Raw genomic sequence first — 125,486 nt, forward strand, 5'->3', positions numbered from 1 at the left:
TATAGGTTATGTCAGTAAGACAGCTCATGTGAACCAGGTGATGTTTCTCCTTCCTTCCCAGCCCCAGTCCGCTACTTTGGGAATATAGCTGTGGTCCTCAAAGGTCTGGGCCAGGGTCCCTTCACAGCTCAGGAGAAAGAGAACTACTCAACCTCCTGACTGCACCACCTCAAAACAAGCTGGGCTGGGTTCAGATCACGGAGGGATTGCAAAATAGACTAAAGGAATTTGGAGACTTCATCCTGAAAGTAAAGGGAAGTTGTTAAAGCCCTTGAGTCATATTAGGGTATGGAAAGGATAGGAATGCCTGCAGTGTGGAGCAGGGCTTAGAGCAGTTGTTCTCAACCTTCTGGCCCTTTAAATACAGTTCCTCATGTTGTGACCCAATCATAAAATTATTTTCGTTGCTACTTCATAACTGTAATGTTGCTACTGTTATGAATTGTAATGTAAATATCTGATATGCAGGATGGTCTTAGGCGACCCCTGTGAAAGGGTTGTTCGACCGCCAAAGGGGTCACGACCCACAGGTTGAGAACCGCTGGCTTAGAGGGAAACAAGACCCATTAGGACGGTGGTTCTCAACCTTCCTAATGCCATGACCCTTTAATACAGTTCCTCATGTTGTGGTGACCCCCAATTTCATTGTTACAAATTGAACATAATTAAAGCATAGTGATTAATTACAAAAACAAAATGTAATTATATATGTGTTTTCTGATGGTCTTAGGCGACCCCTGTGAAAGGGTCGTTTGACTCCCAAAGGGGTCGCGACCCACAGGTTGAGAACCGCTGCATTAGGAGGTTTCTGTAATAGTGTTGGAAAGAGATGCTATGGCCTGAACTCAGGTAGTAGCAGTAAGGTATCAAGAGCAATTTAGGGATACTTACCTGGCGGGGGAGATGCCAAAGCAATTGCCTTGCTTTCTCAGGCCAAGGCTTATCCATTGCACTCGGGATGTGCTAAACCCTGCAATTTCCTCAAATGTGGGAAACTCGGCTGCATAATTTGTGGTAGTGGGGGACTGTGTTTGCACTCTCCCCTATTATTAAAAAAAAAAAGAGGAATTTAGGGGACTTGATTATTGATTGAATGGAGGTGATGAAGCTCCAGGAGAAGTCAACAAGGATGCCCAGGCCTTGGCTTGAATGACTAGATGTCTGGTGATGCTATTCAATAAGATGGGAGCCCAGAAGGAGAAGGATGCTGAAAACAATGAATTCCATTTCTGACAGGCTGTGTTTGACCTTTCCTGACCCTGCGCTATGGCTCGTGGTGGTCTCTAAACTAGAATGCCCTACCTTTATATTCACTCATTAAATCCCAACCATAAAAAGGCTTTGCAATCATAAAAGAGCTTTTTAAGAACATTAAAGTAACATGGGAAAATATTTATTAAGTAATGTTAGGTAAAGTAATAAAAAATGCAAATTAAAACAAGGTAAAGTTCTTCCCCTGTTAAATTGGCAAAAAGAAATTTTTTTTGTTTAATTAAAATGCCCCAACTGCCAAGGATGTGGAAAAACTGGCATTCACACACGTTGCTGGTGGTAATGTAAATTGGTATAAACGTTTTGGAAGAAATTTGGCATAAGGCATCAAAAGCCATAAAAGAGTTTGTATCCTGTGACCTTGTAATTCCACTTCTGGAAATCTATTCTAAGGAAATAACTCAAAATGTAAGAGAAAGCACTTTATACACAAAGATGTTTATTATAGCAGAAACTGGAAACAACCAAAACATCCCCTAATGCATTGGTTTAATAAGTTATAATAAACTTATTTGCTCTCCTCTTGTGCATAATGAAACTATTCAATAATAAATAGTAAGGTTTGGACTATATCTATATCTGCTATTGTTCTAATATGTATTTAACTTTCACAGAAAAAAAAGACTAGAAGGAAATGATCATAATGATTGGGTTAGGGTGGTGAATCTAGAGATAGCCTCTAAAATTTTTAAAAATAAGATTTCCCAAAGTCATTGTAAATGTTCAAAATGCTTTAACAGAAACCATCATGTATAGGAAGAAAACTGGTAAGTGAAAAAAGTAAAATAGAAAATTCAATCTGTGTTAGTTACCAAAAAATATATATGTTTTTTCATGGACCAAGAATGGGAAAGACCATTGGTAAAAGCAAACAGTTGACTTGAGTGAAGGATTTTTAAAATTCTTTATTTTAATTATAACATTATATGTGACCTTATATTCATTTGAAGCAATCTACCCAATCTTATAAACCATCTCTAAGACCTCTTTTCTTAAGGCTTTCCTCATCCTCTGATCAAACATTATTGCTACTTTTTTTTTTTAACCACCATGGCATTTGCTGTTAATTCTTATATAATTGTGGCCTGTAATTCTCAATGGCTTGCATCAGAAATCCGGGTGCTCATTGCTGGGCCTCACCCCCAGAGTTTCTGATTCTGGAGACCTGGGGTGGGGTCTAAGAATTTGCATTTCTGACAATTTCCCTGGGATGCACATACTGGGAGTCTGGGGACCACACTTTGAAAACCTTGGTAGGAGTATATGCAGATACAATAGGATGCCCATTCCCCGGAGCAACGTCTATTCTGTTCCTCCCAAAGGCTGATTAATCCAAGATTATAGACAACCCAACCTGTGCCATTCAGAATATATCCCATCCCTGGGCACATAATTGGTCCAAAGTGCAGGCCATCTGTACATGCCAGACCAATCAGAGCCCTTCCCTACGACTTTTCAAATACAGAACCATTCAGATGTATGTATGCAGCCCTCCTGCAGTGGAATATAGCCAGCATTAGAGAGAAGCCCAGATGAAATACAGAGTCCTGACGCTGTTTGTTTGAACTTGTACAAATTTGGATGCTTTTTGGTGAAAGTAGTAGACGTTGAACTCAAACCATGAACAAAATTAAAAGAGAAATGTAAAAACCTGTCTCACATAAGATGAGGTAAGATGGGCCCTATGTCTGGCTCTTACAGCTGCTGAGCAATGTCACCAAAGATCTGGGCTTTCCCCATCACTCTGCTCTTACTACTTGGGTATCACAATGGGCCTAGCCTAGCCTAATCATAGGTCAAACATTGAAGGATGTCATGTAGCAAAGGAGTTAGACAAGCAAAGGCAGTGAGTACAACCTACACAGCCTCAAGCTATGTCATGGAGTCACCCACAGAGATCTCCACCGAATCTAAGAGCTAACCTTTGGGAAAATGTGTTGTTCAATTCTTTATTTGATCCTGTGACCCCTACCTTATATTATCATTATTATTATTACTAGAGGCCTGGTGCACGAGATTCGTGCACCAGTGGTGGGGGTCCCTCAGCCCTGCCTGTGCCCTCTCTCAGTCCAGGACCCCTTGGGGAATGTTCACCTGCTGGCTTAGGCCCTATCGGGGACCGGGCCTAAGCTGACAGTCAGACATCCATCTCACAGTCTGGGGCTCTCGTAGTCTGGGACCCCTTGCTCCTTACCACCCTCCTGCAGCAGAGGTGGGACAGGCTCCCGCCACCGCCACTGTGCTCGCCAGTGGGAGTGCACTGACCACCAGGGGCAGCTCCTGCATTGAGCGCCTGCCCCCTGGTGGTCAGTAAGTGTCATAGCAACCAGTCATTCGCTGTTTGGTAGATTTGCATATTAGGCTTTTATTATATAGGATTATCATCATTATCATTATTAATTTTTTTAATCCTTACCCGAGTATATTTTTTCCATTGATTTTCAGCGAAAGGAGGGAGGAGGAGGGGCGAGAGAGAGAGAGAGAGACATTGATTGGTTGCTTCCCATACCCAGCTCTACCAGGGCCAGGGATGAACTTGCAACCAAGGTATGTGCCCTTGACCAGGAATTGAACCCAAGTTCCTTTGGTCTGTAGGCCGATGCTGTAACCATTGAGCAACTGTCCAGAGCTATTATTACTGTTTTTGCTTTACTTGCTTTGGGTGGCTGTTCACAGAACCCTAACTGTTCTTTTAGTCTACCTTAAAGTATCTCATTTTTGTCATCAGTTCTCATTCACCCCTGAAGTAACCACAACCCTACTCCCCTCTCTAACCTTCAGCTTATGGCTTTGGCTGGGGTCCTACCCTTGGCTCAAAGATGAAGCATGAAACCTAGACATGAGCTCCTCAGTGCTTCATCTCCTCTCTCCTACCTACAATGGGCTGAGAAATAGGCTGTGACCTGTTTACAGCCAGTGATGCATTCTGAGGCTTTTGCTAATAATCCGGGGGGTGGGGAGGGGATTTTTTCTCTATTTCCCATTAGACATGAGCCAGATAGGTAGCCCCAGTAGCTGTTAGGAATCATCTTGCAACAACAAGAGTAAAGCCGGTCTGAGAATGGAGGCAACCCAGAAAGCAAAAAAACTGCATGTTGAGCCCCTGGCCACTGTTGTGCCTGTTCTCATTCCTTTCCTTTCTTCAGTCAGATGGAAGCAGCACTGTCATCATTGCAAACAAAAGGGTCCTAACTTTGCTAGTTGATTCCCTGCTCCTCCTGCTGCAATTACAGTGGGGCCTTGACTTACGAGTGTCCCGAGTAACGAGTTTTTCGAGATATGAGCCATCTCTCGGCCGATTTTTTGCTTTGAGTTGCGAGCTAAAATTCGGGTTATGAGCCAGCTTCAGATACCCCACCGCTAGCTGGCGCAGCGAACGTCACAGTAAACGCCACAACATCAGCCCAGCATCACGTGTCTCACTTGTTCACTTTTTGATTTGACATACGAGTAATTTGAGTTACGAGCTCCGTCACGGAACGAATTAAACTCGTAAGTCAAGGCCCCACTGTAGTGTGAAAGCACAGACTGGGTCTTATCTGCAGTGTGTCCCTAGCAGCCATATTAGTGTCTGGCACACAGTAGATACCAAAGCAGAGTTTCTTGGGTGAGCTTGAGGCTGCCTTCGCAAGACATTCTAATAGGGTCCCAGGGCTCCAGGTAGCTAGAAGAGCCTTTGTCCCCTCCCCGGGCAATTACTAATGCAAGGCCAGGACCCCTCCTGAGTCATCAGGAGAGATGCCCAGGACTTGGTCAAGAGAGAAACTGCCATGTGGGTTATGACTGAATGGTCAACTTGGAGTTTCCACTTGGAACCACTTCGTTGCCCATTCCCACCCAAATGCAGCAGTTTGCGCAAGAGCTGTTTATTTTGCAACTAAGCAGAAGGCCCTTCTTGTATGAGGACTGAATACAAGAACCTGAGGACTGCCAGGCACCTAAAGAAAGTAGTTCCTTCCATTTAGCCTCTCCTGTCATTTCCCAGAACCTGTCAGGCTTCTCATGTTCCAACAGACCCACCTTCCTGGCAGACCCTAGGGCTAAGAGCAGAGAGAGAATTATTGGAACAGGTTAAATCCCTCTCAGAGGCTGATGAACAATATCACAGCCCACTTCTTTGGGCTCTGACCTAAGGCTCCTTCAACTGTTTGCAGGAGACTATGGGCCTCTCAGTTTCCATATCCCCTGACCCATCTGAAATGCTCAATGCCCAAAACCCCGACGTTTCGAGAATACACTAGCCCAGAAGGAGTGCTCAGGCTCTTCTTTCAGGGGAGGGGTGTGTAGGTGGTTGTCTCCAGAGAGAGGTGCATGCTTTGCTCTCAGCACTGTGGGACCCTAGGTAGCTTCAATCCCTAACCCTGCTGCTAGGAGGAGGGTCAGCTGAGTGGGAATGGAGAAGATGAAAGCAGAAGTGAGGAACCTCCTGCAGTTGTGCTAGTTGATGGTTGACATTAGAGCTGACTGAGTCCCAGGTTCCCATCCCCTGTTTTGCAGACTCCACTGTTAATGGGAGATCATCAGAATATACAAGTGTCACCATTTTTAAAAAATATATTTTTACTAGAGGCCCAGTGCATGGATTCATGCACCAGTGGGGTCCCTCGGCCTGGCCTGCAGACATCTCCCGAGGGGTCCCAGATTGCAAGAGGGAGCAGGCCAGGCCGAGGGACCCCACCAGTGCACAATTGGGGCTGGGGAGGGACCGTGGGAGGGCTCCAGGGTGTATCCAGCCCTTCTCACCCAGTCCCCATTGGCCAGACCCCAGCAGCAAGCTAACCTACTGGTCGGAGCATCTTCCCCCTGGTGGTCAGTGTGTGTCATAGCTACCGGTTGAAAGGTTGAACAGTCAGTCATTTAGGCTTTTATATATATACTAGAGGCCCGGTGCACAAAAATTTGTGCACTGGGGGGTGAGGGGGGCCCTCAGCCCGGTCTGTACCCTCTCGCAGTCTGAGACCCCTCGGGGGGATGACCACCTGCTGGCTTAGGCTCGCTCCCCGGAGGATTGGGCCTAAGCTGGCAATCAGACACCCCTCTGGCAGCCTGGGAGCCCTCGGGGATGTCCACTTGCCAGTGGGGAGCAGGCCTAAGCTGCAGTCTGACATCCTTAGTGCTGCTGAGGAGGTGAGAGAGACTCCCACCACCACCGCTGTACTGGCAGCCATCAGCCTGGCTTGTGGCTGAGCAAAGCTCCCCCTGTGGGAGCGCACTGACCACCAGGGGGCAGCTCCTGCATTGAGCGTCTGCCCCCTGGTGGTTAGTGTGTGTCATAGTGACCAGTCATTCCCAGTCTTTCTGCTGTTAGGGTCAGTTTGCATATTACCCTTTTATTATATAGGATATATATAAATTTATTTCAGAGAGGAAAAGAGAGAGAGAAACATCAATGATGAGAGAGAATCATTGATTGGCTGCATCCTGCCCACTCCCACTGGGGATCAAGCCCAATCCAGGCATGTGCCCTGACCAGGAATCAAACCGTGACCTCCTGGTTCTTGGTCAACACTCAACCACTGAGCCACGCCAGCTGGGCACAAGTGTCACCACTTAGACCCTCCATTACCTGGACCCTTGCCTCTCTCCAGGACCCACCTCTTAAGTAAAACTCATGATAATCTTCTTGAAGTGGATCACTTAAAACAAGTTGTTTTGCTCATGCTTTTCTTCTGCCCAGATTGTCCTCCAAACTCTACCCTATTCTGGTCTCTATCCATCCAAAACTCATCTTTCAAAGTCCAGCTCAAATGCCATCATCTTCTTTATTGATAGCTCTATCTTCATCTCACCTTCTTTCCCACCCCACCAATAATCTTTCAGTCCTGCATGATCCTGGTCACTTGAAGCTGTGTTGGTTAGGTGCACTGCCTTTGCCTGTCTACCTCCTGTATATCCTCTAACGTTTAGTTTAGGTACCACCTCCTCCAAGAAGCCTACCCTGATATTCCCAGGCTTGACTGAGCACCCCATCAAGCTTCATGCCTTGCCTTAAAATGGCGTGTGTCTCTCCCTGACTAACCTATGAGAAGCCCCATGGCAGGGACAGAGTCACAGTAGGGTGCATGTCCTCAGAGTCCAACACAGGGTCTGCTACATAATGGGGATCCATGTCAGGAGCCTAATTGGACTAAAGTGCCTACCAGTTGGGACACCTTCTACAAGACAAACATTCTCAGGGAGCAGTTACCTGTGGTAAATAGGAAGGCATTCACCCAGTCCACTGAACTTTCCTGGAGATCGGGGAAGACAAAACCAGTGAGCCTGACACAGCCAGAAGTGCAGTCTACTGCTCTGGCTCCTCCCTGGCATCCTAAGAGTTTGTCCCACCAGCTTTCAAAAATTCAAGTAGTTATGTATGCTGAACAAGTCACTAGTTGGGGGTGGAGAAGACATAAATAAGGCTTAGTCTGTCACCAAGGTCACCCAGTGGCACACACAAACAAGTGCAGCCCACAGTGCCATAGAGTAGAAATGAGGGGCATCCACTTTACCTGGAGGAGTTGAGAAAGGCTTTGCCGAAGGAGCCGCATTGGACTGGGTCCTGGAGGGTGAGGAGTCCACCAGGCAACGATGAGAATTAGGGGAGAACAAGCAGGCAGAGGGGCAGCCGGGCAAAGGCTCGCAGGCTGAGATGAACGGGCACACCAGCGGGCCAGTGTATGTAGAGGGATGAGATGAGGATAGAGGATGGTTTGGGGCCGGCTTGTCAGGGCCTTGAGCACTGTGCTAAAGGTGAGGCTTTTATTTGAGGAGCACCAGAAAGCCCTGAATGTGTTTAAGCAGAGGAATAAAAACAGGCAGCAGCCCGGCCAGTGTGGCTCAGCGGCTGAGCGTTGACCCAGGACCCAAGAGGTCACTGGTTTGATTCCCAGTCAGGGCACATGCCCAGGTTGCAGGCTGATCCCCAGTGGGGGCCATGCAGGAGGCAGCCGATTGATGATATCCCTCTCTCATTGATGTTTCTGTTTCTCTATCCCTCTCCCTTCTTCTCTCTCTCTAAAAACCAATAAACGTATTTATATTTTTAAAAACACACACACACACAACTGGCAGCAGTGTTTAGGAACAAGAGGGACAAGGAGACTTATCAGAAGATATTGCTATCAGCGGTGAAGGTGATGAGGACCAGGGCAGGGACTGTGCCGGAGGAGGAGAAGAAGGGATGGCTCGAGACTAGAGAGATATTGTGGGGGTGGAACCACAAGGAGCCAAGCCTGTTCAGCATCCTGACTTCTTCCAAGTCCTTTTTACACACCTCCCCCACCGCTCCCCACTTCCCAGCTCCGCAGCACATCCTTCTCCCCTCCTTGGCTGTTAAATTCTAAGGCAAGAAGATTCCAAATGCTGACTACATCTTCCTTGGCCCATCCCAGCTTTTGGCAAATAAGTTGGTGCCGTTCCCCAGAAAGCTTTTCTTGAACTTCATAAAGTTAGCAAAGAGGAGAAGTGTTAACAGTATGATCTGTTGAGTCTCAAATTCTAATCCCAGCCCTAACACTAACCCAGCTTTTTCACTCCCTGAAGTCCTGCCAAAATCAAAAGAGAAGGTCTGTGCCAGACGCAAGCAATTTCAGCTGAACAAGCACGCCCGGGTCACAGAGAGCCGCTGTGCTCGCAGAAGGTTCTGCCGATTTAGCACAGGCATCAGGCAGCTGGTGTGCGTGTGGGTGACACAGTCAAAAGGAACTTGAAAAGTATTTTTCTTTGCTAAGTAAATATTCCACTGTTAATACTGAATTAAATCAGAAGCTCCAAGAAGACAGGTGCCATTTATTTGTCAAAAGAATGAAGAGAGCCGAAACCGGTTTGGCTCAGTGGATAGAGCGTCAGCCTGCGGACTGAAAGGTCCCAGGTTCGATTCCGGTCAAGGGCATGTACCTGGGTTGCGGGCACATCCCCAGTGGGAGATGTGCAGGAGACAGCTGGTCGATGTTTCTCTCTCATAGATGTTTCTAACTCTCTATCTCTCTCCCTTCCTCTCTGTAAAAAATCAATAAAATATATTTTTAAAAAAAAAAGAATGAAGAGAGAAGGCACGACTCAGGACTGCCTTCTAGTGAAAGACAAAAATGATTTGTTTCTGGCACCCTGAGAAAAGTCAAGGCTTGGGAAGCATGAAAAACATATTTTTGAGTGTCTATTATGTGTCTAATTCTTTAAAAACACGATTGCATGTAATCCCCACAATCGCCCTATGGAAGAGATGGTAATGTGCCCATTTCGCAGATGAGGGAGCTGGGGCTTAGAAAGGTGAAGCCATGTGCCCAAGGGAATATGTAAGCAAACTTTGTAATAGTGAAGTACAGACTGTATAAAAATATTGTTATGTTGGGAAACAAGAGGAAAAATTATGTTGATTCCCTTACATTTGAATAGGACCCTAGAGTTTGCAAGGCACACTCACGTACACTATTCTCACATCATAGTCACCAAGGCCCTGTGAAAGGACAGTAAAGTTCCCATTGTTGAGATGGGGGACTGAGAGTCAGGGAGAAGAGGGGGTTTGACAGCTGGCACCAGGGACTGGAACATAGAACTTGAGTCCAGACCCAGCTTCTTTTCCATAGAGGGAGGCTCTGGGAAAGACAAAGGGTTTGCTAGGAAAGAGAAGGGCATTCCCAGGAGAGAGAGAACCAGAGAAAAGGGCCCTCGGGGAGAATTTAGGGTGTATGGCAGAGAGTCTCGAATCACACGCCCAAGTTATATCGTTGTGCAATGATGTCATGGTCATATGTATCAGGCCTGGTCACAAAACTGGGATTTGAATCCAGATTCTGAGAACCAAGATGGCGGCATAGGGAGTGGACCTGTGCGTGCTGCTCTCTCACAGCATCATTGAAACGACCAACTATGAGGCAAACAACCACCACTCAGAACCATGGGGAAGTTGGCCCAGTGGGAGATCTACAACTGGAAGAAAAGAAAGAAGCGCAGTGAGACTGAGTGGGAGCTACGGAGGCACCAAAACCAGAGGTACGCAGTCACACGCCAGGCGGGCAGCAAATGGATTCGTGGTGTTTTTTTTCAATCGGAAGCGGTTATAAACCCTCGAATCCTCTGGGCTTGCTCGGGGCGGGTCTCTGAGGCCCCAGATCCCACTGGGAGAGGCGGCCACGGCCTTGCAGTGGTCGGAGAGCGAGGGAAGCTCTGACGCGCGGCTGCTCGTTGGCACTGAGGGACAAGAAGTCCTGGTGTCCCGGGGAGGCGAGGGGCGCGGAGACGCAGCCATCGCTGTTTCCTCCGCACTGGCGACTCCCTGTGACCCCCGCTCTACGCAATTTACATTCCCATCTGGGCTATGCCAGAGGCACAAGAGGGAATGACTGTGCTTTTACAAACTCTCAAATCCATTGAATCCAGATTCTGCCATTTAACCTACCTATGCCCCAGTTTCCTCATATTTAAGTGGTGATAGTAATAGTACCTCCTTTTTAGAGAATGCTATGAAGAGTGAACATTGGAGAGTGCTTGGAGGAGGGCCTGGGGCATAAGTAATCTAATGAAGTTTTGCTATTATTACTATTATTATTATTACTACTACTATCATTTCTACCATTGAAGAGTCCTAGGAATGAAGCTGGATCGAAGGTGGAAGACTTGGAATCTCAGGTTTCAAAGTTTGAACATTGTCCTAGTCTGTTCGAGCTGCTATAACAAAGTACCTTAGACTGAGTGACTTATAAAGAACATAAATGTATTGCTCACAGTTCTGGTGGCTGGGAGTCTGAGATCAGGGTGTCAGCATGGTCCGGTTCTGGTGAGGACCCTCCTCTGGGTTGCAAACTGCCGTCTTCTTGTGTCCTCATGTGGCAGAGAGGGGCAAGAGAGCTCTCTGGAGCCTCTTTTATAAGGTTTTGCCTTCATACCTAATCACCTCCCAAAGGCCCTTCCTCCTAATACCATCACATTGGGGGTTAGGAGTTCAACATATGAATTTGGGGGGTGAGGGGACAGACCATATTCAGCCCATTGCAAACCTGAAAGAGCAAAAATAATAGGAGGCCAATTTTAGTTGAAACAGAATAACAGTGTTATTTGATGAGTCTTACAAGGAGTATGCAGACCACCCCTAACACCTTCCCGCATCTGGGCTAGGCCCCACCTGAGGGCTTCCCTAGCAGCCTGTGCTTCTTCCATCACCACACTTACCCCAAGACACTGTAATTGCCTGATAATTACCTGCCTCTCCACTGGACCACGTCTGTCTTATTCACTGGTGCACCCGCTGTCTAGTACGCTGTCTGGCACTTGGTGGGAGCTCAATAAACATTCTTCTGATGGATGAGGGAATAAATGTATGGAGAGGAATAATAGTTTGGAGAGGAAAGAGTATATAGGGAGACCAGCCAAGAGGCAGACACAAGACTCTGGGCAAGGATGGGGGCAGAAGGAATGAAGAGAAAGTAAGAAATGCAAGAGGCATGTGGAAGAAAGGACAATAGGACTTTGTGAAGGACAGACCATGGAAGTTCATGGGAAAGGAAGGATCCATGTTGCCTCCAACCCTGGGCTCCTGGACACTGGCAATGCCCCTGCTAAAAATGGGAAGAAAGGAGCAATAGGCCCTGGCTGGTGTGTCTCAGTAGTTAGAGCATCAGCCTGTGGACCGAAGGGTCTCAGGTTCAATTCCCAGTCAAAGGCACGTACTTCAGTTGCAGGTTTCCCAGCCCCAGTAGGGGCGGGGGCGGGGGGTAACCAATCAATGTTTCTATCTCTCTTTTTCTCCTCCTTCCCTTCCACTCTTTCTAGAAATCAATGGGAAAAAAATATCCTCAGGTGAGGATTTAAAAAAGAAAGAAAGAAAAGAGAGGAGCAGTAGGTGTGCAAAAGATTTTGCAATGACTTTGCCTTTCTTGAGCTTCATAGAAGTTGCTGGTGATGAAAAAGGAGTAACACAGGGCAGTATTGGGGGGAGAGGTATTGGCTGGAGATGGGGATTTAGGAAAAAGCAATTTGGTAACCTCCAATGAGTGTCTGTTCTTCTGGAAAAGGGGCAAGCACCAGGAGGGGGGTGGACTGACCAGCCTGAAGAGGCTTAGAGCAGAAAGGAAATAAGGATGGCAAGAAGGGAACTTGTATATAACAATAATAGGACCATCATTCCCAAACTGTCAGTTTTGCCTCAGGCAGCCCAATCCATCCAGTGGAGTTGAATTTAAAACTAACCCTTGGGCCCAGCCCAGCGTGGCTCAGTGGTTGAGCATGAACCTATGAACCAAGAGGTCATGGTTCAAGGACATGTGCCCGGGTGGCCGATCAGTGATTTTCTCTCATCAAATATTTTTAAATAATAAATAAAGCTAACCCTTAGCCTTGCTCAGACATTCTATTTCAGTCTACCTCTTCACCCTGCCCTTTCCTACTCTTCCCTTCTCTCCAGTGGTCACCCCATCTTTTCCCTGTTTCACAAAACACACACACACATCCTAATATATAAAAAACCTGGGTCCGTCACATTGGCAACCACCAGGAGGCTCGACCAACCAGAAGTCAGTCCTGCAGTCAGTGCTGGGTGGCCATGGTGCCCAGGGCTTACTGCTATGGCTGCAGGCACAGTGACCCAGCACTGACTGCTGAGGGCGCTGAGAATCGGGGCCTGAGAGAGGCCTGAAAAGAGAAGCAGGGTCTGATCTGTAGCCTCTGTGGCAGCTATTGATCAGCCCTTGCCTCTCTCTTTAGCTCTGGGCCTGGTCAGCAGCCACCTCCATTTCTCTCAGGCCTCCACTGGGGCTGCTGATCAGCCCCACCTTTCTGATCAGGCCCCGTTGATAGGCCCAGAGACGCTGACTGGCATAGAAACCGACCAATCAGAACCAAATCTGGGTCAACTGTGAGGAGCCAGTGGCTGCCTAGGAAGTGGAGCTTTTGACGCTGACTGGCATAGAAACTGACCAATCAGAACCAAATTGGGCCAGCAGAAGAGGGCAGTTGGGGGGCGAGATCAGGCTGACAGGGGAGGGCTGACAGTCAGGCAGAGGCAGTTAGAGGTGATCAGGCCACAGGGAAGGGCAGTTGAGGGTGAGATCAGGCCAGCAGAGGAGGGCAGTTGGGGACGATCAGGCCAGTAGGGGAGGGCAGTTGGGGGTGAGATCAGGCCGGGAGAGGAGGGATGTTGGGGGCGAGATCAGGCCGGCAGAGGAGGGCAATTGGGGTCATCAGGCCAGCAGGGGAGAGCAGTTGGGGGTGAGATCAGGCCGGCAGGGGAGAGCAGTTGGGAGAGAGATCAGGCTGACAAGGGAGGGCCATTGAGGGTGAGATCAGGTCAACAGGGGAGGGCAGTTGGGGGCAAGATCAGGTCGGCAGGGGAGGGCAGTTGGGGGCAATTGGGCCGGCAGGGGAGCAGTTAGGTGTTAATCAGGCCGGCAGGGGAGTGGTTAGGGGGTGATCAGGCTGGCAAGCAGAAGCAGTTAGGGGCAATCAGGCAGGCAGGCAGGCGAGCAGTTAGGAGCCAGCAGCCCCGGATTGTGAGAGGAATGTCTGAGGGGTCCCAGATTGGAGAGGGGGCAGGCTAGGCTGAGGGACACCTCTCCCCCGCCCCAGTGCACAAATTTCATACACCGGGCCTCTAGTCCACACTAATAAAAGAGAAACATGGTAATTAGCGTACAACCGCTACCCTTCCCATTGGCTAATTAGCGAGATATGCAAATTAATCACCAGCCAAGATGGGGTTAACCGCCAACAAAGATGGCGGTTAATTTGCATATGTAGGCACAATGCAGGAAGGCGAAAGGGAAAGCACGGAAGAAGCCCCCTGCCACTGACAGTGATCAGAAACCCAGGGGAGCACTAAGAGCCAGGGGGCAGGGCAAAGGCGGCCCTGTGGGCCGCCTTTGCCCTGCCCCCAAGCCATGATCAGAGAATCAGGCGCCTTTGCCGCACTGGCCAGTGATAGCGGGAAGTAGGGGTGGAGCCAGTGATGGGAGCTGGGCAGGAGTGGAGCCCGCAATCGCGGGACAGCTGCAGGGGCGGAGCCCGCGATCCCGGGGTGGCTGCAGCTTCGGGTCACCATTGCCCGGGCCTAACGCCTCGGCCAGAGGCGTTAGGCCCGGGCAGGGGCGGTGCCAGCGATCACAGGGCAGCTGCAGCTGGGGGGGTCCCCTGCCCAGTCCTAACGCCTCGGCCAGAGGTGTTAGGCCTGGGCAGGGGCGGAGCCCGCAATTGGGGGGCGGCTGCAGCTGGGGGGGGTCCCCTGCCCGGGCCTAATGCCTTGGCCAGAGGCGTTGGTCCCGGGCAGGGGCGGCTGCAGCTGCTGGTCACCGCTGCCCGGGCCTAACGCCTTGGCCAGAGGCATTAGGCCCAGGCAGGGGCGGAACCCACCATCGCCGGGTGGCTGCACCTGGAGGGGTCCCCCGCCCAGGCCTAATGCCTCGGCCAGAGGCATTAGGCCTGGGCAGGGGTGGTGCCAGAGATCATGGGGAGCAGAGGCAGAGTCGCTGATGGTGGGAGCTTGGGATCCCCTGTCCAGGCCTAATGCCTTGGCCACAGGCGTGAGGCCTGGGAAGGGGTGGAGCAGGAGGTCCCTTGGAGAGCTGTGGGTCCCCTGCCCAGGCCTAAAGCCTGGGTGAGAGGCATTAGGACAGAGCCATCAATCGCAGGGAGCAGGGGCCGAGTTGGCGATGGTGGGGTGCTGGGGGTCCCTTGCCCAGGCCTAATGCCTTGGCCAGAGGTGTTAGGTCTAAGTATGGGCAGAGCCAGCGATAGTGAGCAGGGGCGGCGTGGGCGATTGTAGGGAGCTGGGGGTCCCCTGCCCACCCTGATCCAGGACACCCTTCAGGGCAAACCAGCTGGCTCCCACCCGTGCACCAGGCTTCTATCCTATATAATAAAAGGGCAATGTGCACATGCAATTTTTTTTTCCAAATATATTTTATTGATTTTTTACAGAGAGGAAGGGAGAGGGATAGAGAGTTAGAAACATTGATGAGAGCGAAACTTCGATCAGCTGCCTCCTGCACACCCCCTACTGGGGATGTGTACGCAACCAGAGTACATGCCCTTGACGAGAATCGAACCTGGGACCCTTCAGTCCGCAGGCCGACACTCCATCCACTGAGCCAAACCGGTTAGGGCGGTAATGTGCAAATTGACCCTAACAGCAGAACAACTGGGAATGACTGGTCACTATGACACACACTGACCACCAGGGGGCAGATGCTCAACGCAGGAGCTGCCCCCTGGTAGTCAGTGCACTCCCACAGGGGGAGCTCTGCTCAGCCACAAGCCAGGCTGACGGCATCACAGCGGCGATGGTGGGAGCCTCTCCTGCCTCCTCAGCAGCTCTATGGATGTTCAACTGCAGCTTTGGCCCGCTGGCAAGTGGACATCCCCCAAGGGATGTATCACTGCCAGCTTAGGCACAATCCCCCAGGGAGCAGGCCTAAGCCAGCAGGTAGACATCCCTCGAGGGGTCCCAGACTGTGAGAGGGCACAGGCTGGGCTGAGGGACCCCCGAGTGCACAAATTTTTGTGCACCGGGCCTCTAGTCTACATTAATAAAAGAGAAACATGTAAATTGACCATCCCTCTGCTATGCTCACCAGCCAAGCAGGAGTGAGTATGCAAATTAACCCAACAATGATGGCGGGTTAATTTGCATACACAGGTGCCGGGTGGAGAGCAGAGAGGGAGAGCCAGCAGAGAGTGGAGCGGCTTGGGGAAATTGGCTCCCCAAGCCACCAGATGGAGAGCAGAGAGGGAAAGCTGGCAGCTTGGAGGACTTGGCAGAGTGGGAGGCCATGGGACAGAGACAGAGCAGGAAGGGAAAACCAAGATCGCGGGAACACCAGGAATTCTGGGAATAGTAGTTTTGGTGGCAGCCCCAGGACCGGAAGTGGAAGCCCAGAGTGTGGGGAGCACCAGGAATGCTGGGAATCATAGTTCTGGTGGCAGACGGATCTCCTAGAGACCTAGACACTAGAGCAGCGGTTCTCAACCTGTGGGTTACAACCCCTTTGGGAGTCAAACGACCCTTTCACAGGGGTCGCCTAAGACCATCGGAAAACACATATATAATTACATATTGTTTTTGTGATTAATCACTATGCTTTAATTATGTTCAATATGTAACAATGAAAATACATCCTGCATATCAGATATTTACATTACGATTCATAACAGTAGCAAAATTACAGTTATGAAGTAGCAACGAAAATAATTTTATGGTTGAGGGTCATCACAACATGAGGAACTGTATTAAAGGGTCGTGGCATTAGGAGAGTTGAGAACCACTGCACTAGAGCAAAGTGAGCCTGGAGGAAGTTACTGTTGCAGTGGGGGATGGAGGGAAAGCAAAGGTGAGAGACAGAAGTAAAATCAGAGTGTCTAGGAAAAATTAAAGGGAAGATATCCTAAAACTTCCAGGAAATCTCCACCAATGAAGCAAAGGAAAAAAAAAATGCCTCTATTATTCTGTGAGCAACAAACCAAACTGAGTTGGGATCTCAGACAATTCGCTCATATGATTGCAAAGACAGACAGAAACTCCCAGATTGGAGAGGGTTCCCCTGAGGGCTCCCTGATTGGAGAGGATGCAGGTCAGGCTGAGGGGCCCCTCCACTCCCCAGTGCACGAATGTCATGCACCGGGCCTCTAATATATATATATATATATATATATATATATATATATATATATATACACACACACACACACACAAGCAAGAGGGAAGGCACATTCACCAAGTGTCCTAAAAGAAGAAATGAGGTTCTTAGCTCTTGGGACCATTTACTCCCCCCTCCCTTTCTTCCTCAATCCACACTTTGTTCCAGACCTGCCCAGGGAAGAACTGAATCAGAAGGGAATGCCATTCTGTATCAGAAAGCCAATTTAACATAAAGTGAAGCATAAAAAGAAAAAGCCATTTCATTTGTGTTTTGTTTTGAAATATTTTATTATAATCATGGCTACTCTGAATCCACATCTTCTCGTTTCTTCATTTCTGCAGGAAAATGGCAGCTGCTGGGGTTCTGAGGGGAGAGAACACACAGAGCCATGTCTGCATGTTCCTGTCTTCCCCTGGCAGACGGAAAATCAGGGATAAGAAAACTAGTGCTCGCCCTAGCTGGTTTGGCTCAGTGGATAGAACATCGGCCTATGTACCAAAGGGTCCCAGGTTCGATTCTGATCAAGGGCACATGCCCAGGTTGTGGGCTAGATCCCCAGTAGGGAACATGCAAGGGGCAGCCAATCAATGATTCTCTCTCATCATTGATGTTTCTATCTCTCTCTCCCTCTCATTTCCTCTCTGAAATCATAAAACATATATTTTTTTTAAAAAGAAAATTAATGCTCACCCACACGATGGGACAATGGGAAACAATGACTTTGGAGTGAAATAATCTTAGGTGTGCTCTGCAATGAATGGGCTGACTCATTACTTTTAGAGCTTTTCCTTTACTGATCAAACACAGCTGATACTAACTCTTACATCCAGAGATAATAGGATGATGAAATAACCTGGTCAAATCCTCTGCACAATGTAGATTCACCCTGAAAACTGGCTACTAGGGGTCCTGCTATATCTCAGAAGAATCTTCCAACCTCTGCTACCTGTGGGCCTCCAGGGTAGAGAACCACAGAGAAGGAATAAGGTAGGGGGTTCGGGGCCACCCCCAACCCCAATGGAGCTTTTCACCTATTTTCACTTTATTACACATTTTTTATGTCTCTGACTAGTTTGACTAAAATATCAAGAAACCTCACATATTTGGGGTGGCCAGAGCAGCATGCCTTCCCAAACCAATGACACTCTGTGGGCCCAAGTTTAACACCATCTCCAAACAGTATGCCTATTTCTGGCCAAAAGAAGGCCCCAGAAAGATAGAACTGTCTACCTTATCAAGTGGTGCACTTGCTTGGAAGGGATCCAAGTGTGTTGGAGTCCTCCTGGCCAGCCAAAAGCACCCAAGCCACTTGGGAGAGAGCGGGTGGAAGCAAGGGCTCTAATTTTCATGTTAAGTCCCCATATGGCCTCGCAAATGTTAAAAATAAACTTTCACCTGCATCTGATTTTCCTCTTCGTTATTGTTGCAACCATTGTCTGTTTGAACAAAGAGGTCTCAAGAGCCTCTTTGAGCAGTTCACAGAGTTCAAGCCAGAGCCCAGATTGGAAGGACACAGATGTTAATGAACAAGGGGGCCAAGCAAGAGTGTCACTGGGGCCCGGCCAGTGTGGCTCACTGGTTGAACATCGACCCATACAGCAAGAGGTCTCTGGTTCGATTCCCGATCAGGGCACATGCCCCAGCTGCGGGCTCGATCCCCAGAGGCAGCTGAATCAATGCTTCTATCTCTCTCTCTCACCATCTCTCTCTAAAAATCCATTTTTAAAAAGCATATTAAAAAAAAATTTTAATGAACAATAAAAATAAATAAAATGGGCATAAAAACATCATATTGGCTAAAGCAATGCCAGCTGCTATAATAAACACCCAAAAAAGTTAATTGGCCCTAATATTATGAAAGCTTAGTTTTGGTTTACATAAAGTTTAGAACACATGTTCCTAATCTGTGAGCTGCTCTCCAAGAGGGGCATTAAGTGCCTGGGTTCTTTCTTTGTCTGGCTTCACCATTTTCTAAACATGGCTTTCAAGGTCATCAGGCTTGGAGACATCAATCCAAAGGTAGGGGGCAGATGATGGAAGAGTTTTATGCTGGTCCTAGAAATGACACACACTTCTGCTCACATGCTAGTGTCTATATCACAGTTACATGGCTGCCATTAACAGCGGAGGACACAGGAATGAGGTCCAGCTGTGCCCAGGAAGACGTGGAAACAGGTTTGGTAAACATCTAGCTAGTCTGCCACATACACCAACTTCTCAGGGAGATAAGAAGGCTTAAATGAAATGCCGACTATGAAAAGTGCAGCTTTCAATAAATGTTGGTTCCTTTCTTCTTTCTCTGCCTCGATGGCCCGACCTCTGCTAGAAGCAATGAGGGAATGGATGCTTCATTTGTAAGGACATACAAATCGGAGCAACTGCTGCCAACCAGCTCCTCCACCCACAGTCCCATTGCCAAAATAGAGGACCCTGAATCTTGTTCTTGCTCTTCCTCATCATGATCAAGCCCTCCACCCACAGTCCTTGCAGCCTCACCCTCCCACAAAATTGGATGGTTCCACATTAGGATCAGAAAACCATCCTTCTAGGAACTGCTGAGGCAATTTATGTTTGGTGTCACTGTGTTTCTGTTAAATTTTAACTCAGTACCTGTAGGTGGGTCATGCAGTCTCTCACTGCCATCGTCCCCACTATTCCGTTGTTTACATGTGGTCTACTTCATTCGGTTAACTTCCTGGCTCTTGAAAACCTTTAGATTTGACACCCGATGATCTCCCAGGTTTCCATGAAGGGCCTCTATACACAGCCCGCTCCCCCATCCTGATGGATTCCAGCCAGCCATTCAGACCCCTTGGCTTTGGCCTGTACCCTGAGGCACCTCTTGGCTATGCTTTCTTTTCCTTGTGACTTGCCCAAATACTGCCTGTCCTCACCCGAACATCAGTTTTGTTAATCTCTGTGTGCATCTGGGAAAAGGTTTGCAGGAAACATCTTATCGAAAGTTGTGATTTCACAGCATGTGAGTAGATGTGGCTTCACCAGTTTTTGGAGGGTTGATCCTTATGCAGGTTGGAGTTTCATCTCTACAGTGTTTCTAAGAGAAAATATGTCCCAAATTCCAAACAACTGAATTCTGAATGAATTTGACAACCCAATCCTTTCATAACCTGAGAACTGCACTGACCAAAGTTCCCGTATGGTGGGAAGCTCACGAACTTTAGAGACATTCAGATGTGAACTTCAATTCTGGCTTTGCCACCTACTGATTAGGTGACTTTGGGTAAGTTACTAAAACTTACGACGTATGTTTCTTTATCTGCAAAATAAGGAGATGACCTTGGTTATGGTGTTGGTACAAAGATTTAGTGAAAGATTGCATATACAGTGGGGCCTTGACTTACGAGTTTAATTCATTCCTAGACCAAGCTCATTAAGGAGCTCATTAAGGAGCTCGTTAACTCAAATTACTCTGTCAACTCAATGCAAAAAATCAGCCGAGAGACAGCTGGTATCTCAAAAAACTCGTTAGTCGGGACACTCGTAAGTCAAGGCCCCACTGTACAGCTCTGAGCACCATGGCTGGTACACAGCAAACACTCATAAGTAACAATTATTATAGTTGTCATAACAAAGGGAAGAATTAGGACAATCTGTGATATCTGTTAAATTATAAAAGTAACTTTTTTACATAAAATTAAACATCTAATTGACATTGTAGTTATGGAAAGCTGCATAAAAGGGGAAACTTAAAAGGAGAAAATAGAGATCAACCAAAATTTCATTTTTCAGTGAAAACCACTAGTAACATCGTGGTGCTTTTCCTCTCAATATTTTACCATGAACATGTATACTTTACACAATTGGAATTAATAATCCAGATATAATGTTATTTGACATCCAACATTTTTCACTTAAAACACAAACAGTGCTCTTTTTTTAGTAAAAATTCTATAAAAATAATAGTTTCAAAATTTTAAAATTTAAGGGAGTTTTTAAACTACTCAACAATTTAATTATCTATTCCTTTAATGCTGAACAGTTAGCTTACTTCCATTTTTTTACTCTCATGAACAACACTTCCATATAAAATCCTGGAAATTTTATTTATTTTTTTATATTTGTGTTTATTTACTTAAAATAGCTTCCTAGAGGTAGTGTTGCCAGGTAAGAGTGTGCACATTTTTAATCCTCTTGGAACAGATTGCTCCATAGCCCTTCAGAAATGCTATAAAAACGTATCCTCTGGGATGTGTTAAATTCATGCTATTGCCTTCCTGTTCGCTTCTGCAAGGAGTCCAGCAGTGGACTCCATTGCCAAAGAACACCTACTTTGGAGAGTAGACCTTGGGGCCTGTCCAGCATTCACTTCCTTTGCCTAACAGTGCCCCAAATTCCTTGTGGGGAATTTGCTTCTGCCCCTTGTGCAGTCCTGATGGGACTCCAGAGTTGGAAGGGTCCCCTGGGCGGAAGAGAGGATGATGGTGGAGAAGCCAGTGTAGGAGTGCCCACACCCACACTCTGCCCTCGCTCCTGTGCTCCTCTGCTCCCAGGGCTGGGGGCTAAGGCCCTGTTTCAATAGAAAGCTCACCTTTGGCCTGAGGCCCACCCTCTACCATGAGTCAGGCCAGTGCTGTAGTGCCAGGCATAGGGAAGGTGCCCAGCATATGTTCGCTGAAATGACCAAGGAAGATGATGAGAGAGCCTGAGAGAGACTGAGGGCTGTGATATGCACCAAGGAGTTCACTTTTTGAATAATAAGAATTATATGTCATGAGGGGCCATCAGGATTTTAGAGATGCTTAGGTGGGGCATGGCCAAAAACAGGTTGGGAACCACTGGGTTAGAGTGACCCTTTCTCACACTAGGTTTGTCCTGCCATCTAGTGGCGGGCAAAGGAAGACGGGCAGGGACCAGACCACCCCAGCAGAGGGCAGTCAGGGCACAAGGAATTTGCAGTCCTGAGGCCAGTAGGTGAGCAGGTGGGGTGAGGGAGACCTGGAGCAGCTGGGTACTGTGTAAAGGCACCAAGGGCAGGAATTAGTCTTGATAGTAATTACAGCTACTGTTTATTGAGCACTTACTATCTACCAAAGACTGTCCAAAGTGCTTTCCATGCTTTCAATCTTTCAATCCTTCCAGCAGCCCCTTGTGAGGATGGGAAAACTGAAACCCAGAGAGGTTAAGTGACTGGCCCCAGTTCACCCAGCCAGTCAGTGGTGCATCAGGAATCACATCAAGCATGGTCTGACTTCATGGCTTGGGTTTCCAGGAACACTTCTAGAATCAGAGAGAGCGATCTCCTCCTGCCTCCCTTCTGTGCCATCACCTCCACCCCCACCCAACCCATTCCCTGTGGTCAACAGAGGGTGGTTTTGTTCGCAGTGGCTCACAGCCTCATTTCCACCCTCTGTGCTTCTCTTGAGTCCCCAGGTGTCTACTCTGAGCAACTCCAAAAGGAAGCTTTTCTCTCCCTAGGCCTGGAGATTGTCCATGGGGGAGAGGAGAGTTTGGTGGGGAAGTCCCTTGTCTACAGGCAACAAATATAAAACGTTTCAGGCTAATGTTCCCTGTTCTTTCTTTCCACTTATTGGTCAAGTGAGGTGGGGATGCAAACCAGGCCCCTAAAAGACACGTCTCATCTCAGATGGGTACTGTAGGTTCGCTTCCAAATCCCGAAAGATCTTCTTGTGCTTTGTAGGAACAATAGCAGGACTGGCCTAGGGCTACCCCAGCCTTGTTCCAAAGGCCGAAAGAACCAGTCAGCCACCCAGGAGGCCATGTGACCTGCAGGCACTCGCCAGTTCAGGGACACTGAGGTCTATTTAGGAGACAGCAGCCATTCCTCCTGCCTGGCCCACCCAGATGAGTAATAAAACACCTATTTTTGGTTTAGGGTTTTGTTTTGCTTTTCCCTTTTTAGAAATTTATCCAGACCCATTTCCCAGGGTTGAGAGCTTGAGCTGCAGTGAATTTTCTGCTCAAAGGGTAAGCAGAGAACAGTCTGAAAAGCAGAGTGGTCTTCAGATGCACTTGGATTGTAATTTCCTCTCAAGAATCAAAATGCAATAACTTCAACATATTTCATTCAACACAAACATACCACTTGATACCTTGAAAGTCCCAAAAGGCTGATATTTGGCATCTCCAAGGCTCCTTCTCTTCTGAGTCAGACGCATAGGCACCGCCATCTTTGCTCAGCCGCTCCCAACACCAGTCACTGCCTGCCTGCCTCCCCCACAAGTGGACAACCTCTGGCCCTTTATGTACCACTTGCTGGTTCTTACCATTCTCCAGCCTAGACACCTGTTTATTTCCCTTTCTTGCAATGATATGATCAATTAGCTTTATTCAAACCAAAATTTGAATAAAATTTTGGCACATGATTTGTGATCAATAAATGAAATTTAGATAACCAACATTTATTGATCACCTACCATGTGCCAAGTACCAGGATATAAAGAAGTGCCAGTCACTCACAGCCAAGAGGAAGCCTAGTAAATGAGGCGTAGAAATGCTAAGCCAGAGATATACAACAATACCATGGGGGCCCTTCCATCACCTCCTCTTTCCACTTCCCTACCTTTCCCCAGCCCTTGCCTCAAGCTCCTGCCTTCATCCACTGCAGAGCCTCTGGGTTTGGCTTGGAGCTACATGATCAGAGAGCCCCCTTGCCCTAGCATGACACAAAGCCAACCACAAGCTGAAAAGGAGCCATGGTAGGCTTTGGAGCGTGGACCACTCCGATAAGAAAGCAAATAGGCCCTGGCCATTTTTTCTCAGTGGTTAGAGCATCAGCCTACAGACTGAAGGGTCCTGGGTCTGATTTCTGGTCAAGGGCACCTACCCAGGTTGCAAGTTCTCCAGCCCCAGTGGAAGCATGTGCGGGAGGCAGCCAATCGATGTGTCTCTCACATCAATGTTTCTCCTCTCTCCCCCCTATTCCTCTGACCCTTCCACTCACTCTAGAAATCCATGGAAAAAATACCCTCGGATGAGGATTTAAAAAAAAAGGAAAGCACACAGGAGGGGAGAGAAGTTCCAATTCACCATCAGTACTGGTGCCAAAAATAAAGTTTGTGGAATGCCTAAATCAGTGGTGGGAAACATCCAGCCCAAGGGCTGTATAAGGCCCACGAAGTCCTTTGGTCCGGCCCTGCAAAGGCATCAGGAGCCAGTTAATTGAATGTTTGATTGAATATAGCAGCTAATTTTTAAGATGTTAATTTTGTATGACCCACAGATGATGTTCTAAATATCCAATGGCCCTTGGCAAAAAAACGATTTCCCACCTTTGGCTTAAATGAAAGACAGAAGAATGAATAGATAAATACAGTGACTTAGTGATGATTCAATAGATGGTTTAATGAGTGAATCAGAGAATGTTAACTTTAAACCCTGAACAAAACTGAATTTTAGAATTTTTAATACTTGTGCTTGTTCATTGAACACCATGTCTCCCCCACCCCCCCAGAAAGTTATCTACCAAGCTTTTTTGTGTGTTTTTTTGTTTTGTTTTGTTTTATGAAATTAGCCCTGCCAAAGTAGCTCAGTGGTTGAGCACTGACCTATGAACCAGGAGGTCATGGTTCAATTCTTGGTCAGGGCATATGCCCAGGTTGCAGGCTCAGTCCCCAGTAGGGGGTGTGCAGGGGGCAGCCAATAGATGATTCTCATCATTGATGTTTCTATCTCTTTCTCCCTCTCCCTTCCTCTCTGAAATCAATATAAAAAAATATTTTTAAAGAAATTAAAATTACTTAGTTCACTGAGAATGTGACAATGCACTTGGGGGGGAAAAAAACCTGGAGCTGCCAAGGAGAGGATCAGCGCCAGGGCTCTGGATCAGTTAGGCAGGAGAAGGCTGAGTGGCCACCTGCCATTCATGTTAGGGAAGAAGCTCCAAGTTCCTCAGGCCAGAGTCTGGTGAGGCGACTTGGCTGTTGGGGAGACAGAGCTACAGAAGGTGCCAGGTTTGGGGCTTCTTACTTAACAGGTGTACCATCCTTATCACCAGCTGGAAAGTTATATATGAATCAAATCACTGTGTCCATCACCATTCCATGTTTCCTACTTCAGAGAGAATTTCAGGGATGCCTTTGGAGTTGCAAACAATTGCATTCTAACATATCTGTTCTGTAAATGGAGATGCGCTGTACAGAGGGCCAGAATCAGGGAAAAAGAAAGCTGTCGGGTGCCTGTGGTGAACAGTTAAATGTCCATCAAGGCTTCCTTGTTCTCTGAGACAAACTGGCTGAAGCTTTTGACTTCAGGGTTTAGTCGGTGGGTGAGCTTGACATCACGGGCTGGCTTCATCTGATAGAAACGAAACATGTTGGCCATTTCCTCCGCTCCAGGAAACCCCAGCTTCTCGTAAGCTTCCAGGGTGATCTTTTAAGAACAAGTTTAAAAAAAAAATAGTAAATTTTTTAAAAAGGAAATGTTTCAGCTCTCATTGAAAATAGTTTGAGAATTAATGATTCACCTTAATGATGACATAGGTCCACCGTTCTTCAGCCTAACTCCAAAACCCAAGAAGCTCTCGAGTTTTTTTCATAAGCAATTTGACAGCAAATTGACTTTTCTGAACTAACTCTGGTCTGAACTTTGAAGCTATTTATGCTTTTTAATGATACCGTTTAGTGGAAATAGTCATATATTTTTCTGCAGAGATATTACAGGTTCCTGTCCTGCCCCTGATGGTGATATTACATAATACATGTAGAACACAATCTATCTAAAAGCTGCAGCTTCTGAAAGCCAAATTGTTTCTGGTCCCAAGCATTTTGGATAAGAAACGATAGATCTGTCCTCCCTTCATCTGACCTGCTTTCATATACAGTCCCTCAGCAGCCCTCTCTGACAGTCTACCCATCAGGTACTCCACCTCCATGCAGCACTCTGGCACCAGGCTCTCTACCCTTTCCTCCTAGCTGATGTCCCTTCATCATCATTCCAATTCTTGGTTAGAAATGAGCATCTTGACTTCAACCATCCCAGACTCTGCCAGGCCCAGGCTCACACAAATGCTGCTCACCACACACTTACTGAGATGCCTTCTGTCACCTTCCACAAAACCCACCCCTTGAGTCCCTCTGACACTAACTACATCAATAGTTCCCCCTCCTGAATTAGCAAAGACCATTTCTAACTATTGGATCCAGTGTAATCTGTCTTTAGCCCCCAAAGATAAACTCTAACCTTGCTATTCCACTTGGCCTTTGGAAATTGTGACACACAAACAACTCATTGTTGCCCTGGCTGGTTTGGCTCAGTGGATAGAGCATCGGCCTGGGGACTGAAGGGTCCCAGGTACAAATCCAGTCAAGGGCACATGCCCAGGTTGTGGGCTCTATCCCCAATAGGGGGTGTTCAGGAGGCAGCCAATCAGTGATTGTCTCTCATCATTGATGTTTCTATCTCACTCTCCGTCTCTGTTCCTGTCTGAAATCAATAAAAATATATTCTTTAAAAAAATGATTATCATATGCCATTTATAATATGGAAAAATAGAATAACTTGCCTATGCAAAAACAAGAAATGGCAGAATAAATTTTAGTATATATATTTTAACAATATTATGTAGTTATTAAAATTAATGCTTCAAAGAACTTTAACAAAATAAAAATGCTCATAATATAACATTAAATGAAAAAGCTAGGTCAGTGGTTCTCAACCTTCCTAATGCTGCGACCCTTTAATACAGTTCCTCATGTTGTAGTGATCCCCAACCATAAAATTATTTTCGTTGCTACTTCATAACTGTAATTTTGCTACTGTTATGAATCATAATGTAAATATCTGATATGCAGGATGTATTTTCATTGTTACATATTGAACATAATTAAGGCATAGTGATTAATCACAAAAATAATATGTACTTATATATTCAATATATGTTTTCCAATGGTCTTAGGCGATCCCTGTGAAAGGGTCATTAGACCCCCAAAGGGGTTGCGACCCACAGGTTGAGAACTGCTGAGCTAGATGCAAACATATATATTGGAAAAAGACTAGAATATAATGTGTCAGATCTTATTAGTTGCTATCTCTGAGTACATGATTTTTGTTTTCTTTTTTATAATTTTCTGAAATAAGCATTTGCTATATTTGAAATAAGAAAACAATTTAAAATTTAGTAAGAAGACTACATGAGAAGCATGGAAGATGACTTTGAAAATGTCTGTCTCCTTGTGTCACTCCCTCATCCTATAACTTTGACAACTAATATTCCTTAGTGAAATAAGGGATTCTTTTCTGCAGATTTTTGAAGGAAAAAGATTTTTGTTGTGTCTCACTTTCTGAGAGGACCATGTTCCTTTTGGGATTGGACAGACAGTTTCAGCCAGACCAGAGTTCCTGATGGGAGTCTGTTCCAGGGCATGCACTCACTGAAGCAGTTATGGCTCCTTCTGACCAGACTAGGGGGCGGGGGGAAAGTCAGACTGCCAGTGCTGGAGCGCCACCTTGTGGCCACATGCATCCTTCCCCAGAGTAGCATGATGCCTAAGCATTTCCCCACTCTAGAACCCTGGGCAGCATCTTCAAGTCAGACTAGTTACTAAGCACTGCATTAACCATTCTGTAGAACTTCCAGCTTCTAATGCCCTAGAACTTTTGGTGCTAGAGAAGTTCTGTTGAATTGTTAAATAACTTGATGTACCAAAAAGAGTCAGGGACCAAGTATGTGATTGAGTGATGCTTGGAAGGTCCTGAACATGTCTACCTGGCCCTCTGAGAATGAACACTCTCCACATGCCCACACTCCTTCACCTTTCTCTCCTTCTTCTGTACAGACTTCAAACCCCATGAAACAAAAGAAATATAAGACCCAAATGCAAATGCCCTTGGAGAGGGATCAGTCCCTGGGAAGTATATGTATACACAGGTACAAGTGACTTTGCAGATCCTCTCATGAGTCCATCTTTTGAGTGATTAGCTGTCATCCTGAGTTTGGGGGTAACTTATTTTCTTCATTAAAGACATCTATACTAATAATAGAGAAATATGCAAATTGTTTGGGATGCCATCACAGTAACGGTAACGACTGAACAGTAGGCTGCATGAGGCAACAAGGCCGGCAGGGGGGTTAGTGAGGGACAATCAAACAACTGAAAAGCAGGCTGCGTGGGGCAACCAGGCCGGCAGGTGGGCAGTTGGGGGCAACCAGGCCAGCAGAGGAGGCAGTTGGGGGTGACCAGGCCAGCAGGGGGGCAGTTTGGGGCGACCAGGCCGGCGGGGGGGGGCAGTTAGGGACGACCAGGCTGGCAGGCAGAGGCAGTTAGGGGTGATCAGGCAGGCAGGCAGGTGAGCAGTTAGGAGCCAGCAGTCCCAGATTGTGAGAGGGGTCCCAGATTGGAGAGGGTGCAGGCTGGGCTGAGGGGACAGCCCCCCCCCCCCCACCGTGCACAAATTTGGTGCACCAGGCCTCTAGTATATAATAATTTCTTAGGATTTCTTAGCCTCCTTGTTGCTCCTGTTCCTGACTCTGAATTGGGAATCTAGATATCCCCTCATGACTCAAGACTCACTGGACCAAGAGTTGCAGATGAAAACAAAAATCAACTTTCTGGGCCTAACTCTAGGAAACATTCTAGAGTGGGCGTCAACAAAGTTTTTCCTAAAGGGCTAGATATAAATATTTAAGGCTTTGTGGGTCATGTGGGCTAAGTCACAACCACTTAATTCTATCAATGTATCATGGAAACAACCAGAGACAATACATAAACAATGGTGTGGCTGCGTTCTAATAAATCTTTATTTTAAAAAAAAGCAGGTGGTGGGTCCTAATTGTGGACCCCTCCTGTAGAGAGAATGTGCTGGGTATGACCTTAGAAATCACCCCAACAACACTCATTTTACAGATGGTGGGATGCAACCAAGAGAGGCAAAGAGCCAGACTAGTCCACACCTGCCAGCTTGAAAGAAGGTATGGAGCCTCCTTTCAGCTCTGAGGGTGTCTCTGCAAGGCACACACACTTCCTTCGCAGAAGTCCTGTTGTCCTTCCTCTTATCAACACCTGCTTTGGAGAAATGGCTGGTAATGTGTGGTATCATCAGTTCCTCTCCCTTTTCTGTAAAAGGTCTGTCCTATCCAAGCTCTAGTCTAGGCCCGTGGTCGGCAAACTGCAGCTCGCGAGACACATGTGGCTTTTTGGCCCCTTGAGTGTGGCTCTTCCTAAGCCTTAGGAGTACCCTAATTAAGTTAATAACAATGTACCTACCTATATAGTTTAACTTTAAAAAATTTGGCTCTCAAAAGAAATTTCAATCATTGTACTGTTGATATTTGGCTCTGTTGACTAATGTGTTTGCCGACCACTGGTCAGTGATGGCGAACCTTTTGAGCTCGGCGTGTCAGCGTTTTGAAAAACCCTAATTTAACTCTGGTGCCGTGTTACATATAGAAATTTTTTGATATTTACAACCATAGTAAAACAAAGATTTATATTTTTGACATTTATTTTATATTTTTAAATGCCATTTAACAAAGAAAAATCAACCAAAAAAAATGAGTTAACGTGTCACCTCTGACACGCGTGTCATAGGTTTGCCATCACTGGGACTCTAGGGCCATTCCCACCTGATTTATACCATGATAAATTATCAAGGGCTTACTAATTGCCTACCCAGTGCCAGGTGCCTGCCATTTATATATCATTTCATCCTCAGTCTATACCAGTGGTTCTCAACCTTGGCTGCACATTAGAATCACCTGGGAATCTTTTTAAAACCCTGATTTCTGGGCCTCATCCTTCGGAAATTCTGTTTCTTTGTTACTAATGCTGTGGCCCCACCCCATAACAAAGAGCTTGCCCACACCAGAGAGCTCTGGCAGACTGGAATGATCAGCAATGCGTGCTTATGAGAGAAGAGTTGGGTAGTGTATATGAAAAAGTTATACCTCAGTCTTCAAATTCTAAGTTCTTGCCAGCCGAAAGTAAGTTTACTCTAACAAGCTGATTAACCTTAAGCCAAAGAAATAAAGCCATAAGGGTGGGATTCAGATGCACCAATACAAGATAGATTTGTGGAACTGAAATCCTCTTCAATTTCTTCTGACAGCCTAAGCTGAACCCTTGCCTAAATGCATGGAGCGTCTACCAGAATGCGTAAGTCAGTGGGGTGTGACCTAAGGTGGACTCTTATGATCACATTTATATCTTCTAAGAACTCACCTTTGCATCTCGGATATCTTTCCCCAAAATCTTGGACAAAACATCAGCATATTGCTGTACTGTTAGCGCTTCTGCACTGAGGCCCATAGCCTTGCCTAAGAACTCTTCTGGAGAATCAAAAATTCTAGAGACGACTGCTCCGATATCAGCAACAGAGATGCCATCCATGGGAATGTCCCCCATAGGCAGTGCTAGTAAAAACAAAGAAAACAAAAAAAACAAGAGATAAAAATAGGTAATTATATCACATCCTCAGTAAGTCTTACCAACTTGAATTAATCAACCACTAAACAAAAGGTAAGAAAGCAATGTAACACCTAGTGGCCACTATCTATGCACAATTAGTTACAAGGTTTAGTTTGAGAACGTACCATAATGCCTAGGTATTGATTTTTTTAAAGCCACCATTCACTAAGCACCTTTGTGCAAAATATAATTAGTTATATCTATAATCCAGATTTCTTTGCAGAATTCCAGGCTCTATTGCCCAACTTCCTACTCAACATCCTTACTTGATTGTTTAATAAACATGTCAATGTGCATCAAAATGAATTCCTACAGCCCCTCCACCCTCAACAACTTGCCCCATTTCAAGTCTATCATTCCAGTTTCTCAAGTCAAAAATCTTAGAGTCAGCTTGACACTTCTCTCACACCCCACATCCTTTCTTTCTTTTTTTAATCCTATTCATAATATGTCTAGAATCTGACCACTTCTCACCAACTTCACTGCTACCACCATGGTCAAAGACACCTTGAACCATCATCTGTGACATCTTTGCATTATTGCAAAGTTGGTCTACTAGTTTCCAATCTTGCCTTTCCATGGTCTCTTTGTCAATCTGTAAAACTAACATCAGCTCATATCATGTCTGCCCATACCCTCCAATGGCTCTCTGTCCCTCAAAAGACAAGTCAATGATTTACAGGACTAGACCTCTGTTAACTCTGGCCTCACCTTCTACTATTCTCCCTTACATGCTCTCTTCCAGCCACACTAGCTGTTCGCTCTTGCCAAAATGTTCTTTCCTGAATACTCACAAAGACCACCACCTAGCTCCATCAGAAGGTGCTCAGACATCACCTTCTCAAAGAGGCCCACTGATCCTCTTGTTTAAGTTTCACATGCCACCTCCTTACTGCTGGCACTCCACATATAACTTACCCTGTATTTTTATACAGTACTTACCTCCTATTACTTATCTATTATGTTTATTTATCTAGTATGATAAATATACTTTACTTATCTATTATGTTTATTATCTATCTCCTCCACCCAAATAAGAGCTCCATGAGGGCAGACTTTGTTTTGAACTGTTTATTACAGATTCCCCAGTAAAAGAATAGAACATAGTAATAAGCCCTCAAATATTTAATGAATGGATGAAAGAATGAATGAGCCCAATATATTGGCTGGTTTAATCTTCAAAACAATCTTGAAACATAGGAATATCAGGTACTTCCAGAAATTACTCAGCCAGCAAGCAGCAGAAGTGGGCTCAAACCCTCATGTGTCACTCAAAAGCCCCTTCCTACAGTGTGACACAGCCTCTCATGGGTCCCCAGAATCCCAGAATCTTGAGGCTGGAGCCCAAAATGGATATGATCTAGCCTCAAAACTCTAATTTTTTAAATGAAGAAATTCTGAATGGATATGAAAACATGAACCTAATGTATGCTGTCTACAAGAGACCCACCTCAGAACAAAAGGATCACACAGGATGAGAGTGAAGGAATGGAAAAAAATTTTCCATTCAAATGAAAACAAAAAAAAAGCTGGGGTAGCAATACTCATACCTGACAAAATAGACTTCAAAATGAAGGCCATCACAAAAAACAATAAAGGTCATTACATAATACTAAAGGGATCAATCCAACAAGAGGATATAACCCTGGTAAATATATATGCACCCAATATAGGAGGACCTAAATAAAATAATAATACTTCTGGAGAATTTAAGGGAGAGATCGACAGAAATATGTTTACAGAGGAATTGGCATTGAAGTCGCAAAGTGGAAAGTTTCTCTCCATCGGGCTCCCGTCGTGTCCCGGGGACTGGTGATTATCTACTTTTTACAGATGATGAGACTAATGCAGTTTGAGGTTGCGGAGCGAATTATGAGCAGACACAAGATTCGTACCTGGGATCTCTGATTTTCCTGGCATAGCATCTGCCGTTATGGGTTGGCTTCTGTATTTAAAAATTCAGCTTTGAGAGGAACCAAGATGGCGGCATAGGTTAATGCCAGAGTTTGCTGCCTCGAACAACCACTTCAAAAATACAACTAAAAGACGGAACGGACATCATCCAGAACCACAGGAAGGCTGGCTGAGTGGAAGTTCTACAACTAGGAGGAAAGAGGAAACTATACCCAGGCTCAGAGGAGGCCCAATGCTGAAGTGAAATACTAAGGTGCAGAGTGCATGTGGAGCGGGCCGGCGACGGAGGGCGTGGTTGTTGTTTTCAATCGGGAGAGAGTTTCAGACTCTGAGCTCCAGATCCAGGCAAGTCTCTAGGGACCCAGACTCAAATGGGAGAAGCGGGAAGGCAGCTTTCTCTCCGAGGTTTGCAGCGGTTGCAGAGCCGCTGGGGATGGACTGAGAGCAGTCATAACTGCTCACTCCGCCCGCCCTGTAGATCCCCTGGGACCCACTCCGCCCAAGCCCGGCACAGAGGCATTTGCCGGATAGCCTCTGGCAAAGGCTAGATTAGCACCGCCCCAGAGATTCAGCACAGAAGCTCTCCCACTGCAGACACAGCTGACTCTCATAGCCAGTTAGCCTGGAGATCAATTCACCTCTAGTATTGCCGACAACAATTAAGGCTTACCTACAATAAGACTGAGCACAAAGACCACAAGGGGGTGCACCAAGAAAGCATAAAAAATGCGGAGACAAAAAAACATGACAGAAATGGAGGATATAGAGCTAAAAAACACACTTTTGAGGACTTTCAATAATTTGCTAGAAACTGCCGATAAACTTGATGAGAGCCTCAAGAACTCTAATGAGACCCTCGATGTTGTGATAAAGAACCAACTAGAAATTAAGCATTCACTGACTGAAATAAAGAATATTATACAGACACCCAACAGCAGATCAGAGGAGCACAAGAATCAAGTCAAAGATTTGAAATGTGAAGAAGCAAAAACCACCCAACCGGAAAAGCAAAATGAAAAAAGAATCCGAAAATACGAAGATAGAGTAAAGAGCCTCTGGGACAGTTTCAAACGCACCAACATCAGAATTATAGGGGTACCAGAAGATGAGAGACAGCAAGATATTGAAAACCTATTTGAAGAAATAATGACAGAAAACTTCCCCCACCTGGTGAAAGAAATGGACTTACAGGTCCAAGAAGCGCAGAGAACACCAAACAAAAGGAATCCAAAGAGGACCACACCAAGACACATCATAATTAAAATGCCAAGAGCAAAAGACAAAGAGACAATCTTAAAAGCAGCAAGAGAAAGAAAGTCAATTACCTACAAGGGAATACCCATACGACTGTCAGCTGATTTCTCAACAGAAACTTTGCAGGCCAGAAGGGAGTGGCAAGAAATATTCAAAGTACTGAATACCAAGAACCTACAACCAAGATTACTTTATCCAGCAAAGCTATCATTCAGAATTGAAGGTCAGATAAAGAGCTTCACAGATAAGGAAAAGCTAAAGGAGTTCATCACCACCAAACCAGTATTATATGAAATGCTGAAAGGTATCCTTTAAGAAGAGGAAGAAGAAGAAAAAGGTAAAGATACAAATTATGAACAACAAACATGCATCTATCAACAAGTGAATCTAGATTCAGGAGAAGCAAGATGGCGGCGATATAGGCAGACGCGTCCCAGGTCTTGTCCCGGAGCAAACGGAGTAAGCAGCTGAAACTAATAACACCCACCCCGAATTGGCAAATTTACTCAGCTGGTGAGACGGTTTGCAGCCGGGAAGGGCAGACCTCCCCTGGAAAGGTCAAAAACCAGGGATCTGGGCAGGAAAGTTTGCCAGACCTGAGCCCAGAGGGTCGGAGGGAGACCGCATGGCAGACAGCCGCGTCTCTTGGGACAGACACAGACCCTGACCGGGGTAAGGAGTTCCTCGGGTTTGCTGGCGCCAGGAGATTTGAGATTTGGATTTTGTGATTGCGGAGAACTGAGACTAAAGGGGGCATCCTGAGGAACTGATCAGACCATGCAGTGCCCATAAGAGAGGAGCGTTTTCCAGACCATGCAGTGCTGTGCCTGGTACGTTGTGCCTTGCTCTGTTGTATTTTGTGCCTTTAAATCAACGCAGCAGATCCAAGCAACAGCAGCCCCCTGATCACCGCAGCCTCCTGATCACCACAGCCTCCTGATCACCACACCCTCTGTCTGTGGAACAGCAGCTGTACGTGAAGCCTCCCCCCACCAGCCAGAAGAGCCATCACAGCTGTGAACAACACCCACCAGAGGAGCTGCTGCCAACTGGAAAGCAGCTGCTACCGCAACCGTCTGAGCAGCAACCAAACCCAAGGAGCCCCTGCCACCCAGGGAGCAGCCACTGAACATCTCAACATCTACATATGTCAGCGAGATCAAACATGGGTAGGCAAAGAAACCCCCAAAGGAAAGAAAAGGAGGACTCGCCAGAAAAGCAGCTAAGTGAGACAGAGATATGCAACATGACAGAAAAAGAATACAGAATAAGGTTCCTAGAGTACATGCACCAGATGTTCAAGAAGCAAGAAGAAACAGATGAAAAACTCAACTACTTATGCAAGAAGCTAGAAGAAACAGATGAAAAAATCAACAACTTAAGTAAGTCCCAAGAAGAAATGAAGAGTGACATAGCTTCAATAAAAAACTCCATTGAAAGTATCAACAGTAGACTGGGAGAAGCGGAGGACCGAATTAGTGAATTAGAAGACAAGGAAGCAAAACACACTCAAACTGTACTGCAAATGGAGAAAAAAATTAAAAGACAGGAGAGGGGCTAAGGGAGCTTTGGGACAACATGAAACGAAACAACATACGAATAATAGGGGTGCCAGAACAACAGAAAGATGAACATGGATTAGAAAACCTATTCGAAGAAATAATATCAGAAAACTTCCCTGAGGTGGGGAAGAAAAAAGTCACACAAGCCCAGAGAGTCCCAAACAAGGTGAACCCGAAAAGACCCACACCAAGACACATCATAATTACCATGGCAAATGTTCAGGATAAAGAGAGAATCTTACAGGCTGCAAGAGAGAGACGGAAAGTAACATACAAGGGATCTCCCATTAGATTATCAAATGATTTCTCAACAGAAACACATCAGGCCAGAAAAGAATGGACGGAAATCTACAAAGTGATGCAAAGCAAAGGACTGAATCCAAGAATACTCTATCCAGCAAGACTATCATTCAAAATTGAGGGGGAAATAAGAAGTTCACAGACAAAAAAGGGCTAAGGGAGTTTATCACCACCAAGCCAGCCATGCAAGAAATGCTAAAGGGACTGGTGTAAAAAGAAGAAATATCAAGCTCAGAAAGAAAACAGCCACACACACACACAAAAAAAGAAATGGCTACAAACAAGTACCTTTCAATAATAACTTTAAATGTAAATGGACTAAATGCTCCAACCAAAAGACATCGAGTGGCTGAATGGATAAAAAAACATGACCCATACATCTGCTGTCTACAAGAGACCCACCTCATTAGAAGGGACTCACACAGACTGAAAGTGAAGGGATGGAAAAATATCTTTCACGCAAATGGAAAGGAAAAGAAAGCTGGGGTAGCAATACTTATATCTGACAAAATACATCTCAAAGTGAAGGCCATAACCAGAGATAAGGAAGGCCACTTCATAATACTAAAGGGATCAATACAACAAGAAGATATAACCCTGGTAAACATATATGCACCCAATGCAGGAGCACCCACATACATAAGAAAACTTCTGGAAGATATCAGGGGAGAGATCGACAACAATACAATCATAGTAGGGGACTTTAATACACCACTGACATCACTGGATAAATCCGCTAGACAAAAACTCAGCAAAGAAACAGCAACCCTAAATGACTCACTAGATCAGATGGACTTAATTGACATCTTCAGAACACTTCACCCCACAGCTGCGGAATATACATTCCTCTCAGGTGCTCATGGGACATATTCAAAAATAGACCACATATTGGGTCACAAGCAAAGTCTCCACAAATTCAAGAAGATTGAAATCATAAAAAGCTTCTTCGCAGACCACGATGGCATAATGTTAGAAATAAACTACAATAAAAACAACCCAAAATACTCAAACACTTGGAAGCTGAATAGCATGTTATTAAATATTGATTGGGTTACCGATGACATCAAAGAAGAAATTAAAAACATCCTGGACACTAATGACAATGAAAACACAACAATCCAAAACCTCTGGGACACAATGAAAGCAGTCCTGAGAGGGAAGTTTATAGCTCTACAGGCCTATCTCAAAAAACAAGAAAAAATGGTAGTCAATCATCTAACTCTACAACTCAAAGAATTAGAAAGAGAGCAACAAGAAAACCCCAGAGTGAGCAGAAGGAAGGAGATAATAAAGATTAGAGCAGAAATCAATGAAATAGAGACCAAAAAAACAATACAGAAAATCAATGAAACCAAGAGCTGGTTCTTTGAAAGGATAAACAAGATTGACAAACCCCTAGCCAGGCTCACCAAGAAGCAAAGAGAGAGGTCCCAAATAAACCAAATCAGAAACGATAGAGGCGAAATAACAACAGACCCCACAGAAATACAAATGATTGTTAAACAATACTACGGGCAACTCTATTCCAACAAACTAGACAACCTGGAGGAAATGGACAAATTCCTAGAAAAATACAACATTCCAAAACTCAATCAGGAAGAATCTAAAAACCTCAATAGGCCAATAACTATGGAAGAAATTGAAGCAGTCATCAGAAAGCTTCCAGCAAACAAAAGCCCAGGGCCAGACGGCTTCACAGGGGAGTTCTACCAAACATTCAAGGAAGAACTAAAACCTACCCTCCTCAGACTACTACAAAAAATTCAAGAGGAAGGAACGCTTCCAAGCTCATTCTATGAAGCCAGCATCACCCTAATACCAAAACCAGGTAAAGACATCACAATGAAAGAGAATTACAGGCCAATATCCCTCATGAACATAGATGCCAAAATCCTCAACAAAATCTTAGCAAATCGGATCCAGCAGTACATCAGAAGGATCATACACCATGACCAAGTAGGATTTATCCCAGAGATGCAAGGATGGTACAACATCCGTAAATCAATAAATGTGATACATCACATAAACAAATTGAAAGAAAAAAACCACATGGTCATATCAATTGATGCAGAAAAAGCATTCGACAAAATCCAACACCCATTTTTGATAAAAACTCTCAGAAAGGTGGGAATAGAAGGATCATACCTCAACATAATAAAAGCCATATATGACAGGCCCACAGCCAACATCATACTCAATGGACAAAAACTAACACCATTTCCCCTAAGAACAGGAACAAGACAGGGATGCCCACTCTCACCACTCCTGTTCAACATAGTACTGGAAGTATTAGCCATTGCAATTAGGCAAGAAGAAGAAATAAAAGGCATCCAAATTGGAAAAGAGGAAGTAAAACTGTCCTTATTTGCAGATGACATGATATTATACATACAAAACCCTAGAGACTCCATCAAAAAGCTACTAGACTTAATACATGAATTTGGCAATGTAGCAGGATACAAAATTAACCCCAAGAAATCTGAGGCATTTCTATACACCAATAGTGAACTTTCAGAAAGGGAGATCAGAAAAACAATCCCATTTACCATCGCACCAAAAAAATTAAGATACCTAGGAATAAACTTAACTAAAGAGGTTAAAGACCTCTACTCAGAAAACTACAGGACGTTGAAAAAAGAGATAGAGGAAGACATAAACAGATGGAAGAACATACCATGTTCTTGGATTGGTAGAATCAACATCATTAAAATGTCCATACTACCCAAAGCAATCTATACATTCAACGCACTTCCCATTAAAATACCAATGGCCTTCTTCAAAGATCTAGAACGAACTCTCCAAAAATTCATCTGGAATAAAAAAAGACCCCAAATAGCTGCAACGATCCTGAGAAAGAACAAAGTAGGTGGGATCTCAATGCCAGATATCAAGCTGTATTACAAAGCCACTGTTCTCAAAACTGCCTGGTACTGGCACAAGAACAGACATATAGATCAGTGGAATAGAATAGAGAGTCCAGAAATTAGCCCGAACCAATATGCTCAATTAATTTTTGACAAAGGAGGCATGAACATACAATGGAGCCAAGATAGTCTCTTCAATAAATGGTGTTGGGAAAATTGGACAGACATATGCAAGAAAATGAAACTAGACCACCAACTTACACCATACACAAGAATAAACTCAAAATGGATAAAGGACTTAAATGTACGACAGGAAACCATAAAAATTCTAGAAGAATACAAAGGCAACAAAATCTCAGACATATGCCAAAACAATTTCTTCACTGATACAGCTCCTAGGGCAGTTGAAACTAAAGAGAAACTGAACAAATGGGACTACATCAAAATAAAAAGCTTCTGCACAGCAAAAGAAACCATCAACAAAACAACAAGAAAACCCACCTCGTGGGAAAACATATTTGCCAACGTCATATCTGATAAGGGCTTAATCTCCAAAATTTATAGGGAACTCATACAACTTAACAAAAAGAAGATAAACAATCCAATCAAAAAATGGGCAAAGGATCTAAATAGACACCTCTCAAAAGAGGACATTCAGAAAGCCAAGAGACATATGAAAACATGCTCAAAGTCACTAATCATCCGAGAGATGCAAATCAAAACAACAATGAGGTACCATCTCACACCTGTCAGAATGGCCATCATCAACAAATCAACAAACGACAAGTGCTGGAGAGGATGTGGAGAAAAAGGAACACTTGTGCACTGCTGGTGGGAATGCAGACTGGTGCAGCCACTATGGAAGGCAGTATGGAGGTTCCTCAAAAAATTGGAAATGGAACTCCCATTTGACCCTGTGATCCCACTTCTAGGAATATATCCCAAGAAACCAGAAACACCAATCAGAAAGGATATATGCACCCAGATGTTCATAGCAGCACAATTCACCATAGCTAAGATCTGGAAACAGCCTAAGTGCCCATCAGTAGATGAATGGATTAGAAAACTGTGGTACATCTACACGATGGAATACTATGCTGCTGTTAAAAAGAAGGAACTCCTACCATTTGCAACAGCATGGATGGAACTGGAGAGCATTATGCTAAGTGAAACAAGCCAGTCAATGAAGGAAAAATACCACATGATCTCACTCATTCATGGATAATAAAGACCATTACAAACTTTTGAACAATAATAGATACAGAGGCAGAGCTGCCTCAAACTGATTGTCAAACTGCAGTGGGAAGGCCAGAGAGAGTTGGGGGGCAGGAGGGAGGGGAGTAAGAGATCAACCGAAGGACTTGTATGCATGCATATAAGCATAACTAATGGACATAAGACACTGGGGGGTAAGGGAGGGTAGGGGTTTGTCAAGGGCGGGGGGGAAAAAAAGGACACTTATGTAATACCCTTTGTAATACTTTAAGCGAAAAATAAAAATAAAAAAAAAAATAAAAAAAGAAAAAAGAAAAAAAAAAAGATTTAAAAAGAAAAATCAACTAAAAAAAAACAAGTGAATCTAAGAACCAAGTAAATAAATAATCTGATGTACAGAATGAACTGGTGATTATAATGAATCAGGGACATAGAAAGGGAATGGACTGACTATTCTTGGGGGGGAAAGGGAAGTGGGAGATGCGGGAAGAGACTGGACAAAAATCGTGCACCTATGGATGAGGACAGTGGGTGGGGAGTGAGGGCGGAGGGTGGGGCAGGAACTGAGAGGAGAGGAGTTATGGGGGGGAAAAAGTGGAACAAATGTAATAATCTGAACAATAAAGATTTAATTAAAAAAATAAAAATTCAGCTTTGAAAAAAAAAAAGAAATATGTTTACGGATCCATCTCCTAGGACAAAGGAAACTAAGGAGAAAATAAACAAATGGGACTACATCAACATAAAAAGCTTCTGCACTGCAAAAGAAACCATCAATAAAATGAAAAGGGAGCCCACTGCATAGGAGAACATATTTGGCAATGATACATATAATAAAGGGATAATATCCAAAATATATAAGGAATTCATACAACTTAACAAAAGGAAGACAAACAATCCAATTTAAAAATGGGCAAAGGACCGAAATAAACATTTCTCCAAAGTGTACATACAGATGGCCAAGATACATATGAAAAAAATGTTCAATGTCACTTATCATCAGAGAAGCAAATTAAAACGACAATGAGGTGGGAAGAGATCAACCAAAGAACTTGTATGCATATATGCATAACACTTGGACACAGACAACAGGGTGGTTGGAGGCCTGGGGCGAAGGGTGAGGATGGAGTAGAAAAGGTCAATGGGAGAAAAAGGGGGACATATGTAATACTTTCCATAATAAATATTTTTTTTTTTAATGAAGAAACTAAGTCTATTGACTTGCCTGCTGCCTCACAGCTAGGAAACAACAGGCTAGGACAAGAATCAAGGTCTCTGAATTTCAATCCAGTGTAAAAGTGACTTCAGGCTTAGTAGCCAGGAATTAAATATCACATTTAATCTTTTGTAGCAAAATTAGCTTCCTGTCGAAATTTCTTGATGGGCACATTGCCTGCTCAGATTAAATTCTAAATGTGTTTTCTATTTGTAAAGCAGTTTAAGCTTTTTGGGGCACTCTTTGCTAAGTCTCATCTGACTTTGAGGCTTGTTTTGTTTGAGAGTTGAAGGTCTTGAGATGAGATTCAAAGCAGCTATGGGACAGTGGTAAAGACTATGGCTCTGGAGTAAGACTGCCAGGGTCCATGTCCTGGTCTGCCTTACTAGTGATCTTTGGAAAGTTACTTAATCTATATTACTTGAGTTTCCTCATCTGTGAAGTGAAGGTAAATAGTGCAGTGCCAGGTTCCTACTAAGCAGTTAGTAAATATTAGCTATCCCTATAGTGGGGAACGATACCTGAGTCTCAGGAATACCAAACACGGGGTTATATAGGCTTTGGAGCCCGAGATGGGACTGGGTACCAGAAGAAGTTTAAGGCACCACCTCTTCATACAGGCCAATCTAACCAAGAGATTACAATGCCCTAGTTCAGGATCTGGGAAATGTCAGTGAGCTGGCTTCTGTAACCTGGTAAAGGCACAGGAAGAAAGGCGAATACTTGTTGAGCTACTACCCAAGTCATCTGTTGTATGGCAGGTGCTCCACGTTGACTTTGTCACTAGTTATGCCTCTGATAAGTCTTAATTATGTGCCAAGGAAAAAAGACTGAATTGCTGCCATTGATACTCCCATAGTTCCTCTACTCCACAGAGCCACCTTGGACTGTGGACAAAGAAAATGTCTCCAAAGGCCAGAAAAAGTCCAGCCAGTGGACTGGAAGCATTGGAATTATTAGGAATCCTTGTTAAAACTATAGCACTCCTATCCCCCTTCCCCGCCACACACACCTCCCCACACCCCCTACCGCCAGACCTTCAGAATCAGACTCTTTCTCTGGAGAGTCAGGGCCCCTCTAGAAATTCTGACCATGGGACTCAGGTCAAGAGGAACATGTTTTCCCTGTTGCTACCGTAGATCACATGGATGAACTAGAAGGAATCTTAGAAGTCACCTTGCCCTATCCACTTTGACTCAGTGGATAGAGCATCGACCCTCGGACTGAAGGGTCCTGTGTTTGCAGGTCAAGGGCACATACCTCTGTTGCAGGCTTGATCCCCAGCCCTAGTCAGGGTGCATGCAGGAGGCAACCAATCGATATGTCTCTCTCACACTGATGTTTCTCTCTGTGTGTCTCTCCTTCCCCCTTCCACTCTCTCTAAAAATCAATGGAAAAATATCCTGGAGTGAAGATTAACCAAAAAAAAGTCATCTTGTCCAATTTTTACATTAGACTTGAGGAAACTAAGGCTTGAGGTCGCATAGCTAACCATTTGTATAAAGAGCATCCGATTGTTCAGACTGGAAGTGAAATCCTTTGTGTTTCCAGTCCAAGAACCAGTCCTCTGTGAAATTTAAAACAATATTGTATCCCTCTCAACACTTCACCCACAGGTAAGCACATAGTAGGCACTCAAATGATATATGTCCACTGAAAAGAGGGAGGGAGGGGACAAAGGACGAAGAAGGGAGGACAGCAGGTGTCTGGTCAACTTTCACTACAAATTCCACTTACCCACAGTGTAGTAATCTCCATCAGAGGCTTTCTTGGGCTTCCATAAAGTGAGAAAGTTTTCAAAGTAAGCTGCCAAGTGGATGCTGGTCATGGGAACACCAATGGACCAGAAATACTCCTCGACCTCTCCCTTCCTATCAAAGTGCTCAACTACCAACTTCCCTCCAGTCAGACGCTTGACGTTCTCCAGGCCGCTGAACACCACGTGCTTCACACCCAGGCGCTTGGTGACATCTGCCACCAGCTTTCCCTAAGGAACAAAGTAAATTTTTTATATAGATCGCTGTATTTGCATATGGACAGGAAGGCAGGTGCTGCTTTCCCTTCCCCCCTTCCTTTTCTTATTGTCCTCCATAGAGAGGGAGCTCTTCAGCATCAAAATATATTCAAATTACCATCTGAGAGGCCACCAGTATTGGTGGGCAGAGACTCCACCATGACACAATACTGAACCTCATCAGAAGAGAAGAGTCAGCCTGGTGGGAACAGGCAGGAACATCTGATCCCTTCCTCTAGGGCCTAGAGTCTAGGGGGCTATCAGTATCTTTGGATCAACTGTCACATTTATTTATATATGAGCCTCAAGGATACTTGAGAAAACAATATTCATACAGTATGATAATGTTTTCTAGTAATTAATTATATCTGCACACCAATTGGATATTGAGGGCATAATAAAGACACACACACACACACACACACACACACACACACATTCTCTTTTATGTACTTCAGTTCCAAATTTTCTAAAACACCTTCATCTCTCTTTCTCTCTCTCTCCTCTATCTCGCTCTCTTTTTTCTTTCTTTCCACTGTTTCCCTCTCTTTTTTTCCTTACAAAACCCCATGTAGCAAGTAGAGAAGACATAATTAATCTGGTTTAGTAGAGGCAGAAAGTGAGCAGAGAAGTGACTTTGTACTCCTGGGTTTCATAGTAAGTGAGTATCAGAATTAGAACCCAGAGTTCCTAATATGGGCTCTTGCAAATTTTATCACTAAAAGATAAGCTGTAAATGGTATAATTAATTTCACAGACATTCCTGAAATGGCTCAATCCTGCTCTTAATTTTTTGAATTATGCCATTTCTGCAAGAGAATGATCCCATCAATTACACTTTAAAAATGTAATCTTCGGAGGAGAAAAAATGGCGGAGGCTTAGACGGACGTGTTGGTGCTTTGTCCCGGAGCAGATAGGGGCGAGCAGCTGAAACGGGTAACAATCAGCCCGATCAAGCTGGGGAGGTTCAGCTGAGAGACAGTCTGCAGCCAGGAAAGACAGAGAACTCCTAAAAATGCGGATGGTTAGAGATTGAGGCTGAAACCTCCCCCTGGGCGCCAGCGCAGAGGCGAGACCGCGCCATCTTGGGTAGCGGTTACCGGCATCCAGAGATCGGCTACTAACCCGGCGGCTACTAACCCGGAGGCAACGACTTGCAAGCAGCGCGACTGCAAGAGCCCAGAGGAGACCTGCACCCCTCCACGGAAAGGTTAGATTTACCCGAAAGGTGCGGTTTGCAGTTCAGGTTGGAGCGAGGAACATGCGCGCGGGCGCAGGGGGAAATCTGCGCCCTCCAAAATCCGCGCCCATAGAGGCCAGCGTGACTCGCAAGTGGGGAGGGCTCCCGCAGGGCTGCTGCCAGAAGGTAACACTATAAATGAGCCCATAGTTGGACTGGATGCAAAAGGGCTGCCTCAGAGTTTCCCTGATAGCCGGCTACTTGTTGCCAGGGGCTTGAGCGCGCGCAGACACTCCGCGCAGACACTCCGCGCAGTTCTGGAGGGTGGAACCCTGCGAGTTCGAACAGCTTCCCAGGCTCTTGTTTGCACACTTCCTCTTACTTCTGTGAGTTTGATTGTTGACCCCAGTACATGTGATTGCTCACTTGGGGTCACTAGCAGAGCTTGTAGGGGAAGATTGTTTTGGGGGAGCCTGGGAAACAGAGCTGGGAGTGGCGCCTGGGGAACCAGCTCTGGGCGGAGCTGGTTCAGGTACAATAGAGAGCTCCTGGTCAGAGAGAACTTATAGCCTCGGAGGTCAATCCAGACACACTGCCACCCAGAGGCAGAGCCACGAACTGACTCTTCTGTAAATACAGATAAGGCAATAATGGGATTTTACGGCCGGCCTTAAAATCAGGACTGTGGCTTACAACACGGAGGAACAGTGTATCAGAGGGAAATTCAACATTCTCCTGAATTCCGGGCGTGCCAATAAGAAGAGTAGAAGATCTGAAGCACCTGCATTACTGCACATTTTTATTTTTATTTTTTTAAATTACTTTTTCTCCTTTTAACTAAGAAAACATTTCTTTTTCTTTTTTTTCTTTTTTCTTTTTCTCCATCACCTGATTTTGCCCTTTCAGCTACTACATTTTTATTTTTAACTAGTATTATTACCGCTACCATTTTACCATTTTTTAAAGTGTCATTTTATTTTGTCTTTATTTTATTTTGGGACTAATGTTCTCCATTCTATTTTCATCGTTCCTTTAGCAACATTTTTCTCTACCTCAATTTGCCTCTGTGCTGAACAATCTGCCCCACTTTTTCCCTTTTGCTGTCCTGTTTCTCTTACCCTACTCCAGCTTTTGATTTTCCTTATTCTTTTTACCCCCTGTCAAAATTTAACCCTGCTTATATATCCTACGTCCAATCCCCTGTTCTAAATCCTTATACACCTTTCCCTTATCTTCCTTCACTATCCAATTTTTTTTCCCTCTTCTTCTTCTTTTCTCTCTCTATTGTTTTATTGTTGTTTGCTTGATTGACGAGTATATTGGGTTTTTTTTTTTTTTAGGATTGTTTGTGAGGTTAGACTGCTTATTCTTTTTATTTTCCTGCCCCTCCCTCTCCCCCCCCCCACCCCCCCCGGTTATTTCTGTGCTTCTGTTTCCCCTTGCGTCGCTTGATATTATTGGTTGTTTGTAGTTTGTATTCATCTCCAGGAATCTGTTGCTGTAATTTGTTGGTATTAGTGGCGGACCTATAGGAGTTTTCTCCTCATATAAATAGTCTCTTCCCCTTTTATACCTCATTCTCTTTTCTCTCTTACTTTTTTTTTTGCCTCCTCTTTTTCCCCTCCCTTTTTCCAATTTCGTTTTTGCACTCCTTTTTTTCTTTCTTTCTTTTTTCTCTTCTACCTTTTTCTCTTCTTTCCCCCTTATCTCCCAACTCTCTTAGCTCGGGTGGCCACCTTTATTTGGGGTTAGTAATATCGTAAATACAATAGTGTTCAGTGCCTGGTACGTTGTGCCTTGTTGTGTTGTATTTTGTGCCTTTAAATCAACGCAGCAGATTCAAGCAACAGCGGCCTCCTGATCACCACACGCTCTGCCTGGGGAACAGTTGCTGTGTGTGAAGCCTCCCTCCACCAGCCAGAAGAGCCACCACAACTGTGAACAGCACCCACCAGAGGCTCTGCTATCAACAGAGGAGCCGCTGCTACCACAACCGCCCAAGGAGCAACCACAGCCCAAGGAGCCACTGCCACCCAGGGAGCAGCCACTGCCACCCAGGGTCCAGCCACTGAACGACTCAACAACTAGTCATGTCAGTGAGATCAAACATGGGTAGACAAAGAAACCCCCAAAGGAAAGAAAAGGAGGACTCGCCAGAAAAGCAGCTAAGTGAGACAGAGATATGCAACATGACGGAAAAAGAATTCAGAATAAGGTTCCTAGAGTACATGCACCGGATGTTCAAGAAGCAAGAAGAAACAGATGAAAAACTCAACTACTTATGCAAGAAGTTAGAAGAAACAGATGAAAAAATCAACAACTTAAGTAAGTCCCAAGAAGAAATGAAGAGCGACATAGCTGCAATAAAAAACACCATTGAAAGTATCAACAGTAGACTGGGAGAAGCGGAGGACCGAATTAGTGAATTAGAAGACAAGGAAGCAAAACACACTCAAACTGTACTGCAAATGGAGAAAAAAATTAAAAGACAGGAGGAGAGCCTAAGGGAACTTTGGGACAACATGAAACGAAACAACATACGAATAATAGGGGTGCCAGAACAACAGAAAGATGAACTTGGATTAGAAAACCTATTCGAAGAAATAATATCAGAAAACTTCCCTGAGGTGGGGAAGAAAAAAGTCACACAAGCCCAGAGAGTCCCAAACAAGGTGAACCCGAAAAGACCCACACCAAGACACATCATAATTACCATGGCAAATGTTCAGGATAAAGAGAGAATCTTACAGGCTGCAAGAGAGAGACGGAAAGTAACATACAAGGGATCTCCCATTAGATTATCAAATGATTTCTCACCAGAAACACATCAGGCCAGAAAAGAATGGACGGAAATCTACAAAGTGATGCAAAGCAAAGGACTGAATCCAAGAATACTCTATCCAGCAAGGCTATCATTCAAAATTGAAGGGGAAATAAGAAGCTTCACAGACAAAAAAAGGGTAAGGGAGTTTATCACCACCAAGCCAGCCATGCAAGAAATGCTAAAGGGACTGGTGTAAAAAGAAGAAATATCAAGCTCAGAAAGAAAACAGCCACACACACACACAAAAAAAGAAATGGCTACAAACAAGTACCTTTCAATAATAACTTTAAATGTAAATGGACTAAATGCTCCAACCAAAAGACATCGAGTGGCTGAATGGATAAAAAAACATGACCCATACATCTGCTGTCTACAAGAGACCCACCTCACTAGAAGGGACTCACACAGACTGAAAGTGAAGGGATGGAAAAATATCTTTCACGCAAATGGAAAGGAAAAGAAAGCTGGGGTAGCAATACTTATATCTGACAAAATACATCTCAAAGTGAAGGCCATAACCAGAGATAAGGAAGGCCACTTCATAATACTAAAGGGATCAATACAACAAGAAGATATAACCCTGGTAAACATATATGCACCCAATGCAGGAGCACCCACATACATAAGAAAACTTCTGGAAGATATCAGGGGAGAGATCGACAACAATACAATCATAGTAGGGGACTTTAATACACCACTGACATCACTGGATAAATCCACTAGACAAACAATCAGCAAATAACAGCAATCCTAAATGACTCACTAGATCAGATGGACTTAATTGACATCTTCAGAACACTTCACCCCACAGCTGCGGAATATACATTCCTCTCAGGTGCTCATGGGACATATTCAAAAATAGACCACATATTGGGTCACAAGCAAAGTCTCCACAAATTCAAGAAGATTGAAATCATAAAAAGCTTCTTCGCAGACCACGATGGCATAATGTTAGAAATAAACTACAATAAAAACAACCCAAAATACTCAAACACTTGGAAGCTGAATAGCATGTTATTAAATATTGATTGGGTTACCGATGACATCAAAGAAGAAATTAAAAACATCCTGGACACTAATGACAATGAAAACACAACAATCCAAAACCTCTGGGACACAATGAAAGCAGTCCTGAGAGGGAAGTTTATAGCTCTACAGGCCTATCTCAAAAAACAAGAAAAAATGGTAGTTAATCATCTAACTCTACAACTCAAAGAATTAGAAAGAGAGCAACAAGAAAACCCCAGAGTGAGCAGAAGGAAGGAGATAATAAAGATTAGAGCAGAAATCAATGAAATAGAGACCAAAAAAACAATACAGAAAATCAATGAAACCAAGAGCTGGTTCTTTGAAAGGATAAACAAGATTGACAAACCCCTAGCCAGGCTCACCAAGAAGCAAAGAGAGAGGACCCAAATAAACAAAATCAGAAATGATAGAGGCGAAATAACAACAGACCCCACAGAAATACAAATGATTGTTAAACAATACTACGGGCAACTCTACTCCAACAAACTAGACAACCTGGAGGAAATGGACAAATTCCTAGAAAAATACAACATTCCAAAACTCAATCAGGAAGAATCTAAAAACCTCAATAGGCCAATAACTATGGAAGAAATTGAAGCAGTCATCAGAAAGCTTCCAGCAAACAAAAGCCCAGGGCCAGACGGCTTCACAGGGGAGTTCTACCAAACATTCAAGGAAGAACTAAAACCTACCCTCCTCAGACTACTACAAAAAATTCAAGAGGAAGGAACACTTCCAAGCTCATTCTATGAAGCCAGCATCACCCTAATACCAAAACCAGGTAAAGACATCACAATGAAAGAGAATTACAGGCCAATATCCCTCATGAACATAGATGCCAAAATCCTCAACAAAATCTTAGCAAATCGGATCCAGCAGTACATCAGAAGGATCATACACCATGACCAAGTAGGATTTATCCCAGAGATGCAAGGATGGTACAACATCCGTAAATCAATAAATGTGATACATCACATAAACAAATTGAAAGAAAAAAACCACATGGTCATATCAATTGATGCAGAAAAAGCATTCGACAAAATCCAACACCCATTTTTGATAAAAACTCTCAGAAAGGTGGGAATAGAAGGATCATACCTCAACATAATAAAAGCCATATATGACAGGCCCACAGCCAACATCATACTCAATGGACAAAAACTAACACCATTTCCCCTAAGAACAGGAACAAGACAGGGATGCCCACTCTCACCACTCCTGTTCAACATAGTACTGGAAGTATTAGCCATTGCAATTAGGCAAGAAGAAGAAATAAAAGGCATCCAAATTGGAAAAGAGGAAGTAAAACTGTCCTTATTTGCAGATGACATGATATTATACATACAAAACCCTAGAGACTCCATCAAAAAGCTACTAGACTTAATACATGAATTTGGCAATGTAGCAGGATACAAAATTAACCCCAAGAAATCTGAGGCATTTCTATACACCAATAGTGAACTTTCAGAAAGAGAGATTATAAAAACAATCCCATTTACCATCGCACCAAAAAAATTAAGATACCTAGGAATAAACTTAACTAAAGAGGTTAAAGACCTCTACTCAGAAAACTACAGGACGTTGAAAAAAGAGATAGAGGAAGACATAAACAGATGGAAGAACATACCATGTTCTTGGATTGGTAGAATCAACATCATTAAAATGTCCATACTACCCAAAGCAATCTATACATTCAACGCACTTCCCATTAAAATACCAATGGCCTTCTTCAAAGATCTAGAACGAACTCTCCAAAAATTCATCTGGAATAAAAAAAGACCCCAAATAGCTGCAACGATCCTGAGAAAGAACAAAGTAGGTGGGATCTCAATGCCAGATATCAAGCTGTATTACAAAGCCACTGTTCTCAAAACTGCCTGGTACTGGCACAAGAACAGACATATAGATCAGTGGAATAGAATAGAGAGTCCAGAAATTAGCCCGAACCAATATGCTCAATTAATTTTTGACAAAGGAGGCATGAACATACAATGGAGCCAAGACAGTCTCTTCAATAAATGGTGTTGGGAAAATTGGACAGACATATGCAAGAAAATGAAACTAGACCACCGACTTACACCATACACAAGAATAAACTCAAAATGGATAAAGGACTTAAATGTACGACAGGAAACCATAAAAATTCTAGAAGAATACAAAGGCAACAAAATCTCAGACATATGCCAAAACAATTTCTTCACTGATACAGCTCCTAGGGCAGTTGAAACTAAAGAGAAACTGAACAAATGGGACTACATCAAAATAAAAAGCTTCTGCACAGCAAAAGAAACCATCAACAAAACAACAAGAAAACCCACCTCGTGGGAAAACATATTTGCCAACGTCATATCTGATAAGGGCTTAATCTCCAAAATTTATAGGGAACTCATACAACTTAACAAAAAGAAGATAAACAATCCAATCAAAAAGTGGGCAAAGGATCTAAATAGACACCTCTCAAAAGAGGACATTCAGAAAGCCAAGAGACATATGAAAACATGCTCAAAGTCACTAATCATCCGAGAGATGCAAATCAAAACAACAATGAGGTACCATCTCACACCTGTCAGAATGGCCATCATCAACAAATCAACAAACGACAAGTGCTGGAGAGGATGTGGAGAAAAAGGAACACTTGTGCACTGCTGGTGGGAATGCAGACTGGTGCAGCCACTGTGGAAGAGAGTATGGAGTTTCCTCAAAAAGTTTTAAATGGAACTCCCATTTGACCCTGTGATCCCACTTCTAGGAATATATCCCAAGAAACCAGAAAGGATATATGTACCCAGATGTTCATAGCAGCACAATTCACCATAGCTAAGATCTGGAAACAGCCTAAGTGCCCATCAGTAGATGAATGGATTAGAAAACTGTGGTACATCTACACGGTGGAATACTATGCTGCTGTTAAAAAGAAGGAACTCCTACCATTTGCAACAGCATGGATGGAACTGGAGAGCATTATGCTAAGTGAAACAAGCCAGTCAATGAAGGAAAAATACCACATGATCTCTCTCTTTCATGGATAATTAAGACCATTACAAACTTTTGAACAATAATAAATACAGTGGCAGAGCTGCCTCAAACTGATTGTCGGACTGCAGTGGGAAGGCCAGGGAGGGTTGGGGGACAGGAGGGAGGGGAGTAAGAGATCAACCGAAGGACTTGTATGCACCCATATAACCATAACTAATGGACATAAGACACTGGGGGGTAAGGGAGGGCAGGGGCTTGTCAAGGGCGGGGGGGGGAAAAAGGACACTTATGTAATACCCTTTGTAATACTTTAAGCGAAAAATAAAAAAATAAAAAATAATAAAAAAATAAAATAAAAATGTAATCTTCAAATTTTTCCAATTTATACACATATATCACTTCAAATAGTACTGTCAAGGGGTGGGGGTTGGGGGATAAGAGAGACAGGGAATTGAGCTTATAATGACAAAGATGTTCCCTGAGTCCTCATGTGATAACTGCTCTCAAGAAGTAACCGCTTTCATCTCTTTTAGCTGTTTCTTTATTTCTAAATAACAGGTTTGCACTACTAATGCTTGATTTTTTCAGTTTAAGATATCGCCTACTAAATTCTTACTCTGAAAGATGAGTCCTCATCTTTAATGTGCTCTCTCTCTCTCTCTCTCTCTCTCTCTCTCTCACAGACACACACAGCCCAACACCACCATTACACATACATGCAATTCCCTATTTTTTCCATATTCCCAGTATCATAATGTTGGGCTAGATCAAAAAGTAGTGCCTACCACATTGCTGAAGTTGAACCAAGTAATATTGTATGGTAACATTTATTTTTTTTCTATAAACTTTTATTTTCCCTGTGTTCATCACTGTGGGTTTATTTGCTTGCTTTAGTTTTTTTCTATGTACCCATTATTAATTTCTCCCCAAATTCTCTGCCAGAAGTAAAAATATGCTCATTACATTTTGTTCTTTCCTTTTCACTTCGGAGTTACCTTAATTTGTGGGGTACCCTTCACATGCCATCTACAGACAAATGACCGGCTCCACTGCACAGTCATCCTCAGATCTCCAGTCTTGAGATGTGGACATGTGCTATAGAACACTGACTTCACAATCAAAGAAATACTTTAAGGACATATATTTCATAAATACCAGAGAGATTTTGTGGAGTGAGGCAATTTTTTCTCAGACTTAAGGCCCACCCCCTTCAAGGGAGGGCAGAGCAGCCAGGAAGGGTAAGAGGAAAGGGCGCAAAGGTGTTCCCACCTGAGACACTTCCTCCTCTTTGCTGTGATGTTCCCAGTAGTTGGTTACTAGAAAGACCCCATAGGCATCTTGTAAGGCAGCCTCCACCGATGCTTTATCATTCAGGTCCCCTTTTACCACCTCAGCACCAAGTTCCTGGAGCACCAGTGCTTTTGGTTGAGTCACATTCCTGGTCACTGCTCTTACAGCAAACTTTTTGCTCTCCAAAAGGGCCCTGGCCACAGAGCCACCCTGAGATCCTGCAGCATTGGGGAAGAAGAAACAGAGGAAGATTCAGGAGGAATAATCACTAAAAAATAGCTGCTCAGGAAGTACCACTATTCAGTGTACAGCTGTTATAATAACTACTTCAGGAGTCATTCCCATTTTTGCAACAGTGGTTTTCAAACTAGGTTTCTCACAGCCACATCAGAGGCACCTTTGAAAAGTCCATGGGGCAGAGAAAGAATGGGAGAGGCCTGAGGTAACCATTGCTGGGGCTCCAGGGCTGGCCAGCAGAGCCTGAGTGACAGATGAATGGATTACTCTGACACACATTTGCTGTGAAACAGAGGCTAAGGGATGGCCTGGCTATAGCAACCAGGCAGCCTCGATTGCCTGCCTCATTAGGCTTTTATTGGCATTTTTATCTTTAGATACAATCAGTAGGGTAAGTAATCTTGGGAGGACACAAGTGTTTGCATTGTCCTTAAGGCAAGGGCACCCAAAGATTAGGCATCAGGATTCCAGTAAACACCAGGGGTCTGCACATTCACAGACTTGTTTGGAAAGGTCAAGGAATAATTAGGGGCACCACCTTCAACACTCGCCTAAGTCTCCCCTAAGTTGGAATTCTGATAAACAGGGCAGGCGGCCTTCCACACACTTCCCTTTTCTCAGAATGTCCTCCTTACAAACTTTCCAACCAAGTCTCGTGTGCTCCCCAATAACAATGAGGCCAAGTGAGCAGGGTGCCAAACCCTGTAGCCCAGATTCAACTGGGAAAATTTATTTTTATCTGGTTATAGATTTTATTTTGAGGTTCTTCACAAAATTTTCTTTTCAAAAGCTTCCTATTTTATTTTTAAGTTGAAAACTTGCATAAGTTTCTTTTTTATGGCATTCAAAGTCATTGATGATATGGTTATTACTTTCATTACTTGCCTCATGTAACTACTCTACAAATATTTACTGAATACTCTGTCATATACGCCAGGTACTGTGCTGGGTTACTAACATTTGGGATCCTCTATCAAACTGGTTGTATATCTGTCCTGAATATGTTTTTCACGCCTTCAGATCTACCTTCACCTTCCACACCCTGCTTAGTGCCCTGGGAGTTTGACCTGTATTGGACTCCATCAATGGGCTCTCTTCATGCTCTCAGAGGCATCAGCAGCAGGAAATCCAAAAACAGGAAGAAAGGTGGCTATCTCCATGTTGCTACTCTCCCTGGGTTTTGGTCATCTCTCCTGCCCTCTGCTCCTTCCTCCTATTGCTTACTTATTCATTATTGGTCTCTTCCCTTTCAACTTTTATTTTTTCCTTGGCTTCTCTGAAAGGGTGTGGCACTTGTTTTGTGTGAAACCCCAACTGATGCACCACTGATAACCCCATAGGGTCTGCTGTCAATGAGCTCTGCTTTTGCTCAAGGAGCTTCGGTTGAAGTTACTAGTAAATATGAACACACAGCCAAAGATCACCATATGTTTGAAGAAAGCCTCCAACGAAACCAAAATAAACAAATTGATAAAGATAAGCAGAAACGATGCGGTGTACAGAAGAAAAAATTAAAACATTAATGTCTTCAGAGATTGGAGAAGATTTTGCATTCAGAACACTACATCTGCATACTGAACCAATAAAAAGGGAGAGGAAGACAGGAGAGAGAGCATTCAGAAGAGAAGATGAAGCTCTCAGAAACTTAAAATATTATAGCAGAAATAAGTTTTCAATCGAAAAAGTTGGAGAAATCTCTCAAAATTAAAAAGAAATGGAAAACAGAAAGGAGAAAATAGAGGACCAAGCCAGGGGAATTCCAGAATGAGAGAATAGAGAAAATGGACATATGGAATTATCAAAGAAAATAATTTCCCAGAGTTCAAGGCAGTGGTTCTCAACTTTCCTAATGCTATGACCCTTTAATACAGTTCCTCATGTTGTGGTGACCCCCAATTTCATTGTTACAAATTAAACATAATTAAAGCATAGTGATTAATCACAAAAACAATATGTAATTATATATGTGTTTTCCGATGGTCTTAAGCTACCCCTGTGAAAGTGTCATTCCACCCCCAAAGGGGTCGCGACCCACAGGTTGAGAACTGCTGGTTCAAGGATCTCGAATGAGCTTCCAAATTAAGGGGCCACTGAGTGCCCAGCACAATGAATAAATTAAGTCTTACATTATTTACATAATTGTGAAATTTCAGAACACTGGGGATAAAAATATTTTGCAAACTTTGGCAGAAGGGTATAAAAATAGCACCAGATTTCCTTATAACATTGGAAGCAATGGAGTAATGTCATTTAGAAGGGATATTAACTTCTTTCCAGAATTTTACACCTAACCAAATGATCAATTGATTCTAAACATTCTACATAAAGACATTTCCAGACACTCAAGGTCTCAAAAATGTAACGCTTATGTACACGTTTTCTGTAAGCCACTGGAGGGTGTGCTTCGGGAAAATGACAAAGTAAAGCAAGCAAGAAGAACCCAGGAAATAGAAACCAAACCCAGGAAAAAGGCAAAGAGAATTATTAGAATAATGGGGAAGAAAATCCTAGGAAGCTTGAAAGAAAAAAAAAAAAGGTAGCATTCCAGGAGGGAGGTCTCCATGGAGAGAAAAAAAACAGAACTAAGAGATTAATTGATGTGTTTTCTCATTTTGAGATAAATCATGCAGCTTTACTGGAGAAATTAGAGAAAAAGATGAGTGATAGGTAGAAAGAAAACTAAACAAATAAAAAAATTAAGACAATTACTAATTTCAGGGAAAACAAGAAAGTGCATAGTACATGGCTCAAGTATGAACAATAATGACAAAGTCACTATAAGAGTCCATATTAGTCCATCATCCATATACAAATTGTTTTAAACTATATGGGGGAGATGAGCAAAAAGGAAGTGTGTATTTGGGACTGATGATATAGGAAAGCTAAAGACAATAAATATTATCTAACATTGAAAAATCAAGAAATAGCTTATGATCAGATTATTTAGAAATATGGAGACAAATACCAATAGAAACAGAAGAGTTAAATGTGGAGAGGGGTAGAGCAGGGTCTGCTGGATTTCTTTATGAGGCTCATATGACTATTAGATTTTTAAAACTATTATATACACATCTATAAAAATAAAAATTCAATAAAAAAATATTTGTTAGCTATGTTAGTTTGCTAAGCCTGCCGTAAAAAAATTCCACAGATTGTGGCTTAAACAACTGAAATATATTTTCTCTTGGTTCTGAGGCTAGAAGACCAAGATCAAGGTGTTGCTATATTGGCTTCTCCTGAGATCTCTCCCTTTGGTTTGCAGATGAAGAGCCTTCTCACTGTGTCCTCATATGGCCTTTCCTTCGTGCGCTCTAGCCCCTCCTGCTTCTCTGTGTGTCAAAATTTCCTCTTCTTAAAAGGACATCAGTCCAGATTGGGGATCACTTTCAGGGCCTCACTTTAATATAATTGCCTCAGTAAAGGCCCTATCTGCAAATATAGTCATATTCAGAGATACTAGAAACTAGGGCTTCAACATATGAATTATTTTGGAGGGAAAAACAATCCAGCCCATATCACTGCCTATTGTAATTATTTCCTAAAAATCCTCCTACTAAACTGGGTTCTTCTTGTTTTCCAACCATGTGCTGAGACTATTCTCTGGCAAATTGCAAGTTTTCAACATCTATATGTTGAATGAGTGAATGAATGAATGAATGAAGTGAAAAGACTGAAACCTCTGTGTTCTCAACTCTTAACTTTGAAGTAGACAGTCCTGCCGAAACCTGTAGAAACACATAAGAGGAGCTGGACCAAAACCAGGACTGGCTCTCTTACCACTCCCGCTTTTTATGTTTTACTAAGAACCAAACCAAGAAAAGAATTTATCCATCTTGGCCCTGTTCCTTTAAATTAGCAAGACATAACCATAAACTTATCAGCCCGATAAAGCTGCTCCCAGAGCATCCATTCTTGACATACTCAGTTGTCCAGACCCTCCCCATTTATTCTGGATCATTCCCTCTTGGACCCAGTTATCTTCAAGGTAATTCCATATTGAGGACAGTGTCAACATAAGAAACATCCAAATCTGTAGAGAAGTTTTGTAAGAGTTTACTTGAGTGCTTGCTTTGGCAGCGCATATACTAAAATTACTTGAGCCAACTGATGACATATGCCAGGGAGCAAAATCTCAAATGCTCTGCAAAATAACAGGTTTTGCAGTTTCTTTTATGCATTTGAAATTAAGGAGGGAAAGAAAGGAAGATCACATGAAGGTAGCAGAAAGCAAGGTGGGGATTAAATTACAGGATAGTTAATAAGATTATGTGCTCTCTTGAGGGTGGTTATTTCAAAGGTGTGTTAACCTTTGAAGGTCCATGCACCGAAGCAATGGACAGGACTAGTTTAAGGCCAAGATAAGCCATTTTCTAAAGAAGTTATATGCCTGTGCCATGACTACCCACCATGACCTGCCCAGTTAGGAATTTATGGTCAGATCACCCTGTGAGGTTACTGTCCATAGAGCCCCTTTTTACGTCCACAGTAGCATTTGAATGGCAAGCACTGTTCAGAGTTTGATGTGCAAACACATGCAAGGTAAGGGTTAAGACATGTCCCTGTCAAATTTAACTAGTCCCAGCCTGTGTTGCTCAGTGGTTGGGCTTCGACATATGAACCAGGAGGTCACAGTTGATTCCCTGTCAGGGCATATGCCCCAGTTGCCGGCTCAATCCTCGGTGTGGAGCATGCAGGAGGCAGCCAATTGATGATTCTCTCTCATCATTGATGTTTCTATCTCTCCCTCTCTCTTCTCTGAAATCAATAAAAATATATACATTATTTTCTTATTTTAACTAGGTATCTTATATTTGTATCTGCTAAATAAGGCAACCCTACCTCAAACACCCAAACCAAGCATGCCAAACTCAAAGGCTAACACGGGCCAAATAAACAAGGTTTATGTTTATGTGGGCTGCAAAAAACAAAAGCTTCAATTTTCATAACATTAATTTTGATAGAGACATGCTGAATACAAAGGGGTGAAATAAATGAGTAATCGTTAACATAAAATAATAGAACATTTTACTAAAAATTAATACATTTTCTTGAATATTAACTTCCCAGACACTGAATAACTGCACAAATTAATAAGCGTAATGCAAATAAACCTATTTTTCTTGTCTCCGAAAGCGAAATATTTCTTGCGTACACCAACAAGTCAATATAAGACTAATGACGTGGCAATTGGCTGCTAAAATATTTGCTGCTAGTACTGAAGCATCCATCTTATATAAAAACTGCTGTTTGAAATTTTAACCCTGCTATTCTGGCTTCTGTCTTAAATATTAAGGAAAATAAGACTACTCCCATTCCAGAGAGGCCTTAAACTATGGCCCAGACTGAGTTGTCAGTGCTGACACCAGGCTAAACCTTGAGATATGGTCTCATGGCCCCTTCCCAGCACACAGGCCTTCTTTCTCAGAAGGCCCGGAAGTCTCATTCCAAATTTGGGAGACAAAGACTGAAAAAAGTATAAATAAAGAGAGTTTCCTCCATGTTGGGGGGCCCAGAATTTGAAAGACACATTTTTCTCTGGGCCTGCACAGAATTTAATAATAAAATGTAACTCCCTTTCTCTAAGCTTGGCTTGGTTTTTTTCTCCAGTCTTCTGCAACAGGACTAGTGGAGAGAGATGGTGTGCCTGCGTGTAAGGCGTGTAAGAGAAATGAATGCAACACAAATGATTATAGTAATTAGTCATTAGCAAACATTGTAGTTAATTATTAATAATTATATATAACAGGATATTGTAAAAATTAAGTTACAAAATGTACATTAAAACGTTTCTTACATACGGTTACATTGGCTGGGCTGCAAAAATATTCATTGTGGGCCGCATGTAGCCCATGGGCCGCGAGTTTGACATGCTTGGCCCAAACACACCCAGAATCCCATGGTAACTGAACTACGGACAATCCCTGGGCAATAAAGTGCTCAGCCCACCCTCTTGGCTAAGTAGGAAGCAACTTTCTTCAACTCTGACACATCTAATCCGATTCCTTTAAGAGCCACTCCCAAGGTTTGTATTCAACAGCCTAAGCTGGATGCCTAGGTGGCAACTCAAGTTTGAGACAAAAACAAAGCTCCCAGCATTTTTTGATCTGCTCCCACCTCAATCCTCCCCATTTTGGTGAATCACAACTTGATCTTCCAGCTGCTCAAGCCAGAACACTCTGGTCACTGTTTGTTCTCTTCTCACCTCTGAAAGCTGGTCTATCAGTGAACCCTGTCAACTCTCTTTTTTCCAATCACCATTTATCCCCCTAAACCAGTGGTCGGCAAACTCATTAGTCAACAGAGCTAAGTATCAACAGTACAACGATTGAAATTTCTTTTGAGAGCCAAATTTTTTAAACAAACTATATAGTAGGTACATTGTTATTAACTTAATTAGGGTACTCCTAAGCTGGCCTTTGCTAAAAACGTCCTCAATCTGAGGGGTCGATCTCCATGAATGTACCCCCACTTCTTCTAATACCACTTCTTCAAAATAGACTCGCCCAGGCCGAAAACCAAGTTCTGCGCATGGGCCACGAAGTTTCAATCGCACTGTACGTGCATGCCCGCACATGGTATTTTGTGGAAGAGCCACACTCAAGGGGTCAAAGAGCCGTGTGGCTCATGAGCCTCGGTTTGCCAACCACTGCCCTATACCATCCTCTACCCCTTTTTCCCCCTCCACTCCTCCACCCTCCTCTGCCCCCTTCCCCCATCCACAAACACCATACTGTCCCTGTCAACTCTCTTTAAAACATATCTGGAATCTGATCACTCCCTACCACCTCTTTGCTACCATCCCCATCTAAGCCACAGTCATCTTGGCTGGACTATGGCAGCAGCCTTCTAAAGGTCTTCCTGCTTCAGCCCTTGCCACTACACACTCTTTGAAAAACTGAACCTAAAATGATCCTTATAATGTAGAAGTCATATCTAGTCACTCTGCTCAAAATCCTCTAATGGCTTCTTATTTTTTTCAGGAATATAACAATATTCTCACCTTCACCCTAATGCTTTATACAATCATCTCCATGTCCCATTTACCTTTTTTTTTTTTACTAGTACTTAATTGAATTTATGGGAGTGACATTGGTTCAAAAACCATATAGGTTTTGCTACCGGAGATAGGAGGAGACCTCAGTGACAGGCATATTCTCTACCTTTCTCCTGTGATCAGTAGTTTTCCATTTGGCCCTGCTTGGGGCTCTTGCCTTCCCTGCAGTTTTCTTATAATTCTCATTCAGATTTTGTAAGATATGACTAAAGGTTTTTCATTTCTAGTAAACCGCCTACACCCAGCCTCTAGCCTGCACCCAGTCCCACCTGTTGCCCTGACCTGCACAGGAGATATAAATAGCCTGCTCTCCCTACTAGGTGTACTGGTCTCAGCCCACTGTGAGAGAATGTAATAAAATTTCTTAAATTCTCATCTCTTGGCACGGACCTAACACTCAGTTCTTGTCTTCTTGAAGGAAAGATTTCAATGAAGAGACAGGGTAGAAAAGCAAGCAAGAATTTGTTGACCAGAGCATAAATGTACTTAGGCCGGTGAAACAAAGAAGGGCATAGAACAGCAGTTCTCAACCTATGGGTCACGACCCCTTTGGCGGTCGAACGACCCTTTCACAGGGGTCGCCTAAGACCATCCTGCATATCAGATATTTACATTACGATTCATAACAGTAGCAACATTACAGTTATGAAGTAGCAACAAAAATAATTTTATGATTGGGTCACAACATGAGGAACTGTATTTAAAGGGCCAAAAGGTTGAGAACCACTGGCATAGAAGAAGCAACAGGAGAGCCTAGGCTGGGCTGCTTTGGCTCAAACAGTGGTTTAACTATCTTAGTTTTCCTGTTCCGCTTGTCCTGGAATTTTCCGAGCTTATGATTATGCTATAACAGTTTCAAGTATACAACTCAACAAAACATCTGCACACTGCATAGTGCGCCCGTCACTCAAAGCAAAGTCTCTATTTCCATTACCCCCCCTTTGCCCACCTCCACCTATCCCAACCCCCCTTTCCCACTGTTATCTGTGTCTATGTGATATGTATATATGTTTTTGGACTAATCCCTTCACCTCCTTTCACCCAGTCCCCTCACCTCCCTCCCCTCTTGCAGCTGTTAGTTGTTCCATGTAACCATGCTTCTGTTTTTATTTTGTTTGTCAGTTTATTTTGTTCATTAGATTCCAAATATAAGTGAAGTTATATGATGTTTGTCTTCCTCTGACTGGTTTATTTCACTTAATATCATAATCTCCAGGTCCATCCATGCTGTCTCAAAAGGTAAGAACTCCTTCTAAAGTCAATGTCATAACTGGCTGTTGGTTTTTGCAAATTTATTTCTCTCTTCTCCCTGCTTTAGTCCTTTCCTCTTTTCAGACAAAATTCCTTTGCTCATAGAGCTTATCTTCTCCTGTGGAAAGGCAAGCGGTAAGGGAGGAAACCAAGCAGGAAGGGCAGCCAGATAACAGTAAGGGGGAGTGGAGTTACAATTTTAAATATGGAGGTCTGGAAAGTGCTCATGGAAAGGGCGACATCTGAGCAGAGGCTTGGGTGACATGAGGGAGAAAGCAGTGTGGGGAGCTGGAGGCTGAGGGGACGGCCAATGCAAAGGACTTAAGGTGGGAGTGTACTTGAGGAACACCTGAGCAAGTAAAGGGGAGGGTAAAAGATGGGGGCCCATTAGCTGGACTTCGCATTTTACTTGGAGTGAGATGGGGGAGGGGGGAGGCAGCTGTTGCAGGGTTTTGAGCAGAGGCATGTCATGATCTGATAGTTTTAAATGGATCATCAGGAGGCTGAAATGAGAACAGACTGAATGAGTGTAGCCTGATTTGATCAACATTTTGCAAAGATGGCTCTGGCTGTAAAGAACAGATTGAAAAAAGAGATAAGATTGAGCTCAGGGAGGGCAGTTAAAAAGCTGGGGCAGCTGACCCAGACAGAAAAGTCACTCAGCACATTGCCTAACCCCCACCCTCTCCATGCTTTCAGAATGGCTGGGGTATTGGTTAGGCATGGAGATATGCCCAACAGACCCACACTTGCTTCTTTCACTTATCAGGAAGTGAAGGGAGAAAAGTCTCCAGAGGATAGCTTATGTTGAAAGGAAACATACCAAGTCAGCACATGACTGAGAAATAGAGAATATGTCAGTTGTCCTTGTCCTGCTGAGATCATTTCTGACAAATCAAATCAAATCACCAGCCCCTTTACCACATCAGAAATCCAAGCAATAGGACACTTTTCTTCATTTCCTCCAATGGCAGGAAATTCACCCACACTGGCAGGCTCTGACTTTAAAAACAAGAAGACAGGAAAGTAAGCAGTCAGCATGCACTTTAAAAGTAAGCTTTTTACCTGTTGCTCCAAACACTGCAATCACCTTCTTGCTGGTCATGTTACCGGACAAAGAAGGAGTCAGTGGAGTAGCTGAACTTTCCTCAAGCAGCAACAGCAACTATAATAGTTCCTCTTCAAGCATGAGAGCTATAAGCCAAGTCTGATTACCACACCCCTTATTGTGCTCCTCATTTGTGTAGTTTTTGGGTTGATCCCAGTTAGCTTACTTACTCACTCATGTGCTCAGCAAATGTGTATTGAGTGCCTTTGGTATATTATGCATTGAACTAGAGGTCCTGCTGTTTCAGATCTTGCAAGGGAGATAAATTAGTAAATAAAAATACAATAGAGAGCCCTGGCCAGGTAGCTCAGTTGGTTAGAACATCGTCCCAATACACCAAGGTTGCAGTTCAACCCCCGGTCAGAACACATACAAGAATCAACCAATGAATGCATAAATAAGCAGAACAACAAATCGACCTCTTTCTTCTCTCTCTGAAAATCAATTTTTTAAAAAAGTACAGTAGAGAGGAATGGCAGAGGGGACATAGGTTATGGAGGAAAGATACAAAACCCAGACTGGTGGTGTTAGGGAAGGTTTTTCAGAGATGCTGCTGCAGTTGCCTGAAGACCCCATAAGTTATTCAATGAGGGAAAGACCATCAACAGAATAGAGAACTGCATATATTGTGTGATTCCGGGTTGTAAAGAAAATACTATACACACATACATGTATACACATATATAGACTACGAATAGTTGATTTTATGCAATATGCTGGTAATAGAGTCAGATGAGTAGGAATGATATGACAATATTATTCTCACACTTTGATTACTGCATAATACTATCACATGCAAATTTTTAGCTGACTTATAAAAAAAGAGTTGACAAGGTTCACTGATAGAGCAGCTTTCAGAGGTGAGAAGAGAAGAGCAAACAATGACTTCAGAGTGTTCTGGCTTGAGCAGCTGGAAGATCAAGTTGTGATTCACCAAAATGGGGAGGACTGAGGTAGGAGCAAGTCAAAAAATGCTGGGAGCTTTGTTTTTGTTTCAAACTTGAGTTGCCGCCTAGGCTATTGAATATGAAACTTGGGAGTGGCTCTTAAAGAAATCAGATGTGTCAGAGTTGAAGAAAGTGCGAAAGTCTATGGCCAGCGTGGCTTTCGCAGGTTCAAAGGCTTGGAGGAAGAGCTGACACACAAGACAAAATATTATTTTTGGAGAACCAAGATGGCGGTGTAAGGTACAGACCTGTGCATGCTGCCTCCCACAGCAACATTGAAAATACAAACTATAAGACAAAACAGCTATCATTCAGAACCATGGGAAAGCTGGCCCAGTGGAAGTTCTACAACTGGAAGGAAAGAAAGAAGAGCATTGAGACTGAGTAGGATATGCAGAGGCACCAATATGTCTCTCAGTCTTTCCCTCTCTCTTCCACTCTCTAAAAGTCAATGGAAAAATATCCTTGGGTAAGGATTAAAAAATAAAAAAATAGGAATCAAGATGGTGGCTGGCAGGATGGCAGTTAGGGAGAGAGTGTGAGTGAGGCAGGGAGCAAAAGGGGAGTGTGTAGACACATGTGGTATGTGTGTGTGTGAGAGTGAGGGACAGTTAGATCTTGCAGGATTTTCAGGGGCTGGAGGATTGGGCTGTCTTAGATGTGGAGCTCCTGCTACCACTGCAAGCACACCTAGGTGGCCGGCGCTAGCATAGAAACCATGCCATCTTGAAAGGGAGAGCTGCTGTGACTCGGAGCCCAGCCTCACCACCACCCAGACTGGCCTCAGACACCATGCAGGACCCTACAGCCACTCCACGCAAAGACCTGCTACCTCAGCTGCATACCCATGGACAGCAGGACTCCACCCTCCCTGGCTACAGGCTTATGTGAGTCCTGGAGTATGTGACCCTCCCGCTGGCCTACTGCTGCAGCCACAGGCCCTGCATGACCAGCGCCTGGGCTTTCCAGTGACTCTCGGGGTACACAACCCTCCCACTGGCCCAAAACTGAGACCCCACATATCCTGGTACCTGGACACTCTGCTGATTCTCTGGGTGCATGACCCACCTGCCAAGGCCTTCGTTTCAGCAACAGGCCTCACATGATTCGGTGCCTGGACCCTTCAATGAGAGCAAAAATGGGGAGACAAAGAACCCCCAAAGGAAAGAAAAGGAGAAAGCACCCAGGGAAAAAAACTAAATGAAACGGAGGCATACAATATGTCAGAAAAGGAATTCATCATAAACCTGATGGATGAGAAAATCAACAACTTATGTAAGAATCAAGAGGAAATCAAAAATGATATCCTATATAATAAAAGCCTAGTATGCAAATTGTACCCTTGACGGGAAGTTCGACCACTCACTATGATGTGTGCTGTCCACCAGGGGGCGGCGCAGAACATGGTGGGTGTCAACAACATGGCACTGGTAGCGGGCGGCAGTGGAGGCACTGCCGGCCCCAATGGGCCCCAATGAGAGTGGGACCACATTGGGATGGTGGAGCAGGTGAGCGAGTGGCACCAGGCCAAGGCAGGTGCGAGTGGGGCCCAATTGCCCCACCAATCGCCCCTCAAATGGCAACCAGCGTCAGGGGGCAGGGTTGCCACCTGGCTCCCAGGTGCTGAGGGAGCCCGGCAGATGCCCAATGACTCAGGTGGAGGGGGGTGCGCAGGGTCCCGGGGGCCCAGATGCTGCCCAGGGCCCAGAGGTCAGCTTGGATCTGCCCTTCCACACTAGATACTCACACTTCGATTACCAGCCAGGCCTAGAGACCGCACCCATGCACAAATTTCGTGCACCAGGCCTCTAGTAGCTACAATAAAAAACACAATGGAAGGTTTCAACATTGGACTAGAAGAAGCAGAGGACCAAATTAGAGCATTAGAAGACAGGGCAGAGACACATGCCCAATCTGAACAGCAGTTGGAGAAAAAAATTAGAAAGCAGGAGGAGAGCCTAAGGGAACTTTGGGACAACATGAAATGAAGTAACATACATATAATAGGGGTGCCAGAAGGACAAGAAGAGGAACAAGGATTAGAAAACCTATTTGAAGAAATAATGACAGAAAACTTCCCTGATTTGGGCAAGAAACAAGTCATCCCAAACAAGATGAACCCAAAAGGACCCACACCAAGACACAACATATTACAATGGAAAACATTAATAACAAAGAGAGAATCTTAAAGGCTGCAAGAGAGAGAGGGAGAGTTACCTACAAAGGATCTCCCATTAGATTGTCAAATGATTTCTCAACAGAAACACATTTGCCCAAAAGGGAATGGAATGAAGTATACAATGTGATGCAAAGCAAGAAACTGAATCCAAGAATACTCTATCCAGCAAGGCTATCATTCAAAATTTAAGGGGAAATCAGGAACTTTGCTGACAAAAAAAGGGCTAAGGGAGTTTATCACTACCAAGCCAGCAATGCAAGAAATGCTAAGGGGACTGTTGTAAAGAGAAGAAATAGAAAGGGAAGAAGGAACACAGGCATAAAGAATTAAAATGGCTACAAACAATTACCTATCAATAATAACCTTAAACATAAATGAACTAAATTCTCCAATCAAAAGACATAGAGTGGCTGAATGGATAAGAAAATATGACCCATGTATATAGTGTCTATAAGAGACCTACCTCAGAACAAGGGACTCACACAGACTAAAAGTAAAGGGATGGAAAAATATTTTTCAGGCAAATGGAAATTAAAACAGAGCTGGAATAGCAATACTTATATCTGACAAAATAGAGCTCAAAGTGAAGGCCATAATAAGAGATAAGGAAGGCCACTGCATAATACTAAAGGGATCGATACAAGAGGATATAACTCTGGTAAACATATATGCACCCAATACAGGAGCACCCAAATACATTTAAAAAAAAAAAGTCTGAAGATATCAAGGGAGAGATCGACAGCAGTACAATTATAGTAGGGGATTTTAATATCCATTTACATCACTGGATAAATCCTCTAGACAAAAAAATTCAGCAAAGAAATAGCAATCTTAAACTATTCACTAGATCAGATGGACTTTATCAACATCTTCAGAACATTTCACCCTAAAGCTACAGAACACAAATTCTTCTCAAGTGCACAATGGGACATTTTCAAAGATAGACCACATACTGGGACATAGGCAAAGTCTCTTCAAATTCAATAAGATTGAAATTATATCAAGCATCTTCTCAGATCACAACAGCATAATATTAGAAATAAACTACAATAAAAACAATTAAAAAATTAAAACACTTGGAGGCTAAATAGCATGTTATTAAACAACTAGAGACCCGGTGCACAAAATTTGTGCACTGGGGGGGGGGGGCCTCCGCCCGGCCTGTACCCTCTCACAGTCTGGTACCCCTCGCTCCTTACAACCCGCCTGCTCGCTGCATCTGCCCCCTGGTGGGGAGGGACTTCAGGAGGGCTCCAGGGCATGTCCAGCCTGTCTTGCTCAGTCCCTATTGGTCAGACCCCAGGTGCAAGCTAATCTGCTGGTTGGAGCATCTGCCCCCTGGTGGTCAGTGCATGTCATAGAGAGCAGTTTAGCAGCTGTAGCATATCATTAGCATATTACACTTTGATTGGTTGAACAGCTGACTGGACAACCAGACACTTAGCATATTAGACTTTTATTATATAGGAAGATTGGGTTACCAAAGAGATCAAAGAAGAAATAAAAAACATCCTGGAAACAAATGACAATGAAAACACAATAATCCAAAATCTATGGGACACAGTGAAAGCAGTCCTGAGAGGGAAGTTCACAACCTTACAGGCCTACCTCAAAAAACAAGAAAAACTGGTAATAAATTATCTAACTCTACAACTTAAAGAATTAGAAAGAGAGCAACAAGAAAAGCCCAGAGTGAGCAGAATGAGGGAAATAATAAAGATCAGAGTGGAAATAAATGACATAGAGACCAAAAAAAATACAAAAGATCAATGAAACCAAGAGCTGGTTCTTTGAAAGGATAAAAAAGATTGATGAACCTCTAGCCAGGCCCACCAAGAAGCAAAGAGAGAGGACACAAGTACACAAAATCAGAAATAAAAGAGGCAAAATAACAACAGAACCCAGAGAAATACAAAGGATCATAAAAAAAAAATTACTATGAACAACTCTATTCCAACAAACTAGTCAACCTAGAAGAAATGGACATATTTCTAAAAAATATGATCTTCCAAAACTCAATCAGGAAAAATCAAAAAATCTGAATAGGATGATAACTTGGAGGAAATAGAAGCAGTAATCAAAGAACTTCCAGCAAACAAAAGCCCAAGGTCAGACAGCTTCACAGGGGAGTTTTACCAAACATTCAAAGAAGAACTAAAACCTATCCTCCTCAAACTATTCCAAAAAATTCAAGAGGAAGGCACACTTCGAAGCTCTTTCTATGAAGCCAACATTACCCTAAACCCAAAAGCAGATAAAGACACTACAAAGAAAGAGAATTACAGGCCAATATCTCTGATGAACATAGATCCTAAAATCCTCAACAAAATTCTAGCAAATTGGATCCAGCATTACATCAGAAAGATCATACAACATGATCAACTGGGATTATTCCGGGGATGCACGGATGGTACAACATCCACAAGTCAATAAATGTGATACATCACATAAACAAATTGAGAGATAAAATCACATAACTAAATCAATTGATGCAGAAAAAGCATTTGACAAAATCCAACACCCTTTCTTGATAAAAACTCTCAGCAAAGTGGAAATTGAGGGATCATACCTCAACATAATAAAAGCCTTATATGACAAACCTATAGCCAACATCATACTCAATGGGCAAAAACTAAATTCATTTCTCCAAGAATGGGAACAAGACAGGGATGCCCACTCTCACTATTCCTGTTCAACATAGTACTGGAAGTGCTAGCCATAGTGATAAGACAAGAAGAAGAAATAAAAGGCATCCAAATTGGAAAAGAAGAAGTTAAACTGTCATTATTTGCAGATGACATGATATTGTACATAGAAAACCCTAAAGACTCCATCAAAAAAACTACTAGATTTCATATATGAATTTGGTGATGTAGCAGAATACAAAATTAACACCCAGAAATCTATGGCTTTTTTGTACACCAATAATGAACTCAAAAGAAAGAGAAAAAAAAAACAAATCCCATTTACCATTGCACCAAAAGAATTAAGATACCTAGGAATAAACTGAACTAAAGAGATAAAAGACCTGTACTTGGAAAACTACAGGACATTGAGAAAAGCAATAGAGGAAGACATAAACAAATGGAAGAATAAACTATGTTCATGGATGGGTAGAATCAACATCATTAAAATGTCCGTACTACCCAAAACAATCTACAGATTTAATGCAATCCCCATTAAAATACCAATGGCATATTTCACAGACCTAGAACAAACTCTCCAAAAATTCATATGGAATAAAAAAAGACCCCGAATACCCGCAGCAATCTTGAGAAAGAAGAACAAAGTTAGAGGGATGACAATAGCAGATATCAAGTTACATTACAAAGCCACTGTTTTCAAAACCACGTGGTACTGGCACAAGAACAGACATATAGATCAATGCAACAGAACAGAGAACCCAGAAATAGATTCAAGCCATTATGCTCAATTAATATTCGACAAAGAAGGCAAGAGCATACAATGGAGTTAAGACAGTCTCTTCAATAAATGGTGCTGGGAATATTGGACAGATACATGCAAAAAAAAAAAATGAAACTAGACCACCAACTACACCATACACAAAAATAAACTCACAATGGGTAAAGGACTTAAAACATAAGACGGGAAACCATAAAAATCTTAGAAGACTCCATAGGCATCAAAATATCAGACATATGTCATAGCAATATCTTTACTGATACAGCTCCTAGGGCAATGGTAACTAAGGAGAATATAAACAAATGGGACTACATCAAAATAAAAAGCTTCTGCACAGCAAAAGAAACCATCAACAAAACAAGAAAGCCCACTGCATGGAAGAACATATTTGCCAATGTTATATCCCATAAGGGCCTAATCTCCAAAATGTATAGGAACTCATAGATCTTAACAAAAGGAAGATAAACAATTCAATCAAAAAAATGGGCAAAGGACTTCAATTGACACTTTCCGAAGGTGGACATACAGAAGGCCAAGAGACATATGAAAACATGCTCAAAGTCACCAATCATCTGAGAGATGCAAATCAAAACGACAATGAAACCATCTCACACCTGTCAGAATGGCTATCATCAACAAATCAAGAAATGACAAGTGCTGGCGAGGATATGGAAAAAAAGAAACCCTCATGCACTGCTAGTGGGAATGCAGACTGGTGCAGCTGCTATAGGAAACAGTATGGAGTTTCCTCAAAAAAGTAAAAATGGAACTCTCATTTGACCCAGTAATCCCACTTCTAGGACTATATCCCAAGAAGTCAGAAACACTAATCAGAAAGGATATATGCACCCCTATGTTCATAGAAGCACAATTTACAATAGCTAAGATTTGGAAACAGCCCAAGTGCCCATCAGCAGATGAATGGATTAAAAAAGAGTGGTACATCTACACAATAGAATACTATGCTGCTGTAAAAAAGAAAGAACTCTTACTATTTCAACAGCATGGATGACATGGAGAGCATTATGTTAAGCAAAATAAGCTATTCAGAGAAATATAAATATTACATGATCCCACTCATTTGAAATATAATGAACAACCGAAACTAATGAACAAAAATAGATCCAGAGTCAGAGAAGCATCGAACAGACCATCAAACTTAAGAGGGAAGGCAGGGGAGGTTGGGGTAGGGGGGAGTTGGGGGTAAGAGATCAACCAAAGACTTGTATGCATACATATAAGCATAACCAATGGACACAGATACTACGGGGGTAAGGGCATGTGCTGGGGGGTGGAGGTGGCCAGGGAGAGGTCAATGGGGGACGAAGGAAACATATGAAATATTATATATAACTAGAGGCCCGGTGCACAAATTCCTGCATGGGGGGGGGGGGCAGCAGGGTTAGGAGTCCCTCAGCCCAGCCTGCACCCTCTTGCAATCTGGGACCCCTGTGGGATCAGGCCTAAACCGGCAGTCGGACATCCCTCTCACAATATGGGACTGCTAACTCCTAACTGCTTGCCTGCCTGCCTGCCTGATCACCCCTAACCCCTCTGCCTGCCTGCCTGATTGCCCCTAACCAGCTCTGCCTCAGCCCCCGCTGACACGGCTTAGTCCAGAATGATGTCTGGAAGGTCATTCGGCTGTCCAGTCTAATTAGCATATTATGCTGTTATTATTATAGATACTTTAAACAATAAAGAATTTAAAAATTAAATTTAAAAAATTTCTGAAATAAAAAATAAAGCGTTTATTAATCAGGATTCTTATTTGCAAACAACAGACACTGATTATGGAAATCATTCAAATGATATGGGACAATCTCAGAATTCAGAAATGCTGAGAACAAAGCTCAGAGAGGCTGAGCAGCCAGGACATATCTCAAAATGATATCATAGAACTAGTCTGGCAAAGATACCATGGCTGCTGTCACTGAGCACCACCATCACAGCTTATAACCACCAACACTATGGACTCTGGATATGGACCAGGAGAATTAGAACCGCTACCCTGCTGCCTCTGGTAACTGCATGTAGCTGCTGCTGGTGTCTATACCCATTTCCAGAACGTATTCTCTACAATATTGTTCCTTCGCATCACTAACTTCTGATTCCAACACTGGGGTGGTACCTAGCTGTGGGGAAAGCAAATATCTGGGATCCATGACTTTTGCATTAGAATCAGACTCTGCTCTGTGTGGAGATTCCTCTAAACATGGGAAAGGAATTCAGATGCTAAGTGCCCATGAGAGAGGAACATTTCACCACAGTCTACCCTTTTGGCACCCCAAAATCAACATATACGTTTCTCCCCACACTTACACTACTTTTAAAACAATAATATATAACATACTAGGTGTACCGGTTAATAATAGCAGATTTTGTAATCAAAGAAAACACAATAATTTCAAGAGAAACATCAAAAATGCTTTATTCAAAGTAATGTCCATATCTAGCTACACATTTCCCTATCTTTTAGGTAATTTGTGGATACTGTCCCAATAGAACTTTTCTTGTTTTGAGGCAAACCATTCAGAGACCCGATTTTCCACTTCTTCGTACATTTTGAAGTGCTGCTAGAAAGCATGTGTGCCATCGATCAGAACAAGTGGTAATCAGTAGGAGCAAGGTCTAGTGAATACAGCAGGTGGGTTAATACTTCCCAGGCAAGATCTTTTAACGTGTCTTTAACTGGTTTTGAAGTGTGTGATGGTGCGTCATCATGAAGCAAAATTACTTTGCCGTGTCTTCTGGAACATTCTGGTCATTTCACGATCAAAGTGTGGTTCAAATTGATTGTTTGTTGTCAGTAGTGATCAGTATTAATGGTTTCACCTGGTTTTAGAAGCTCATAATACACCACACCTTCCTGATCCCACCAAACACAGAGCATTGTCTTCTTTCCGAAGCGATTTGGCCTTGCAGTCAATGTTGATGGTTGACCTGGATCAACCCATGATTTTGTGCATTTGGAATTCTCAAAATAAATCCACTTCTCATCGCCAGTCACAATTCTATGCAAAAAAGACTTTCTTTTGTGCCATTGAAGCAACATTTTACTGATGACTTTTCTGTTTTCCATTTGTCTTTCGTTCAGTTGATGTGGCACCCATTTTCCTTCCTTTAAAATCTTTTTCATTGCTTGTAAACAATCGGAAATTGTTTGCCGAGCAACGTTTAATCTTTCTGCAGGTTGTTTTTGAGTTTGACGCGCATCTTCATCCAATAATGCTTGTAATTATTGGTCTTCAAACTCTTTTGGTTAACCTGGATGTTCTTTGTCTTTCACATAGAAATCATCACTTTTAAAGCATTTAAACTAGCGGTCACAAGTATCTTGAGATGGAGCATGTTCACCATAAGCTTTCCAAAGTATTCAGCAGCACTTTTCTTCAAAATAAAGTAATGAATTATAACTTCCCGCAAATGCTCTTTTTTTGACACGAAATTCAACATTTTTAAGTGTAAAAATATCTATGATGTTAACACCTTCAGCAAATTTGACATATGAAGTTTTGAAACTTGTTGTCAATATAACAAAATAGCATACATATCAAATCGCATATATATCAACATATGTGTAACTCCATCTATTGAAAAAAATCCGCATTATTAACTGGTACACCTAGTAATGCAACTACCTCTTATTTCTTTAACCCCTCTTAAAAGTGATTAATCCAAAATCTCAATTATTGTACTCAGAATCACCTCAGGATGATGCTCATCTATCTTTTAATTCTCTTATATTCCATCTTGAAAATTTGCCCACTATCCATTAATTTAACAAGCATCTTTTCCTATATCAAATATTGAAGGAGATGGAGAACAAAGAGAAAAATCAGCCCAAAATATATCGATATGTACATAAAAATGTACTGAATCCAAGGCCATAGCTGGTATTTATAACTTGCCTTCTCAACTATCCATTGTTATCTTTGTGGATAGTCAGCAGCACCTTAGCTAATCAAACCTTTCTTCTAAGACTTGAATTCTTGAGAGAATTAAATTACATCCTAGAATTACATCTACCTATGTAAGGTTACGATAGTTTTTCTTTTTAAAGAAATATGTTTATTGATTTTTAGAGAGAGGAAGGGAGAGGAGAGAGAAACATCTATGTGAGAGCATAACATTGATTACACCCCCCCGCCCCCGCCCCAACTGGGGATCGAGTCCATAACCAGGGCATGTGCCCTGACCAGGAATCAAACCAACAACCTTTTGGTGCACTGGACAAGGCCCAACCAACTGAGCCACACCAGCCAGGACTATACTTTTCATAATTTTTTACCATCAGATTTAGCATTACTGGTCAACAACCCACCAAAAATTATGCCTCTTTCTTAGTGGTGCAACTGTTCATCCTTCCACCTGGAGGGAAACCAACTGACCCCCAACTGCCCTCTCTTGCAAGCCTGGTCCCCCACAACTGCCCTCCCCTGATGGTCTGGTTGCCCCCAACTGCCCTCCCCTGCTGGCCTGATCTCGTCCCCAACGGCCCTCTCCTGCTGGCCTGATCTTGCCCCCAACTGCCCTTCCTTGCTGGCCTGATCGTCCCTAACTGCCTCTTCCTGCCTGATCCCTATCAGCCCATCAGTAGATGAGTGGATAAAAAAACTTTGGTACATCTACACCATGGAATACTACGCTGCGGTAAAAAAGAAGGAATTCTTACCATTTGCAGCAGCATGGAGAGCATTATGCTAAGTGAAGTAAGCCAGTTAGGGAGAGACAAATATCACATGATCACATTTATGGAATATAATGAAAAACATAAACTAATTAACAAAAACAGATCTAGAGACAGAGAAGCATGGATCAGACTGTCAAACTCCAGAAGGAAGGAAGGGGAGGGTGGGGGTAAGAGGGAAAGATCAACCCAAGGACTTGTATGCATGCATATAAGCCTAACTAATGGACACAGACAACAGGGGGGTGAGGACATGAGTTGGGGAGGTCGGGGGGGTTATGGTGGGATAAGAACACATATGTAATACCTTAATCAATAAAGAAATTTAAAAAAATAAAAATAAATAAATAAATAAAATGTGATATATCTATCATTGTATATAATAAAAGGCTCATATGCAAATTGTCCACTTGACTGGGAGTTCAACCTGGGAGCTGGGCAAGCAGGTGCCTGCGCTCGCCCCCCCCCCCTCCCCGACCGGCCCCACCTCCTATTGCATCCCCTCCGCTCCCCCAGGCTGGCCTGGCCTGATCGGCCCAATCGGCCCAATCAGCCCTATTAGGGTGAGCCGGCAAGACCCCACCCATGCACGAATTCATGCTCTAGGCCTCTAGTGTTATATAATGGAATATTATTCAGCCATAAAAAAATAAAATCTTGCCAATGCAACAACATGGGTAGACCTTGAATGCATTATGTTAAATAAGTCAGACAGAAAATGATAAATATCATATGATCTCACTATCTGTGGAATCTAATAAAACAAAAATCTGAGCTCATGGACTTAGAAAACAGATTGGTGATTGCTTCAGGGGAGTGGGGGTGGGAAAATGGCTAAAGGTGGTCAAAAGGTGCAAATTTCCAGTTATAAATTTAGTAAGTTATGGGGATGTAATGTGCATCATGGTGACTATCCGCAAACAGTGCTTTTTTGTGGGTAAAAATTCTTTACAAATAATAGTTTCAAAATATTAAAATTTGAGGGAGTCTTTAAACTACTCAACAATTTAATTATCCATTCCTTGTATGCTGAGCAGTTAGGTTACTTCCATTGTTTTACTCTCATGAACAAAACTTCCATATAAAATCCTTCTTATATTTGTGTTTATTTACTTAAAATAGCTTCCTAGAGGTAGTGTTGCCAGGTAAGAGTGTGCACATTTTTAATCCTCTTGGAACAGATTGCTGCGTAGCCCTTCAGAAATGCTATAAAAACGTATCCTCTGGGATGTGTTAAATTCATGCTATTGCCTTCCTGTTCGCTTCTGCAAGGAGTCCAGCAGTGGACTCCATTGCCAAAGAACACCTACTTTGGAGAGTAGACCTTGGGGCCTGTCCAGCATTCACTTCCTTTTCCTAACAGTGCCCCAAATTCCTTGTGGGGAATTTGCTTCTGCCCCTTGTGCAGTCCTGATGGGACTCCAGAGTTGGAAGGGTCCCCTGAGCGGAAGAGAGGATGATGGTGGAGAAGCCAGTGTAGGAGTGCCCACACCCACACTCTGCCCTCGCTCCTGTGCTCCTCTGCTCCCAGGGCAGGGGGCTAAGGCCCTGTTTCAATAGAAGGCTCACCTTTGGCCTGAGGCCCACCCTCTACCATGAGTCAGGCCAGTGCTGTAGTGCCAGGCATAGGGAAGGTGCCCAGCATATGTTCGCTGAAATGACCAAGGAAGGTGATGAGAGAGCCTGAGAGAGACTGAGGGCTGTGATATGCACCAAGGAGTTCACTTTTTGAATAATAAGAATTATATGTCACGAGGGGCCATCAGGATTTTAGAGATGCTTAGGTGGGGCATGGCCAAAAACAGGTTGGGAACCACTGGGTTAGAGTGACCCTTTCTCACACTAGGTTTGTCCTGCCATCTAGTGGCGGGCAAAGGAAGACGGGCAGGGACCAGACCACCCCAGCAGAGGGCAGTCAGGGCACAAGGAACTTGCAGTCCTGAGGCCAGTGGGTGAGCAGGTGGGGTGAGGGAGACCTGGAGCAGCTGGGTACTGTGTAAAGGCAGCAAGGGCAGGAATTAGTCTCGATAATAATTACAGCTACTGTTTATTGAGCACTTACTATCTACCAAAGACTGTCCAAAGTGCTTTCCATGCTTTCAATCATTCAGTCCTTCCAGCAGCCCCTTGTGAGGATGGGCAAACTGAAATCCAGAGAAGTCAAATGACTGGCCCCAGTTCACCCAGCCAGTCAGTGGTGCGTCAGGAATCACATCCAGCATGGTCTGACTTCATGGCTTGGGTTTCCAGGAACACTTCTAGAATCAGAGAGAGAGTGATCTCCTCCTGCATCCTTTCTGTACCATCGCCTCCATCCCCACCCAACCCATTCCCTGTGGTCAACAGAGGGTAGTTTTGTTCGCAGTGGCTCACAGCCTCATTTCCACCCTCTGTGCTTCTCTTGAGCCCCCAAGTGTCTATTCTGAGCAACTCCAAAAGGAAGCTTTTCTCTCCCTAGGCCTGGAGATTGTCCATGGGGGAGAGGAGAGGATGGTGGGGAAGTCCCTTGTCTACATGCAACAAATATAAAACATTTCAGGCTAATGTTCCCTGTTCTTTCTTTCCACTTATTGGTCAAGTGAGGTGGGGATGCAAACCAGGCCCCTAAAAGACACTGTCTCATCTCAGATGGGTACTGTAGGTTCGCTTCCAAATCCCGAAAGATCTTCTTGTGCTTTGTAGGAACAATGGCAGGACTGGCCTAGGGCTACCCCAGCCTTGTTCCAAAGGCCGAAAGAACCAGTCAGCCACCCAGGAGGCCATGTGACCTGCAGGCACTCGCCAGTTCGGGGACACTGAGGTCTATTTAGGAGACAGCAGCCATTCCTCCTGCCTGGCCCACCCAGATGAGTAATAAAACACCTATTTTTAGTTTAGGGTTTTGTTTTGCTTTTCCCTTTTTAGAAATTTATCCAGACCCATTTCCCAGGGTTGAGAGCTTGAGCTGCAATGAATTACTGCTCCGAAGGTAAGCAGAGAGCAGTCTGAAAAGGAGAGTGGTCTTCAGATGCACTTGGACTGCAATTTCCCCTCAAGAATCAAAATGCAATAACTTCAACATATTTCATTCAACACAAACATACCACTTGATACCTTGAAAGTCCCAAAAGGCTGATATTTGGCATCTCCAAGGCTCCTTCTCTTCTGAGTCAGACCCATAGGCACCGCCATCTTTGCTCAGCCGCTCCCAACACCAGTCACTGCCTGCCTGCCTCCCCCACAAGTGGACAACCTCTGGCCCTTTAAGTACCACTTGCTGGTTCTTACCATTCTCCAACCTAGACACCTGTTTATTTCCCTTTCTTGCAATGATATGATCAATTAGCTTTATTCGCTCATTTAGATAACCAACATTTATTGATCACCTACCATGTGCCAAGTACCAGGATATAAAGGAGTGCCAGTCACTCACAGCCAAGAGGAAGCCTAGTAAATGAGGCGTAGAAATGCTAAGCCAGAGATATACAACAACACCATGGGGGCCCTCCCATCACCTCCTCTTTCCACTTCCCTACCTTTCCCCAGCCCTTGCCTCAAGCTCCTGCCTTCATCCACTGCAGAGCCTCGGGTTTGGCTTGGAGCTACGTGATCAGAGAGCCCCCCTTGCCCTAGCATGACACAAAGCCAACCACAAGCTGAAAAGGAGCCATGGTAGGCTTTGGAGCATGGACCACTCTGATAAGAAAGCACATAGGCCCTGGCCATTTTTCTCAGTGGTTAGAGCATCAGTCTACAGACTGAAGGGTCCTGGCCTCAATTCCCAGTCAAGGGCACCTACCCAGATTGCAAGTTCTCCAGCCCCAGTGGAGGCATGTGTGGGAGGCAGCCAATCGATGTGTCTCTCACACATCAATGTTTCTTCTCTCTCCCCCCTATTCCTCTGACCCTTCCACTCACTCTAGAAATCTATGGGAAAAAATACCCACGGATGAGGATTTTTAAAATAAGGAAAGCACACAGGAGGGGAGAGAAGTTCCAATTCACCATCAGTACTGGTGCCAAAAATAAAGTTTGTGGAATGCCTAAATCAGTGGTGGGAAACATCCAGCCCAAGGGCCGTATAAGGCCCACGAAGTCATTTGGTCCGGCCCTGCAAAGGCATCAGGAGCAGTTAATTGAATGTTTGATTGAATATAGCAGCTAATTTTTATGTTGTTAATTTTGTATGACCCACAGATGATGTTCTAAATATCCAATGGCCCTTGGCAGAAAAAAGGTTTCCCACCATTGGCTTAAATGAAGGACAGAAGAATGAATAGATGAATACAGTAACTGAATGATGATTCAATAGATGGTGTATTGAGTGAATCAGAGAACATTAACTTTCAACCCTGAAGCAAAACTGAATTTTAGAGTTTTTAATACTTGTGCTTGTTCATTGAATAGCATGTTCCCCCAGAAAGTTATCTACAAAGGTTTTTCTTTTAAGAAATTAGCCCCACCAGAGTGGCTCAGTGGTTGAGCACTGACCTATGAACCAGGAGGTCACGGTTCAATTCCTCATCAGGGCATATGCCCAGGTTGCAAGCTCAGTCCCCAGTACGGGGTGTGCAGGAGGCAGCTAATAGATGATTCTCATCATTAATGTTTCTATCTCTTTCTTCCTCTCCATTCCTCTCTGAAATCAATAAAAATATATTTTTAAAGAAATTAAAATTACTTAGTTCACTGAGAATGTGACAATGCACTTGGGGAAAAAACTGGATCTACAGAGGAGAGGTTCAGAGCCAGGGCTCTGGATCAGTTAGGCAGGAGAAGGCTGAATGGCCACCTGCCATTCATGTTAGGGAAGAAGCTCCAAGTTCCTCAGGCCAGAGTCTGGTGAGGCGACTTGGCTGTTGGGAAGACAGAGCTACAGAAGGTGCCAGGTTTGGGGCTTCTTACTTAACAGGTGTATCATCCTTATCACTAGCTGGAAAGTTATATATGAATCAAATCACTGTGTCCATCACCATTCCATGTTTCCTACTTAAGAGAGAATTTCAGGGACACCTTTGGAGTTGCAAGGTATTGCATTCTAACATATCTGTTCTGTAAATGGAGATGCGCTGTACAGAGGGCCAGAATCAGGGAAAAAGAAAGCTGTCGGGTGCCTGTGATGAACAGTTAAATGCCCATCAAGGCTTCCTTGTTCTCTGAGACAAACTGGCTGAAGCTTTTGACTTCGGGGTTTAGTCGGTGGGTGAGCTTGACATCACGGGCTGGCTTCATCTGATAGAAACGAAACATGTTGGCCATTTCCTCCACATCAGGAAAGCCCAGCTTCTCGTAAGCTTCCAGGGTGATCTTTTAAGAACAAGTTTTAAAAAAAAATAGTAAATTTTTTAAAAAGGAAATGTTTCAGCTCTCATTGAAAACAGTTTGAGAATTAATGATTCACCTTAATGATGATATAGGTCCACCGTTCTTCAGCCTAACTCCAAAACCCAAGAAGCTCTCGAGTTTTTTTCATAAGCAATTTGACAGCAAACTGACTTTTCTGAACTAGTTCTGATCTGAACTTTGAAGCTATTTATGCTTTTTAATGATACTGTTTAGTGGAAATAGTCATATATTTTTCTGCAGAGATATTACAGGTTCCTGTCCTGCCCCTGATGGTGATATTACATAATACATGTAGAACACAATCTATCTAAAAGCTGCAGCTTCTGAAAGCCAAATTGTTTCTGGTCCCAAGCATTTTGGATAAGAAACGATAGCTCTGTCCTCCCTTCATCTGACCTGCTTTCATATACAGTCCCTCAGCAGCCCTCTCTGACAGTCTACCCATCAGGTACTCCACCTCCATGCAGCACTCTGGCACCAGGCTCTCTATCCTTTCCTACGGGCTAATGTCCCTCCATCATCATTCCAATCTTTGATGAGAAATGAGCATCTTGACTTCAAACCCTCCCAGACTCTGCCAGGCCCAGGCTCACACAAATGCTGCTCACCACACACTTACTGAGATGCCTTCTGTCACCTTCCACAAAACCCACCCCTTGAGTCCCTCTGACACTAACTACATCAATAGTTCCCCCTCCTGAATTAGCAAAGACCATTTCTAACTATTGGATCCAGTGTAATCTGTCTTTAGCCCCCAAAGATAAACTCTAACCTTGCTATTCCACTTGGCCTTTGGAAATTGTGACACACAAACAACTCATTGTTGCCCTGGCTGGTTTGGCTCAGTGGATAGAGCATCGGCCTGGGGACTGAAGGGTCCCAGGTACAAATCCAGTCAAGGGCACATGCCCGGGTTGTGGGCTCTATTCCCAATAGGGGGTGTGCAGGAGGCAACCAATCAGTGATTCCTTATCATCATTGATGTTTATATCTCTCTCTCCCTCTCCCTTCCTTTCTGAAATCAATAAAAATACATTTTTAAAAAATGATTGTCATATGCCATTTATAATATGGAAAAATAGGAATAACTTGCCTATGCAAAAACAAGAAATGGCAGAATAAATTTTAGTATATATACTTTAAGAATATTACATAGTTATTAAAATTAATGTTTTTAAAGAACTTCAACAAAATAAAAATGCTCAAAATATAACATTAAATGAAAAAGCTAGATACAAATATATATATACTGGGAAAAGACTAGAATATAATGTGTCAGATCTTATTAGTTGCTATCTCTGAGTACATGATTTTTGCTTTCTTTTTTTATAATTTTCTGAAATAAGCATTTGCTATCCTATCTAATAAAAGAGAAACATGGTAATTAGCTGTACATCTGCTACCCTTCCCATTGGCTAATCAGGGCGATATGCAAATTAACTGCCAGCCAAGATGGCGGCCGGCAGCCATGCACTGAAGCAAACAGGGAGGCTTGCTTGCTCCAGTGACGGCGGACTCCAACGTTCCCTGCCTGACTTGCCGGCCTCTCAGGTGCAACTCTAAGCAACTATATTGCAAATATAGAAGCTAAACAAAACCCCAGAAACCTGCTTTAGTCAGCCGGGCTTCAGCCAGCCGGACCGCAACATTGTATCAAATACAGAAGGTAAACAAAGGCCAGAAACCTGCTTTCAGCAGCCGAGGCCTCAGAGCTAAAGCTGGCCCAGAATAAAAAAGAAAAAAGAAAAAAAAGAACGGTTGGGAGCTTCAGTCACCCGCCAGCCTGAAAACGGCCCTCAGCTCCTCACCCAGACTGGCCAGGCCCCCCAGTGGAGATCCCCACCCTGATCCAGGACACCCTTCAGGGCAAACCAGCCGGCCCCCACCAGTGCACCAGGCTTCTATCCTATATAGTAAAAGGGTAATATGCCTCCCGGCACCGGGATCAGCGTGATAGGGGGCAGCGCCCAAACCCCCTGATTGCCCTGGGGCTCTGTGTGTGACAGGGGGCGGGGCCACAACCTCCCTATCCGCCCTGCTCTGTTCATGACAGGGGAAGATGCCCCAACCCCCTGATCAGTCCTGCTCTGTGCCTGATAGAGGGGAGCTCCCCAACCCCCTGATCGCCCTGCGGCTCTATGTGTGACAGGGTGCAGCACCCCAACCCCCTCATCGGCCCTGCTCTGTGGGTGATAGAGGGCGGCACCCCAAACCCCTGATCTGCCCTGCTCTGTGTGTGGCAGGGGGCGGTGCCCCAACTCCCCTATCGGCCCTACTCTGTGAGTGACAGGGGGAAGCTCCTCAACCCCCTGATGGGCCCTGCTCTGTACATGACAGGGGGGAGCTCCCCAACCCCCTGATGGGCCCTGCTCTGTGCGTGACAGGGGGGAGCTCCTCAACCCCCTGATCGGCCCTGCTCTGTGTGTGACAGGGTAGGGAGCCCCAACCCCCCTGATGAGCCCTGCTCTGTGCATGACAGGGGGCAGTGCCCCAACCCCCTGATCTGCCCTGCTCTGTGTGTGACAGGGGGCGGTGCCCCAACTCCCCTAATGGCCCTACTCTGTGAGTGACGGGGGGAGCTCCTCAACCCCCTGATCAGCCCCGCTATGTGCGTAACAGGGGGGAGCTCCTCAACCCTCTGATCGGCCCTGCTCTGTGCATGACAGGGTACGGAGCCTCAACCCCCCTGATGGGCCCTGCTCTGTGCATGACAGGGGGCCACGCCCCAACCCCCTGATCGGCCCTGCTCTGTGCGTGATAGGGGGTGACGCCGCAACCTCCCTATCTACCCTGCCTTGAGTGTGACAGGGGGCGGTGCCCCAACTCCCTATCGGCCCTACCATGAGCATGACTAGGGGTGGCATCGCAACCTCCCGATCCGCCCTGCTCTGTGCATGACAGGTGACAGCACCCCAACTCCCCAATCGGCCCTGCTCTGAGCCCGACCAGGGGCTGCACCTAGGGATTGGGCCTGCCCTCTGCCACCCGGGAGCAGGCCTAAACTAGCAGGTATTATCTCCTGAGGGGGTCCCAGACTGCGAGAGGGCACAGGACGGGCTGAGGGACCCCCCCCCCCCCCCCGCCCAGTGCACAAATTTTTGTGCACCGGGCCTCTAGTCCTATATAATAAAAGCCAGGAACCATAACGGCATAAGGACAGGAACAAGCGCTCCACCAGTCGCTATGAGGTGCATTGACCACCTCTTGGTCCCTACCCTCCACCCCCATGGCCTGCAGGCTCCACTGGCTGTGGTGGTGCTGACTGGGACCAGCAAGGGGAACTGGGTGGCTGGCGGCTGCAGAGGGGCGAGACCCAGGGCGGGCGATGTGAACCGGGTGTCTGGCAGTGGGGCAGGACCAGGGGCTGGCGAGGTAACCAGGAGGCTGGCGGCGGGTGGGACTGAGGACCAGCAAGGGGAACCAGGTGGCTGGCAGCAGCAGCACAGCAGGGCGGGACTGGGAACTGACAAGCAGGCAGAAGATGGCCCTGATTGCAGCTAGGCCTAGGGACCCTACCTATGCACAATTTCATGGGCTGGGCCTCTAGTATTTGAAATAAGAAAACAATTTAAAATTTAGTAAGAAGACTATATGAGAAGCATGGAGATGACTTTGAAAATGTCTGTCTCCTTGTGTCACTCCCTCATCCTATAACTTTGACAACTAATATTCCTTAGTGAAATAAGGGATTCTTTTCTGCAGATTTTTGAAGGGAAGAGATTTTTGTTGTGTCTCACTTTCTGAGAGGACCATGTTCCTTTTTGGGTTGGACAGACAGTTTCAGCCAGACCAGAGTTCCTGATGAGAGTCTGTTCCAGGGCATGCACTCACTGAAGCAGTTATGCCTCCTTCTGACCAGACTAGGGGGCGGGGGGAAAGTCAGACTGCCAGTGCTGGAGCGCCACCTGGTGGCCACATGCATCCTTCCCCAGAGTAGCATGATGCCTAAGCATTTCCCCACTCTAGAACCCTGGGCAGCATCTTCAAGTCAGACCAGTTACTAAGCACTGCATTAACCATTCTGTAGAACTTCCAGCTTCTAATGCCCTAGAACTTTTGGTGCTAGAGAAGTTCTGCTGAATTCTGAAATAACTTGATGTACTAAGAAGAGTCAGGGACCAAGTATGTGATTGAGTGATGCTTGGAAGGGCCTGAGCATGTCTACCTGGCCCTCTGAGAATGAACACTCTCCACATGCCCACACTCCTTCACCTTTCTCTCCTTCTTCTATACAGACTTCAAACCCCATGAAACAAAAGAAATATAAGACCCAAATACAAATGCCCTTGGAGAGGGGTCAGTCCCTGGGAAGTATATTTACACCCAGGTACAAGTGACTTGCAGATCCTCTCATGAGTCCATCTTTTGAGTGATTGGCTATCATCTTGGGTTGGGGGGTGACTTATTTTCTTCATTAAAGACACCTATAATAATTTTTTAGGGTTTCTTAGCCTCCTTGTAGCTCCTGTTCCTGACTCTGAATTGGGAATCTAGATATCCCCTCATGACTCAAGACTCACTGGACCAAGAGTTGCAAATGAAAACAAAAATCAACTTTCTGGGCCTACCTCTAGGAAACATTCTAGAGTAGGCATCAACAAAGTTTTTCCTACAGGACTAGATATAAATATTTAAGGCTTTATGGGTCATGTGGGCTAAGTCACAACTACTTAATTCTATCAATGTATCATGGAAACAACCAGAGACAATACATAAACAATGGTGTGGCTGCGTTCCAATAAATCTTTATTTTTAAAAAAGCAGGTGGTGGGTCCTAATTGTCGACCTCTCCTGTAGAGAGAATGTGCTGGGTTATGACCTTAGAAATCACCCCAACAACACTCATTTTACAGATAGTGGAATGAAGCCAAGAGAGGCAAAGAGACAGACTAGTCCCTGCTTGCCAGCTTGAAAAAAGGTATGGAGCCTCCTTTCAGCTCTGAGGGTGTCTCTGCAAGGCACACACACTTCCTTTTCAGAAACCCTGTTGTCCTTCCTCTTATCAACACCTGCTTTGGAGAAATGGCTGGTAATGTGTGGTATCATCAGTTCCTCTCACTTTTCTGTAAAAGGTCTGTCCTATCCATGCTCTAGTCTAAGCCATTCCCACCTGATTTATACCATGATCAATTATCAAGGGCTTACTAATTGCCGACCCAGTGCCAGGTGCCTGCCACTGATATATCATTTCATCCTCTAAATCAGTGGTAGGAAAACTGTGGCTCGAGAGCCACATGCGGCTCTTTGGCCCCTTGAGTCTGGCTCTTCCACAAAATACCGACTTCTGCCCAGGGGCCATGAAGTTTCAATTGCACTATATGTGTGCACCTGCACATGGTATTTTGTGGAAGAGTAACACTCAAGGGGCCAAAGAGCCGCATGTGACTCACGAGCCGCAGTTTGCCAACCACTGCTCTAAACCAGTAGTTCTCAAACTTGGCTGCACATTAGAATCCTGAGGATTTTAAAAAGATTCCCACGTGATTCTAATGTGCAGCCAAGTTTGAGAACCACTGCTCTAAACAATCTTATTAGGTACTAGAGGCCCAGTGCACAAAATTCTTGCATGGGTAGGGTCCCTAGCGGCTGCCTGCTGCTGACTAGTGCCTCCCTTCGTTCCGTGCCACCCCCTGGTGGTCAGCGCGCATCATAGTGATCATACTGAGTGGTCGAACTCCAAAAGGGACACTTTGCATATTAGGTTATATATATACTAGAGGCCCAGTGCACAAAAATTTGTGCACTGGCGGGGAGGGGTGTCCCTCAGCCCCACTTGTGCCCTCTCACAGTCTGGGACCCCTCGGGAGATAACGACCTGCTGGCTTAGGCCCGCTCCCAGATGGCAGAGGGCAGGCCCAATCCCTAGGTGCAGCCCCTGGTCGGGCTCAGAGCAGGGCCGATTGGGGAGTTGGGGCATCGCCCATGTCATGCACAGAGCAGGGCGAATCAAGAGGTTGCGATGCCACCCCCAGTCACACTCAGGGTAAGGCCGATTGGGGGGTTGGGGCACCGCCCCCTGTCACACTCAAGGCAGGGTCGATGGGGAGGTTGCGGCGCCACCCCCTGTCACACACAGAGCAGGGCTGATCAGGGGGTTGGGGAGCTCCCCCCTGTCACACTCAGGGCAGGGCCAATGGGGAGGTTGCAGCTCCACCCTGTCACACACAGAGCAGAGCCGATCAGGGGGTTGGGGAGCTCCCCTCTCTCAGGCACAGAGCAGGGCCGATCAGAGGGTTGGGGCGCCTTCCCCTGTCACGAACAGAGCAGGGCGGATAGGGAGGTTGTGGCCCCGCCCCCTGTCACACACAGAGCCGCAGGGCGATCAGAGAGTTTGGGTGCTGCCCCCTGTCACGCTGCTACAGGGGCCAGGAGGCCTCGCAGCTCTGCTGATCCCAGTGCTGGGAGGCCTTGCGGCTCCACTTGACAGTGGGGCAATGAGGCCTCGCTGCTCAGCTGATCCCGGTGCTGGGAGGCCTCGCAGCTCCGCTTGACACAGGGGCAGTGAGGCCTCGCTGCTCAGCTGATCCCGGTGCTGGGAGGCTCCACTGATCCCAGTGCCAGGAGGCCTTGCAGCTCCGCTGATCCCAGTGCCGGGAGGCCTCACGGGTCCACTGATCCCAGGGCGTGAGGCCTCGTGGCTCTGCTGATCCCGGTGCTGGGAGGCATATTACCCTTTTACTATATAGGATAGAGGCCTGGTGCACAGGTGAGGGCCGGCTGGTTTGCCCTGAAGGGTGTCCTGGATCAGGGTGGGGGTCCTGCTTGGGTGCCTGGCCAGCCTGGATGATGAGATGATGGCTGTTTGCAGCTGGTCACACCTCCTTCAGGGTGGGGGTCCCCACTGGGGTGCCTGGCCAGTCTGGGTGAGGGGCTGAGGGCCATTTTCAGGCTGGCGGGTGACTGAAGCTCCCAACCTCTCCTTTTTTTCTTTTTTCTTTTTTATTCTGGGATTTATTACCTTCTATGGCTGTCACTGGAGCTGAAAGCCAGCTTTTAGCTCTGAGGCTCGGCTCCAGCTCTGAGGCCTCGGCTGCTGAAAGCAGGTATCTGGGTTTGTTTGGGTTCTATAATTGAAACACTGTTGCAACTCCAGCTCGGCCGGCTGGCTGAAAGCATGGGGTTTGTTTAGCTTCTATAATTGCAACATTGTTTCTTACAGTGCAGCTCAGAGGCTGGCAGTGGCAGGTGGGGAACCTTGGCTTCCTCCATCACTGGAGCAAGCAAGCCTCCTGTTCGCTTCAGCTGCCTGGCTGCCGGCCGCCATCTTGGTTGGCAGTTAATTTGAATATCACCCTGATTAGCCAATGGTAAGCGTGTCAGAGGTATGGTTAATTACCATGTTTGTCTATTATTAGATAGGATATATATATATAATATATATATTATATATATATATATATATATATATATATATATACATATACATATATATATAATTTCTTTTAGCAAATGAAGAAACTGAGATTAAAGAAGTTAAGTAACTTGACAAGATTCCACAGATAGGTAAGGACAGAGCCAGGATTTGCTTACTTTCTCATACTGCCTCTCGTTCATTCATGTGGATTTAGCCAGGCTAGAGTTTAGAATTCTAGAATTTAGCCAGCACAGCCCCACCATTCCCTCCATCTAGACACAGTCTTGCCCACCCTCAAGGACCACCTCAAAGCCACTTTTGCCATGAAGCCTTCTCCTACCCTTCTTTGGTCACAGAGAGTGTAGACAACACAATTAAGCACCTATAGTTTTATAGCTGCACTGATCCCTGTGACTTCATGTGCATTAACATTTTCACTCTGATATAAACTCCTCAAAGACAGCACCACGTACATAAGATGTACTTGTTATATACCAATAGGTATGTATGTACCAAACACTGTGCTAAGCCCCTTAAATATATTCTCTCTAATTTCCACAAGATCACCCTGAGGTAGATGCTATTATCCCACTTCACAGATGAAGAAGCTGAGGGTCAGAAAGGTAACTGCCTTGCCCACACCAGAGAGCTCTGGCAGACAGGAATGATCAGCAATGAGTGCTTATGAGAAAAGAGTTGGATAGTGTATATGAAAAAGTTGTACTTCAGTCTTCAGATTCTAAGTTCTTGCCACCCGAAAGTAAGTTTACTCTAACAAGCTGATTAACCTTAAGCCAAAGAAATAAAGCCATAAGGGTGGGATTCAGATGCACCAATACAAGATAGATTTGTGGAACTCAAATCTTCTTCAATTTCTTCTGACAGCCTAAGGTGAACCCTTGCCTAAATGCATGGAGAGTCTACCAGAATTCGTAAGTCAGTGGGGTGTGACCTAAGCTGGACTCTTATGATCACATTTATAACTTCTAAGAACTCACCTTTGCATCTCGGATATCTTTCCCCAAAATCTTGGACAAAACATCAGCATATTGCTGTACTGTTAGCGCTTCTGCACTGAGGCCCATAGCCTTGCCTAAGAACTCTTCTGGAGAATCAAAAATTCTAGAGACGACTGCTCCGATATCAGCAACAGAGATGCCATCCATGGGAATGTCCCCCATAGGCAGTGCTAGTAAAAACAAAAAAGAGAGATAAAAATAGGTAATTATATCATATCCTTGGTAGGTCTTGAATTAATACCAACTTGAATTAATCAACCACTAAACAAAAGGTAGGAAAGCAATGTAACACCTCGTGGCCACTATCTATGCACAATTAGTTACAAGGTTTAGTTTGAGAACGTACCATAATGCCTGGGTAGTGATTTTTTAAAAGCCACCATTCACTAAGCATCTGCTTTGTGCAAAATATAATTAGTTATATCTATAATCCAGATCTCTATGCTGAATTCCAGACTCTATTGCCCAACTTCCTACTCAACATCCTTACTTGATTGTTTAATAAACATGTCAATGTGCATCAAAATGAATTCCTACAGCCCCTCCTCCCTCAACAGCTTGCCCCATTTCAAGTCTATCATTCCAGTTTCTCAAGTCAGAAGTCTTAGAGTCAGCTTGACACTTCTGTCACACCCCATATTCTTTTTTTTAAAAAATCCTATTCATAGTATGTCTAGAATCTGACCACTTCTCACCAACTTCACTGCTACCACCATGGTCAAAGACACCTTGAACCATCATCTTTTACTTGGATTATTGCAAAGTTGGTCTACTTGTTTTCACTCTTGCCTTTCCATGGTCTCTTTGTCAACCTGTAAAACTAATATCAGCTCATATCATGTCTGCCCATACCCTCCAATGGCTCTCTGTCCCTCAAAAGACAAGTCAGTGGTTTACAGGACCAGACCTCTGTTAACTCTGGCCTCACCTTCTACTACTCTCCCTTACTTGCTCTGTTCCAGCCACACTAGCTGTTCGCTCTTGTCAAAATGTTCTTTCCTGAATACTCACAAAGACCACCACCTAGCTCCATCAGAAGGAGTACAGACAGCCTTTATGGAAAACAGTATGGAGTTTCCTCCAAAAACTAAATATGAAACTGCCATTTTGGCCCAGTGATCCCATTTCTAGCAATATGTATTAAGAAACTGGAAACACCAATCAGAAAGAATGTATGCATCCCTATGTTCATAGCAGCACAATTTACAATAGCTAAGATCTGGAAACAGCCTAAGTACCCATCAGTACATGAGTGGATACAAAAGCTGTGGTACATTTACACCATGGAATACTATGCAGCAGTAAAAAAATAAGGATCTCTTACCCTTTGAGACAGCATGGAGGCACCTAGAGAGTATTATGCTAAGTGATATAAGCCAGTCAGAGAAAGGCCAGTGTCATATGATCTCACTCATATGTGCAATCTATGAACAAAACAAACTGATGAACAAAATAGATCCAGAGACATAGAAGCATGGAACAGACTGTGGAATTTCAGAGGGAAGGTGGAGATGGGGGAGGGTGGGTGGGAAGAGATCAACCAAAGAACTTGTATGCATATATGCATAACCCATGGACACAGACAACAGGGTGGTTGGAGGCCTGAGGCAGAGGGAGAGGGCGGGCTAGAAGAGGTCAATGGGAGAAAAAGGGGGACATAGGTAATACTTTCCATAATAAAGATTTTTTTTTTTTAATGAAGAAACTAAGTCTATTGACTTGCCTGCTGCCTCACAGCTAGGAAACAACAGGCTAGGACAAGAATCAAGGTCTCTGAATTTCAACCCAGTGTAAAAGTGACTTCAAGCTTAGCAGCCAGGGATTAAATATCACATTTAACCTTTTGTAGCAAAATTAGGTTCCTGTCACAATTTCTTGGAGGGCACGTTGCCTGCTCAGATTAAATTCTAATTGTATTTTCTATTTGTAAAGCAGTTTAAGCTTTTTGAGGCACTCTTTGCTAAGTCTCATCTGACTTTGAGGCTTGTTTTGTTTGAGAGTTGAAGGTCTTGACATGAGATTCAAAGCAGCTATGGGACAGTGGTAAAGACTATGGCTCTGGAGTAAGACTGCCAGGGTCCATGTCCTGGTCTGCCTTACTAGTGATCTTAGGAAAGTTACTTAATCTATATTACTTGAGTTTCCTCATCTGTGAAGTGAAGGTAAATAGTGCAGTGCCAGGTCCCTACTAAGTGGTTAGTAAATATTAGCTATTAGTAAATATTAGCTATTCCTATAGTGGGGAACGATACCTGAGTCTCAGGAATACCAAACACGGGGTTATATAGACTTTGGAGGCCCAGATGGGACTGGGTACCAGAAGAAGTTTAAGGCATCACCTCTTCATACAGGCCAATCTAACCAAGAGATTACAATGCCCTAGTTCAGGACCTGGGAAATGTCAGTGAGCTGGCTTCTGTAACCTGGTAAAGGCACAGGAAGAAAGGCGAATACTTGTTGAGCTACTACCCAAGTCATCTGTTGTATGGCAGGTGCTCCACGTTGACTTTGTCACTAGTTATGCCTCTGATAAGTCTTAATTACTTGCCAAGGAAAAAAGACTGAATTGCTGCCATTGATACTCCCATAGTTCCTCCACTCCACAGAGCCACCTTGGACTGTGGACAAAGAAAATGTCTCCAAAGGGCAGAGAAAGTCTAGCCAGTGAACTGGAAGCATTGGAATTATTAGGAATCCTTGTTAAAACTATAGCACTCCTATCCCCCTAGCCTCCCCCCCCCCCCCCCCCCCCCGGCCACACACACACACCCCTGCCACCAGACCTTCAGAATCAGACTCTTTCTCTGGAGAGTCAGGGCCGATCTAGGAATTCTGACCATGAGACTCAGGTCAAGAGGAGCAGGTTTTCCATGTTGCTATTGTAGGTCAGATTGATGAGCTAGAAGGAACCTTAGAAGTCACCTTGCCCTATCCACTTTGACTCAGTGGATAGAGCATCGACCCTCAGATTGAAGGGTCCTGGGTTTGATTCAGGTCAAGGGCACATACCTCCATGGCAGGCTTGATCCCCAGCCCTGGTCAGGGTGCATGCAGGAGGCAACCAATCGATATGTCTCTCTCACACTGATGTTTCTCTCTGTGTGTCTCTCCTTCTCCCTTCCACTCTCTCTAAAAATCAATGGAAAAATATCCTGGAGTGAAGATTAATAACAAACAAAAAAAAAGTCATCTTGTCCGATTTTTACATTAGACTTGAGGAAACTAAGGCTTGAGGTCGCATAGCTAACCATTTGTATAAAGAGCATCCGGATTGACAACCAAGATGGCGGCATAGGTAAACACAGGAGTTTGCTGCCTCGAACAACCACTTCAAAAATACAACTAAAAGACAAAACGGACATCATCCAGAACCACAGGAAAGCTGGCTGAGTGGATGTTCTACAACTAGGAGGAAAGAGAAAAGCATACCGAGGCTCAGAGGAGGCGCAGTGCTGAAGTAAAATACTAAGGTTCAGAGTGCATGTGGAGCGGGCTGGAGGCTGAGGGCGCGGTTGTTTTCAATCGGGAGGGAGTCTCAGGCTCTGAGCTCCAGTTCCGGGCGAGTCTCTAAGGACCCAGACTCATACGGGAGAAGCGGGACTGTCTGGCATTGCTCAGAACCCTAGGGCAGCTTTCTCTCCGTGGGGCTTACAGCGACTACTGGGACACTGAGAAGCAGAGCCTCTGAGGGCAAGACTGAGAGCAGCCATAATTGCTAACCCCGCCCTGTTGATCCCGTGGGACCCGCCCCGCCCAAGCCCTGCAGGGAGGCTTTTGCTGGATAGCCTCAGGCAAAGGCTAGATTAGCACCTTCCTAGAGATCCAGGAGCCAGGAAGCCCAGAGGTCAGAGTGGGACCATCCAGCTTTAAGCTCCGTGGAACCATAAAAGACACACTCAGGAGGCAGACTCAGTGAGCACCAAAGCCGCATCGAAGCAAGTCTAGCCCCAGAGGGGTGTCTCCAGCACAGAAGTTCTCCCACCGCAGACACAGCTGATTCTCACAGCCAATTGACCTGGAGGTCAATTCCTCACAGTGATAACTACAACAATCAAGGCTTAACCACAACAAGACTGTGCACAAAGCCCACAAGGGGGTGCACCAAGAGTGTCTACCTTAGGTAATTGGGACACTTAGCACAGAAAGGCACTCTATCGACACAGCGAAGCATAAAAAAATGCCGAGACAAAGAAACAGGACACAAACGACAGAATTGGAGGAAAGCAAACTGTTGGATATAGAGTTCAAAACCACAATTTTAAGGTCTTTAAAGAACTGTTTAGAAGCCCTCGAAAAGACTGGTAAGACCGCCGATAAATGTAGTGAGATCCTCAAGAAATCTAATGAGACCCTCGATGTTGTGATAAAGGACCAACTAGAAATTAAGCATACACTGACTGAAATAAAGAATATTATACAGACTCCCAACAGCAGACCAGAGGGTCGCAAGGATCAAGTCAAAGATTTGAAATACGAAGAAGCAAAAAACACCCAACCGGAAAAGCAAAATGAAAAAAGAATCTGAAAATATGAAGATAGTGTAAGGAGCCTCTGGGACAGCTTCAAGCGTACCAACATCCGAATTATAGGGGTGCCAGAAGATGAGAGAGAGCAAGATATTGAAAACCTATTTGAAGAAATAATGACAGAAAACTTCCCCTACCTGGTGAAAGGAATAGACTTCCAAGTCCAGGAAGCGCAGAGAACCCCAAACAAAAGGAATCCAAAGAGGACCACACCAAGACACATCATCATTAAAATGCCAAGAGCAAAAGACAAAGAGAGAATCCTAAAAGCAGCAAGAGAAAGAAAATCAGTTACCTACAAGGGAGTACCCATACGACTGTCAGCTGATTTCTCAACAGAAACTTTACAGGCCAGAAGGGAATGGCAAGAAATATTCAAAGTGATGAACACCAAGAACCTACAACCAAGACTACTTTATCCAGCAAAGCTATCATTCAGAAGTAAAGGCCAGATAAAGAGCTTCACAGATAAGAAAAAGCTAAAGGAGTTCATCACCACCAAACCAATATTATATGAAATGCTGAAAGGTATCCTGTAAGAAGAGGAAGAAGAAAAAGATAAAGATACAAATTATGAACAACAAATACACATCTATCAACAAGTGAATCTAAAAATCAAGTGAATAAATAATCTGATGAACTGGTGATTGTAATAGAATCAGGGACATAGAAAGGGAATGGACTGACTATTCTTGGGGGGGGGAGAAAGGGGTGTGGGGGTGAGTGAAGAGATTAGACAACAATCGTGCACCTATGGATGAGGACAGTGGGTGGGGAGTGAGGGCAGAGGGTGGGGTTGGAACTGGGTGGAGGGGAGTTATGGTGGGAAAAAAGAGTAACTAATGTAATAATCTGAACAATAAAGATTTAATTAAAAAAAAGAAAAAAAAAAAAAAAGAGCATCCGATTGTTCAGACTGGAAGTGAAATCCTTTGTGTTTCCAGTCCAAGAACCAGTCCTCTGTGAACTTTAAAACAATATTGTATCCCTCTCAACACTTCACCCACAGGTAAGCACATAGTAGGCACTCAAATGATATATGTCCACTGAAAAGAGGGAGGAAGGGGACAAAGGAGGAAGAAGGAAAGACAGCAAGTGTCCGGTCAACTTTCACTACAAATTCCACTTACCCACAGTGTAGTAATCTCCATCAGAGGCTTTCTTGGGCTTCCATAAAGTGAGAAAGTTTTCAAAGTAAGCTGCCAAGTGGATGCTGGTCATGGGAACACCAATGGACCAGAAATACTCCTCCACCTCTCCCTTCCCATCAAAGTGCTCAACTGCCAACTTCCCTCCAGTCAGACGCTTGACGTTCTCCAGGCCGCTGAATACCACGTGCTTCACACCCAGGCGCTTGGTGGCATCTGCCACCAGCTTTCCCTAAGGAACAAAGTAAAATTTTTATATAGATCGCTGTATTTGCATATGGACAGGAAGGCAGGTGCTGCTTTCCCTTCCCCCCTTCCTTTTCTTATTGTCCTCCATAGAGAGGGAGCTCTTCAGCATCAAAATATATTCAAGTTACCATCTGAGAGGCCACCAGTATTGGTGGGCAGAGGCTCCACCATGACACAATACTGAACCTCATCAGAAGCTAAGAGGCAGCCTAGTGGGAACCAGCAGGAACATCTGGTCCCTTCCTCTAGGCCAGTGGTCGGCAAACTGCGGCTCGTGAGCCACATGCGGCTCTTTGGCCCCTTGAGTGTGGCTCTTCCACAAAATACTGACTTCTGCGCATTGGCCACGAAGTTTCAATCGCACTGTACGTGCGCGCCTTCATGTGGTATTTTGTGGAAGAGCCACATTCAAGGGGCCAAAGAGCCGCATGTGGCTCGCGAGCCGCAGTTTGCCGACCACTGCTCTAGGCTATCAGTATCTTTGGATCAACTGCCACATTTATTTATAAATGAGCCTCAGGGATACTTGAGAAAACAATATTCATACAGTGTAATAATGTTTTCTGGTAATTAAATCTGCACACCATTTGGATATTGAGGGCATAATAAAGACACACACACACACACATTCTCTTTTTTGTATTTCAGTTCCAAATTTTCTAAAACAACTTCATCTCTCTCTTCTCTTTTTCTATTGTTACAGTATTTACCAGGTGACCGAAAAATACGCAGGAGTACTGGAGGCACAGGAAATACCCATTTATTTTCAGATGTTTCGCATGTACTACTACTACAGGATGCAGGGGAGACTGTTTTCTCCAAATCCTGAGCAAACCAATAGGGAAGAAGCTTTCCCTTTATACCCTTTGGTTTCTTTGTCCCCCGAATATGGGATGGGACTTCCGGACCTTTCGTGGGCTTTGCAAAAATTCCCATGTGTTGGGATGGGTGCCGTGAGACCACACCTAAAGGCCTGGCCTGGTGCCAGCACTAATAACCCCCTCCAGAGGTTGTTCATGCTTTGTGGCCTCTGTAAAATGGGAGTAGTACTTAGGTAAGCCAGTCTTGCAAGACCAGATTGTAGAGAAAGGGGCAGTGACTTAATTACAGGCTATCAAGAGTGTACATTAGGTTACTGGCACAGATTCAGACTGCAACCCCCCCACACACCCCGCCCCTCCAAATGTCTTATTTTCCGCATCACTCTCTCCTCTTTCTCTCGCTCTCTTTTTTCTTTCTTTCCACTGTTTCCTTCTCTTTTTTTCCTTACAAAACCCCATGTAGCAAGTAGAGAAGATATAATTAATCTGGTTTAGTAGAGGCAGAAAGTGAGCAGAGAAGTGACTTTGTACTCCTGGGTCTCATAGTAAGTGAATATCAGAATTAGAACCCAGAATTCCTAATATGAGCTCTTCCAAAGTTTATCACTAAAAGACAAGCTGTAAATGGTATAATTAATTTAACAGATATTCCTCAAATGGCTGAATCCTACTCTTAATTTTTTGAATTATGCCATTTCTGCAAGAGGCTGATCCCATTATTACATTTAAAATTTTTAATCTTCACATTTTTCCAATTTATACACAAACATCATTTCAAATAGTATTGTCAAGGTGGGGAGGGGGGATTGAACTTATAATGACAATGATGTTCCTGAGACCTTATATGATAATTGCTCTCAATAAGTAACCACTTTCATCTCTTTTAGTTGTTTCTTTATTTCTAAATAACAGTCTGCAATACTAATGCTTGATTTTTTTCAGTTTAAGATATCATCTACTAAATTCTTACTCTGAAAGATCAGTCCTCATCTTTAATGTGCTTTCTCTCTCTCTCTCTCTCCCTCTCTCTCTATCTCTGACACAGACACACAACAGCCCAACACTGCCATCACACAAATATGCAATTCCCTTTTTTTTCATATTCCCAATATCATAATGTTGGGCTAGATCAAAAAAGGTAGTGCCTACCACACAGCTGAAATTGAACCAAGTAATATTCTATGGTTACATTTTTTTTCTACAAACTTTTATTTTCCCTGTTGTTAATCACTGTGGGTTTATTTGCTTGCTTTAGTTTTTTTCTATGTACCCATTATTAATTTCTCCCCAAATTCTCTGCCAGAAGTAAAAATATACTCATTACATTTTGTTCTTCCTTTTCACTTTGGAGTTACCTTAATTTGTGGGGTACCCTTCACATGCCATCTACAGACAAATGACCGGCTCCACTGCACAGTCATCCTCAGATCTCCAGTCTTGAGATGTGGACATGTGCTATAGAACACTGACTTCACAATCAAAGAAATACTTCAAGTACATATATTTCATAAATACCAGAGAGATTTTGTGGAGTGAGGCAATTTTTTCTCAGACTTAAGGCCCACCCCCTTCAAGGGAGGGCAGAGCAGCCAGGAAGGGTAAGAGGAAAGGGCGCAAAGGTGTTCCCACCTGAGACACTTCCTCCTCTTTGCTGTGATGTTCCCAGTAGTTGGTTACTAGAAAGACCCCATAGGCATCTTGTAAGGCAGCCTCCACCGATGCTTTATCATTCAGGTCCCCTTTTACCACCTCAGCACCAAGTTCCTGGAGCACCAGTGCTTTTGGTTGAGTCACATTCCTGGTCACTGCTCTTACAGCAAACTTTTTGCTCTCCAAAAGGGCCCTGGCCACAGAGCCACCCTGAGATCCTGCAGCATTGGGGAAGAAGAAACAGAGGAAGATTCAGGAGGAATAATCACTAAAAAATAGCTGCTCAGGAAGTACCACTATTCAGTGTACAGCTGTTATAATAACTACTTCAGGAGTCATTCCCATTTTTGCAACAGTGGTTTTCAAACTAGGTTTCTCACAGCCACATCAGAGGCACCTTTGAAAAGTCCATGGGGCAGAGAAAGAATGGGAGAGGCCTGAGGTAACCATTGCTGGGGCTCCAGGGCTGGCCAGCAGAGCCTGAGTGACAGATGAATGGATTACTCTGACACACATTTGCTGTGAAACAGAGGCTAAGGGATGGCCTGGCTATAGCAACCAGGCAGCCTCGATTGCCTGCCTCATTAGGCTTTTATTGGCATTTTTATCTTTAGATACAATCAGTAGGGTAAGTAATCTTGGGAGGACACAAGTGTTTGCATTGTCCTTAAGGCAAGGGCACCCAAAGATTAGGCATCAGGATTCCAGTAAACACCAGGGGTCTGCACATTCACAGACTTGTTTGGAAAGGTCAAGGAATAATTAGGGGCACCACCTTCAACACTCCCCTAAGTCTCCCCTAAGTTGGAATTCTGATAAACAGGGCAGGCGGCCTTCCACACACTTCCCTTTTCTCAGAATGTCCTCCTTACAAACTTTCCAACCAAGTCTCGTGTGCTCCCCAACAACAATGAGGCCAAGTGAGCAGGGTGCCAGACCCTGTAGCCCAGATTCAACTGAGAAAATTTATTTTTATCTGGTTATAGATTTTATTTTGAGGTTCTTCACAAAATTTTCTTTTCACGGCCCCGGCGTGGTAGGGACAACCCCGGTCAGGTTGAAACGGCCCCCGTGAGGTAGGGACGACCCCGGTGAGGTTGAAACAGCCCCCGTGAGGTAGGGACGACCCCAGTCAGGTCGAAACGGCCCCGGCGTGGTAGGGACAACCCCGGTCAGGTTGAAACGGCCCCGGTGTGGTAGGGACAACCCCGGTGAGGTTGAAACGGCCCCCGTGAGGTAGGGACGACCCCAGTCAGGTCGAAACGGCCCCGGTGTGGTAGGGACGACCCCGGTGAGGTTGAAACAGCCCCCGTGAGGTAGGGACGACCCCAGTCAGGTCGAAACGGCCCCGGCGTGGTAGGGACAACCCCGGTCAGGTTGAAACGGCCCCCGTGAGGTAGGGACGACCCCAGTCAGGTCGAAACGGCCCCGGCGTGGTAGGGACAACCCCGGTGAGGTTGAAACAGCCCCCGTGAGGTAGGGACGACCCCGGTGAGGTTGAAACGGCCCTGGTGAGGCTCAGACGGCCCTGGTGAGGTTGAGACTGCTCCAGTGAGGTTGGGACAAATAAAGGGGACCAGTATGGACTGATGAACAGGTGTAGATACAGAAGCAGAGCAACATTGAACAGAATGTTAAACTACAATGGGGAGCCTGGGGAGGGTTGGGGGTGGGATTAAGAGACCAACTGAAGGACTTATATGCATGCATATAAGATTAACCAATGGATACAAGACACGGGACGGGGGGGGGCGGGGGGTAGGGGCCGAGGGAATGTCATGGGGGGGAAAAAGGAGACATATGTAACACTCTTTGTAATACTTTAAGAAATAAAAATTATTATTAAAAAAAAAAAAAAAAAAAGAAGAGGAAGAAGAAGAAAAAGGTAAAGATACAAATTATGAACAACAAATACACATCTATCAACAAGTGAATCTAAAAATCAAGTGAATAAATAATCTGATGAATAGTATGAACTGGTGATTGTAATAGAATCAGGGACATAGAATGGGAATGGACTGACTATTCTTGGGGCAGGGGAAAGGGATGTGGGGGTGAGTGAAGAGATTAGACAATAATCGTGCACCTATGGATGAGGACAGTGGGTGGGGAGTGAGGGCGGAGGGTGGGGTGGGAACTGGGTGGAGGGGAATTATGGTGGGAAAAAAGAGTAACTAATGTAATAATCTGAACAATAAAGATTTAATTAAAAAAATAAAAAATAAATAAAAATAAATAAAAAATAAAATAAAAAAAATTTTCTTTTCAAAAGAGCTTCCTATTTTATTTTTAAGTTGAAAGCCTGCATAAGTTTCTTTTTTATGGCATTCAAAGTCATTGGTTATATTATCATTACTTGCCTAATTTATCTTCTCTACAAATATTTACTGAATACTCTGTCATATATGCCAGGTACTGTGCTGAGTTACTAACACTTGGGATCCTCTATCAAACTGGTTGTATATCTGTCCTGAATATGTTTTTCGCGCCTTCAAATCTACCTTCACCTTCCACACCCTGCTTAGTGCCCTAGGAGTTTGACCTGTATTGGACTCCATCAATGGCCTCTCTTCATGTTCTCAGGTTTGGTCTGGCCAACAAGAGGCATCATCAGCAGGAAATCCAAGAACAGGAAGAAAGGTGGCTATCTCCAAGTTGCTACTCTCCCTGGGTTTTGGTCATCTCTTCTGCCCTCTGCTCCTTTCTCTTATTGCTTACTTATTCATTATTGGTCTCTTCCCTTTCAACCTTTATTTTTTCCTTGGCTTCTCTGAAAGATTGTGACATTTGTTTCATGTGAAACCCCAACTGATGCACCACCAATAACCGTATAGGGTCTGCTGTCAATGAGCTCTGCTTTTGCACAAGAAGCTTCGGTTGAAGTTTAGTGATCTAGTAGTAAATATGAACACACAGCCAAAGGTCACCAGATGTTTGAAGAAAGCCTCCAGCAAAACCAAAATAAACAAATTGATAAAGTTAAGCAGAAACAATGCGGTGTACAGAAGAAAATTTTAAAGCATTAGTGTCTTCAGAGATTGGAGAAGATTTTGCATTCAAAACACTACATCTGCATACTGCACCAATAAAAAGGGAGAGGGAGGCAGGAGAGAGAGCATTCAGAAGAGAAGATGAAGCTCTCAGAAACTTAAAATATTATAGCAGAAATAAGTTTTCAATCTTAAAAGTTGGAGAAATCTCTCAAAATTAAAAAGAAATGGAAAACAGGAAGTAGAAAATAGAGGACCAAGCCAGGGGAATTCCAAAATGAGAGACTAGAGAAAATGGACATATGGAATTATCAAAGTATATAATTTCCCAGAGTTCAAGGATATTGAATGAGCTTCCAGATTAAGGGGCCACTGAGTGCCCAGCACAATGAATAAATTAAGTCTTACATTATTTACATAATTATGAAATTTCAGAACACTGGGGATAAAAATATTTTGCAAACTTTGGCAGAAGGGTAGTCAATTCAAAGGTGGGGGATAAAAATAGCACCAGATTTCCTTATAACATTGGAAGCAATGGAGTAATGTTATTTAGAAGGGAAATTAATTTCTGTCTAGAATTTCACACATAACCAAATGATCGATTGGTTCTAAACATTCTACATAAAGACATTTCCAGACACTCAAGGTCTCAAAAATGTAACACTTATGTACACGTTTTCTGTAAGCCACTGGAGGGTGTGCTCCAGCCAAATGACAAAATGAAGCAAGCAAGAAGAACCCAGGAAATAGAAAACAAACCCAGGAAAAAGGCAAAGAGAATTATTAGAATAATGGGGAAGGAAATCCTAGGAAGCTTGAAAGAAAAAAAAAAGGTAGCATTCCAGGAGGGAGGTCTCCATGGAGAGGAAAAAAAAACAGAACTAAGAGATTAATTGATGTGTTTCCTCATTTTGAGATAAATCATCCAGTTTTACAGGAGAGATTAGAAAAAAAGATGAGTGATAGGTAGAAAGAAAACTAAACAAATAAAAAAATTAAGACAATTACTAATTTCAGGGAAAACAAGAAAGTGCATAGTACATGGCTCAAGTATGAGCAATAATGACATAGTCACTATAAGAGTCCATATTAGTCCATCATCCATATACAAATTGTTTTAAACTATACAGGGAAGATGAGCAAAAAGGAAGTATGTATTTGAGACTGATGATATAGGAGAGCTAATAAATATTATCTAACATAGAAAAATCAAGAAATAGCTCATTATCACATTATTTAGAAATATGGAGACAAATACCAATAGAAACAGAAGAGTTAAATGTGGAGAGGGGTAGAGCAGGGTCTGCTGGATTTCTTTATAAGGCTCATAGGACTATTAGATTTTTAAAACTATTATATACACATCTATAAAAATAAAAATTCAATAAAAATATATTTGTTAGCTATGTTAGTTTGCTAAGTTTAACGTAAAAAAATTCCACAGATTGTGGCTTAAACAACTGAAATATATTTTCTCATAGTTCTGAGGCTAGAAGCCCAAGATCAAGGTGTTGCTATATTGGTTTCTCCTGAGATCTCTCCCTTTGGTTTGCAGATGAAGAGCCTTCTCACTGTGTCCTCATATGGCCTTTCCTTTGTGCACTCTCGCCCCTCCTGCTTCTCTGTGTGTCAAAATTTCCTCTTCCTAAAAGGACATCAGTCGGGATTAGGGACCACTTTCATGGCCTCACTTTAATATAATTGCCTCAGCAAAGGCCCTATCTGCAAATATAGTCATATTCAGAGATACTAGAAACTAGGGCTTCAACATATGAATTATTTCTTAAATCCTCATCTCTTGGCATGGACCTAACACTCAGTTCTTGTCTTCTTGAAGGAAAGATTTCAATGAAGAGACAGGGTAGAAAAGCAAGCAAGAATTTGTTGACCAGAGCATAAATGTACTTAGGCCGGTGAAACAAAGAAGGGCATAGAACAGCAGTTCTCAACCTGTGGGTCACGACCCCTTTGGCGGTCGAACGACCCCTTCACAGGGGTCGCCTAAGACCATCCTGCATATCAGATATTTACACTACGATTCATAACAGTAGCAACATTACAGTTATGAAGTAGCAACAAAAATAATTTTATGATTGGGTCACAACATGAGGAACTGTATTTAAAGGGCCAGAAGGTTGAGAACCACTGGCATAGAAGAAGCAACAGGAGAGCCTAGGCTGGGCTGCTTTGGCTCAAACTGTGGTTTAACTATCTTAGTTTTCCTGTTCCGCTTGTCCTGGAGTTTTCCGAGCTTATGATTATGCTATAACAGTTTCAAGTATACAACTCAACAAAACATCTGCACACTGCATAGTGCGCCCGTCACTCAAAGCAAAGTCTCTATTTCCATTACCCCCGCCTTTGCCCACCTCCACCTATCCCAACCCCCCTTTCCCACTGTTTTCTGTGTCTATGTGATATGTATATATGTTTTTGGACTCATCCCTTCACCTCCTTTCATCCAGTCCCCTCACCTCCCTCCCCTCTTGCAGCTGTTAGTTGTTCCATGTAACCATGCTTCTGTTTTTATTTTGTTTGTCAGTTTATTTTGTTCATTAGATTCCAAATATAAGTGAGGTTATATGATGTTTGTCTTTCTCTGACTGGTTTTTTTCACTTAGTATCATAATCTCCAGGTCCATCCATGCTGTCTCAAAAGGTAAGAATTCCTTCTAAAGTCAATGTCATAACTGGCTGTTGGTTTTTGCAAATTTATTTCTCTCTTCTCCCTGCTTTAGTCCTTTCCTCTTTTCAGACAAAATTCCTTTGCTCATAGAGCTTATCTTCTCCTGTGGAAAGGCAAGCGGTAAGGGAGGAAACCAAGCAGGAAGGGCAGCCAGATAACAGTAAGGGGGAGTGGAGTTGCAATTTTAAATATGGAGGTCTGGAAAGTGCTCATGGAAAGGGCGACATCTGAGCAGAGGCTTGGGTGACATGAGGGAGAAAGCAGTGTGGGGAGCTGGAGGCTGAGGGGACGGCCAATGCAAAGGACTTAAGGTGGGAGTGTACTTGAGGAACACCTGAGCAAGTAAAGGGGAGGGTAAAAGATGGGGGCCCATTAGCTGGACTTTGCATTTTACTTGGAGTGAGATGGGGGAGGGGGGAGGCAGTTGTTGCAGGGTTTTGAGCAGAGGCATGTCATGATCTGATAGTTTCAAATGGATCATCAGGAGGCTGAAATGAGAACAGATTGAATGAGTGTGGCCTGATTTGATCAACAGTTTGCAAAGATGGCTCTGGCTGTAAAGAACAGATTGAAAAAAGAGATAAGATTGAGCTCAGGGAGGGCAGTTAAAAAGCTGGCAGCTGACCCAGAAAAGTCACTCAGCACATTGCCTAACCCTCACCCTCTCCATGCTTTCAGAATGGCTGGGGTATTGGTTAGGCACCTAGATATGCCCCCACAGACCCACACTTGCTTCTTTCACTTGTCAGGAAGTGAAGGGAGAAAAGTCTCCAGAGGATAGCTTATGTTGAGAGGAAACATACCAAGTCAGCACATGACTGAGAAATAGAGAATATGTCAGTTGTCCTTGTCCTGCTGAGATCATTTCTGACAAATCAAATCAAATCACCAGCCCCTTTACCACATCAGAAATCCAAGCAATAATACACTTTTCTTAATTTTCTCCAAAGGCAGGAAATTCACCCACACTGGCAGGCTCTGACTTTAAAAACAAGAAGACGGGAAAGTAAGCAGTCAGCATGCACTTTAAAAGTAAGCTTTTTACCTGTTGCTCCAAACACTGCAATTACCTTCTTACTGGTCATGTTACCGGACAAAGAAGGAGTCAGTGGAGTAGCTGAACTTTTCTCAAGCAGCAACAGCAGTTATAATAGTTCCTCTTCAAGCATGAGAGCTATAAGCCAAATCTGATTACCACACCCCTTATTGTGCTCCTCCTTTGTGTAGTTTTTGGGTTGATCCCAGTTAGCTTAATCACTCACTCATGTGCTCTGCAAATGTGTATTGAGTGCCTTTGGTATGTTAAGCATTCAACTAGAGATCCTGCTGATTCAGATCTTGTAAGGGAGATAAACTAGTAAATGAAAACACAATAAAGAACCCTGGCCAGGTAGCTCAGTTGGTTAGAACATGGTCCCAATACACCAAGGTTGCAGTTCCACCCCCGGTCAGAACACATACAACCAATGAATCAACCAATCAAAGAATCAACCAATAAATACATAAATAAGCAGAACAACAAATTGACCTCTCTCTCTTCTCTCTCTGAAAATCAATTTTTTAAAAAAGTACAGTATGGAAAAATGGCAGAGGGGACATAGGTTATGGAGGAAAGACGCAAAACCCAGACTGGGGGTGTTAGGGAAAGTTTATGAGAAATGCTACTGCAGTTGCCTGAAGACCCCATGAGTTATTCAATGAGGGAAAGACCATCAACAGAATAGAGAACTGCATATATTGTGTGATTCCGGGTTGTAAAGAAAATATTATACACACATACATGCATATACATATATAGACTACAAGTAGTTGATTTTATGCAATATGCTGGTAGTAGAGTCAGAGGACTAGGCATGATGTGACATTATTATTCTCACACTTTGATTACAGCATAATACTATGACATGCACATTTTTTAAGCTTACTTTAAAAAAAGACTTGCCACCTAGGCATCCAGCCTAGGCATCCGACCTAGGCTGTTGAATACAAATACTTTTGCGGCCCAGCCAATATATATAAGAAACATTTTAGTAAAAATTTTGTAACTTAATTTTTACAATATCCTGTTATACATAATTATTAAGATTTTTTAAAAAATATATTTTATTGATTTTTTTTTACAGAGAGGAAGGGAGAGAGATAGAGAGTTAGAAACATCAATGAGAGAGAAACATCAATCAGCTGCCTCCTGCACATCTCCCACTGGGGATGTGCCCACAACCCAGGTACATGCCCTTGACCGGAATCGAACCTGGGACCCTTGAGTCCGAAGGCCGACGCTCTATCCACTGAGCCAAACCGGTTTCGGCTATACATAATCATTAATAATGAAGTACAACAGGCAACACAATAGCCTTAACACAATAGCCTCAGCTGTTGTCTCGGAAAGACTGAAGGTTCGCTGCTCCTTGCCCAGGGCAGCCCTTCAGTAAAGGACTTATTAAACTAGTTTCAAAGCACAGAGCTCAAGTAATTTACACCAGAAACACCAAAAGTGGGGATGACCAGCTGTTGGAGAAGATGCACGAACAACAGGTCTGACTGGCTGTACATTTTGAAAAATAAACCTTTATTAAATAAAAAAAAGAAAAAAATAGAACATTACAGCCCTACAGCAGCCCCTACAGAAGCCCCCCACCCCTTAAGCTCCTTCCAATCACTATCCCCAAAAGTAACCACTATTCTGATGTCTATTACCATAGATTAGTTTTTCCTGCTTTTCAATCTTATAGAAATTTCTCCAACAGCCGGGGCATCCCCACCAAATCCCTTTGGTGTTTCTGGTGTAAATTACTTGAGCTCTGTGCTTTGAAACTAGTTTAATAAGTTCTTTACTAAGGAGCTCTTGAAGGGCTGCCCTGGCCAAGGAGCAGCAAATTTTCAGTCTCTCTGAGACAACAGCTGAGGTTATAAACTTATAGTTGGGAACTTCCTTACAGAATTTGTCATATGCTTCTTTGTCAAACAAGACTAGGTTATTGAGCTTGTCCCAAATTTAGCCTTTGAACGACTTCTTCTTTTTGGCCTTCCCCCAGACTTATTCATGGGGGTGTTTGTCTTTCTTAGCCGACTTTCCAGCATCTTTCTTCTTCTTATCATCCTTGGGCAACATTGCAAGACTTGGAGAGCAAGGCTCCGCTGCTACCTCACCAAGATCCTATTAGTGTTTCTGATTTCTTGGGATATATTCCTAGAAGTGGGATTACTGGGTCAAATGGGAGTTCCATTTTTACTTTTTTGAGGAAACTCCATACTGTTTTGCACAGTGGCTGCACCAATCTGCATTCCCACTAGCAGTGCATGAGGGTTCCTTTTCTTTTATATCCTCGCAAGCCGTATAGTTAAAATCTGTAGTTTTCTGTTTATATTTCATTAGAAATTTTACTTTAAAAATAATCTATAGGAGAAACAAGAAGTGACTAAACAAGAAAAGCTAAAATGGACAGGTACCAACCTGTAAATATTTGCGCTGGAAGGAAACCAAAAACTTCATTTTTTTCACTAGGCTAATCCCTCCCAGGACAAGTAGAAACATGGTAAGTATTCAACAATTTCTCAATGTTATTGTAATAAAACTAGAGGCCCAGTGAACAGATTCGTGCACCAGTGGGGACCTTCGGCCTGGGCTACGGGAATTGGGCCGAAACCAGCTCTCCAACATCCACCAAGGGATCCCAGAATTAGGTGATGTAGCAGAATACAAAATTAACACCCAGAAATCTATGGCTTTTTTGTACACCGGTAATGAACTCAAAAGAAGGAGAAACAAAACAAAACAAAAAAATCCTATGTACCATTGCACCAAAAAATTAAAATACATAGGAATAAACTTAACTAAGGAGATAAAAGACCTGTACTCAGAAACTACAGGACATTGAAAAAAGAGATAGAGAAAGACATAAACAAATGGAAGAATATACCATGTTCATGGAATGATAGAATCAACATCGTTAAAATGACCATACTACCCAAAGCAATCTATAGATTTAATACAATCCCCATTAAAATACCAATGGCATATTTCAAAGACCTAGAACAAACTCTCCAAAAATTCATATGGAATAAAAAAAGACCCTGAATAACCACAGCAATCTTGAGAAAGAAGAACAAAGTTGGAGGGATGACAATACCAGGTATCAAGTTATATTACAAAGTCACTGTTTTCAAAACTGCCTGGTACTGGCACAAGAACAGACATATAGACCAATGCAACAGAACAGAGAACCCAAAAATAGACCCAAGCCATTATGCTCAATTAATATTTGACAAAGGAGGCAAGAGCATACAATGGAGTCAAGACAGCCTCTTAATAAATGGTGTAGGAAAAATTGGACAGATACATGCAAAAAAATGAAACTAGACCACCAATTTACCCATACACAAAAATAAACTCAAAATGGATAAAGGATTTAAACATAAGACAGGAAACCATAAAAATCTTAGTAGAATCCATAGGCATCAAAATATCAGACATAAAAAAACCAAGATGGCGGCATAGGTAAACACCTGACATTGCTGCCTCGCACAATCACTTCAAAAATACAACTAAAAGACAAAACGGACATCATCCAGAACCACAGGAAGGCTGGCTGAGTGGAAATTCTACAAATAGAAGGAGAGAAAAGCACACTGAGACTCAGAGGAGGTGCGGAAGTAAAGTGCAGAGGTATGGAGGTGCACGTGGAAAGGGCTGGCAACTGAGGACACGGTTGTCTTTTTCAATTGGGAGGGAGTCTCAAGCTCCAGACTGCTCTGAACTCCAGTTCCGGGCGAGTCTCTGGGGACCCAGACTCATACGGGGAGAAACTGGACTGTCTGGCATCAGTCGGAACTCGAGGGAAGCTCTCTCAGAGGTGCTTGCAGCGATTACCGGGACACTGAGACACGAGGCCTTTTAGAGTAGGACTGGGGAGCAGCCATAGCTGCTTGCTCCACCCTGTTGATTCTTTGAGACCCGCCCCACCCAAGCTGTGCACAGAGGCTTTTGCATATAAAAGGCCGGGCACTTTGCAATCTGAAAATTACCTAACGAACTGCAGCTGGGCCAGACAGACACAGAACTTCCAAGAGAAGGCCCAAGGCCCCACAGCAGCTTGCATTGCTTCACAGATGGGCCTCATCTGGCCACCTCCAAACCCCAAACAAGGAAGGGGAATCTGCAGATCTCTTCGTAGCTCCTGCTGGGTAGCCTCAGGCAGAGGCTAAATTAGCACTTCCTTAGAGATCCAAGAGCCAGTGTACCCAGTGGTCAGAGTGGGACCATCCAGATTACAACTCCTCAGATCCATAAGGGACACACTCAGGGGGCAGACTCAGGGAGCACCAAAGCCCCACTGAAGCAAGTCTTGCCCCAGAAGGGTGTCTCCAGCACAGAAGTTCTCCCACTGCAGACACAGCTGATTCTCACAGCCAATTGGCCTGGAGGTCAATTCCTCCCAGTGATACCTACAACAATCAAGGCTTAACTACAACAAGACTGTGCACAAAGCCCACAAGGGGGTTCACCAAGAGTGTCCACCTCAGGTAATTGGGGAGGCTGAGCCACTGGGCCCTATAGGACACCTAGCACACAAAGCCACTCTACCAACACAGGGAAGCATAAAAAATGTGGAGACAAAGAAACAGGACACAAATGACAGAAATGGAGGAAAGCAAACAACTGGATATAGAGTTCAAAACCACACTTTTAAGGTTTTTCAAGAACTTTCTAGAAACCGCCGATAAATTTAGTAAGACCCTCAAAAAGTCTGGTGAGACCACCGATAAATGTAGTGAGACCCTCAAGAAATCTAGTGAGACCCTCAAGGTTATGAAAAAGGACCAACTAGAAATTAAGCATATACTGACTGAAATAAAGGATATTATACAGAGTTCCAACAGCAGAGAAGAGGATCACAAGAATCCAGTCAAAGATTTGAAATAGGAAGAAGCAAAAAATACCCAACCAGAAAAACAAAAAGAAAAAAGAATCCAAAAATATGAAGATAGTGTAAGGAGCCTCTGGGACAACTTCAAGCATACCAACATCAGAATTATGGGGGTGCCAGAAGAAGAGAGAGAGCAAGATATTGAAAACCTATTTGAAGAAATAATGACAGAAAACTTCCCCTGCCTGGTGAAAGAAATAGACTTCCAAGTCCAGGAAGCGCAGAGAACCCCAAACAAAAGGAATCCAAAGAGGACCACACCAAGACACATCATAATTAAAATGCCAAGAGCAAAAGACAAAGAGAGAATCTTAAAAGCAGCAAGAGAAAAACAGTCAGTTACCTACAAGGGAGTACCCATACGACTGTCAGCTGATTTCTCAACAGAAACTATGCAGGCCAGAAGGGAGTGGCAAGAAATATTCAAAGTGATGAATAGGAAGAACCTACAACTAAGATTACTTTTGCCAGCAAAGCTATCATTCAGAATTGAAGGTCAGATAAAGAGCTTCACAGATAAGAAAAAGCTAAAGGAGTTCATCACCACTAAACCAGTATTATATGAAATGCTGAAAGATATCCTTTAAGAAGAGGAAGAAGAAGAAAAAGGTAAAGATACAAATTATGAACAACAAATACACATCTATCAACAAGTGAATCTAAAAGTCAAGTGAATAAATAATCTGATGAACAGAATAAACTGGTGAATATAATAGAATCAGGGGCATAGAAAGGGAGTGGACTGACTATTCTCAGGGGCGGGGAGGAAGAGGTGTGGTGGGTGCGAGAAGAGACTGGACAAAAATCGTACACCTATGGATGAGGACAGTGGGGAGGGGGAAGGGCAGAGGGTTGGGTGGGAACCGGGTGGAGGGGAACTATGGGGGGAAAAAAGAGGAACAACTGTAATCATCTGAACAACAAAGATTTAATTTTTTAAAAAATATCAGACATATGTCATAGCAATATCTTTACCGATACAGCTCCTAGGACAATGGTAATTTATTTTTGTTTTGTTTCTCTTTCTTTTGAGTTCATTACCGGTGAACAAGGAGAATATAAGCAAATGGAACTACATCAAAATAAAAAGCTTCTGCACAGCAAAAGAAACCATCAACAAAATAAGAAAGCACACTGCATGGGAGAACATATTTGCCAGTGTTATATCCCATTAGGGCCTAATCTCCAAAAATGTATAGGAACTCATAGATCTTAACAAAAGGAAGATAAACAATTCAATCAAAAAATGGGCAAAGGACTTCAATTGACACTTTCCGAAGATGGACATACAGAAGGCCAAGAGACATATGAAAACATGCTCAAAGTCACCAATCATCTGAGAGATGCAAATCAAAACTACAATGAAACCATCTCACACCTATCAGAATGGCTATCAGCAACAAATCAACAAACAACAAGTGCTGGTGAGGATATGGAAAAAAAGGAACCCTCGTGCACTGCTAGTTGGAATGCAGATGGTGCAGCCACTGTGAAAACAGTATGGTGTTTCCTCAAAAAAGTGAAATTGGAACTCGCATTTGACCCAGTAATCCCACTTCTAGGATTATATCCCAAGAAATCAGAAACACTAATCAGAAAGGATATATGCACCCCTATGTTCATAGCAGCATAATTTACAATAGCTAAGATTTGGAAACAGCCCAAGTGCCCATCAGCAGATGAATGGATTAAAAAACAGTGGTACATCTACACAATGGAATACTATGCTGCTGTAAAAAAGAAGGAACTCTTACCATTTTCAACAGCATGAATGGACATGGAAAGCATTATGCTAAGCAAAATAAGCTATTCAGAGAAAGATAAATATCACATGATCTCACTCATTTGTGGAATATAATGAACAACAGAAACTGATGAACAAAAATAGATCCGAAGACAGAGAAGCATCGAAAAGACCGTCCAACTTCAGAGGGAAGGCAGGGCAGGGGTCGAGGGGAATAAGAGATCAACCAAAGGACTTGTATGCATGCATATAAGCATAACCAATGGACAGAGACACTAGGGGGGTGAGGGCATGTTCTGGGGGTGGGGGTGGGGGTGGCCAGGGAGAGATCAATGGGGGAAAAAGGAGACATATTTAATCTACACTAATAAAAGAGAAACATGGTAATTGGCGTATGACCGCTACCCTTCCCATTGGCTAATCAGCGTATCCTTATGCAAATTAACTGTCAGCCAAGATGGCGGCCGGCAGCCATGCACTGAAGCGAGCAGGGCGGCTTGCTTCCTCCAGGAACTGCAGACTCCAACGTTCCCCGCCTCACTTGCCAGACTCTCAACTGCAACTCTAAGCAACTATTACTATGTTGCAAATAAGAAGCTAAACAAAACCAGCTTTCAGTCAGCCCCGGACCGCAACATTGTATCCATGTTTTCAGCAGCGAGGCCTCAGAGCTAAAGCTGGCCCAGAATTAAAAAAAAAAAAAGAAAACAAGGAGCAGTTGGGAGCTTTTAGTCAACTGCCAGCGGGAAAACAGCCCTCAGCCCCACAGCCAGCCTGGCCAGGCACCCCAATGGGGACACCCACCCTGATCCAGGACACCCTTCAGGGCAAACCAGCCAGCCCCCACCCATGCACCAGGCCTCTATCCTATATAGTAAAAGGGTAATATGCCTCCCAGCACCGGGATCAGCGGAGCAGCGAGGCTCCCGGCACTGGGATCAGCGTGACAGGGGGCAGCACCCAAACCTCCTGATCAGCCCTGCTCTGTGACTGATAGGAGGGGAGCTCCCCAATCCCCCGATTGCCCTGTGGCTCTGTGTGTGACAGGGTGCAGCGCACCAACCCCCCGCCCCCACGGGCCCTGCTCTGTGTGTGACAGGGTAGAACCATAACCTCCCCATTGACCCTGCCTTGAGTGTAACAGGGTGCGGTGCCCCAACCCCCCAATCAGTCTATCCTGAGCGTGACTGAGGGTGGCATTGCAACCTCCCGATCCGCCCTGCTCTGTGCATGATGGGGCGGCGCCCCAACTCCCCAATCGGCCCTCCTCTGAGCCTGATCAGGGGCTGCACCTAGGGATTGGGCCTGCCCTCTGTCACCCGGGAGCAGGCCTAAGCCAGCAGGTCATTATCTCCCGAGGGGTCCCAGACTGTGAGAGGGCACAGGCCGGGCTGCCCGCCCCCCACCCCCTGCACAATTTTTGTGCACCGAGCCTCTAGTATTATGTATAATACTCTAAACAACAAAGAATTTAAAAATTAAATTAAAAATTTTTTAAATAAAAAAATAAAGCTTTTATTAATCAGGATTCTTATTTGCAAACCACAGACACTGATTATGGAAATCATTCAAATGATATGGGACAATCTCAGAATTCAGAAATGCTGAGAACAAAGCTCAGAGAGGCTGAGCAGCCAGGACATATCTCAAAATGATATCACAGGACTGGTCTGGCAAAGATACCATGGCTGTTGTCACTGAGCACCACCATCACAGCTTATAACCACCAACACTACGGACTCTGGATATGGACCAGGAGAATTAGAACCGCTACCCTGCTGCCTCTGGTAACTGCATGTAGCTGCTGCTGGTGTCTATACCCATTTCCAGAACGTATTCTCTACAATATTGTTCCTTCGCATCACTAACTTCCGATTCCAAGACTGGGGTGGTACCTAGCTGTGGGGAAAGCAAATATCTGGGATCCATGACTTTTGCATTAGAATCAGACTCTGCGTTGTGTGGAGATTCCTCTAAACATGGGAAAGGAATTCAGATGCTAAGTGCCCATGAGAGAGGAAAATTTCACCACAGTCTACCCTTTTGGCACCCCAAAATCAACATATACGTTTCTCCCCACACTTGCACTACTTTTAAAACAATAATATATAACATAATGCAACTACCTCTTATATCTTTAATCCCTCTTAAACATGATTAAACCAAAATCTCAATTATTGTAGTCAGGATCATCTCGGGATGATGCTCATCTATCTTTTAATTCTCTTATATTCCATCTTGAAAATTTGCCCACTATTCTTTAATTTAACAAGCATCTTTTTCTATATCAAATGTTGAGGGAGACGGAGAACAAAGAGAAAATCAGCCCCAAAATATATCGATATGTACATTAAAATGCAACTGAATCCAAGGCCATAGCTGATATTTACAGCTTGCCTTCTCAACTACCCACTGTGATCTTTGTGGATAGCCAGCAGCACTTCAGCTAATCAAACCTTTATTCTAAGACTTGAATTCTTGAAAGAATTAAATTACATCCTAGAATTACATCTCCCTATGTAAGGTTATGATAGTTTTTCTTTTTAAAGAAATTTGTTTATTGATTTTTAGAGAGAGGAAGAGAGAGGAGAGAGAAACATCCATGTGAGAACATAACATTGATTGCACACACCCCCACTGGGGATCGAGCCCACAACCAGGGCATGTGCTCTGACGAGGAATCGAAACAGCAACCTTTTGGTGCACTGGACAGGACCCAACCAACTGAGCCACACCAGCCAAAGCTATACTTTTCATAAATTTTTACCACCAGATTTACCATTACTGGTCAACAACCCACCAAAAATTATGCCTCTTTCTTAGTGGTGCAACTATGAGTCCTTCCATTTGGAGAGAAACCAACTGGTCCCCAAAAATGTCAGTGAGATGACACGCCACCGTAATTTTATGGGATACTTCTCCCACCCTCTGACATAATTGTTTTTTACAAAGGCATGTAGGTCATCGCATCCTAATGTCATCAATGCAGTGGGCTAGTGTGTAGCAGCCTGTGGACTGATGAAACAATAAATCCTCCTGTAGCACAGAGTCAGAATTTTGAGCTAAGTTTGATGGCAGACAATGAAGTTGTATTGCTGTCCCTCCTAGGAAAAAGATATTCTCACTTTATTGGAGTCAAGAATAAATATAATTTGTTAGATGAACAGCTAGGTATTAGTTATCAGGACTTATGTTTATTTCCCCCCAAAAAAGGAGACCATATGGAATAACAAATTCATTTGGGGTTATCACCTAATTAACTTTAAAGTAATCCACTGTCATTCTCTAACACTCATTTGCTTTTTGTACAATCAAACTTGTGAGTTACATGGGTCTAAGAAAGGAACCACTATCTTTGTGTCTCAGAATTCTTTGATGATGGCACTAATATCTGTGGTTCTACAAAATTTCACTATGATGATAGGAAAGAAGAATTCCAGGGGCTTCCACTTGGCTTTCCTACCATAATAACTCTTACTCTATAGGTCAGAAAGACAATACAGAGATTATGCCACATACTAAATATGGTAAATTTCTATGGTAATATGCCAATAAAACACAAAAAAAAGTCAAATCCAAAACATCAATTGCCAAAAATGCAAGAATATGTTATTGAGGATTTAATAAAATGCTCCGGGTGAGCCAAACTAGTACTGATCCATAGATTCAGATCCAGAGCTTCCTAAGCACATCTGTTCTGGTTGAGGCATGGCACCACCTGGTGGAAATGATCTAATCTTGTTTAAAATTTAATAGAGGTGATTCTGAGTCCTGTGGATGGCCAGGACTTCCAGAACAACTACAATAATTCCAGGAATATTCTGACTAGTTAGCATTGGTTTAATTGGTCCAAATTAGGAATATTGGGGTCATCCTCTACCTCATATTACCCACAGAAGCTAAATATTGACAAAGAACACTCTCTATAGGTCTATTTTTTTAAATATATGTTTATTGATTTCAGAGAGGAAGGGAGAGGAAAATAGAGATAGAAACATTAATGATGAGAGAGAATCATTGATTGGCTGCCTCCTGCATGCCCCACACTGGGGATCGAGCCCACAACTCGGGCATGTGCCCTGATCAGGAATCAAACCATGAGCTCCTGGTCCCTGGTTCAACCACTGAGCCACACCAGCTGGGCTCCATAGGTCTATTTTTTAAAGTTGGTGTTCATTCAATGAGAGCATTTCTCAGTGCTTTAATGAGAGAAGTATCTCCTGGGTTCTTTCAGGACATAATAGCTAGAGGGGAGATGAACAGATTGCAAAAGAGAAATCCACTATAATGTTCCAATTTCTTTAAATCTTTAGATTCCTCCTTGTACCTTATATCAAGTAATAACAAGAAATAAGAGTTATAAAATTTGGAAAGGAAGAGGTAAAATTATCATTATTTGCAAATGAATGTATTACCTATCTAGAAATAGTAATAGAATCTAGATATAGCCTGGCTGTGGTGGTGAGTAGATGAAGCATCATCCCATCGACCAAGAGGTCCTGGGATGTGGGCTCAATCCCCAGTAGGGGGCATGCAGAAGGCAGCCAATCAATTATTCTCTCTCATCATTGATGTTTCTATCTCTCTCTCCCCCTCCCTTCCTCTCTGAAATCAATAAAAATCTATTTTAAAAAAATAATCTAGATACAAACTATTAGAACTAATAAGTTCAATAAGTTCCCTGCATATTAAATCAATATACAAAACCAATAGCATTTCTCACACCGTCAGTAAGCAACTAAAAGTATAATTTAAAATAAAATACTACTAATAATAACCAAAAATATGCGAAGTATTTGGGCATTAATGAAAACTATATAAGATGTCTTATAAAAAAAACTTTTATGAGAAGGATCTATCACCTTTGTGACAGCATGGAGGGACCTAGAGAGTATTATGCTAAGCAAAATAAGCCAGTCAGAGAAAGACAAGTATCACATGATCTTACTCATATGTGGAATCTAATGAACAAAATAAGCTGATGACCAAAATAGATCCAAAGACATAGAAGCATGGAACAGACTGGAACCTCAGAGGGAAGAAGGAGAGGAGGGGCGGGTGGAAAGAGATAAAAGAACTTGTATGCATATATGCATAACCCATGGACACAGACAATAGGGTGGTGAAGGCCTGGGGCAGGTGGGGGGCAGGGGGTGGGGTCAGCAGGGAGGGGAAATGTGGCAGGGCAGGCTAGAAGGGGTCAATGGGGGAGAAAAGGGGACATATATAATACTTTCAACAATAAAGATTTAATTTAAAACAACCTTTATGAAAAACATAGAAGTTGATCTGAATAAATACAGAGCCATACTCTTGGAATACATGCCAATATTTTAAATATATCAATTCCACCCAAGTCAACCAATACATTTGATGCAATCAAAAGTCAAAATTTCGGACATAAGACACTGGGGGGTAAGGGAGGGCAGGGGCTTGTCAAGGGTGGGGGGGGGGGGGGAAGGACACTTATGTAATACCCTTTGTAATACTTTTAGCGAAAAATAAAAAAAATAAAATAAAATAAAATAAAATAAAAAAAGTCAAAATTTCATCTGTGTTCAGTAACCTCAATTGGTTAGAGTTTCATCCCAATATGCCAAGGTTGTGCATTCAATCGCTAGTCAGGGCACATACAAGAATCAACCAATGAATGCATAAATAAGTGGAACAACAAAAATTGATGTCTCTCTCTCTTTCTCATCCTGTTCTCTCTCTAAAATCAATTAAAAAATTCATTTAAAAAAATCAAAATTTCACATAGATTTTTGAGGAACTCAATAAACATTTCTACAAATTATTTAGGGAATAAAGATTTACAAATAACTAAGTCAATTAATTAATTTTAGAAAGCGAGGGAAGGAAAGAGAAAGAAACGTTGGTCAAATGCCTCCGGCATGCCCCCTACTGGGGATCAAGCCCACAACCTGGGTATGTGTCCTGACTCAGAATTTAACCTGGCGAACTTTTGATGACAACAATGCTCAACAAATTGAATCACATTCACCAGGGGTCAATTAGGAGGCAGGGTTCAACCCCAAAACATCCTGAGCCTACTCTGGGCACCACACCCCCTCCAGTACACAGCCGTGCTCATGGGAATCCCATGGTCTGGTCTCTGGGCTCTTACCTCAGTACCTTTGTACCCTGACTGATTCCCTCCCATCATACAATTGTCCCTCTCTTTATTTATTTATTTTTCCCACCTTCTCTCCCTGCTCTTCAAACAGCTGGCTTCTCATCTTCATAAAAAGAGAATAGTAAAATAGACCAGGGCAGATATTCCCAATGGGGAATATGCAACTGTTTTGAGATATGAACTAAATCTATGTGTAGTAATATGGAAAAATATTCAGCATATTTTAGATTGCTAAGTGAAAAAACAAGTCACAGAAGAGCATGTCAAAATAAAAGCATGTATTTTGTAGGATTCCATGTGTTTTGTTAAAATTTTTTTAAATTTCTCTATCTAATCAAAGGTCTAAACCAATGGTTCTCAACCTTCCCCGCAACCCTTTAATACAGTTCCTCATGTTGTGGTGACCCCCAACCATAAAATTATTTTTGTTGCTACTTCATAATTGTAATTTTGCTACTGTTATGAATCGTAATGTAAATATCTGATATGCAGGATGTATTTTCATTGTTACAAATTGAACATAATTAAAGCATAGTGATTAACCACAAAAACAATATGTAATTATATATTCAACATGTGTTTTCCTATGGTCTTAGGCGACCCCTGTGAAAGGGTTGTTCAACCCCCAAAGGGATCCACAGGTTGAGAACCACTGTGCTAAAGGGACTGCTGTAAAAAGAAGAAATAGGAAGAGAAGAAGGAACACAGGCATAAAGAATAAAAATGGTGACAAACAAGTACCTATCAAAAACGACTTTAAATGTAAATGGATTAAATGCCCCAATCAAAAGACATAGGGTAGCTGAGTGGATAAGAAAACATGACCCATATATATGCTGTCTACAGGAGACCCACCTCAGAACAAATGACTCACACAGACTGATAGTGAAAGGATGGAAAAAAATTTTTTCAGGCAAAAGGAAATGAAAAAAAAAAAAGCTGGGGTAGCAATACTTGTATCTGACAAATTAGACCTCAAAGTGAAGACTCTAACAAGAGATAAGGAAGGCTACTTCATTATACTAAAGGGAGCAATTCAACAAGAAGATATAACTCTGGTAAACATATATGCACCCAATAAAGGAGCACCCAAATACATAAAAAAACTTCTGGAAGATATCAAGGGAGATATCCACAGCAATACAGTCATGGTCTGGGACTTTAATACCCCACTGACACCACTGGATAAATCCTGTAAATTAAAAATCAGCAAAGAAACATCAATCCTAAATGACTCACTAGATCAGATGGAATTAATTGACATCTTCGGAACATTTCACCCAAAAGCCACAGAATATACATTCTTCTCAAGAGCACATGGGTCATTTTCAAAGATAAACCACATATTGAGACACAGGCAAAGTCTCTTCAAATTCAAGAAGATAGAAATCATAACAAGCATCTTCTCAGATCACAATGGCATAAAATTAGAAATCAACTACAATAAAAACAAAGAAAAAAATCAAACACTTGGAGGCTAAATAGCATGCTATTATATAATGATTGGGTTACCAAAGAGATCAAAGAAGAAATAAAATGCATCCTGGTAACAAATGACAATGAAAACGCAGCAATACAAAATCTACGGGACACAGTGAAAACAGTCTTGAGAGGGAAGTTCATAGCTCTTCAGGCCTACCTCAAAAAACAAGAAAAAATGGTAATAAATCATCTAACCCTACAACTCAAAGAGGTAGAAAGAAAAGCCCAGTGTAAGCAGAAGGAAGGAAATGATAAAGATCAGAGCAGAAATAAACAACATAGAGACCAAAAAAACAGTACAAAAGATCAACAAAACCAAGAGCTGGTTCTTTGAAAGGATAAACAAGATTGATGAACCTCTAGCCAGGCTCACCAAGAAGCAAAGAAAGAGGACCCAAATAAACAAAATCAGAAATGAAAGAGGTGAAGTAACAACCCATCCCACAGAAATACAAAAGATTATGAAAAAAATACTTTGAACAACTCTATTCTAATAATCTGGACAGTTGAAATGGACATGTTCTTAGAAAAATATAAGCTCCCAAAACTCAATCAGGAAGAATAAAAAAACCTGAATAGGCTGATAACTGCTGAAGAAATTGAAGCAGTGATCAAAAATCTTCCAGCAAACAAAAGCCCTGGTCCAGACGGCTTTACAGGGGAGTTCTACCAAGCATTCAAAGAAGAACTAAAACCTATCCTCCTCAGACTATTACAAAAAATTCAAGAGGAAGGCACACTTCCAAGCTCTTTCTATGAAGCCAGCAATACCCTAATTCCAAAACCAGATAAAGATACCACAAAAAAAGAGAACTACAGGCCAATATCCTTGATGAACATAGATGCTAAAATCCTCAACAAAATTCCAGCTAATTGGATCCAGCATTACATTAGAAATATCATACACCATGACCAAGTGGGATTTATTCCGGGGATACAATGATGGTACAATATCTGCAAATCAATAAATGCAATATATCACATAAACAAATTGAGAGACAAAAATCATATAATCATATCAATCAATGCAGAAAAAGCATTTGACAAAATCCAACATCCTTTCTTGATAAAAACTCTCAGCAAAGTGGGAATAGAGGGATCATGCCTCAACATAATAAAACCTACATGACAAACCTACAGCCAACATCATACTCAATGGGCAAAATCTAAATCCATTTCCACTAAGAACAGGAACAAGACAGGGATGCCCACTTTCACCACTCCTGTTCGATATAGTACTGGAAGTGCTAGCCATAGCAATAAGAGAAGAAGAAATAAAAGGCATCCAAATTGGAAAAGAATAAGTAAAACTGTCCTTACTCACAGATGACATGATACTGTACATAGAAAACCCCAAAGACTCCTTCAAAAAAACTACTAGATTTAATAAATGAATTTGGCTCCCTAACTGGTTTGGCTCAGTGGATAGAGCATCAGCCTGCGAACTGAAAGGTCCCAGGTTCGATTCCAGTCAAGGGCATGTACCTTGGTTGCGGGCACATCCCCAATAGGGGGTGTGCAGGAGGCAGCTGTTTCTCTGTCATTGATGTTTCTAACTCTCTATCCCTCTCCCCTCCTTTCTGTAAAAAAAAAAATCAATAAAATATATTTTTTTAAAAAATAAATGAATTTGGCAATGTAGCAGGATACAAAATTAACACCCAGAAATCTATGGCCTTTTTATACACCAACTAGAGGCCCAGTGCACGAATTCATGCACCAGTGGGGTTCCTCGGCCTGGCCTGTGGGATCGGGCCAAAACTGGCTCTCTGACATCCCTTGAGGGGTCCCGATTGTGAGAGGGTGCAGGCCAGACTGAGGGACCCCACCCGTGCATGATTGGGGCTGGGAGGGACACGGGAGGTTGGCCAGCCAGGGAGGGACCGCGGGAGGGCTCCAGGGTATGTCTGGCCTGTCTTGCTCAGTCCTGATAGGCCGGACCCCAGAAGCAAGCTAATCTACAAGTCAGAGTGTCTGCCCCCTGGTGATCAGTGTATGTCATAGTGAGAGGTTGAATGGATTTAGCATATCATTAGCATATTACACTTTGATTGGTTGAACAGACGATTGCACGACCGGTCACTTAGCATATTAGGCTTTTATTATATAGGATAATGAACTCACAAAAAGAGAAACTAAAAAAATAATCCTATTTACCATTGCACCAAAAAAATTAAGATACCTAGGAATAAACTTAACTAAGGAGATAAAAGACTTGTACTCGGAAAACTAAAGGACATTGAAAAAAGAGATAGAGAAAGACATAAACAAATGGAAGAATATACCATGTTCATGGATTGGTAGAATCAACATCATTAAAATGTCCATACTACCCAAAACAATTTACAAATTCAATGCAATCCCCATTAAAATACCAACGGCATATTTCAAAGACCTAGAACAAACTCTCCAAAAATTCATATGGAATAAAAAAAGACCCTGAATAGCCGCAGCAAACCTGAAAAAGAAAAACAAAGTTGGAGGGATCACAATATCAGATATCAAGCTATATGACCAAGCCATGGTTCTCAAAACTGCCTGGTACTGGCACAAGAACAGACATATAAACCAATGGAACAGAACAGAGAACCCAGAAATTGACCCAAGCCATTATGCGCAATTAATATTTGACAAAGGAGGCAAGAGCATACAATGGAGTCAAGACAGCCTCTTAAATAAATGGTGTTGGGAAAATTAGACAGATACATGCAAAAAAATGAAACTAGACCACCAACTTACACCATACACAAAAACAAACTCAAAATGGCTGAAGGACTTAAATGTAAGATGGGAAACCATAAAAATCTTAGAAGACTTTATAGGCAGCAAAATATCAGACATATATTGTAGGACTATCTTTACTAATACAGCTCCTAGGGCAAGGGAAACTAAAGATAAAATAAATAAATGGAACTACATCAAAATAAAAAGCTTCTGCACAGCAAAAGAAACCATCAATAAAACAACAAGAAAGCCCACTGCATGGGAGATCATATTTGCCAATGCTATTTCAGATAAGGGTTTAATCTCCAAAATTTACAGAGGACTCATACAACTTAATAAAAGGAAGATAAACAATCCAATCAAAAAATGGGTCAAGGACCTAAATAGACACTTTTCAAAAGAGGACATACAGAAGGCTGAAAGACATATGAAAACATTTTCAAAGTTATTAATCATCTGAGAGATGCAAATCAAAACAACAATGAGATACCATCTCACACCTGTCAGTATGGCTATCATGAACAAATCAACAAACGACAAGTGCTGGCGAGGATGTGGAGAAAAAGGAACCCTTGTGCACTGCTAGTTGGAATGCAGACTGGTGCAGCCACTGTGGAAGACAGTATGGAGTTTCCTCAAAAAGTTAAAAATGGAACTCCCCTGCCCTAACTGGTTTGGCTCAGTGGATAGAGCGTCGGCCTGCTGACCAAAGGGTCCCAGGTTCAATTCCAGTCAAGGGCATGTACCTTGGTTGCGGGTATATCCCAAGTAGGGGGATGTGTAGGAGGCAGCTGAATCGATGTTTCTAACTCTCTATCCCTCTCCCTTCTTGTCTGTAAAAAATAAATAAAATATATTTTTTAACAAATGAAACTCCCATTTGACTCAGTAATCCCACTTCTAGGACTATATCCCAAGAAACCAGTAATCCCACTTCTAGGACTCAGTAATCCCACTTCTAGGACTATATCCCAAGAATCACCAATCAGAAAGGATATATGCACCCCTAATTTCATAGCAGCACAATTTACAATAGCTAAGATTTGGAAACAGCCTAAATACCCATCAGCAGATGAGTGGATTAGAAAACAGTGGTACATCTACACCATGAAATAATACACCACTATAAAAAAGAAGGAACTTTTACCATTTGCAACAGCATGGATGGAACTGGAGCACATTATGCTAAGCGAAATAAGCCAGTCAGAGAAAGATAAATATCACATGATCTCACTCATATGTGGGATATAATGATCAACATCAACTGATGAACAAAAATAGATCCAGAGACAAATGGCAGGGGAATGGGGGGGGGGGGGGGGCGGGGGATTAGAGATCAACCAAAGGACTTGTATGCATGCATATTAGCATAACCAATGGACACAGACACTGGGGTGGTGGGGGCATGCCCTCAGGGGTGGGAGTGGCTGGGGGCGGTCAATCGAGGGAAAAAGGAGACATATGTAATACTTTAAACAATTCAAAAAAATAAAAATTGGTAGTTACAAAATAGTCATGATGTATAATACAACATAAGGAACAGAGTCAATAATGTTGTAATAACTATGTATGGTGCCAGGTGAGTACTGGAAAATATCAGGGGAACACTTTATAAATTTATGATCGTCTAATGACTATGCTGTATGACTCAAAGTAATACAAAATAATATTGAATGTAAACTGTTTGAGACAGCATGGAGGGACCTGGAGGGTATTATGCTAAGGGAAGTAAGCCAGTCAGAGAAAGCCAAGTATCACATGATCTCACTTATATGTGTAATTTAATGCACAAAATAAACTGACAAACAAAATAGATCCAGAGACATGGAAGCATGCAAAACACTGACAGATCTCAGAGAGAAGGGGTGGGGGTGGGGGGAGATTAACCAAAAATTTTATATGCATATACACATAACCCATAGACACAGATAGTAGTGCAGTAAAAGCCTGGGGAGGGGCTGGAGAAGGGTGAAGGGGGACCCTGGGGAGGGAAAAGAGGACATCTGCAATACTTTCAACAATAAAAATAAATTTAAAATAATAAACATTTTTAAAAGAAAAGGAATAAAATACTGATAGATACTACAACATGAATGAGCCTTTAAAATGTTAAGTTTGAGAACCAGTCACAAAGGGCTTCATGTAATATGATTCCATTTATATGAAATGTCCAGAATAGGCAAAACTATAGAGACAAAGTAGATATGAGATTCCTTAGAGTTCAGAAGGGGAGGAGAGAGATTGGCAATGACTATTAATGAATACAGGTGTCCTTTTGGGAGCAATGAAACTGTTCTAAAATTGATGGTGGTGGAGAAACCAAGATGGCGGCATAGGTAAACACGGGAGTTTGCTGCCTCGAACAACCACTTCAAAAATACAACTAAAAGACGGAACGGACATCATCCAGAACCACAGGAAAGCTGGCTGAGTGGATGTTCTACAACTAGGAGGAAAGAGAAAAGCATACCAAGGCTCAGAGGAGGCGCAGTGCTGAAGTAAAATACTAAGGTTCGGAGTGCATGTGGAGCGGGCTGGAGGCTGAGGGCGCGGTTGTTTTCAATCGGGAGGGAGTCTCAGGCTCTGAGCTCCAGTTCCGGGCGAGTCTCTAAGGACCCAGACTCATACGGGAGAAGCGGGACTGTCTGGCATCGCTCAGAACCCTAGGGCAGCTTTCTCTCCGTGGGGCTTGCAGCGACTACTGGGACACTGAGAAGCAGAGCCTCTGAGGGCAAGACTGAGAGCAGCCATAATTGCTAACCCCGCCCTGTTGATCCCGTGGGACCCGCCCCGCCCAAGCCCTGCAGGGAGGCTTTTGCTGGATAGCCTCAGGCAAAGGCTAGATTAGCACCTCCCTAGAGATCCAGGAGCCAGGAAGCCCAGAGGTCAGAGTGGGACCATCCAGCTTTAAGCTCCATGGAACCATAAAAGACACACTCAGGAGGCAGACTCAGTGAGCACCAAAGCCCCATTGAAGCAAGTCTAGCCCCAGAGGGGTGTCTCCAGCACAGACGTTCTCCCACCGCAGACACAGCTGATTCTCACAGCCAATTGACCTGGAGGTCAATTCCTCACAGTGATAACTACAACAATCAAGGCTTAACCACAACAAGACTGTGCACAAAGCCCACAAGGGGGTGCACCAAGTGTGTCTACCTTAGGTAATTGGGACACTTAGCACAGAAAGGCACTCTATCGACACAGCGAAGCATAAAAAAATGCCGAGACAAAGAAACAGGACACAAACGACAGAATTGGAGGAAAGCAAACTGTTGGATATAGAGTTCAAAACCACACTTTTAAGGTCTTTAAAGAACTGTTTAGAAGCCCTCGAAAAGACTGGTAAGACCGCCGATAAATGTAGTGAGATCCTCAAGAAATCTAATGAGACCCTCGATGTTGTGATAAAGGATCAACTAGAAATTAAGCATACACTGACTGAAATAAAGAATATTATACAGACTCCCAACAGCAGACCAGAGGGTCGCAAGGATCAAGTCAAAGATTTGAAATACGAAGAAGCAAAAAACACCCAACCGGAAAAGCAAAATGAAAAAAGAATCCGAAAATATGAAGATAGTGTAAGGAGCCTCTGGGACAGCTTCAAGCGTACCAACATCAAAATTATAGGGGTGCCAGAAGATGAGAGAGAGCAAGATATTGAAAACCTATTTGAAGAAATAATGACAGAAAACTTCCCCTACCTGGTGAAAGGAATAGACTTCCAAGTCCAGGAAGCGCAGAGAACCCCAAACAAAAGGAATCCAAAGAGGACCACACCAAGACACATCATAATTAAAATGCCAAGAGCAAAAGACAAAGAGAGAATCCTAAAAGCAGCAAGAGAAAGAAAATCAGTTACCTACAAGGGAGTACCCATACGACTGTCAGCTGATTTCTCAACAGAAACTTTGCAGGCCAGAAGGGAATGGCAAGAAATATTCAAAGTGATGAATACCAAGAACCTACAACCAAGACTACTTTATCCAGCAAAGCTATCATTCAGAAGTGAAGGCCAGATAAAGAGCTTCACAGATAAGAAAAAGCTAAAGGAGTTCATCACCACCAAACCAGTATTATATGAAATGCTGAAAGGTATCCTGTAAGAAGAGGAAGAAGAAGAAAAAGGTAAAGATACAAATTATGAACAACAAATACACATCTATCAACAAGTGAATCTAAAAATCAAGTGAATAAATAATCTGATGAACTGGTGATTGTAATAGAATCAGGGACATAGAAAGGGAATGGACTGACTATTCTTGGGGGGGGGTGGAGAAAGGGGTGTGGGGGTGAGTGAAGAGATTAGACAACAATCGTGCACCTATGGATGAGGACAGTGGGTGGGGAGTGAGGGCAGAGGGTGGGGTTGGAACTGGGTGGAGGGGAGTTATGGTGGGAAAAAAGAGTAACTAATGTAATAATCTGAACAATAAAGATTTAATTAAAAATAAAATAAAATAAAATAAAATTGATGGTGGTAATGGTTGTACAATTCTGTCTATGTATTAAAAGCCATTTTGAATTGTACACTTTAAATGGGAGTTTTGCATAGTATATGAATCACATCTCAATATAGCTATTTAACAATTATTTTTTTTACCAGTATCAAAATACCTCACCAGTCTGGTACCATACTTTACTTTAAGAGATGAGGAAACAACAGGTACAAAGAGGACTCAACTTCCAAATCTGGCTCTTTCCACTGTAGTAGTCCCCTCCTCCCCATCCATAGGGGATGTGTCCCAAGATCTGTAGTGGATGCCTGAAACCACAGTTAATACGACACCCTATATATACTTCTTTTCCCCATCCTAATATATAAAAAGCCAGGGCCCGTAACGACCAGACAGACGACAAAACTGTGGGCCCTAGGCCGCTGGGGCATGGTGGTGGGAGGGATCTGAGGGCCTCGGGCCTCCAAGGCACGGTGACAAGAAGAGTCTGTTGGCCCGTCCCAGGCTCAGGCAGCCACAGGTGGCTGCGAAGGGCTGAGGCGCGGCTGCAAAGGGCCCAGGCTCAGGCCCGCAGTGGCAGCAGCAGTGGAATAATGGGGGTGGCGCCTTTCCCTGATCCACCAGGTTGCCTCCCACAGAGGGAGGCCAGACTGCAGCTTAGGCCAGGGGCTGAGGCAGAGGCAGTTAGGGGCGATCAGGCTGGCAGGGGAGCATGTCAGGGGCAATAAGGCTGGCAGGGGGGCAAGGTAGGGTCAATCAGGCCGGCAGGCAGAGGCAGTTAAGGGCGATCAGGCAGGCAGACAGAGGCCTAAACAGGCAGTCGGACATCCCTTGAGGGGTCCCAGATTGGAGAGGGTGCAGGCCGGGCTGAGGGACACCACCACCCCCCACCCCGTACACATATTCCGTGCACTGGGCCTCTAGTACATACATAACTATGGTAAAGTTTCATTTATAAATTAGGCAAAGAGGTTAACAACAATAACTAATACTAGAGAACAATTGAAACAATATCTATAATAATAAAAGCATAATATGCAAATCAACCAAATGACCAAACAGCAGAACAACCATCTGGATGACCTTCCAGACGACCATGCTATGACACGCACTGGTGCCAGGCCAGCCAAGGCGGGTTCAATGCAATTGGTGGTGGTGGCGGGGGGGCCACCATCGCCCCATGATCACCCCGCAGAGGGAGGCCCAAGCCACCAGCCAGCAGGGTGACCAATTGGGGAGGCTGATCGATCGCCCCACGGAGGGAGGCCCAGGCCACCCTCTGCAGGGCGATTGATTGGGGGGCTCCGCGGAACCGGAGAACCAGAGGTGTGTGGCAGCAGATGTGGGCAGCGCCAGGCCAGGTGCGGGCAGGGGGCGGGGCCGGGAGGCAGCCAGGGCTGTGAAAGCCCCAGCAGGGGGGCTGCAAAGGCCTACCCTTGCATGAATTTCATGCATCGGGCCTCTAGTACTGTAATAAAAGGTATGTAAAAGTGGTCTCTCTCAAAATATTTTATTGTACTGTACTCATCTTTTCACTTAAAGCAGTGGTTCTCAACCTTCTGGCCCTTTAAATACAGTTCCTCATGTTGTGACCCAACCATATATTTTTGTTGCTACTTCATAACTGTAATGTTGCTACGGTTATGAATCATAATGTAAATATCTGATATGCTGGATGGTCTTAGGCAAACCCTGTGAAAGGGTCGTTCGACCGCCAAAGGGGTCGCGACCCACAGGTTGAGAACCACTGACTTAAAGGAAGCACTTTTAGGGCTTTTTTTTTTTGGCAGCATCACTACTCTTGCATTTTGGGGCCACTGTTAAGTAAAATAAAGGTTACTTGAACACAAGCATTGCAATGCTGGGAGGGTATGCAGCCTGGAGTGGCTGGGTAACGGTATGGTTCACATCCCCGGCTGGACGGAGGAGGATGGTATGAGATTTAATCACGTCACTCAGAATGGCGCACAATTAAAAATTTAAGTTGCTCATTTCTGGAATTTTCCATTTAACATTTTCAGACCACAGTTGACCCAGGTAACTGAAACCATGGAAAGTTGGGTGATGGAATACTCAATCTTCCCTTCTTGTGAATTTGCTATAGTTGTACATGCCTCTAGCAATTAAAATCATAGTTGACTAACTTCTTCGGAGATTGTCTGACGTCAGTGCCTCAAGATCTAGTAAAGCGCTTTGGCATTTAATACGTGCTTAAATGAACGTTTATTTAACAAAGAAAGATCTACAATGAAGGCTAAATAAATGCAAAATAAAGAATCCAGTACATGGGTATCTGCCCAAAAGAAGGCACAAAAATAGAAACGAATAAAGTAGAAAAAAGAAATGAAAGATAGGAGAAACGGTGGTTATCTCTCCCTCGCCTTCCTCTGCCTACGACGGTTTCCCTGTAAAGTTCCAGAAAGGAGTCAGGCGTTACCGGGCGGCATCACCGCCGGCC

General features: G+C 43.6%; 2 protein-coding genes, 1 non-coding gene and 1 pseudogene across 3 annotated transcripts; 1 reads left to right on the plus strand and 3 right to left on the minus strand.

Moving 5' to 3' along the window:
- The first annotated feature begins 883 nt into the window (after nt 1-883).
- Nucleotides 884-1,046, plus strand: LOC139004537 (U1 spliceosomal RNA). The gene has a single exon (XR_011470415.1). It is a non-coding gene; the product is annotated as a U1 spliceosomal RNA (small nuclear RNA).
- Nucleotides 1,047-24,179: 23,133 nt separating this feature from the next.
- On the minus strand, nt 24,180-61,617 carry LOC139002231 (nmrA-like family domain-containing protein 1). The gene is made up of 5 exons (XM_070403609.1): nt 61,506-61,617; nt 51,878-52,116; nt 42,322-42,571; nt 30,014-30,204; nt 24,180-25,226 (listed from the first exon to the last, which is right to left on the minus strand). The coding sequence occupies exons 1-5, from the start codon at nt 61,543-61,545 to the stop codon at nt 25,047-25,049; spliced, it is 900 nt and encodes a 299-aa protein (XP_070259710.1). The 5' UTR covers nt 61,546-61,617; the 3' UTR covers nt 24,180-25,046.
- Nucleotides 61,618-77,130: 15,513 nt separating this feature from the next.
- Nucleotides 77,131-101,686, minus strand: LOC139002232 (nmrA-like family domain-containing protein 1). The gene is made up of 5 exons (XM_070403610.1): nt 101,604-101,686; nt 94,859-95,097; nt 92,142-92,391; nt 86,465-86,655; nt 77,131-78,073 (listed from the first exon to the last, which is right to left on the minus strand). Exons 1-5 carry the CDS (start codon nt 101,641-101,643, stop codon nt 77,894-77,896), a joined length of 900 nt encoding a protein of 299 aa, XP_070259711.1. The 5' UTR covers nt 101,644-101,686; the 3' UTR covers nt 77,131-77,893.
- Nucleotides 101,687-103,261: 1,575 nt separating this feature from the next.
- LOC139002662 (small ribosomal subunit protein eS25-like) lies at nt 103,262-103,670 on the minus strand (annotated as a pseudogene).
- Between the last annotated feature and the right edge of the window lie 21,816 nt (nt 103,671-125,486).

This window comes from Myotis yumanensis, unplaced genomic scaffold (genome assembly GCF_028538775.1).
Source record: "Myotis yumanensis isolate MYYU_CA2020_CCGP unplaced genomic scaffold, mMyoYum1.0.hap1 SCAF_2, whole genome shotgun sequence".
NCBI lineage: Eukaryota > Metazoa > Chordata > Mammalia > Chiroptera > Vespertilionidae > Myotis > Myotis yumanensis.

What these genes read in the sequence shown, in the direction of transcription:
- LOC139002231 (XM_070403609.1), bottom strand. Translation starts at nt 61,545, where the DNA reads ATGACCAGCAAGAAGGTGATTGCAGTGTTTGGAGCAACAG. An exon ending in TGGAGATTACTACACTGTGG is followed by an intron (nt 30,205 to 42,321) that starts GTAAGTGGAATT and finishes TGTTTTTACTAG; the next exon opens with CACTGCCTATGGGGGACATT. An exon ending in AAGATATCCGAGATGCAAAG is followed by an intron (nt 25,227 to 30,013) that starts GTGAGTTCTTAG and finishes TGTTCTTAAAAG; the next exon opens with ATCACCCTGGAAGCTTACGA.
- LOC139002232 (XM_070403610.1), bottom strand. Translation starts at nt 101,643, where the DNA reads ATGACCAGTAAGAAGGTAATTGCAGTGTTTGGAGCAACAG. An exon ending in TGCAGTGTTTGGAGCAACAG is followed by an intron (nt 95,098 to 101,603) that starts GTAAAAAGCTTA and finishes CCAATGCTGCAG; the next exon opens with GATCTCAGGGTGGCTCTGTG. An exon ending in TGGAGATTACTACACTGTGG is followed by an intron (nt 86,656 to 92,141) that starts GTAAGTGGAATT and finishes TGTTTTTACTAG; the next exon opens with CACTGCCTATGGGGGACATT.